This window comes from Mustela putorius, unplaced genomic scaffold (assembly GCF_011764305.1).
Source record: "Mustela putorius furo isolate JIRA1106 unplaced genomic scaffold, ASM1176430v1.1 tig00003932_pilon_pilon_pilon:0A:0A, whole genome shotgun sequence".
NCBI classification, from domain to species: Eukaryota; Metazoa; Chordata; class Mammalia; order Carnivora; family Mustelidae; genus Mustela; species Mustela putorius.
In genome coordinates, this window is record NW_025422077.1 from 10,757,083 (window position 1) to 10,886,173 (window position 129,091).

The 129,091-nt window shown below is 45.1% G+C and overlaps 1 protein-coding gene and 1 non-coding gene across 3 annotated transcripts; one reads left to right on the plus strand and one right to left on the minus strand.

Annotated features, from left to right (window-relative positions):
• Positions 1-11,748: 11,748 nt before the first annotated feature.
• Positions 11,749-110,794, plus strand: MFHAS1 (multifunctional ROCO family signaling regulator 1). 2 transcript variants are annotated; one of them, XR_199821.2, is made up of 4 exons: positions 11,749-14,904; positions 97,573-97,699; positions 103,560-103,670; positions 108,076-110,794. XR_199821.2 is itself a non-coding variant. In XM_004757815.2 (3 exons), exons 1-3 carry the CDS (start codon positions 11,907-11,909, stop codon positions 108,107-108,109), a joined length of 3,159 nt encoding a protein of 1,052 aa, XP_004757872.1. In that variant the 5' UTR covers positions 11,750-11,906; the 3' UTR covers positions 108,110-110,794. The 2 variants fall into 2 exon arrangements, 1 of the variants encoding a protein (XP_004757872.1); XM_004757815.2 differs by lacking the exon at positions 103,560-103,670 and having other exon boundaries at positions 11,750-14,904.
• LOC123388984 lies at positions 87,831-87,934 on the minus strand. Its single transcript, XR_006603505.1, has one exon. It is a non-coding gene; the product is annotated as a U6 spliceosomal RNA (small nuclear RNA).
• Positions 110,795-129,091: the final 18,297 nt, after the last annotated feature.

A 129,091-nucleotide genomic window follows, 5' to 3' on the forward strand; every position in this document is an offset into this window, starting at 1 on the left:
GGCCTACATGTCCTGACCTCGCCTCTGACAGGGCCTCAAATTCTCACATGTGGGGTCTTCAGGTCGTGTGTTTGCATTACCATGGACATCAGGCACTGTCCTCAGTTCAAATGGCTGAAGGCAAATCTGATAAGGATCACTAGCCCAGACTCTCTTTCTCTCATGCTGAATTCATGCTTTGAGACTCTTGGCTTCCTTACAGGCTCCTGACCTTGCGTCTTGACATATTTGCCTACTTTGTCTGTGGAACAAGGAGGAGGCGCTGGAGAATGTACCTGTTGGGGGAGGCAGAAAACTCTTTTGGGGCCTGCTTCCTCCCCTCTCTCTGCCTGCTTCTCTGCCTACTTGTGATCTCTGTCAAATGAATAGATGAAATCAAAAGAAAAAGAAAAAGAAAACTCTCTTTACCCAGATTAAAGTTAAGCAAGGGCAACATTTTCAAAAGCTTCCTGTGCTCCAGATATTTTTTTGTAGCTAGAAGTGAGAGTTCTGGACATGTTTTATATTGTAATAGTGGGCAACCATATTCCCAATGCTATTGAAAGGTATTTTAAAATGCCCAGTTTTAAGAGTCGCACACAATTAACTTGGAGAAACTCCACATGTTGCCTAACAGTTGTGTTAAGGCCAAGAAGGAAGCCTGGATTGATATTCCAGGTCAGAGGGGAATTTCCTTGTGAACATATTTGCTCTCAAATATAAAATGAAATCTAGAAATATAACATAAACCCAACAAGTGCTTTTTCTGATTGCTTGAGCAAAACATATACTTTTTTGCATGACTTTCTTTTATTTTTATTTTTTGTTTAATTTTTTTAGAAAACTTTATTTGAGAGAGAGAGAGCAGGGGAGAGGGGGAGGGGGAGGGAGGAACAGAGGCAGACGTTCAAGCAGACTCCCCACTGAACCGAGTCTGCCAGGCTGATCCCGGGAACATGAGATCATGACCTGAGCCAAAGTCAGATGCCTAACAGACTGAGTCCCCCAGGCGCCCCTGCATGATTTTCTTTTAAAATATAACTTAATCTAATGCTACAGGTAATACCTGTTATAGGAAATTTAGAAAACAGAAAAAGGAAGAAAATAAAGTTGTAATCCAGCAGGCGGAGATAACAGCTACTGAGAATTTGCTACATATATTTTAGGCCTTTTTCTATTAACATGTATTTACACACACATGTACATATTCATACATGTATGTACATCTGTTTACATCAAAGTCAGGTCATGCTTTAGATGAAGTACTTTATATCATTCTTTTCTTTTCTTTTGAAGGTTTTATTCATTTATTTGAGAGAAAGTGTGCTGGAGAGAGGGAGAGCAGGAGCAGTGGGGAAGGGCGGAGCTGAGAGCGAGAAGCTGGAGAAGCAGGCTCCTGGCTGAGCAGGGAGCCAGGATTGATTGGCGACTCCATCCCAGGACACAAGGATGGGGAGCTGAGCTGAAGGCAGACCCTTAACCAACTGAGCCACCCAGGCGCCCTATATCTTGGTATTTTCAACAAATGTAACAATGTAAGATTTTTAAAGTTGTTACATTTTCTTAGAGGACAATTTATTTCTTATTTCTTTATTTAGAGAGCGCCTGGGGTGAGTGAAAAGGATGGGGTAGAGGGAGAGAATCTTAAGCAGGCTCCGTGCCCAGGGCAGAGTCCCATACCACCTTGATCGAAGACCTTGAGAGATCATGACCTGAGTCAAATTAAAGAGTCAGTTGCTTAACCAACTGAGCCACGCAGGCACCCCTTGGAAAACAATTTCTTTTTTTCTTTTTTATTTTTTAAGATTTTATTTTAATTTATTTATCAGAGAGAGAGAGGGGGAGAGAGCGAGCACAGGCAGACAGAATGGCAGGCAGAGGCAGAGGGAGAAGCAGGCTCCCTGCTGAGCAAGGAGCCCGATGTGGGACTCGACCCCAGGACGCTGGGATTATGACCTGAGCCGAAGGCAGCTGCTTAACCAACTGAGCCACCCAGGCGTCCCTGGAAAACAATTTCTAATGGCTACATGGATTTTTATGAAATAGGCATACCAGCATTTACTTAATCATTTACTCTATTATTGGAAATCCAGGGTGTTTTCAATTTTCCTCACTGAATATTATTTTATGCGGATCTTTGGGTATATCTCTTTTAGAACAAATCCCAGGCATAGAATATTTCTTTGGGATTTTGCTGCATATTATTACATACCCTACAAAAAGTTGTACCAATACACTCCCAGCTGTAAGTCAACCTGAGAAGTCTCTCTTCCCTTATTCTTCTATTTATATTGTTTGTTAAATTTTTTCTTTTTATTGTATTTGTATGAGATGACAGATATTAACTAAACCTACAGCAATAATCACTTTATAATACATGTAAGTCAAGCCATTATGTAGTATACTTTAGGCTTACACAGTGATGTATGTAAATTATATCTCTAAAATATTGGGAAAAAATAAAGTTCAGTATATATATTAAAAAAATGTATGGCAGCTTGATAGGCTAAATATGGCCTTCTATTTTAATATTATTTTGATTGCAATCAAAATTAAACAATTTTTCCTATATTTGTTATCTATTTGTGTTTTCTCTAATGCAAGCTGTTTGTACTTTTAATTATGACATTTGTCATTTGCAAACTGATTTGTAAATTTGTAGGAATTCCCTATTTATCTTGAGTATAAACCCTATGTTTTATGTATTGAAAATATTTCCCATTTTTCATTTTCTTTAGCTTATGATGGCGCTTTTTTCCTCTAATGCATCATGAAATGGCACCCGTAACTCCAGATTTGTTCGAGCTAAACTACTTTACAGTGGGGGCGGCCCTCATTGTATTTATCTGAGAGGACGAATGGAGGGGACACACGGAGGGTTTGAGGAGTTAAAGGTGAGGGTTTGGAATTCTTCAGCACCTCTGGTTTCCCATGGCTATTTCCATACTAATTGCTGAGATTATACCTTTTTCTGGATCAACTCACAAATTATAGTTTCAAAAGCAATCATAACACAGAATCTGGTTGTATTGATCCATACATTGTCTGTGTAAGTGCTGTTCAGGCTGACGTTGAGCAGGCTAGGTGGCTGGCTGCAGTCAGAAGGCCTTCTGGTTCATAATGGTATTCTTACTCTGCTTTGTTCCAGACGTCCTGGCCCAAAGCCTATCTCCTTGCTCTCATTGTACTTCCTTGAAAAGCTGCAAGAACTAAACACACTTTAACATATTCTCCTTGTTTCCAGACTATTCACTTCTTACTCCTTCAGCTTTGACATGACTATTTTCTTCAATGGTCTGTAACTGGCCCACTCACCTCCAGATACAAATTTCTAGGGTGAGACGAGAAAGCAATTCAAGGTGCTCTAGCACAAGCTGGGGATTTATTATAAATAAGCCTTTAAGGTAGGAAGGATAGCTAAGACTCATGAATACCAAGCAAGAAACCAAACTGTTGTTGGAAATTCAAGAAATTTTATCTTCTCTCTTGTATCTGCTATCATTTCGTGTCTGCCTTGTTCTTTCTTGACTGGCTTTTTTTTCTAGACTGGCTTTCTTCTTCTCTCAAGTCCCTCCAATAGTCTAGGGATAGCTGCTCGTGGTTTCCAGTTTACGACAGGGGTCCATGAAAAGACTGACTTTCTTCCTTTCGGTCTTGAATATTTCACTCAAGCACAAGGTTTATTTTGAGTTGAAGGCAACTAAGAGGCAGATAGAAGAAAAGCTTGTATCTTCTCCCGTTTGCCTAAAAAGCAGGACTTGAATTTACAAAGGTATCCCACTCTACCAGACGTAATTGTTACTCCCCAGGGACAACTTTAGACCTTCGCCAATAGAGAAGGCTCACTGATTTAAATGTGCATATCCAATCCCACTGCCCCTCACTGGCCTTCCCCCACCTCTTTCTTTGTCTTCAGCTGAAGATGCGATCTAAACCATAATTCTAAGTCACCCCTTTGAGTCACTCATTTCCCCCTGGGTATCTCCCATTTATACATGAGGTACACATGTTCATAAACTTCCGTTAGTTTTCTCTTGTCAATCAGTCTTTTTTTTTTTTTTTAAGAATTTATTTATTTATTTGACACAGAGAGAGACAGCTAGAGAAAGAGAGAGAGAGAACACAAGCACAGGCAGAGGGAGAGGGAGAAGCAGGCCTCCCGCAGAGCAGGGAGCCCGAGGCGGAGCTCAATCCCAGGACCCTGGGATCATGACCCGAGTGGAAGGCAGACACTTAATGACTGAGCCCACCCAGGCACCCCCTCAATCTGTCTTTTACTACAGAGACCTCAGCCAATACCTCAGAAGGTTACAAGGAAAATTATTTTCCTCCCTTACAAACCTAAACCCCTAGGATAAAGCTCCTCTAACTTTTCCAGTTAATCTTGAGCATGTATTATTATTTAATTTGTATATCATGTTAAACTTGTTTTTAAAAGGCTTTTTAAGAAAGTCAATGTAAAAAAAAAACAAACAGTAAATTTAATATTCTGTTCTAGAACAAACCCCAAACTCCTAACATATAAACTTCATATTCTTAGTTTTGAAAACGTAAATTAGATGTCAGTATCCTTGTACTCAAGAACCACAAAGACCAGGGAACAGTATTATCTTACAGAGGAAGGGAAAAGCTTCCTCAAATTGTTCTTTAACCTCTGAAGACCCACTGCTGTTTGGGAACAAAGGAACAAAAACTTAGGAGACTTCCCTCAAATCTGCTCTGAGAATTTTGAAAAGACACTAGCTTTTTAATTTCTCAGAGGACCACACTTTTGAAGGGTCTTGATCAACAGTAGACAATACTTGATTTTTTCCACCCTGATGAAGACAAGAGAGACCAAAGCCTTCTTAAGTGATCCTGTACTCAGGCACTCTGCATGGAGCCTTATGGAAATGTTTGTTGGGTGAATAATGAAGCCACAGCTAATGGCTTATGTTTGGACACACCATAGTTCCTTATATTTACATGGCCCCATTCCAAGACCTTTCACCATCACCATTGCGTGGGATGAGGTACGGTAAGTAGGGAATCGACTTTCATTGTTCTATATTTTGGAAGAGGAAACAGAAACTCCTTTTTGCTACAGGAGTAATAAAATATCAGGAAGAACATAAATGGTAACTTTGGCTTCCCTGTTTTTTAATAAATACATGGCTTTATTACAATAATCATCAAAACTCTAGTTCTCTGGGAAGACTTCCCATTTTTGATGGTGCGCTGTGCTGTATGAGACGTGTTCTACTGTGTCGTCGTAGATGACACTGGACTGTATTTTTTTAGAAATAGAATGTTTCGCAAGGAGGTTGCAAGAGTCCCATGTCATTTATTGAAAAGCTAGCAGTTAACTGCATCTGATTTAAAAACGAAGAATATTTTTCAGAACTATGGAGACAAAGGTGAAGTCTCAAACCATTTGTCTCACTGTCGCCAGATCCCATGAAGAAACTTCTTTCAGACTAGTAACTGAAACTCCATGGCCAGAGCTAGGCACACCACCCTTGGAGGGAGGGCCCGGAAGCTGAAACCATCTGTCACTCACCACGCTAGGGAGCTGCTAGGTCGGCGGGAGTGGTGCCTTGTTCTACCATTCACAAAGGCACCCAGATTATAGTGTAAAACTATATAAACACACTAGATAGTGTATATAGTGTATAGTGGCTCCCTGTTCATGGCTTAATTTTCAGCATTGGACACAGAAGGGGTGGGGGACCTCCTCTCTGCTCCACATGCGCCTCCTCCCCGACATGCTTCATCTCCAAGTGCCAAGTGTGCTCGAGTTAGGGCCATTTGTCATGACTAGTTCACAGATGTTTTTCATTTCTCTTTTTCTGGAATGACATTCCTTCTTTCTCCCTGAAAGAGGATGTTTACAACAGGATTGGCATTGAGAATGATGGGTGGTAGGGTGAGGGGTTTAGGGGCACTGCTCCCTATAGAGACCCCCAGGGCAAGTTCTAGAATTCTGGGTGACATTGTGATCAATCCTTTGGCCTTCGGTTAAATTGTCTGGATCCTGCAGAATATCTTGGGCTGAAAGTACTTCCAACGGGTGCTAAAAATACACGGCAGTTTATTTTCCTCGGTAGGGAGCATATGTGTTCCCACTTGACCTGGAAACACAAAAAGAGCCAATGTTAAATTGAATGTTGCCCATTCCAAGATAAATTTGTTTTCTGTAGCTCAGGGGAAAGAAAAAACAACAGACATATTGGTGCAATTTTGTCTTTGCTCTCTGGGGGAGTCATCTTGAACACATTTTTTTTAACGCTCTGTTGGTAGTTAAGTGACCACTCAGCCTTCTTAGCCAATGCTGATATAAACCGGCTTGCATTCAAATAAGATGGTGAGTCCAAAGATGGGTAAAACTTCAATTTTTCTTAATGTAAACAAAAGATGTCAGATTCTTTGTATCTAACCTTAGCTTGATAATTTAGTTTTTTACCATTTTCATTTTAAAAAAAAAGTTTAATGCTTTTCCTAAAAGACAGATTCTGAAATGTCTTCTATTTGAAGTATAGGTTTTATGGACACTTGTATTAAATCCTTTCTCTCCAAATAGACAAACAAATCAAACACAACTTATCTACAAATGGCAGAGAAGTTCTCTTTCTCGCTGGAACATTTAAGAACAGATGTTAAACCCATTTCTTGTAGTTTGGAGATACTGTTTGTTTCGAGCTTTCTGTTGTCCAGTATGACATTCTTCAATATTGTAAGAACAAAGTTCAATTTCTCCAGCTGGTACCACTTCTCTATAGCTAAAAATACACAGTCTGCTGACAGTGAACAAGACCCATTCCCCTCCCAAGAAATAGCACAGTGATTAAAACATGAGCTTTGGACTCTGCCTCCTTTGGAGTCTGGATTGTACCACTCAAGGGTTCTGTCTTCATTTTTCTCCATCTCTAAAATGAAGAGAAAAATGGAGCCTGCTCTTCAAGGCTATTGTGAAGATCAAATGAAATCCTGCACAAAAAGTTACAGCACAGTGCCTGAGCACACAGACAACCTTTAATGCACATTAGCTACTGATATGGGTGATTCATCTTCAATCTTGGTTAGTCATGCCCAGTAGTGAAGACATGACATGACTTCCAAGCTTCTCTGTGGCTAGACTGTCCTATGCCAATTCTCCTGGCTTTATTTCTAATCCTCTTCTTCAGGATGAGCCTAAAATGTTCTTTGCCTCTTTGTTTTTCCCTTGATTTCCTCCACTTCTGTCTCCAACAAAGAAGACAGCTCGATTAAAATCATGGAGGTGACATTTTCTCTTACTTACCTTTATCCATGCACCAAGGAGCATTTTGTTGTTACTGGTTTTTTAAAGCAAAACATGAGCTGGATCTAAAATTATGAGGAAGGGCAGTGTGGGAAGCCCTTCCCTCTTTTTATGATAAGGGCTGCAAATACCACCCTCTCCAGACTTCAAGGAGAGAACTAAGCAAATGTTGTAACCCACTTCTCTAGGTCTCATTTGCACTGAAGGCTTAAGGGATAGCCAAAGTTCCTTTTAAGACTAGACAGATAGTTTCCATACTCCAAAGGCAGTTAGAACCTCAAGCTTGTGACTGTCCTCGCTGATAAGTTAGTGAGCATTTATTTACTAAGTAAATCAGAACTATTTTGAAAGTCTGAAGCAGTGAAAGCAAGTAGAATGCTGCATTTCTGGAAAGCTGTGCTTTTTGAACTCCGGAAGGGTCAAGAGAAAGCAGGAAAATGGGCTCTCTTGAAAGATCCAGTAGGTTAACTAATTGTGCTAGCTTCCTGGGATTGGCCTGGATCTAGGTGGGGAATGTCTCCCACCCTGGGAAACCCCTCAGTCTTGGGCACACTGGAACATTTGGTCACCCTAAAATAAAGACTCGACTAAGCTGTGGTCGATAAAATTAAAATTCAGTGAAAGAGCTTATGTGACTTCCCAAATTAAGCATTTTTAATATAAATAGGATAGTATAAACATAAACAGGAAAAGCATAATGACTAAATATTTTCATAAGAAGTTGTCCGTAGCTCCGTAAGTCCTAGCAGTCTTGTCCTTGTAGTTGCTGTAGTGGTTCATTTCATAGCACTTGCTCTAACTGCAAACTTAATTCCTACAGGAAATAATCAGCCTTTAGAAGGCTCTTTTTGAATACCCCAAACTTAACATGACACCAAATATCCCAAGGGACAAAGTTTCCAAAGGGAGTTGCACACCGTGTTTCACAATGGGAGGTCAAGGAAGGAGAAAGGGTGAGTTCAACTTTATGGAGCAATGTTGCTGGTGTAGAGGGGATGGAAGCCAGATTATGGGGCCCAAGGAAGGAACCAGTGGAGAGGAGCCTGACCACTGGCTCCAGACCACCTATATAAGATATATGACATGGCAAAGAAGTAAAGCAATGAGGCAATCTCTAGGGGGTTAGCAAGGTAAGGGAAAAATCTGTCAAGATGGAGGAAAGTTGAGTATGTTGAAGACACAGTGAAAGAAACCAGAGCTTACCTGGAGTTTGTTTCTAGGCTTAGCAGGAGTAGGGTACCACTGTCCCCAGGGCCACTTAGGCCATTATTGGCAGATATTTAAGTGGAAGACTCTTGCTTGAGTGCCCAGGATTCTCTCCTCTAGCCAGCCACCTCTTTCAGGCCTGGCTTAAGGCGAAGCCTCCTCAAGTGTGCCTTCCCATTCCCCCAGGTGATTGAAATGACTGGTACCCAAGCAGGGTCTGCACATAAGCCCATCTACATGGAATGTTATTACAATCATGACAGACCTTAAAATGAAAACAACCTCAGAGTAAGAAAAGTAGGGTCAATGAGAAGATTTGCAAATTTTATAGATTAGGTCCATGACATTAAATATTGAAGGCAAAAAATTTCGAAAAATCAGGACACCTCTTTTCCAAACTGAGATGATTACTTTTTGCTTTTAGGAAAACGCTAACGTGTAGGGCCATCCCTAACTTTTGCAGGACCTGGAGCAAGAGAATAAATGGAGGTCCATATAATATATGCCTAAATATCTAAATATGTTACATTGGGCTCACAAGGGTGGCCCACCCACACCCCCCTCATCCTAACCTGGGTCCCCTCCAGCACAGGGGAGAGACTGTGGCATGCGGGGTTGGCTTGGGATGTACATACACATCAGCAATTCTTGAATGACTGTGAACGACTGCCCCCGCTTCCCGCAGCGGGCATGAGGCTGTTTGTACAAGGAATTTAGGGTCCTTCATACCAAGTGTATTCTAGAAGGTTGCGGGGGCATGTCCATCATTCTCCTTGGCCCATCAGGAACTTTTCCACAAGGCGTGGGTGGGGGTGGCAAGAGGAAGACAAGATATAGCAAGGTTGGATGCCCAGGGCAGGAATTTTCCTGCCTGGATTTTAGAGCCATACTGGACACAATTTATTTTCCTGGAGTTTTATTTGATCTCCTGATTTGACTTTCTAGAGCCTCACACAGAGCTCTTTCTGAAGACCCTGTGATCATAACTGGAGCTGAAAATCAAGAACTGGTTCTTGGATGCTCAACTGACTGAACCACCAAGACGCCCCTGGAAGGATAATTTTCTGATAGCTTCTATCTATCTATTTAACAGAGAGACCCAGTGAGAGAGGGAACAAAAACAGGGGGAGTGAGAGAGGGAGAAGCAGGCTTCCCACTGAGCAGGGAACGGGATGCAGGGCTTGATCCCAGGACCCTGGGATCATTACCTGAGCAGAAGGCAGACGCTTAATGACTGAGCCACCCAGGCACCCCTTCTGATAGCTTCTAAAGAGGACCAGTTCAGCATAGTCATTTAGATCTAATCCAAACCACTTTAGGACTTCAGTTTAGACACTGAAAGTGGGGTAGGGAGCTGATGCCTTCTCCAATCTCTTTCCTCAGGTTGAGGGTCACATTTGGGTTGGAAGGAGCTAAAGGTAGAGAATTTAGGGTCTGACTTAAGCACACTACGAAGGTGAGGTACTCAAAGAAATAAGCCACATGGGGAGTTAGCACACCTGGGTCTGCCCTTTACCTGGCTGGCCGATTGAGAAGTCACTTACGTGGGGCCTGTTTACTCTGCAAAATTAAAAGTTCAGCATGGGTAATCTAGAACTTTTGTTGGGGTGGGAGCCTGGGGGAATCCTTGAGCAATGTGATCTCCTTCAGGACACAGCTCAACTCTTCCCATCAACCACCCACATTTCACCTGTGGTATGGTAGCTTCTGGGACCAGCTTAGCCCCAGGAGCATTCTCCAGTTACAAGGTGTAGGACCAAGGCTGGCTAACCATCCCCGGGGCAGATTTCCAGACCAAGACGTCCAGTAGCGCTCTTTGAAGAGACAAACTATTTCTACTGAAATAACTGGACCAAATATGGGTCCCGGGAGGACAACAACCTCATGTGAAGGGAGAGCAACAGTGCTTGGTGGTGCATTCAACAAATCACATCTACGCTCATGTCTCGGAAAGCTCTCTTCATTATTAACCAACTTAGAATCAGTGATGGAGGTGACATCCAGACACCTAGTAGGCGTCCAGGTTCCAGTAAGTTCTGAAGACATTATTTATTTAGTGCGGATGTGAGCTGAAGGAAACGTCCTCACAGAGAAAAAATAAACCTTAAAATTGAGCACCCTTTCCTAGAACGAACAGTAACAGAACTGTGCAATGGGGGTATGGGATTTGTTTCAGGGCGGTGTTGTGAAGATAAATGGGCTAGCCCACATCGGAAAGGCTTTGCAGGGCCTGGCCCCCCACCCCTATCCCCCACAGTGAAGCCAGCAAGAAACCTGCTCAAAGCCTTCCCCAAGGGAGTTGAGAACGTCTGTCTCAGCCGGTCTGGCACAAAATAGGGCCTCAATAAATATTTACCAGATGAATGAATGGTTGCCTGCTTTAGTCCTTTTGTTTGGTCACACTCTGGATCTAAGCTCCTCCAGTGGAACCCGGGCCCCTCAGTTCTGCCCTTTCCATTTCGGTGTGGACGCAGGGAAAGTGGAACGAGGAAAAGGACTGTGAGGATGAGGAAGGGAAGCCCCCGGATCCGACACGGGAGGGAAGAGAAAGAAATGCTCAGAGGCAGGGGGCCGACAAAGAGCCCGATGCAGGCGAGCCCTACCGGGACCACGCCGAAGCTTCGCGCAGCAGCCCGCCCCCGCTCCCCGCGCGCGTCCAGCCCGCCGCGGTCCAAGGTCCCGCGCCCGCCCCCGCCCCGGGCGCACTCCGCCCCGCAGCCGGCGCTCGCCCGCCGCTCCCGCCCCCGGGGCGGTGCCGGGAACACGCGGCGCCTCCGCCGGTCACGTGGGGGCCGCTCCGCCGGGCGGCGCTGCCGCTTCCCGATCGCGCCCTCCCAGCGCCGGGGACGCGGCGCCCGCGCTCCCGCCCGAGCCCGGGGAAGCGGAGACAAGGAGGCGCCGCCGCCCCCTCCTCTCCGGCTGCGCCCCGGCCCTGCGCCCGCAACATGCCGGCCGCCGAGCCGAGCGCCGCCCTCCTCCCGGGGCTCACGGAGGCGACGAGGCTGCCGACCGCGGGGCCGCGGCGGCGAGGGTAGCGGGGCCGGAGTGGGCACCGAGGCGCCGCCGCGAGGCGGGGAGAGCGGGAGGAGGAGCCGCAGGCATCCTCCGCGGCGCGGCGGGCGGCGGCCCTGCTGCTGCCCCGGCGCGCCCATGGCCCGGGAGCAAGGAGAATGCGAGCTGCACTGCCCGCCGGCCGCCGCCGCCGCCGCCTCCCCCCGCGCCGCGCGCCCGGCGCCCCCCGGAGCTGCTCGCGTCGCCGCCGCCGCCGCCCCCCAGCTGCGGGCGCCCGGCCGCTGGCTGCGCTAGGACCCCCGGCCGCCGCTCGCCGAGGGCCGGTGCGGAGAGAGGAGCGAGAGGGCCCGGGAGCCTGGCGCCCGGCCGGGCGCAGCGCGGCATGTAGCTGCGGGCGTCCGCGTGAGGCTGCCGGCCCGGGGCCCCTGCCATGGCTGCGAAGGACAGCGGGAACCTGAAGACGGTGAGGCTGTGGCGGGACGCCGCCCTGCGCGCCAGGAAGCTGCGGAGCAACCTGCGCCAGCTCACCCTCAGCGCGGCCGGGGGCTGCCCGGGGGCGGGCGCCGAGCAGCTCGACTCCCCCGACGCCCCTCAGCTCGTGCTGCCGGCCAACATCGGGGACATTGAGGTGCTGAACCTGGGCAACAACGGCCTGGAGGAGGTGCCCGACGGGCTGGGCTCGGCGCTGGGCAGCCTGCGCGTCCTGGTGCTGCGCAGAAACCGCTTCGCCCGGCTGCCCCCGGCCGTGGCCGAGCTGGGCCACCACCTCACCGAGCTGGACGTGAGCCACAACCGGCTGACCACCCTGGGCGCGGAGGTGGTGAGCGCCCTGCGGGAGCTGCGCAAGCTCAACCTCAGCCACAACCAGCTGCCCGCCCTGCCCGCCCAGCTGGGGACCCTGGCCCACCTGGAGGAGCTGGATGTCAGCTTCAACCGGCTGGCACACCTGCCCGACTCCCTCTCCTGCCTCTTGCGCCTGCGCACCCTCGACGTGGACCACAACCAGCTCACGGCTTTCCCCCGGCAGCTGCTGCAGCTGGCGGCCCTGGAGGAGCTGGACGTGTCCAGCAACCGGCTGCGGGGCCTACCTGAGGATATCAGTGCCCTGCGCGCCCTCAAGATCCTCTGGCTGAGTGGGGCCGAGCTTGGCACCCTGCCCAGCGGCTTCTGCGAGCTGGCCGGCCTCGAGAGCCTCATGCTCGACAACAACGGGCTGCACGCTCTGCCCGCCCAGTTCAGCCGCCTGCAGCGGCTCAAAATGCTCAACCTCTCCTCCAACCTCTTCGAGGAGTTCCCTGCCGCGCTGCTGCCCCTGGCTGGGCTGGAGGAGCTCTACCTGAGCCGCAACCAGCTCACCTGCGTGCCGCCGCTCATCTCGGGCCTGGGCCGGCTTCTCACCCTCTGGCTGGATCATAACCGGATCCGCTACCTGCCCGACTCCATTGTGGAACTGACGGGTCTGGAGGAGCTCGTGCTGCAAGGGAACCAGATCGCCGTGCTGCCCGACAACTTCGGCCAGCTCTCCAGGGTGGGCCTGTGGAAGATCAAGGACAACCCGCTGATCCAGCCCCCCTACGAGGTCTGCATGAAGGGGATCCCCTACATCGCAGCCTACCAGAAGGAGCTAGCGCACTCCCAGCCCGCTGTGCAGCCCCGCCTCAAGCTGCTCCTGATGGGCCACAAGGCCGCGGGGAAGACCTTGCTCCGTCACTGTCTCACTGAGGACAGAGTGGAGGGAAACCAGGGAGGAGGGGACAAGGAAAAGAGCTGCCCCGCTGCAGCTCCTTCTGTGAGCAAAGGCATCGAGGTGACCAGCTGGACGGCGGACGCTTCCCGGGGGCTGCGGTTCATTGTGTATGACTTAGCGGGTGATGAAAGCTACGAGGTGATCCAGCCCTTCTTCCTCTCCCCGGGAGCCCTCTACGTGCTGGTGGTGAACCTGGCCACCTATGAGCCCCGTCGCTTTCCCGCCACCGTAGGTTCCTTCTTGCATCGGGTCGGGGCCCGGGTTCCCCATGCCGTGGTGTGCATTGTGGGCACGCATGCAGACTTGTGTGGGGAGCGGGAGCTGGAGGAGAAGTGCCTGGACATTCACCGCCAGATCGCCCTGCAGGAGAAGCACGACGCGGAGGGACTGAGCCGGTTGGCCCAGGTGGTGGACGAGGCCCTGACCCGGGACTTTGAGCTGCGCTCCGCCAGCCCCCACGCTGCCTACTACGGGGTTTCAGACAAGAACCTCCGGCGGCGCAAGGCCCATTTTCAGTACCTGCTCAACCACCGGCTGCAGATCCTGTCTCCGGTGTTGCCCGTCAGCTGCAGAGACCCTCGCCAGTTACAGCGCCTTCGGGACAAGCTGCTCTCCGTAGCTGAGCACCGGGAGATCTTCCCCAATTTACATAGAGTACTGCCTCGATCCTGGCAGGTGCTGGAAGAGCTGCATTTCCAGCCGCCCCAGGCACAGAGGCTGTGGCTCAGCTGGTGGGACTCGGCCCGCTTGGGCCTGCAGGCTGGTCTGACCGAGGACCGGCTACAGAGTGCTCTTTCGTACCTGCACGAGAGCGGCAAGCTGCTCTACTTCGAGGACAGCCCAGCCCTCAAGGAGCACGTCTTCCACAACCTCACCCGCCTCATCGACATCCTCAATGTCTTTTTCCAGAGGGATCCTTCCCTGCTGCTGCACAAGCTGCTCCTGGGCACCAGCGGCGAGGGCGAGGGTGAGGGCGACAGCTCCCCGCTGATGGTGACGCCCACCCCAGGCCAGGAACTTTTGCGGGCCACCCAGCTCCATCATTACGTGGAGGGCTTTCTGCTTCACGGGCTCTTGCCAGCCCATGTCATCCGGTTGCTGCTGAAGCCTCACGTCCAGGCCCAGCAGGACTTGCAGCTGCTGTTGGAGCTGCTGGAGAAGATGGGACTCTGTTACTGCCTCAATAAGCCCAAAGGCAAGCCTCTGAATGGGTCCACGGCTTGGTACAAGTTCCCGTGCTATGTGCAGAACGAGGTACCCCATGCAGAGGCCTGGATTAACGGGACCAACCTGGCCGGGCAGTCTTTCGTGGCCGAGCAGTTGCAGATTGAATACAGTTTCCCCTTCACCTTTCCACCCGGCCTGTTCGCGCGCTACAGCGTCCAGATCAACAGCCACGTGGTGCACAGATCGGACGGGAAACTTCAGATCTTTGCGTATCGGGGGAAGGTTCCGGTGGTGGTCAGTTACAGACCGGCCAAGGGGCTCCTGCAGCCAGACACTCTGTCCATTGCCAGCCACGCGTCGTTACCAAACATATGGACGGCATGGCAAGCCATAACCCCCTTGGTAGAGGAACTGAATGTCCTGCTTCAGGAATGGCCTGGACTGCACTATACCGTGCACATTCTCTGTTCTAAGTGCCTTAAGAGAGGGTCGCCCAATCCACACGCTTTCCCAGGTAAGTGGAGGGAGGGACGTGGCTCTTCTGTGGCAGTGGTATAAGGTGTGTTCTGTTTTTTTTTTTTTTTTTAAGGTTCTTGTGGCTCATTTAATTGATTATTTGTTTAACCTCACAGGTTCCCTGGGAAAGTTCTTAAGGGTAAATTCAAGGTAGCTGAGGGGATAAGCAAAAGACAGTACATACATGAGCGAGATTAAATTGTCCCCAGGATCACACTCTCCTAATAAAAACCCAGACTCCAAAAGTGGTTTCCGGTCCCACTTTTGGATTTTGGATCTCTTTTTCCCCAGTGAGCCAACCTTTCATGGAAGGAATTTCAGCTGGTTGAACAGAAGATGGGCCGTGTCTGACATGAGCCTCATGCCGAGCCCTGAGGTACTGTGCCTCTTAGACACGTCTCCAAGGGGGGCTTTCGGCTGGAGATGTCATTTTCACCGTCTTTTGTTTGGATTCCGTGTAATCGTAACGTAAAGATTATTGCTCATTTTTCTTAGGAAATTCTAGAGAAGAATGCTTTGTAATCAGGGTGAATGATGGATTAGGAAGGACCAGAATTTCAGTCTGAAATGCGTGACTAAGTGCTAAGATCACTGTTACCCAGCACACTGGCAGGCAGGGAGGAGGGATTACTGAAATCTCTGAGGGGAGTTTTCTGGGTATTTCCTGCCAATTTCGTGCTTTATAGAGGTCTAAAGGTTTGCTTTTTTGCTGAGTCGTAGAGAGTGGAGCTCTTTGGTAATATTTGGTTGGAGATGGAAGGGACAAAAAGCTGACAAGAGAGGTGTGTGTGTGTGTGTGTGTGTGTGTGTTTTCCTTTTTCTCTTTTGGGGAATGTTTTGCCACAGACTTTTTTTCTGTTTTACTTTCTTAAACCATTATAGGTGAGTGGAAGAACTCCAGGACTTGTGGTCTGGGATTTTCGGAGCTTGGTTAATTGATATCCTGAGTCTTTAGTTGGGAATGTGTCCATTTTTCACACTGGAGCATTCTTTAAACAACTCTGATTTTGTGGGTGTAGGCATCGTTAACAACATTCCAAGTGACCTGAGGACAAACCCGCATGATAGCATCATAGCCAGTTTCTCCCCTCGGTTCCCACCCTCAGGGAGCAGAGCCGTGCTGAAATGCAAGACTGCAGGCCATTCAGATCTTTGTCCTAGTCTGAATGCAACTCGTAATAGTATCAGGAAGCAACTGGACACCTGTATTTCCAAGGGTAACATCTTCCTGTTGCCCTAGATCTAGACGGGGTTTAATTCTCCAGCTTGAAAAAAGCCACCTTATTCAGTTACCAGTCCATTGAGCTGTCCTTTGTGAGTGATTATCTGGTGTCTTGTCATTGTCCCTGACACGGTAGACTCTTTAGTCTGTCTTATATTTGCCTTTGTATCTTTCTCACAGAAGCAAATACTTTTTTATTGTGTTACTAGATTGAATAAAGTGGTGAAGAGTTACATAGTCACAGAGTTGCTTAGTGAAGGAGCTACCTAAAGCTGATTCCTAATCTAAAGATGGAGCATTAATAAATCTGCTATTATCAACAAAGGGAAAGACCCAGATTATTGGACAAGTGAAGATTTGTGTAGGGGAATTCCAGGAACTTTGAGGAGTTAATCATGGGGCCGGATTTTTTTTCCCCTCTAAACTCATCTCTTTATTTTTTATTTTTAACAGTCATGAGTTCCACCAACAAGCATGTGCCATGCTATGGACCCTGAGAGTCCATTATCTTGCTATTGTTTTGCCTGTTTGCCTTTCAAAGGAGGCACACCTGGTTTGCAATCTAGGCTATAAGGAAAGGATGATTTTTCTCAATGTAAAAAACAAACAAACAAACCATAAATGGTTGAAATTTATTGAATTATCTTGTCTATTGAGTAAGAATAAGTCATTAGGTGTTTTGGTAACAAAGATTGTGCATTTCTGTCTTATTTGTGGTCGGAGAACCAAGTTATCTTTTTTTTTTTTTTTTTTTTTTTTTTTTTGCTTTGTTTAGGATTATATTTCTTTGAAAAGTAGCAAAGGGCACAGAGTAGTGGGAAAAAGATGATATGGTACATTATGGTACATTCATGACATTAAGAAGACAGGGAGGTAGCTGTATGGTGACAGATGTTAACTAGACTTAGCATCGCAATCATTTTGCGATAGACACAGATCCTTATGTTATTTATCTGAAACTAGTATTATATGTTAAAAACACTTCAATTTAAAAAAATGAGTAACAGAAGATGGGAAAAAAACACATTTTCCTCTTTCAGATTGTTCTGTAGCAGCCATCATTTGATAGTATTTATCACAATTCTGAACAACTTGGGAAGAGCTAAAATAATAAACTAGAAGGCAATGTACAAACAGAATTATAATGTTGAGTGTTCCGTTAGGGCATCCATGTAAAAATACGTTTGAGTCCCAGGGTCACTAAAATAGATTTTCAGTCAGCAGAAAGCTTTGAATCTATTGGTAGACTTTTTGTCTTTTTAAGAGGTCATTTTGTATTTTAGAGACATTGAAACAATTTGTTACTTAGTTTTACATTCAATTAAAGTATCAAGATCCTTTGCAAACTCTTTTTTTAAGGATTTTATTTATTTGTTTGAAAGAGAGAGAGCAAATGGCCACAAGGGGAGGGACAGAGGGAAAGGGACAAGCAGACTCGCTGATGAGCAGAGTTCCCAATGTGGGACTCAATCCCAGGACCCGGAGGTCATGACCTGAGCTGAAGTCCAGTGCTGAACTGACTGAGCCACCCCTGTAAACTCAATAATTTTAGATATGATGACATAAAATCGAAGGAGAATGTTTTGTGGACCATTTATTTTGTGTATGTGTGGCAATTTTAAGTTATTAGTTTTTAAAATAGGTGCTTTTTCATAGAAATGACTTGAGCAGACAACTGTCAGAGAAATTTGAGATCCATTAAAATAAAGTTTACTGGCGGAAAAATTCATTTATTTTTTCCCAGTGGTGAAAAAGTGGATTTTTAATTTTTTCACCTTTAAGACATTAAAATAAGAATCAATAGCAAATTACTGTCTCCCTTGATTTTATACAGAAGAAATGGAAAATTCCATTACTATCTTTTAAAGGTGTTTTAGGGGGTGGGAGGGTAAAGGACCTGGTTGGTCCTGTTCAGTGTTGAAACTAAAAGGAAACAGAAAGATAGTTGACACTATCCTTTCTGGCCTGAGCTGCGCTCATGCATTTGGCCTAGAGAGACATAATGCTGGATTTCTCTTTCCTGATTTCAGTTTACAATGTGATGTTTTAAAAACTCCTCAGCCAACGACCCCTTGGTTTTAAAAGTTCTAGTGAGAGGCGCTTTCGGCTCAGATCACGATCCCAGCGTCCTGGGATCGAGCCCCTGAGTCAGGCTCCCTGCTCAGCGAGGAGTCTGCTTCTCCCTCTCCCTCTGCCCCTCCCGCCCCGCTCTTGCTCTCTCTTGTCTCTCAAATAAATAGGTAAGTAAATAAATAAATAAATAATCTTAAAAAAAAAAAGTTCTAGTGAAAAAAGATCTCTTCATGTTGTTAGAGAGATGACCTCCTTAATCTGGTTTAAGCCGGAAGGGTTGTGCAACAGAGATGCTTTTGGAAACTCGGAAGAGGTTAGAGTGTCGGTGTGTGTTTGCCTGCTTTCTCCAGGTACGGACCTCCTGTTAGCTTCTGCCAGCCAGGTACCCTACCCTCCGTACTTGGTAGGGTACATTTCTTTCGGTGGTGTATTTATTTATGCTTTTGTTCTTTTCTGCCAATAGGGCATCTAGAGCAGGAGAGCTGAATACCCCTGAGGTTGCATGATGTGTGGCATACTGAGTCCGATGCGGAAGCTAGGATATAGGTCCTAGCAAGATGCCTGTCTTTCGAAGATTCCATTCAAGGGGTGGAATGGAGGAGGGGTGTGTGTGTGTGTGTGTGTATGTGTGTTTAAGGTTTTATTTGTTTATTTGACAGACAGAGATCACAAGTAGGCAGAGAGGCAGAGAGAGAGAGAGGAGGAAGCAGGCTTCCCACTGAGCAGAGAGCCCGATGCGGGGCTCAATCCCAGGGCCCTGGGATCATGACCTGAGCTGAAGGCAGAGGCTTTAACCCACTGAGCCACCCAGGCGCCCCAAGGAAGTGTATTTTTCAATCGGAAGAGTGGGTCTTAGTGAGTTGAACTTGGCTTGCAGGTGATTTTTCACTAAATATCCTACTCTCCGAATCTTTAAAGGTCATTTTTAGGAACAATTAGGAAAAGCCGCCCAAAACAGTAGACAGATAAGTAGCATACAGTTGCTGTTATATTTGGTCTCTTTCCTTCACTCAGTGACTCGGAGCCTTTCGTCTCCTGAGTGCCTTTCGCCCTTGTTCCATTTCTTGTGCGCTGTGTATACCTCTGAGGCATTCAGCATCCTTGCCTTGCTCTGTTGGGGGTTTCTGGATGTCACACTATCTCTTTGATTAGGTTGTTCGCTGGCTTCCTCAGAGCAGGAGGCCTGCCTGAGGCTTTGTGGCTTTTGTAAGAGCTCAGATGTTTGCTGAATGATTGTTTGGTCTTTTATGAGAAATACCTTTTTTTTTTCCCTTTGTTATTCACATTCTCTGTCAAATTCCCAGGTGGCCCAGGAATGGTCATCTCGCTTTGTCCTGTGTCCCAGCTTCCCTCTTCCACCCCGCAAGTGTCCCTCTGGTGTGCCCATTGTGTGTGTATTACTGGCCTTTCCCTTGAATGGGCCCTTCATTTTGACCACTGAAGCAAAGGAGAATTCTTGCCTTATTATAGCTCAGTTTTAGAGTTCCTGGAATTTGAGCATGACCTAGTTGTTTGGTTTGAATTAGTCATTGTTTTTAATTTCACAAAGGTTATTAAGTATCTTTTTTGGTTTAGCTTTATTAACACGGATGCCTCTTGGCTTTTATTTTGTGAGCAGTGCTCTTTGAACTCTCGTGGGCTTTGTTTCATATAAAAATCAAAACCTTCATCATGCTCTGGGAGAAAGAACTATGGGGCAAAATAGAATTCAAAGACTTGAAAAGCCTTTGGAGTATTTAAATTATTTTAAGTATTAGGTGCCTCTTCTTTAAACTCTCGAATAGAATCCCAAGCCCATCTCTGCACAAGGAGTTTAGAATTAACTTCAAGAAAGTAGTTCCTATTCGTCAGCCCGTGTTTCAGGTCCTGTTCTGATCCGCGCTCACCTTACCTCCCGTAAACCTCACTTGTTTTTGTTCTTAATCACATACTTCACTTTACCACCTAAAATGCTGTTTGGGGGATTAGGTGAGAAAATGTGTTGAGGAAAAGTGGTTTTCTGTGTCTTGGAAGAAGTGGGGCGGGGCCTGGGCCTTCTGCTCTACAATATAGGAGAGGGGTGCAAGGCTGCTATTGGGGTGAACATTTCTGGATGCTTTCTCCATTCACCCATGAACTTCCTTCTCTCCATGGGAGCCTGTTTTTTTTTTTTTGGGGGGGGGGAGGGGTGCTTCTTTAGATGAAGGACATGGTCATCCATCATGGACAGTCTTTTAAAAAAAAAAAAAAGGCCAGGACAGGTATGGACCTCCTCTCGGGCTCACTCTCCTGCAGCCCTGCACTCCTGTGCCTTGGGGTGGAGAGAAGAGTTCTTTGTGTTTCCGGGCTCCGTGGAAAGGGCACTGGGTCGGGTCTGCTTGGGGCAGGCCCCACCAGCTCTCTGCTCTCCCTGGTTCAGCAGCTCTGATTACAAAACCAGGGGCTGGGCCATTAGACTTACAGTCCTCTGGGGGCTGGCTACCTTTGCATTAGTGGGTTAGCAGGACGGGGCCCCATTCTGACCCACATTCCCCAGTTCTGTTCTAGCATTAAAGAAGCTGCCCTCTGATCCCCGGTTGGCTTCTGATGTCTGCACAACTGTAGCACCCAGAGCCATCCACAGGCATCTCAGACCACCGCAGAGCACGCGTAGTGACATTTTCCACAAAGACTGTCCCACGTAAGGTATGGCGGTATGATTCTGTGGTTACACCCTTCCTCCGAGTCCTGACGTTCCCTCTGACGGCCCAGTACTCCTGGACAGTGCGTGGCACAGGGCTCAGAAGCTTGGATGGGGGAAGCGGGTGGGCTCAGTAGAGATTGGTTATTTTTAAAGAACTCAAGAAATTCTAGTGTTTCTTAATTGATTCCTCGGCAAAGAGCTTTTTGGGTTGTTTATAAGGTTCTTTACCTTAAAGTGTGTATTTAAAGGTAAACGTATGTAAGTTGCTCATGTGATTTTCCTGGTACCTCCATTCCTGCCTCCTCTATGGGTCTCCTAGCTCCGGCAGACAGGGCAGAGGGGTGGGCAAAGGAGCAGCTGGCTGGGAGGTCAAGGTGAATGAAGGGGCAGGAGCTGCTGTCGAAAAGCCCTCTTCCCCTGATCTCACATTTGCTCTCCTCCAGGAGTCAGTCAGTGAGCTCTGCCACCGCCCTGCAGCCCCCCACTGCAGCCCCCCACTGCTCCACAGCTTTCTCCCCACCCCTCCTTGTCTCTGTCCCCCAGAGAGACCGAGTGTAGGTGAGGAGAGTGACGGGGCGCTGGTGGTGGTCTCGGGGAGAGGCTCTCCCTGGTTTGTACCAGCTGTTCTCCTGCTCCCCCATGCTGTCGCTTTCCAGAAGCTCCGCACGGAGTTGGGGTTGCAGGTTGGAGTTCATGGAAGCCGGGAGGAGTTACAGGCTGTCGCGAATGCAGACGTGTGTCCTGCCTGTGCCCTAGGTGACGGAGAACAGCCCCCAGACACCACGGCCAGCCAGCCTGACTTCTTTGAGGAGAGGCAGGAGGAACATTTTTTAGTTATTTTTATTTTTGGCACTGGAGGCTTGAAGACATTTTCTCATTTTTCCTTTCTCAGCACGATCTCTTAGCTGACCATGCTGGCGCTTGGTTTCTTAAGGAGTGAATTAGTGAAAAGCCAGACAGAAGGAGAAGTAGATTCCCCGCTGAGCAAGGAGCCCGATGTAGGACTTGATCCCAGGACCCCAAGATCCCGACCCGAGCTGAAGGCAGCTGCTCGACCACCTGAGCCACCCAGACATCCCAACCCTCCTCCTTTTTTAAATCAATATCCATATAACAGGAAATTAACTTTTTAAATAAACAATTCCTTTTTTCCCCAAGATTTTTATCATTTTTTTTTGTAACAGAGGGAGAGAGCCCACAAACAGGGGGAGCGGCAGGCTGAGGGAGAACCAGGCTCCCCACTGAGCAGGGAGCCCTATGATGTGATGTGGGACTCGATCCCAGGACTCTGGGATCATGACCAGAGCCGAAGGCAGATGCGTAACCAACTGAGCTGCCCAGACGCCCCTAAGTAAAAGATTCCATGGCATTTAGTCATTGTCACTCATTGTCAGGGCCCTGACACCTCAAGTCAAGAGCATCTTGAGTCGAGCAGGGGAGGCTGCTGGCTTCCTTTCTGGGGCAAAAGGACTGGAAAAGTCTCTCACCAGGCTCTTTGTGGCAAACTTTCCTTCGGAAGCATGACTTGAGAAGAGTAGGGCTTTTTATGCTGGGCCTTGAGATACCATGTTGTTGAACATCTTTTAATATGGCTGCAGTGACCATCCTCTTACTTGGTGTCGATGAGAGGATAGAGAGAAGCTCGTGGGCCTTCCGGTCTGTTCTGTGGCATTTGTGATTTAATGGGGGGGGAGGGCTGACTGTGAAGACACATAGAAGAGAAGCACGTATAAGTATTGTGTAATCACTTGTCTTCTATGCAGTGCTGTTTTTCTACTCTTTCTTTTTTTTTTTTTTTAAGATTTTATTTTTATTTATTTGACAGACAGAGATCACAAGTAGGCAGAGAGGCAGGCGGAGAGAGGAAGGGAAGCAGGCTCCCCGCTGAGCAGAGAGCCTGACATGGGGCTCTATCCCAGGACCGTGGGATCATGATCTGAGCCGAAGGCAGAGGCGCCACCCAGGCGCCCCTCCTTTTTAAATTAAATTAAATTAAATTAATTTATTTGAAAGAGCAGAGAGGCATGGGTAGAGGGAAAGGGCAGAGGGAAAGGGGGAAGCAGACTCCCTGCTGAGCTGGGAGCCTGATGCAGGGATCAATCCCAGGGTCCTGGGATCATGACCTGAGCCAAAGGCAGACACTTAACCAACTGAGCCACCCAGGTGCCCCGCAGTGCTGTTTTTCTACAAAAATGTTGAGTAGAGCTCTGGAATGATTGACAAGACCATAGGCAGGAGAGTTAAGGGGATGGACTTGCATTGAAACAAAATTAGGTTATTACCAGATTAGACAGACAAGTGTACCATAAGTTTATTAGCTGGATTCTGTCATTAATCACTGGAATGCCTGCTGTATGCAGAAGTCTGTACTGAACTAGGAGTTGGAAGAGAATAAAATAAAAAAAGATACATGGTCTAGGGAGCTGAATTGGGATTTGGGTTGATTTAATTTTTGATTTTTATAAATAGGGAATCTGATACATATGGAGAAATTCATTTGCAGGTTTGAATCATTACTCAAAAAGAAAACCTGGCTTTTGATTTTTCCTGGAAAAAAAAAATGTGATTGTACTGAGAAAAGTCAGCTACCACTTCGAATTTGCTTGATATAGAGTAGTAGGTGCAAAGTGGTGCCCAAGCCATTCTCTTCCGTTGATTTTCAGTCTGGATCATTTGTTTGCAAGAAATCTCAGGCAGATCTTGGAGAGAAATCTTGAAGAAAATGCACTGGAGGTGAGGCTTTCTAAAAACTTTGAAAACAAATCTGTTTTTCTGAGGAGGAAAGTGCCTTCTGCTCAGGAGACTTTACGTTTCTTAGAACCCTTTATGTGTTTGCTTCCTCCTGAGAAGGATTGAAGTGATCAGTCATTTCTGACACCAAAGATTTATGAACACCACGTCCAAAGACAGTACAAATTAAATTGGATGCTGTTGTAATAAAAAATATATGGCTGCTGCTTATAGGTTTCTTTGTTGAAGGAAGTGTTGCGGAGGTGGCGTTCTGTTCTTAGCATGTTAAACGTTGAGAGAATGAAAGAGTTAATTTTCTTAGATCCTCCCCACCCTGGAAATGAGGAGTTAGTCGTGAATTTGAGTGTCCCAGAACAAGCCTCTTTCTTGACTTTCTTTTTTTTTCCTTCCTTTTTTTTTTTTTTGAAAAGAGAGTTTTAAAAAAAAGTAATAGGGAGAGAAAATAATAAAATCAGGGAAAAAAAGGTATTTTCCCACAATCTGTTGTTGGACTTAGCAACTTTGTTGTAGTTTCAGTATGATTTTTATTTTTCATGCCATAAAGGCTGTGATTGTATTAATCATCACGCCAGGCTTTCTAAGGGTGTAGGCTTGGGAAGACTTTGGGAGTCAGGAACTCTGTTGAGTTCTCACCGTGGTGGAGAGACAGTGCTAAGTGCTTCTTAGGGATGATCTCGTTTAATCCTCCCAGCAATGCTGGGGAGGTATTATCACTGTCCTCGTGTGCAGGTGGAGAAACTGAGCTTTAGGAAGTTAAGGGACTGTCCCTGAGTGACAGCGCTGAGATTGCAGCCCTGACCTTCTGCTCCTACCCACTGCCCTGCTCTGTCCCTGCTTCCTACGTGTGCGACTCCCTCCATGTTCATTTTGTAGCACTGAATGCTGGGCCTGGGGGCGGGGGTGGTCTGCTAATGCCGGGGACCCACCCACTTGGAGATCAGCAAGGTCCCAGTCAGGTGCTGGGGGGGAATGGGGTCTCAGAGAGGTTCCTGGAAGGACCACAGTGCAGCTGAGCATTAAAGGGTGATTTCCAGTTAACCACCTGAAGGAGGTGGAAAGGATATTTCAAATTAAAGTGGGATTTAAAAAGTTAGGGTTGGAGAGTGATACAGCTGGTTCAGTGGGCCGTGCCTGGGGGTGGGCGTGTGCATGAAAGCATTAAGCAATCATATTAAGAAAAAGGCTTCTTCATTTACGTTACCCTTATGACCTGGTAAAAGTTTGCCAGGGATCACTGCCGGCCCATACCCTAGAGTTGGAAGCAGCATCCTGGTCCATTCCTGTTCCATCCAGCAGTGCTGTGTTGAGACCGCAGAAGAGATTTATGGCTCTGAGAACGGAAGGGCAGTTTCCAGTGATTTGCTCAGACTTATAATCAAGTTGTTGCTGGGCAGACAGAACACCTGCCCCCTAGATCCATGTCTAAACCTGCCACCGGCCACTTTCTCCATGTCTGAGAGCGGGGAGAAAGGCGAGTTGGTTATTCTAACAGCTGGATGGCTGCATGCCTCCGTAATCCCTGCGAATGTATCCGAGAACATCGATTTTCCTTCCTCTAAATCTTACCATAACAGATCTTGCAAATAGAGCTGAGTTTGGACGTAACACAATTAGCATTTGATTGTGGACTAAATCTCAGCGTCTTATTTTTGTGCTTTTGGTGGCACTGACCGAAAAAGCTTTTTTTTTTTTTTTTTTTTTAAATTAATTTTGCAGTAATGGGAAGCTGTATTTCAAGCGTCTCATGTGTTCTGATGCTGCTGCCCACACTCTGACAGGCTTGCGCACATTGTTAGTTACAGTGTTCTACTTCCTCTTTCCTCGCCCCTTCGTTGATCAAAGTTACATTGGCACTGAAATCCTAGGAAGTGCACGATGTTTTAACTGTTTATTTTCTATTTTGTTCAGATTTCCTTTCTATTTTGAGTTGCTCGAAACACGTGGAATTTCGTGGGGCATTTTAAAACGGAAGCAGTACAATATGGTGGTCAGCTGCAGGGGCTCCGGAGTGGAGGGCTGGGCTGGGTTCCCTGTTCCCCCTGCTTGTTAGCGGTGTGACTTGGGGCATCATAATCCTTTCTGTGTCACAGGGTGGTCCCAAGGCCTGGGTTTGTATGTGTGAAATGCTTTGAACAATGCTTGACATATTGCAGGAGCTCAGTAGATGTTAGGAAGATTTCAGAAAGCACAAGTCTAAACATAACACTTGAAAATCTAATAAGCTTATGGGTAAAACTCTTATTTTGTGGAAGGAGTGTAAGTACAGTGTGATCTCTAGTCATTAACACCTTAGGCTCTTTTAAAAGTGCCTTTTTCCCCCTTTATTAAAACATACATAAATTTGAAGGGTAAAGGGAAAAAAATTACTCATGACTGTTATCTAATGTCATAAATTAACACAGATTACTCAAAATTTTTCAGCTTTTCCCCCTTTAATCTTAAATTTATTAAAATAAGTAGCTGTGATTCCACCGTATAAATAATTTAAATAGTTTTTTTAACTTAAGTGGGCTATCATGAATACAGTTTCCTGTTATTGGTATCTACACATAATTATAGATATTCACATAACAATACATCAAGGGGATTTTTACCTTTACTTATTTTACCATAGGACTCTTAAGTTGTTTCAGGTTTTCGTTGTTATGCGTAATTCTCTGATGGCTGTATTTCTTTACAAAAGCTCTTTCTTATTTGTTATTAATCCCTAAAGTATTATTTGCACTAATCCCCAAAGTGGAATCATTGGGTCAAAGGCAAGGATGTCTACGGTCCAATAGGGTCATGTCTCCATTGCTCTCCATGATGGATCCCAATTCATATTCTTATCTGTTGAGGACACTAGATTGGTTTCACTGTACTTCCTCAGTATTGGGTATCATTTCAAAAATCCACTAACATTTGATGGAAAACAATATTTCACTGATGATTAAAATTTTAATTAATGAATGTGAGTGTTTTCCTCTATGAGTGTTGCCCGGTTTTATTGCTTTTGTGAATTGCCTGATATCTTTTGGCATCATCTTCATGGTACTTTTCTTTTTTCTGTTTTTAATCACAGTGATTTCTTACCTCTTAAAACCACAGACTTCAATTTATATTAACTCTTTGCCAGTATTCAAGATAATAACCTTTTGTGTCTTACATATAAGGTGTTTATTTTCTAGTGTGCTTCCCCTTTCAAGGTTAAAAAAGTTTTTGATGTCTTGAATTTTATTCAATATAAAACATTGATCATTTCCTCATGATCAAATGAAATACCATTGTTATTTTTCTAAATTCAGAGAAGTAACAGAAGGACTCATAATCTCTCCACCCATACAACCTCTACTTATAATAAAAAAAAACTAACATTTGTATGTGGATGGTATATTCAAAAGCAAAAATCCCATCTCTCATAACCCTCACCCTGAGTTTTCTTTCTCCTCTGTAAAACGTTTCTTTTGATTTCTTCCAAGAAAGCATGTATTTGCCTATATTTTAAACTGAAAGAGATAATGCTACTCTAACAGTTTTGCACCTTACATGTGGCCACTTAAAAATATATTTTGGAGACATGCCTGGGTGGCTCAGTAGGTTGGGCCTCTGCTTTTGGCTCAAGTCATGATCTTAGGGTCCTGGGCTCGAACCCTGCATCGGGTTCTCTGCTCAGTGGGGAGTCTACTTCCCCTCCTCTTTCTGCCTGTCTCTCTGGGTGCTTGTGATCTCTCTCTCTGTGTCAAATAAATAAATAGATTCTTAAAAAAAAAAAAATATATATATATATATATAGGAGATATATATATATATATATAGGAGATGCTCTCACGTAAGTAGTTACAGACCTATGTTCGTATTTCAGCTATATTCTACCAATGGCAGTCCTGTTTGGTTGGTCATATACTGAAAAACCTTTGATTCTCTCAAGGTTGTTTTATAAACTTTACAGTAAGTAAATTCTCCAGTTTCCAGAATTTTGAGAAATACTCAACTTTTTAAAAAGATTTATTTATTTGTTTACTTATTTAAGAGTGAGAGCAGGGGGAGGGGCAGAGGGAGAGAGAGAGAATCCTCAAGCAGACTCACCCCTCAGCGCCATTGTGCTCATACCGCAGAGGCCATTGCGGGCCCCTATCCCAGGACCTTGAGATCATGACCTGAGCTGAAACCATGAGTCCAACGCTGGACTCACATTTATTATGTGACAGAGGGAGCCACGCGGGTGCCTAGAGAAATACTCAATTTTATTTCCTTTGGGGTTGGTAACCCAGTTTCATGCTTAGAACAGTGTAGAGATACAATTAGAAAAAGGCAAATATATGAGTCAAGATGGAGGGATTTAAAAAGGGGCCTGGGAGTTCTGAAAGTTTAACTTTGTGATTTAAAATAAGGGCAGTCTTTTAAATTGGCTTTTGTGATGCCTATTGGAATACCATTGTTTTCAGGGTGATTATGCATTTCACACCCATTTTGTTACTATTTTTTTTAGATTTTATTTTTTTAAGTCATCTCTCCACAGAACATTGCTCGAACTTACACCTGCAAGATCTAGAGTCACGTGATCTACCACCTGGGCCAGCCAGGTGCCCCCCATTCATGCATTTTAACGTGATGTCATGTTTAGACAGCCATACCAACAAACCTTGCGTATCTGCAAATAAATATGCCACAGGTCAGAATAAGACAGTGACAAGAATAATGCTGTGTGCCCCGTGTGCAATTAAAAAAGAATTGATCATGATTTTAATAATCTCATTAATCCAAAACATTGCTCCTCCTTTTACCCCAGCTGTCACCTAAAGAAAAATCTGTCTGTGCTAGTGGGACAATCTTCATTTCTGTCCCATAACCTTGTCCTAGCATCGAGACCTCAGCTTGGTTGTAATGCACAGGAGATGTGCCCTGGGTGTTTTATTCTGGTACCAGTAAGGGTTCAGAAATTAAGAGATAATCTGAGCTGTTGGCTCTTCTGTGTGTGTAGAATAAAGGATGGGTCCAGCCCAGCACACTAAAATGTCTGACCTGTAAAAATAGTAAAGAATTCAATCCTGTTGCTTTTGTGTTTATTATTATTATTTTTAAAGATTTGGTTTTTTTATTTTGGAGGGGGAAGGGCAGAGGCAGAGGGAAAGAATCTCCCGCAGGCTCCCCACTGAGCACAGAACTGGATGCTGGGCTCTGATCTCAAGACCCTGAGATCACGATCTGAGCCAAAATCAAGAGTCGGAGGCTTAACCAACTGATTCATCAAGGTATCTGGTGTGTTGAGAAGATACTTAATTGATGGAGCACCTGGGTGGTTCATTGTGTTAAGCCTCTGCCTTTGGCTTAGGGCTTAGGTCATGATCTCAGGGTTGTGGGATCGAGGCCAGCATTGGGCTCTCTGCTCAGTGGGGAGCCTGCTTTCCGCCCACCCCTCCACCCCCACCTCTGCCTGCTTCTCTTGCCTGTGATCTCTCTCTGTCAAATAAGTAAATAAAATCTTTAAAAAATTGAAAAGATACTTAATTGTGTATTTTGTTTAATGCTAACAAAATTTCCATTTTCTTAGAGGAAGATTTTTTAAAAAAAGATTTTATTTATTTATGTGACAGAGGGAGACAGAGTGCAAAGCAGGGTGAGTGGTAGGCAGAGGGAAAGGGAGAAACAGACTCCCTGCTAAGCAGGGAGCCTGGTTCAGGACTTGATCCCCGGACCCTGGAATCATAACCTGAACTGAAGGCAGACGCTTCACCAACTGAGCCACCCAGGCACCCCTAGAGAAAGATTTTTTAACAGGGCTCCTTGAAAGGTTTGGTCTTTAAAATTTGCCATCTCATATTAAATGTCCGAATCAACGCAGGCAGTATGAGGAAAAGAGTATGCCACATTTTCTGACTATGTTATTAAATATATATATGTATAGATATATATACATATATATCTCTCTATATATTCGTTGGATGCTCTTGTCCTACCTTGGCTGCACATTGGCCTGGCATTGCCGTGGTGCTCTTCATTAAGGGGACTCGTTGCTCATGAATTGCATAGGGAAGAACTAAAAAGAGAGATAGAGATAGAAGATCACTGTAATGCTCCAACAGCTCACAGGTCTGCTGAGAGCTGGGCCATTTTGTGCCCAGGGCACAGTAACAAGAAAAAAAAAAATGGGATGCAAAGCCCGTGTATGGATGCATCTGTCCCTGTTTCTGATATTGCTAACCCCAGCTGGCGGGTTTGCAGCCCAGCCCTCTCCAGATTAGGGCAGGTGTTCTTTTGAGGTTATTTCTTTCATTAAGCCTCTGTGACTATGTTCGCCTTTTCCCTTCGTGGAGAAAAACATATGCATGCCGTCTGGTTACTATGTAACCTAACTTGCATTCTCCCTGATTACTACATTGTTTCCATCTCTTTTTTTCCTTGGCATAGAGAAAGGGAAAATTTGCTTGTTTTCTGCTTGGTCATTTCAGGAATTTGCCTTGGAGGCTGTGGGGCCAGGCTTTGCTGCAGGCGGACAGAGTTTATCAGATCTGTTAGCCTGCTGCTATTTCTTGAAACCCGTTCTGGCCTCGGAGTCTTGTCCCTTTGGCTTAGGGCAGCATTACAAGCTTACCCAAAGAGCAGGGAGGGCTGCAGCTCACTGATTACCAGGGCAATTCAAATTCTCCCACCGAGCCAAAGGGACAAACAGAAAACCAAACAACAACAGGATGCCTGTTGCCAGTCCAGAGAAACTGCTGGATACCTGGCCCCAGGTAGTCCCGAGACAGACTGGAATACTCAGGCCATCCCTATTCACCGTCTGTAGATCTTCTGCTTTATTGTGCCCTTTGTGATTCAAGACACGGTTATTCATGGGGGGATTTCCATTGAAATCAGAGCCCACTGTGAACCCGGGGCAGGAATCAGGAATTAGAATGACACGCGTTGTCCTTTGTTAGAAAAGAACGCTGGTTCTTCGGTTGCAGACAAATATTTGCTTTTGAAGAATCTGGTGGTGTGTAGGTGGCTTTGTTCACACCCAGGCAGAAACCCCCGCGCTCCCTCTCCCTGCAAGGGGGCAGGCGCACGCATCAGGCAGATAATAGTACGGTGCTTGGAATCTCGGGGTGAGCTACTGAAAGTCAGAACAGCTTCTCACTCCTTTCACTCCCCCCTTCTCCTCCAGCGCATCCTGTTTCCGGAATGGACAGGTCTTCACCCCAAGGAGTCTGCATAGTGTCCTGGGGAGGGTGACCTAGGACAAATGTCTCGTTAACTCCAGGTGGAGATGAGCATGGCCTTCCCGCTTTCTTGCCCTATGCTAAGGCCGCATCAGAGAGAAAGAGAGAGAGGCCTTACATCTTTTATTTTTCAAAGCCAGTGGATTAAGGAGCAGAGAAGCCCGCACCTCTGGGGAGATTGCCCTGAGCCTCAGTTTCTCCATGGGAACCTGAGGAGAAATCATTGTAACCTTTATCTAGCACTTGTTCTTGCTCTCACAGCCTCCCTTGATGTTGTGGGGATTAAACGAATTAATGGGTGCCCGGTATCCATTAATCCATACAGTAAGCGCTTAATACATGTTGGCTCATGAGCCCTGTTTGTGGGCAAGGAACACTGAGGTGTAGGTTGGCTGAGTAACAGCCAGGTGACAGACTACGTCCCAGGGCCCGGGCTCCCCTCGTCCGGAGCATATGGCCTCTGTCACCCCGCCCATACTGCCTTTCAGGAGAATGCTAGCTTCCCCCCCTCAGACATGGGTGGTTGGTTGAATGAAACACAGAGTAACATGTGGGGAAATCACGAGCGTTCCACCTGTCGTGCTGGCCCGAAAGCATAAGCTGGCCGTCTGCAGTGACACCTCGGGCCGGCGACGGGGAGTCAGCGGTGAAGAAGGCTCTGATCCCAGGAAGCAGCAGTGCCGGCGGGTGGTGCCTGTGCTGTAAGGGCCGAGAGGAGCCTGTCTCTGGGGGCCGGGAGGGGGCTGAGGCGGGGACCTGTCTGGAGGCAGGTGGGTGGGGTTGGATGCCTGAGGACAGATCTCCGCCCAGCAGAGGTGGTGCCTGGGGACTTGCTGCCACCACCAGGGCCACCGAAGTGTCACAGACACTGCAGCCGGGGTTGGGGGGAGAAGGTGGGACAGATTATCAGGAGTCCGCTCTGTCCACTGCACAGTGCCAATGCCTGTCTACCCAATTAGCTAAGATTCTTGGCACAATTCTTGGCAGATCAATATAAAGCTGAAATATTTTGATTTGATTTGATTTGATTATTCCCCTCCCCTCCCCCCAGGGTGAGAGGGAAATCCTGAAGGGCCAAGTGGCCCTTTTCTAAGACGGGTCAGGGCAGCACGGAAGATCGGAAGATCGCTTGGGTGGAGGAAGTAAGGAAGGAGTGGGGTGGGGAGAGGTGCTCTGAGGTCAATCCCACACAGTAAATGTTGCGGGTCTTGGGAGTGAGGGCAGGGGATGCAGGAAACTGTCCAGGATGTTAACGACTAGAGTCCTAACCCTCTCTGCCCGGCTTGAGGGCTCAGGTAGGTCAAGTAACCTTCCTGGGCTTCCGTTTCCTGTCTGTGAGGTGCACAGCCTCTCTCCTTGATCTGAGGGGATGGGGTGGGGTGAACTGGAACCACACTGGGGCGTCTGCTTGTGAAACACAGAGCCAAAGTGATCGGAGTAGGTGAGCTTCAACAGGACCCATGCATGTTGCTTGCTCACTGAATTGGTTTATGAGGGTTGCTAACCCACCCTCCTGCGATGGATACCTCGTGAGTCCTAGAAGAACTTACAGTCTTCGGTTGGTCAGTAACGACATTTGCAGAAAAATAAAGTTCCCCATTTGTTCGTGACTTTGGAGGGGTCTTGTAGAAATCAGAGACTTTCTGAATATCTAGTAACCTTTCACCACTTTAAACGATGGCGAGGATAAATGACGCTGACGGCCGCTTCCTCTGCATCATGAATTATGTATGCAGCGAGCCCTGGAGTTCTTGATGGCTGCGCAGGGCGAATCATCTTTTGTTCTAGCTTATTTCCAGTGGTGGTGCTTGCAAATGAAGAGGTCAACGCAGATGCATTATGGAGCTCTGTTTGGTGCTGGGTGATTGCCTTTTGCCGTCCTCTTCTGTTAGTTGCTTTTGTTTGTGCTTTGCTTATTCTCTATGGACTGGGTCTGCAGTAGGGTGGGATGTGGGAGAGCAGGAGAGGAAGCCTCCCACCCCCGGTGGTGAGAGCTGTAGGTCGGCTCATGGCAGAGCTCAGCGCGGGCACACCTCTTCTGGGCTCCCTGGGCTTCTAAAGTGGATCTCGTCTCTCCCCGACCTCCCCTTCCTCCTTGCTGTGCCCTCTTCCAGTTTGTCAGGACAGTGAGTCCCACCAAGATCTTCATGCTCTGTGTAAGAGCAGGTTGGACCTTAACTAATAATAAATAAATAATAATAAATAATAAATAACCCAATAATAAATAAAATAAAGTGGAATAAATTATGAAGAACACACCCAGGATCTGTTCTCCCACAAATTTGCTCTAGACTTTTGCAAGTAGAGAGGATTTAAAACCACGAAAACACAGCAGAGAGTTAGGCTTGTGCCTGTTCTCGCCTCCCGCCCCTCCCCCCAGCAAAGATTTCTTTGGGATCTGAGAAAGGTATCAAAGGTACTGTTTAAATTTCACGCATGAAGTAATGATGACTAAAAGCAGAAGCCTGTTATAACATTGCTTATTTTAGTCATTCACAACTTCTTTCTGTAGTGAAAGCCGCTCCCTACTTTACGAGGGGGAGCCTCCCAGACCTTCCCCACCTGGAGCTAATTAGAAAGGGCCTGCCCTTGTATTTCATGGTGGGTGGGTGAGCTGTCTCCCCTTCCCTAAGATGATCCCTCGTGGGGATGATCCAAGGCAAACATCTGAATCCTTGGGAGAGGCTCCACATTGAAGCAAGCTCGAGGCCCCTGGCCACGCCTCGAAGTTCACGTCTACTGAGGACGGATTCTGCTGTACACGTCTACTGAGGACTGATTGTGCTGTACTAGTCCGTTTAGTTTACTGTCAGTTGAAAAATGTTGCGGCTGGTCATCTCCGTGATTAATTATGGTTCTAGCTCATACTAAATTAAAAAAAATCTTTCTAAGGAAAATCATTTTTTTTTTTTTAAGGTTTTGTGTATTTCTTTGGCAGAGAGCGAGAGCGAGCGCACAAGCAGGGGGAGCAGCAGGCAGAAGGAGAGGGAGAGGCAGCTTCCTGCTGAGCAGGAACGCAATGTGGGACTCGATCTCAGGACCCTGCGATCATGACCTGAGCTGAAGACAGACGCTTAGCCCACTGAGCTACCCAGGCGTCCCTCCAAGAAAAATCATTTAACTCTGTTCGTCAACATTATTAACCCAAAGCTACAACGCTGTGTTCACGCAATATAGAGAAATGACATAACACCTACTGTTAACATGTAGGTAGACATTTGTCAGGATGTTCGTTCGCTTAATCCTGCATTCACTCAGGAGGAATTCACTGTGGCCTTCCCGCATTGTACAGGCACCGGGAGGATCTAGTAGGAAGCCCGCTTAGAGATGTCCTTCAGGACCTTGCTCTGGAAAGGGAGATGAGGCTCGTGTATAACTCAGGTAGATTCTAGAGTGAATCTAGACAAAGGGCCCTAGGAATCCAGAGGAGGAAGAGACTCTTTCCAGCTGATCAGGTCATGGAGAAACTAGAATTCCACTTAGTGGTGTGTTGTGAATAAAGAAGTTATGCGTGGTCTTTTTTCTTCTAGAGAGATCAGCAGATTCCTGGGCTTTAACTCATAATTTTTGAATGACTGTTAGCTCATTCTCATTGAGTCATAGTTTGCCTTGCTTTTAAAATCCTGGGGATAAATTAATAATGCAGGATGAGAAACATTGGTTATTTAAACATTTTTTTCTATGTGATACATGTAAAGTACACATGTACCTCCTTTTATTTTTATGCTATTTTAGGAAACTCTTGAGTTTGGTTTGTTTTTGTTTTTGCTATCTTAGGAACAGCTAAAGGCATACTTCCAGTAGTGTGAGATTAATTTTTAATTTGTGCCATAATAATGTAACAAAGCTTATATGGTGAAGAATTCGGTTGGGTCTACCTAAACTATTAACCATTGTGATTTTAATAAAACCATCGCCTTTGTTTAATTGTATTCTCTGCCAGTACAGACTTGAAGAGCTACATCTATCTGCTTTATTATCATGTTTCCTTCAATCTGAAGTCCTGTTTTGTTTCCCTTTCTTATACTAATGCTTCTTAGCAATGAACACAGTGTGACTATGTTGTGTAGCTGAGCTGTATACTGAAAAGAGTCCTCTCTGGCTTGGTGTCACCTTCTAAATTTTTAGTTATTTTGCAGACGATGGGATTCTACTTTAAAAATGGTCTGGTGTCAGATAAATACCTCCCTGTTCTCTATAGAAGGCTAATTATGCAAGTAAACTCATATCAAATTTCACAATCATGATTTTATTTTAGGATTCCTCGAGGTAGTTGTTCCGTAGGGCAGTTCACAAGACCAGAGACATCCAAAGAGGGACATGAACGTTTTCCATCACATTCATGCAGTTCTGTCCTCTGCAGAAGACAAATGAAGCAGTTATGGTGTGTGAGACCATGTAGGAGATTGGAGGAGAATCAGTGGCCCCTTTGTATCACCAATCCTTCCTACCAGGTCTCAGAGTGATCTTTACTAGGTAACCGTACATAGATTCCTCTTCTAAATCCCCATTTGTAACACTGGAGTTCTACCTTCTGCAAAAACAGTGTTCAGTTAGAGTGCTTGGGGCAGGTAAAGTGGCTAGGTCAGTGCAGGTAAGTGCAGGTAAAGAGGCTGGTACTCAGTGTGTAATCTTTCCCCCAAATTGCCCAGCCAAGTCTTAAGAGACCCAGGCATGGAGCCTCTTTGTCATCCATCACCTCCTTTTGACATTGTTTTGGGGCTTTTGTGTGCCACATTATCAGGGCAGCATCCGGAGCAAAGTGAGTGAGGAGCAGGTGTGGATGGAGGACCTCTGTTCTGTCGTGGGAAGAATTCCTGTCCTCGTGCTTCTGTCTTCCCGAGTAAAATGATAGGACATCAACCGTTACACAAACCAGGCTTCTGACCTTTTTTTTTTAGATTTTATTTATTTATTTATTTTAGATTTTATTTATTTTATTTATTTATTTGACAGAGAGAGATCACAAGTAGGCAGAGAGGCAGGCAGAGAGAGAGAGGAAGGGAAGCAGGCTCCCTGTTGAGCAGGGAGTCCAATGTGGGGCTCGATCCCAGGACCCTGGGATCATGACCTGAGCTGAAGGCAGAGGCTTAACCCACTGAGCCACCCAGGCGCCCCGAGCTTCTGACCTTTTTGGATTCTGAAAGTTACATGCTTCTGAGATCCTGAGCGTCAGATTTGGGAACAAATAGGAGTGGGGCTAGGGGACTGTCGGTTTAATGTTGGCAAGTGGATTTCTATAACATATACCAGCAATTCCCGAGAAGCTGCAGGTCACTCACCCTGAGTAGCCTGAGATTTGACAGTTGAGTGATAAAAAATTGTACTCGCCAGCCACGTTCTGAAATGAAGAGCAGTCATCCAGAGAGGAATGAAGGTCATGTGTCACGTGCTGTTTCTCAGCGTGACCCTCAGCCTTACCTGGGTTGGGTCTGGTGAGCTAGTGTGGCACCTGACTGTGGGTAACTCGTAATCTCCTTCTCTGTCTCCCTTCCGGCTGTGAACCGTCGGACCCAGGAGCCTCCCAGCTTTTTTTTTTTTTGCCTTTGGAGTTTTGTTTCTTAAACAAATGGAGCTAGGAACAGCCTCCAATCTTCTCATTTTGAGGATGAAGCTTTTTTTTTTTAACCTTAGGTGGACCCCTCATTGATTAGTTTGGAAACTAGATATCCTTTTGTAGTAGCTGATCTGTGATTCATACATAAGCCAAAAGAAATCAAGTTATCTTTAGGATGAGGAAACTTCAGGGCTCTGTAATAGAACTTCATATCTCACTTCCTACTTTTCTCTTTCTTTTCCTTCTTTCCTTCATTCCGTCTATCTGCCCACCTTTCTTTTTTTAAGCAGAACCTAAAGTGCACAGGTGAATTTAAAGGTAAAATGATTCACAGATCCTACAGGTTTTATCCTGGGATGCAGCTGGGAAAATTCGTTTTACATAATAAAGTAAATAAATTGCAAAACCATCTGGTAAAAAGCTGGTATACATCACAGGAAGGGAAGAGCTAATTTCATGCTTATCGTGGTTCTTATGAGGTAAGGTAAAAATATATCTGAGTATTTTAGGAAAAAAGGATTTGGAAGTGATTTACCAAACCAGTTATTTCAATGGTTCCGCATTTTTGCCCTGCCCGGAACATATCAAAGTTAACATGAGAATATTTAGGGTATGAACTTGGCCCGAGGAACATTAAATGTATTTTTACTTGGCAATTTTTAATATGAAGACATTGTATCTAATGTGAGTGAGGAGGGGAGCAGAGTTGGCGGAGTGGGGTCAGGGCCGTTGTGTTGCGCAAATCCATTGCGTCAGTAGAAACCATGTACCTAGAGTTGGGCAACGCACAGCCCTCAAGGCCATTAGCAGCAGGCCTGTTAGGAATGCAAGTGGAAGGACTTTGTTCATTGATTCATTCATCTGTAAGTTATGGCTGCTTAGGGGTAAAGTACAAATTCAGAGTGAACCAGCTCCCAGTCTGGATTTAGGTCCAACACCCAGGGACGTGAGCCTCTGAGATAGGCCAAAGTTGTAGGAATCAGATGATCAATACAGAGGTTAAGAACTTTTTGGTAATATGATCTGAAAAAAATCTGAAGAGTGGAAACCAAGAGTCGAGGAGGTCCTGGGTGGTAGAACAAGAAAAGAGCTTTGGCGGTAACAGCATAGTGGAGAGCCCATTCTTGGTAAGGTCAACGGGGTTGGAATTCTTTATGCCCGGTCTTAGTAGGAAGTAGATGAAGGGCTTTGAAGCCCTCCTGATATGAATGGAAGGAACCACTGTTAATTTAAACAAAAATGGGGGTGGGGTGGTGATAGGAAGAGCAATAGCATCAGTTAGAGGTCTTAGGATATGTCTATCAGGAGTGAACTGTCCTAGGGAGAATCAGTCAGAAGTTATTAAATTATTTAAACATAGGTATTCTGGGGCACCTGGGTGGTTCATTGGGTTAAGCCTCTGTCTTTAGCTCGTGTCGTGATCCCAGGGTCCTGAGATCGAACCCCACATTGGGCTTTCTGCTCAGCAGGGAGCCTGCTTCCCCCTCTTTCTCTGCCTGCCTCTCTGCCTACTTGTGATCTCTCTCTCTCTGTCAAATAAAAAAAATAAAATCTTAAAAAAAAAAAAACCCACTTGGAGATACTGCTACATATCACCTAGAATAGCTAAGATTAAAAAGACAGACTATATCAAGTATTGGTGAGAATGTGTAACAGCTCAGGCTCTCCTGTATTGCTGTTGGGGAGGCAAAATGATATAATCACTTTGTGAACCTGTGGTCGTTTCTTAAAAAGCTAAACGTCCATTTACCCATACAGCACAGCAACTACATACCTGCGTATTCACTCTAAGGGAGATGAAAATCTATGTTTAAAAAAAAGACTTAAATGCAAATGTTCATATCGGCTTTTTTTTTTTTTTCATTATGGCCAAATACTGGGAACAACTTGTGGGTAATGAATAAACACATTGAATGAGTAAACAAATTGCGGGTTATTACTTAGGAATAAAAAGAAATGAACTACTAGTAAAACAAGAGAGTTGAGTCTCAGAAGCTTTGTGCTAAGTGAAGGGAGCCAGACACAAAAGATCACACACTAGGGGGGCCTGGGTGGCTCAGTTGGTTGAGAGTCTGACTCTTGGTTTGGACTGGGGCACGATCTCAGGGTCAGGGGGCCTCTCAGGGTCATGTCCCCCCCCTCCCCGCCCCCGGGCTCCATGCTCAGCAGGGAGTCTGCTTGAGACTTTCTCTCTCAAATAAATATCTTTAAGGAAAAAAAAGAGCACCTACTATATGAGTCTATTTGTAAGAAATTTTTGTAGAAAAGGCAGAATACTACATTGACAGGAAGCTAGTGATGTGGGGAGGAGATGTGCTACAAGGGAACCTTTGTTGGGTGATACAAATATGACACACCATGGTTGTGGTGGAGGTCACGAGGGTGGATTTGTCAAAACACATCAAATTCTACACTTAAAATCAACGAATTTCGTTACATGGAAATTAGACCTCATTAAAGCTTCTTAAAAAATGATTTCCTTAGGGGCGCCTGGGTGGCTCAGTGGGTTAAGCCGCTGCCTTCGGCTTGGGTCATGATCTCAGGGTCCTGGGATCGAGCCCCGCATCGGGCTCTCTGCTCAGCCGGGAGCCTGCTTCCTTCTCTTTCTCTCTCTCTGCCTGCCTCTTTGCCTGCTTCTGATCTCTCTCTGTCAAATAAAAAAAAAAAAGAAAAATGATTTCCTTAGATCTCTAGAAACATACCCCCTTTTCACATGAACGCAGATATATGGTGTGTGATCATATCCTTTTTAGGTGAAAAGTTTGGTAAAACATGTTACTGAAGATATATCCAGATTTTCTACCTTAGCTTGTGTGGTTGATTAATACTTTATTAGATTGAACCACAGGAAGTTGTTGATATCCAGTAATTTTTGACCTACAAAACAGCAGCAATTTCATATGGTTCAACTAATAGAAGACATTTTGTTTGCTTTCCGATTCATCAGAAAGACTTTGGGCACAGTACAGCTCAAGACTATGTGCGGTAGTTAAATTCCAAGGGTTTTGTAGGACAAGAAGCCTCCATTTTTCGTTCTAAGTTATGTGTTTTATTTTACTTCATTGTACTTTAATTCAGCTCAGTAGATACTTTATAGATCTCTGCCATTTTCAGGGCCTTTTGCTTGGAATTAGAGTGGATGGATATACAGATGAGTTTACCACTCCTGCCCAAAGGAATTTAGGTGATGAAATTAAAAGTCCGGTGTGGACTTTGTCATAGTCATAGACAAGAGACTGAAATACAGTGCTTGATTGTCATTGTCTCTATTGTAGCAACTATAAGAAGGTATTTGGGTTTTCTTACTGAAGAAATAAGGGGTTGTGGATTTGCGTACATAAACATATGCATATATGAACCTGAAGAAAAAGTGGAAATAAGACCAACAATTCAGTTTGCTTGAAAATTGACCACTCTGCCAAGAGCAAGCCTCTCTTATGTTTTCAAGTGGAGTCGGTATAGTTTGCCCTCACTTGGTGCATGACCTCCTACTGACTCATTAGTTATTGGTTGAGTGTATTGGGCCATTGTCTTGAGTGAGATGATGAATGCTTGAGACTTGCTTCTGGGTATCTTCATGGTCTTTCATCTGGAGTGCAGAAGATGTTGGACAAGTAGCTGCCACTTCATTCTATGATTGAACTTCATTGTTTGCTAAGATGGTGACAGGGCCCACACTCCATGGAGAACCCTGGGAGACTCACTCCTAAAGGCATGTTCTAGAGAACTCAGTGCAGCAGTGATCAGTGTCTGGTCAACTCGAGGCCCAGTTTTCTTAGGTTTCTAAGTGGAGACCCATTCAAGCAAAATGGAAAAGAAGAGCAGAGTGTATGCTCTTCATAGTTAGGGAACGTGTTTCCTAACTATGTTTTATTTTTTCCTCTTTCTAATAATGGAGTGCAGAGGATGGGGAGGGCAGGTGGTTCTTCTTTTGATGTGGAATGGAGTTATCCTAGCAATTAGGGATTAGATTGTTGACACATAGGCTCTTGTTTTTGGACATCTGCCACAGAAGAGAATGTACCCAAGAAACGATGTTATGGAAATGGGATGGGTTTCCATGTTTTGTTCTTGTGCTCTCTTTATGGAATCTCAGGTCTCTGTGTGTGTGTTCCCTTGGACAATAGCCTTTTGATTAAGGATTTGCAGCTATGAAAAGGGGCAGGCATAGCCAAATGAAGCACTTAGGTAGTTTTTTTGGTGGTTATTATGGAACAGTAGAAGAGAGTACAGGCTTTGGAGCCAGACAAATATGGTTTCAAACCCTACATCCTCTGTGTAAGAAGTTTTAATTCTGAGCAAGTTATTTAATTTCAAGTTGCCATTTTCCTTATCGGAAAAATGGGATTAATATCAGACGTCACTTAAAGTTGTTGGAAAATACACACCAAGTGCTAATATTCTTTTTTAAATATTCCTTTTATTTTTTTTTTAAAGATTTATTTGTTTATTTGAGAGAGAAGGAGAGCCAGCTCTTGAGCAGGGGGAGGGGCAGAGAAAAAAAGGGAGTAGAGAGAATCTCAAGCAGATTCCATGCTGAGCCCAGAGCCGGACACTGGGCTCGACCTCACAAACTTGAGACCATGACCTGAGCTGAAACCAAGAGTTGGACACACAACCCACTCTACCACCCAAGCATCCCCATTAAATATTCTTTTTAAAATTATCATACAGCAAAATTAACTCTTCTGGGCATACAGTTCTATGAACTATAACTCCTATGTAGATTCATATAATCACCACCGCCATCAAGATACAGAAAAAATGGGGCACCTGGGTGGCTCAGTTGTTGGGTGTCTGCCTTCGGCTCGGGTCATGATCCCAGAGTCCTGGGATTGAGCCCCGCATTGAGCCCTCTGCTCTGTGGGAAGCCTGCTTCTCCCTCTCCTACTCCCTATGCTTGTGTTCCCTCTCTCATGGTCTCTCTCTCTCTAATACATAAATAAAATCTTAAAAAAAAAAAAGATACAGAAAAATTCCATTACTCCCCAGAAAACTTCTCCTGCTGCCCCTTTATAACCCTCCCTCTGTCACAAAGCCTTCTTCCTGAAAAGGGTCTTGGGGTACAAATTATGCTTAATTTCTATTTTATATCACCCCAAATTTAGGAAAATCTTCGGCTATGATAAAATACAGCTATCTGTTAGGAATTACTTCTCTAGGTGATGGCTAGAAGGTTGGCGGAGGGGGGCAATATGGAATTTTTTTCTTTTTTTTCTTCTCCCTTTCCACCTTTCTCAGGATCTACTTCCATATTCCTGTGCATTGGAGATGCCAAACTGCAGAAAGTCTAATTCCAAAACTACTTCCTTTGCTTTGAGAGATTCTTTTTAATGGAATCATGCATTGACATGAAATTTAACAAAACTGTGTTTTGTGCCACATTTCGCATTAGCCCTACCAAATTTGTAAAATATGTGCTTTGCGTATAAAATCCCTCCATCATTAGAGGCACGCGGAGTTCTTTGAAAACGGCTCTCTGCCCTTAGGTTATCTGCGTTCTAATTTAGGAGACCAAACTAAGATAAAGAAGCCTTGCTGTCTGTTATAGCTTAAATTGTGCCTCCTTCCCCCAAGATATGCTTTCGTTAACCCCCAGGACCTCAGAATGTGACCTTATCTGGAGACAGGGTCATTACAGAGGGAAGTAAGTCAAAATGAAAACGTTACGATCTGTCCTAATCCAGCGTGACTTGTGTCCTTATAAAAAGGGGCAGTGTAGACTCGGACATGCACGCGGGAGAACACTGTGTGGACAGGAACCGGGGGTGCAGTGGAAGCCAGGGCACACCTGGGATTGCCAGCAGCCACCAGAAGCTTGGGGGAGCCTGGGTCAGCCCTCAGAGGTGGGACCAGCCAGCCAGCCCCTGGGTCTCAGCTTTCCAGCCCCCAGAAATGAGACAATGACACCGTCTTCCACTTGCACACCCTGTCTGTTCACCTCGGTTCCCTCAGCCCCGCTTCCTCGTCACACTGATGAAGTTCTTGAACCTAGGTGAGGTTCGGTGGGGTGAGGTTCGGAGCCGACCGCTAAGAAAGAATTCTTAAGACATCTTTGGTGCAAAAAGGTGGTTTATTAGAGCACGGGGACAGGACCCGTGGGCAGACGGAGATGCTGCTGCCCCGGGCCTGTGAGGAGTGGCTGGTTATATACACAGGAGTTGGGTAGGTGAGGACAAGGGGGTGTTCAGAAGGGCTATTGGGGTAAAGAAGACTGTCAGGATATTGAAGGCCTGGTTACTATCAAGCCAAGGCCACTTTCCCTCTAATGAGGCACTAACAGAAAGACAATTAGGAGTCTCCTGGTGGAATGTCACATTCCTGCTATCAAGCGTCCTTGTCAGTGAGATTTAGGTTTAGAAGAAATTTAACTTTCTTTACTTTTCCTTCTACCTCAGCCTCCTTCAGTTTTTATGGAGGGGAGGGTGACATTAGGGCTTGAGGAATTGAGTTCTGTGCCTTTGGAAATTGGGCTATTGATAAGGTAACTTCTTTGTGGTAAATCTCAAGGGCATTTGTAAACCAAGAGAGGCTCCTGCCTTGCAGGACTGTGATCTCTGCAAGTTAACTATTTGTTTTCCTTCTAGGGTAGTCAGGGGTGCCTGAGGAATGTGACACATATGACTGAGGGGAGCCGGTGGAGAGGGGGTGCAGGGTGCCAGCTTTTGCTTTGTCCTCAGCCAGCCTCCTGCTCCCTCATCAACACGATCTTTTTGGTGTTCAGTATTTGAATGTAGCCGAAGGCAAACAGCCACGCGGTGTGGTTTCCCCTTCAGCATACGACCTCACCACTCTCTAGTGTCCCCTGAGAATGCGAGGCCGCCCTCGGCGGTGTGCCTTCTCCCTCTCTGGGGTGACAGTTTCTCCTCTCTGTGAGTGTGCAGCAGCCTTCGTCCCCCTGTCTGCACATGTCTTTTGTTTTTTATTTTACTGGGAGAAAAGGAGTAGGATGAGAATGTCCTCATCTGCCTGACACTACCTCTGTCCGCTGAGTGTATCCGTCCCCATATCCTGTCTTCGCCTTGCCTGTCCCCTAGACAAGCCACCCCTGTCCCAGCCACTTATTCAGGGACACCTGCACTTGTGTCTTCTGGAGCATTCAGTTCTTACACGGAGTGTTTTCCCGCTCTCCTGCGCATCACTTTCCCCTCCACCCGTTTATTCCCATCCGTCTGTAAGATCTTTCTGGAACAACCAAAGCATGTTTTACCTGATGGCCCTCTTTGCTCTCTCCACCTTGTTTATGGTCAGTTTCCTCAGAAACATTGTTCATCCTTTGTATTTATTTCCTTGCTTCTTTCTCTGAAGCCTCCCAGCCTTTTGCTTTAAAGGATTTTATTTACTTATTTGAGAGAGAGTGTACACACAAGCGATAGGGCACAAGCAGGGGGAGCAGCAGAAGGAGAGGGAGAAGCAGGTTTCCTGCTGAGCTGAGAGCCCGATGCAGGGCTGGATCCCAGGACCCTGAGATCATGCCCGGAGCTGAATTCAGTTGCTTAACCGGCTGGGCCACCCAGGTGACTCTCTCTGAAGCTCTGTCAGTCAGACTGTCCCCACCATTTCTCCAGGGCTTCCCTGGTGATGCCTGTGTGGTCAGTGGCCTTGTCTCCCACTGTTGTTCCCTCCATCCTTCTGGAGACACTGCCTTGCCCTGGCTTCCTGTTCCTTTGCTGCTTTGGGGAATATTCCTACATGTGGTGGTCTTCTTGCCGCATGGCCTGCTTTGCCCAGTCACCTTTGCTGGGGCTGCTTCCTCACCCCAGTGTCCCCGTGTTGCAGGCCACCAGGGATATGTCTGTGAAGGGCCACATAATGAGTCTTTCGGGCTTTGTGGACCGTTCTGTCCGGCTGTAGCTACTCTACTCGGGCACCATAGCACAAAAGCCCTTGGAATTACATACATTTGAGTGAGTGTAGCTGTGTCCCAGGAAGACTATTAGGGACCCTGATATTTTAATTTCAGATTTTTTTTTTTTAGTTTTTCAAGCCATCTCAAAAATGTTGATACTACTCTTAGCTCACAGATCATACAAAAAGAAGAGCTGGCCTGTTTGGCTGAACTGGTTTGCGGACAAGCGTCCTGTATCAGGGAGCAAGGTCACCCCCTCCTTGGTCTTCATACACTGTACGTGTGCTGATGACAGAAACTTGGGTCTCCAGCTCTACTCCTTCTATCTGAAGCTACCATATTTAGCTTCCTATTTCGTACCTCCCCTTGAATATCTCCCAGGCATCCTGTGTCTAAAATAGACCTCTTGATTTCCCCCCCCTTCTCAAGACAACTTCTTTCCCTGCCGACTGAGTTAGACCTTGGTAACGGTGTAGGGAGAATGCGGCTGCCCCAGATTTAGAACTGGAGTGTGGTGGCGAGAACGAGTGGGGACTCTGGAGCCAGACTTGGATCCACAGCCCGACTTTCGGCTCCTTGCTAGCCGCATGACCTTGGGAAAGTTACCGGACCCACCACTCTCTCTTTAAATGTGAAAAATACTGACTTTAATGGGACGTGAGGATGACGAATAATGTGCCTGACTTACGGGGTGGGCTCAGGAGATCATTAACAGAAACCATAGTAAAAGCTACCCAAAACGTTGATATCAGATGAAGGAAAGCTTTTTTCTAGTCTATTTCTATAATAAAGATAGCTTACCAGACCGGAGTATCAGTGAGTGCATCGGGGAATGCAGAAGGATGTTCAGAGAGAGAACGCCATCCGGCAGGTTACAACTTCCACAGGTAGGGCGCATTTGTGAACGGGAAGCCTCACCAATTTCCCGCCCGATGAGAACCACAATGAAGGGTATTCTGGGTTGCCTGTGTCCCCTCAGATTCCTGTGTTGAAGTCCTAAGTCCTGGTACTCCGAATATGACCTTATTTGGAGACCGTCTTGAAGGAGGTAATTAAGTTCGGGGCGCCTGGGTGGCTCAGTGGGTTAAGCCGCTGCCTTTGGCTCAGGTCATCATGATCTCAGGGTCCTGGGATCGAGTCCCACGTCGGGCTCTCTGCTCAGCGGGAAGCCTGCTTCCCTCTCTCTCTCTGCCTGCCTCTCTGCCTACTTGTGATCTCTCTCTGTCAAATAAATAAATAAAATCTTAGAAAGAAAGAAAGGTAATCAGGTTCAAATGAATTCATTAGAGGGACTCAATCCACCTGGGCTGGTGTCCTCAGAAAAAGTGAGAACTTGGGGACAGACAAGCACACAGGGAGAACAAAGCCATCTACAAGCTAAGGGGAGAGAGAGAGGCTTGGGATAAGGTTTGCCCTGACAGCCCTCAGAGGGAACCGGCCTTGCACACTCTTGGATTTGGGGCTTCTGGCTTCCAGAACCATGAGATGGTGCATTCCTGTTTCAGTGTCTGGTACTTTGTCACAGCAGCCCTCATACACTCATTTAGACACGATCAGGAGGACTTCTGCAGCAGGACCTGATTTAGGGATCTTGGCTCACACCTTCCTTGTCCTCTGTTGCCTCTGAGTTGTGCTTACTGTCCCCTGTTGCTGGAAGGAAGCAGGAATTCGTGAGCAAGTGAGAGCCGCAGTTACACTTGGGGCTGAGATCGGAGAAGCCCAGCCTCACTGCTCTCTAAACTCTCAGCCTGTCCGACCCCAGGAGCCCGTGAATGAGAGCAGCATTTCCCACAGTGTGTTGTGTGGATTAGCAATCCCAGGAGATCCTCTGATAAAAAGGTTTCTGGTCAAATTAGTTTTGGAAAAGCTATATTTTTGCAGAGCTGTTTTTTTGAAAAGCACCAGGTATGTCAGGATGCGAGAAAGCCTCTGAGAAGTTCCACAGTTAACAAACATGGTGAGCCTTGTCTAGACAAGCATTTCTCAAACTTAGGTGACCCCAGAACCTGTACGTGTATGTGTATGTGTGTGTGTGTATGTGTGTGTGTGTGTGTGTGTGTACATGCATGTATGCATGTGTGTGTAACACTTCCTAACATTTCTTAGGGCTGGTGTTATATGGTATATACTTTGAGAAATGCTGGTAGAGAAATCTTGCTTATATTCATTGTATAGCTTTTTTTTTTTTTTCATTGTATAGCTTTTTTGACTCAGAATACCAGTTATGAATACCAGAATATCAATTATGGATATTTTCACTTTCCTTATATCTACTTAGCTCTGATTCATTGCATAAACTTTCTTTTTATAGTTTTATTGAAGTGCAATTGACCTATAATAAACTGCATATATTTCAAGTGTACAATTTGATACTTTTTTAAAAAATTATACTCTGTACTTAACGTGGAGCTCGAACCTAACAACGCCAAGGTCAGGAGTTGCATGATCTGCCAAAGGGGCCAGCCAGGGGCCCCAATATAAGGGGTTTTTTGTTTGTTTTGGTTTTCGGTTTTGTTCTTTTTTTTAATCTATTAAGTGAAGATACAGAAAACTCTTGCAAGAGTGAGGGGGGTCCTGGGGTGCCTGGGTGACTAGGTGGGTTAAGCCTCTGCCTTCGGCTCAGGTCATGACATCAGGATCCTGGGATTGAGCCCCATATCAGACTCTCTGCTCGGCAGGGAGCCTGCTTCCCCCTCTCTCCCTGCCTGCCTCTCTGCCTACTTGTGATATCTTTCTCTCTTTCAAATAAATAAATAAATAAATAAATAAATAAATAAATAAATAAAATATTTTTTAAAAAAAAGAAAAAAGAAAAAAGAGTGAGAGGGATCCCAACAGTGTTGCCCCCGATACAAGTTTTGATGTGTGTGTATACCCATGAAACCATCACCACAATCAAGATAATGAACATGTTTATCACCCCAAAAGGCATAATCATTTTAATACAGTAATTTTGGTATCACATCATCAATTTAAGTAGAATAGACCTCGTCTGTAGCTCTAGTCCCAATAAATAGTTCAATATCGAATCTTTCTTCGTCTCCAAAACTGGATGGGCCATTTAGAATTTTCTTATATCTCAGAGGGTAATAAAAAATGGGGTGAAGAAAAGCACTTTGATTTATTTATGTTTAAATGACACAGAGACATCAGAGTCTTTTCCTTCAGTGTATATGAGCTAAATCTCTTGCATAGAGCTGTTGTACACAGCAAAGAGGAGAATGTGTGTGAAAGTGCATCACCATGCCTGGCCCGTTGTAGGCACTCACTAGACCATTGCCTTCTTTCCCTTCCTGGTTCCTTAGTCACCCCCTGTCCCCCTTCCAATTGGTGTCCAGGTGGGTCAAAGGTTGGATCAAAGGTTGTCGGGCTTGGAGGGAGGGAACTGACCCAGAACAGAGTTAGGCATTTTGCTTGGTGCAGCTCAAGTATCTGGGTCATCTTGGTTTTTCTCAATCTGTTTAAAGAAAGTTTTACCAAAAGTTGGTGTTGCTGGATTATTGGTAACGTCGTGCACATATCAGTAAGTGGAGCAGAGGAGCAGATGGTACTGGCTAACTAGAGAGCAGCACTTGCTTTAGGTTTTAGGCAGCTTTTAAAATTACTTTGTAAATGTCACACTTTGTTAGGTTAACAGAGTTGAAAGTCATATATATTTATCAAGGTCACAAAACAGAAGACCAATTAATTTTGAACTCATTTTTTTAAACGATTTTATTTTAATTTTTATTTTTTTAAAAGATTTTATTTATTTATTGGACAGAGAGAGAGAGACAGCAAAAGAGGGAACACAAGCAGGGGGAGTGGGAGAGGGAGAAGCAGGCTTCCCGCCCGATGCATGGCTCGATCCCAAGACCTTGGGATCACGATTTGAGTCAAAAGCAGATGCTTAACGACTTAGCCACCCCTAAGAGATTTTATTTTTAAATAATCTCTGCACCTGATGTGGGACTCGAACCTACCACCCCAAGATCCAGAGTAGCATGCTCTACTGATTGAGCCAGCCAGGGCCCCTGAATTCATTTTTAATTAAAATTATTCTTAGAATTAATTTCATTATTTTAATTAATTTCACTTGTCAGTTATTTGTACTCATTTTTGTTTTTAATTTATATGCATGTTACTTGTGTTATCTGTATACTACTTATGTATATATATGTTATATACAAACTTTTTTTTTTTAAGATTTTATTTATTTATTTGACAGACAGAGATCTCAATTTGGGGGAGAGGCAGGCAGAGGGAGAGAAAGAGAAAGAGGAGGAAGCAGGCTCCTCACTGAGCAGAGAGCCTGATTCGGGGCTCCATCCTAGGACCCTGGGATCATGACCTGAGCCGAAGGCAGAGGCTTTAACCCACTGAGCCACCCAGGCACCCCAAACATGTATCTGTTTTTATTTGAAGATTACTTATTGAATGTAGTTGAGATGACTAGATTATTTGTAGCTAAAAAGAGGAAGAAGAAAGTACCCTTAGGTACTAGAAAGTTCCCTTAGGTACCCTAGAAAACTGACTTGTTTATTTCAAGTCAGAAAAAGTTGGCATATTTTGGCTTGCAAGGAATCTCATCATGGAGTCAGAGATTTGAAAGGGATATTAAATTAGAAGTAAACCTATCCTAACCAATGAACGTTAAGTTGACTGTTTAATAGTTAATTAGTGAGGCCACATCTGGAATCAAATCTTTCACAAACTTTCTGTTTAAATTTGAATTTAATGCAGTCTGCCCCCCCACTTTGTTTAATGGCCTTTGTTTAATTTGTTTTTGGCTTTAAAAAAAAATTTTTTTTTTAAAAGAATTTGGCAGTCCTTTCCAAAATGTTTCCTTCTGCAATGCCTCCAAAACAAAATTACAAACAGGTTGACTTTTTTTGGTGGGGAAATGCATTATGAAATCATGTTTTTACTCTCCTGACTTGTAAATGTGTGTGGTTTGAGTGAGTTCTAAGGTTGGACCTTGAAAGCTGAGACTTTGAATATACTTCTTTTTCTTCACCACCTAGAGAGTGATGCCAGTTGTTAGGAAAGTGTAGCAACAGAACCTGCAGAGCCGCCCGCGTGCAGTACCCAAGGAGTGCCCATGAGAGGGGCCCTGGCCGCTAGGGTTGCAACTTCGAGGGCCTCATCCAGGAGCTCATCAGTTTACTGGACATCATGGCATCTCTGCTATGCGCCGTGACAACGCCACATGCTGGGGATGCACAGATGAATGGGCTGGGGACAAAAGGCCAGTTTTATTTTTTAAAGTGTTAGTATTTTTTAACACCGAGACATGAGACCTTGTGAGTAACATGGCATTAAGCTAATTACCCAGTTGTGTTGGAACTATTGTCTTAGATATGTTCTAGGTTTTCCACCAGTGGACCCCAAAGCCTTACCTAATGCATCTGGCAGCCGTCATGTCCTCTTTTCCGTAGTCCAAGGCAATTCCAGCAGGAAATAGGTACACACCACCTGTTTCTCAGCTTTTATGCTTTCTTTTCACCTTCTTGTTGCTTTTTCTCAAGGGGAAATGAAGTAGCCCTTCATAAGTAGGTTCAGGGGCCTGAAGGCTGGAGGCATGTCTGTGCCAGGCTGGGCAGGGGCCGCCTGCCAGAGCACCATTAAGAGAGAATCACGTGGCCAGGCCATTCCAGCACAGTCCTTGCTTGACCTCACCTGACCTTCCACTCTCTCCCTTGCCCAACTCCCTTGGCTGCTGGCGCCAAAAAAAGACCTCAAGATATAAAAGGGAGAGTTAATTTTCCCAATATGGGCCCCCCAATCTTACTTCCAGAGCTGTGTACATGAGTTGTGTGGGGGGAGTCCCTCATTTCAGCAGAGGTGGCGAAGACCATCCTCTAAATTGTACCTAAAACAGGCAGACCGTGCTAACTCTCAAAGCATACGAGTCATGACGATTATTTGGCATTGTAAATAACTCGGTTTATTTGTTTATCTTTCTTTCTCAGATACCATGGCCAGTATGCTCTGAGTCCTTTTAGATTAGCTCCACACTAACCTGCTTCAGATGCAAGGAATGGCAGAAAGCCTAACGAATGTTCTTCACAATCGTTGAGGTTTTTGGTTTACACATGAAGATGATGTGGCATCGGTACAGTTCTTTTCCTTATCCAGATGACCCTTACTGAGCACCTGCTGTATGCAGGCCCCTTCCCCCATGCTTTCATATGGGTTCCTTTGAAGTTACCAACACAGCTCTCTGAGTTTTAAGCAATTCCTGGAAGTTTCCGAAATTTCAGCCAGCTTGGGGATTACTTCTTAACGCTGTAGGTAATACTCCTGAAGGAGGAATGCTGGGTGATGTCCCACTGCAGGGGAAGAACACTTGGAACGCTTAAGCAAGTTCCTGAATCAGGATGATAGAGTCTATAGAATATAGAGAATTCTAGAATAAAACAATTCTAATTCTAATTCTAAAACAATTCAGTATTTCTTTTTATTAGGAAGGGTAGATAATTAATTGGTGTGCTGCATTAGGATTTAGTGGCTCCTTTACCTGTGTTTTTCAAAGTACCTGGTAAGTGCCTGTAATCCTTCGTCCTAACCTTGTTCTTGTTCAGGTCTGGTTCTCACCGGACAGTGAGCTCCTGGAGGACAGATACCATATCTTTTTTTTTTTTTTTAAAGATTTTATTTATTTATTTGACAGAGAGATCACAAGTAGGCAGAGAGGGAGAGAGAGAGGAGGAAGCAGGCTCCCCGCTGAGCGGAGAGCCCAACGCGGGACTCGATCCCAGGACCCTGAGATCATGACCTGAGCTGAAGGCAGCGGCTTAACCCACTGAGCCACCCAGGTGCCCCCAGATACCATATCTTACTCATCATTGTTCTCCAGAGCCTAGTGTGATGGTAGGACTGTCAGATAGTATAAGGATGGGCAGTTGAATTTGATTTTCAGATAAATAACAGCTAGTTTGATTCTGAATATGTCCCATATATTCACATATCAATAAACTTGAGTTTTATATAAACAACAAATAATTTTTTAAGATAACTATGTCCCTGGCCATATTCAGATTTAACTGGTAATCCTGTATTTTTATTTGCTACATCTGACAGCCCTCTATAATGTCCATTACTTAGAAACTATTTTTTTTTTTTTAATCTAAACGGTAAAATTCTACAATGTCCACAGCTAAGGCAAATCAAGGTGTTCAGGGGTACTGGTCATGTCCATGAAAAGTAGGATGGAAATTGCAAATAAGAGTAATTACCCCCTTCACAAGTTGTATTAGTGCAGATGGACCATTTCACCTGCAACAACTAGATAGCCTTGATTATAGAAATATGTAGCGAGGACCCGAATTAAAGGATTGGCTCGTGTTCCTTGCCTTCCGTGAGCCAGGCACTCTCAATCCAAGTTTCTTATGTTCCCAAGCCGCCATCTTGGGAGATCATGCCTGTGGCCAGATGAAGTAGTTGTCTGGGATTATGGAACCGGGGCTGCGTCAGGGACTGTTCCCCTTCTCCCTTTCTGCTTTTCTGTTCCTCTCATTGCTGGTCTCCAGCACCCAGCTTCCTTCCTGAGAGGTGAGCAGGGACAGGCAGGAAGGGAGGTGGTCATCTCTTGAGCTAGAGGAGGTCAGAGCAGAGTATGACGGTGCTGGGTATTTTAAACCTCCAGATTTTTGCGGCGTGTGTGAGTATGTGTGTATGGGTCAGTGTATATACAGAGTGTGCATAAGCCTTCACGTCAGCATGCGTGAATGATAATCTCCTCATTTTCCTGGTAGAGAAATGGAGCAGGTAGGCGTGAAATCAGGGGCTTCAGAGCAGAGACACAGGCTGATTCGAATGTGGTTGCTGCTGAGACTAGAATCAGGAGCTCCTGCCTCCTTTGGGGAATACTTTTTTTTTTAGGCCATCTTCCCATCCACAAAGGAAGACTCTGAAATAGGTCTGGGTATTAATGGTTTTTTGTGGAAATGTAAACAGTCCTGACCTTAAATATTTGGAAGTGAGGACTCATGCCTTTCTCCCAGAATATAAATTTGACTCAGTTAAGTCTAAAAACAATTGCAGCCTAATATAAGAAACCATTTAGCCGACTTTGTCCAGATGTCAGCCAAATTAGAGCTTTGCAGGGTGGGGTGTATTCTGTTGGCTGCACTCTGTTAGGGAAAGCAAAAATAGAAAGCTTTTTCTCTAGACTTGAGAACCAAATCAATGTATGGGCATTAAGAGCATCAGTGGCAAATGGCCACGGAAGTTGGAATCTCAGCCTTAAGAGAGGGCATGCTGGTGTCCTGAGAACACAGAATTTGCAAAGCAACAAAGTGCCACCAGTGGTTCTGAAGCTGTCGAAAGCAGCAGATACTGGATAGAATCCCTAGTCGGGCTAATCACACGTGTAATGTGCCAGGCAGTGAGGCCACCTCAGCTCTCTGGAGGAGGATTCCTGGTAGGGGGCTGGCTCCCTTGAGAGGAAGCTGGCATCCCACCCCCAGTACAGCCCTTTGTAGGGATGCACTCGATGCCGGGGAATTTACACTCCAGCTTCAGTTGTGCCCAGAGAAAATATTTATTCTCCATCTCCAAGGCCTTACTGAGCATGGAGGGCACGGTGATTGTTCTTGAAGTCTTACCCATGCCAGAAAACCTTGTTCACTGGAGGCATCAAAACTTCCTCTTTTCCATGTGCCTTAGTTTAACATCATTGGTAGTGTTTTGCTCAGATTAACTTCCCGTGTTTGTTTTTATTTTAAGCCTATTCTTTGGTTAAAGTGTTACTTCGTGAATGGAAGGAGAAAAATAAAGCAAGGGAAGGGGTATAATATGGAAGAATAGAGTTTCTCATTTCTGTTGCTGTTCTGCAACTACAGATAAGTACTGTAAGCTTGTTATTCCCTGGTTGTTGAACAAGACACTGAAACTGCATTTTATAGTACTACATGGTGTATTTAACTTGGTTAAACAGCCAAGCAAATCAGTCGTTTAGCCTAGACTGCAACTCCACAGGCACTTTGAGAGCCTGTCTTGCAGCATCCAGACCTTCCTTCCTGCGGCCGTCTGCAGCGATCCGTGCACTCATGGAGCAGGAGTTTTGCTAACTGTTCATCGTGTGTTGTCTGAGGCCCAGTGTCCTCCTCACCTGCCAGGGTTCTTTTCATTGCAATGACAGAAACTTTGCAAATATTAAGGACCAGAAATACTAAGGATACTAAGCATCAGTGTTTGGGATCAGACGATAAACTGAGTTCCTGTGCCTCACACCCAAATCTCAGTCATTGCACAAATGCAACGGGCAGCTTCTTTGGGAATCCCTAAAATAAGCAGAGCTTAATTGGGAAAACACACTTTGGTTTTTTTTTTGTTTGTTTGTTTGTTTGTTTTTAAAGATTTTATTTATTTATTTGACAGAGAGAAATCACAAGTAGACGGAGAGGCAGGCAGAGAGAGAGAGAGGGAAGCAGACTCCCTGCTGAGCAGAGAGCCCGATGCGGGACTCGATCCCAGGACCCCGAGATCATGACCTGAGCTGAAGGCAGCGGCTTAACCCACTGAGCCACCCAGGCGCCCACACACTTTGGATGTGTAATTTTTGTAATTCATCTGGCTCTGGATTTTTCTCCTAAGCCCTTGAGGCAGATTTCATTCAGTTCATAGCCCTAGGTGAGATTCTGTATTATGAAGCTTCTCCAAGGAGAAGCTGATGGGCTAAACAGGCCACGAGTTCCCAGAGCAGTAAAACCATCCACGGAGCTGTTGGAGTGTATCTAGGACTTGCTAGAAGAGGGAGTTGCTAGGTGGGAAGTGGAACAAAGAACAGCTCTGCTGAGGGGCGCCTGGCTGGTGCAGTCAGTTCATCACCTGATCTTATTTCAGCTCGGGTCATAATCTCAGGGTCATGAGATCGAGCCCCAGTGAGGGCTCCACACTCAGTGGGGAGTCTGCTCCCACTCATGTTCGCTCTTTCAAGTGAATAAATAAATCTTTAAAAAATCACAATAAAAAAAAGAAAAGTTCTGTTGAGATTACACTAGCAGTGAAGGGTTAGGTGGGTTAATGGATGGTGTGGTGGCCTGGGAATTCAGGGACCTCAGGTATTATTTCTACATATAAACTCTGATTTTGGACATTTCCACGCTCAGGTCCTGCCAGTTAATCTTCAATCTAAGATGCTGGATTAAGTGACCTCTCAAGTCTCTTCCGGTTTAAAATTCTGCTCTCACATGGAAACACACTATCAGGAAAATGTCAGTGCCAAAGTCTCTAATACGGGAAGTATTTTCAGGTTCTAGCTCAGTGAGAGTTACTTTTGCTATCAACATTTTATAAAAGTTACTTTTGCTCTTAACATTTTTATAAAAGTTACTTTTGCTATTAACATTTTTTATAAATGTTACTTTTGCTATCAACATTTTCTAAAAGTTACTTTGCTATTAACATTTTTATAAAAGTTTACTTTTACTGTTAACATTTTATAAAAAGTTGGAAATTATTAGTGTGTGTGGTCACACCCATGTTAACGTTGTTTGTATTTCAGTTAATGAAAGAGAACTTGAAGTGACTATTAACATTTACTAAGGGCTGTAGCTGAGGGTTGGTGGTTTATAAGGGCAAACTCGTGTAATAGTGAGCCATGGCCACTGGGTTGAAAAGTTTACAATTGGATTTTTTTTGTTTTTGTAGCCTCAAACCTGATCAAAGGTAGATGATTCTTATAAAATTATCTTCATTAGAACAGGCATAATATTGGCCATCACTGTTGCTCAGGGTGAAGATTTCAAAGTGTTAGGTTTCTGTATTTTAAATTCCTTTGATTTTCTAAAAGTTTCTACCTAATCCTGAGAAAGTCTAGTGGCCTGACTGCTTTCTGTCTCAGAGTATTTAAGGAAAGTACATTTTCTCAAAATGGAATTTTCCCTGGGTCATACCAGGCAACTAGGGCTTTGAGCCATAAATTATCTCCCAGGGTTTGGTTCCCTTTGAGAGAAAGGGAAAGGAGATAACTTTTGCTCTTGCTGGAAAGTAAAACTTATCTACCCCTACCTATTTGTGATTTAAAGAAAAGAGTAGTGTATTTATACAAAAGCATAGGTCCCTTGACCACAGTAAAGCAGCTATTTAGGCTGTACATTTTGTGTCCAAGAGACAGAATGTATTTTCAGGCCCCAGGAGGCTCTTTTGGTGCCAGACCCAGGCTGAGGATACAAATGTGCAACTGAGTATACACCTTTATAATAACCTCACATTCTTCTCATTGACATAGTATGTGTGTGTATATACATAGATAAGTGTGTGTACATATGTATATGTATTACATATATGTGTATGTGTGTATATATAATATACATACTAACATACATATATACACCGTATGTATATTGCTAATATAACACAATATATATGATGTTACTATGTAGTTTTATGTTACTAAATATTATATTGCTATTTAGTAAAGTATCTTACTATTCTTTTTTTTTTTTTAAGATTTTATTTATTTGACAGAGATCACAAGTAGGCAGAGAGGCAGGCAGAGAGAGGGGGAGAAGCAGGCTCCCTGCTGAGCAGAGAGCCCCATGTGGGGCTCGATCCCAGGACCCTGAGATCGTGACCTGAGCTGAAGGCAGAGGCTTAAACCACTGAGCCACCCAGGTGCCCTGTATCTTACTATTTTTATATTATTTTGTCATTTTTTAAAAAAGATTCTTTATTTATTCATTTGAGAGCCCTCTCAAATGAATAAATTTGACAGAGAAAAAAATGAGAGAGAGAGTACAAGCAGGGGGAGCAGCAGAAGGAGAAGGAGAAGCAGACTCCCACTGAGGTGGGAGCCTGACACGGGGCTTGATCCCAGGACCCAGAGATCATGACCTGAGCCGAAGGCAGACGCTTAACTGACTGAGCCACCCAGGCGCCCCTATATTACTTTGTCATTATGGTACTATATGTTACCAACTAGAATATACCTACGCATGTGTATGTAGAGATACAACCTACGCATATACGTATGTGGCTGGCTCGGTGAAGGAATGAAAGTCTGTGACCTGCCCACTTTCACAGTGTTTTCAGAGAGCTCTACTTCCCTGTGTACTTTTACCCACGGTGTGTGGGGTGGCGTAGTAAGTGCGATAAGCAATTTAAGAGGAAAGTAGGTTTAATGGATGTTTGGAATCAGAGGTAAACCTCCTTCCCACCCTTCAGGGAAAAAAGAGAAGTTGTTTGATTTAACCACTTTTTTGCAGACCAATCTTGTGTGTGGAAGCCAACATTCCATTGTGTTTGCTAGAAGGAGCTGTGTGGACATTTAATTCTTTGCATTAGGTGGCCTGTGGGCTAGTAGCTTGCTATAGTCGGCTGTGTTTTTCAGTCATTTGGGGTTTTGTTGTTGTTGTGTTTGTTTTTTTAACCTAAAACAAAAATCCTTATGTAAGGGCAGAAAAGCTTTTCCAGTTTTCTCCTGAATGGTTTACTTGCTGTTTAGAAATGATTATCCAGCTCTGCTGCAAGTCAGACCGCTGGCCTTGATCTCATGGAGTATTTTAATATTTCAGTTTCAAGTTTAATAATGGGAGGATTTTGAGTTCCCCATGAGTTCTGTTTGCTGATATATTTGTGTCTCGAGATCGAGAAGGAAGTGAAATTGGATGACTCTTATTTTTAAGCCTGACTGGCTCTTTAGAAAATGACAGGGGAGTCACTCCCTCAAAATGGCTAACATGTTGAGCTGTGCAAATTGGGGTCATAATCCTTTCTTTGAAGAAGGGGAGGAATGCTATTAGGATAAATGTGCTGGAAATCATTAAAGATGAGAGTACAGTGGGACACAAGTGGCCATCCCAGGCCATTTGCCGTCGGGTGGGACACCCTCTGTGTCCCTCTGCATGGAAAGACCCAGAAGTGGAGGGATTAGCCGTTGCCCTGCTGGGCCGCCTGTGTGTGAAACCACAGACCCTGGGTGAGTTTCCAAGGTGCAGTTACCTTGGTGTCTAGCTGATGCTTTGTCTTTTCTCACCTCTGATCACAGCAGGGCAGAAGACAGGCCAAAATCCGGGGCGGGGGGTGGGGGGGTGGCTTGCGTACCCGTTTGTGCCTACTCACGCTGTACCAAATATACTCCCCCTCCCAGTGGCTGCCGATTTTTTTTCTTAAGCATGAATGTGGTGGGAAATTGCGGATATGCAGCTATACGGGGTGGACCAAGTATCAGTGATACGAAGCAGAGTGATGTGCCTTTAGATGACTGCTATCTGACGTGGTTGAGAATGGAAATATTCCTTTCATCCTTTATGATAAGGCAGAATTTGAGTCAATTCATGATTTCTGAAGGCCTGGAATGTGTAGGGAATTTTCAGCAAAGTTGTCTTATATACATGCAATGAGATGTCTTCATTCAGGTAGTTAATACATGATGATTTTAAACCTGGGTGGTTTTTATTTCTTAGTATGTAACTGCTGCTTGCTTATCAACAATGAATTTCTGTTCTATTTCATATTTCTATATTTTAAGTAAATCCTTTCTACTTCTGAGAATCTTTATCTCTCAAGACTAGTTTATTGGAAACAGAAACTGAAAATCCTGTGGCTGCCCCTTCCAGGGACAATAAAATATATTTATTGTCCATGCATAAGTAGGAAGGGAGAAAATAAAAGACCTTTGTAATCTCACCAACTCCATGAGAGTTGAGAGGCCAGTGGCAGGTTTTGAGCTGAGACTATTTTAAATTAAATATTTTTAAAAGACCCTAGAGGTTGTATGGGGATAGGCAACGGTAAATGCAAGGAGGTGAGGTAGGACTTTTGCAGTAGTCCAGGCAAGAGATAGTGGTACCTTGGTCTACATACTAGCCAACGAGCTGGTAAGACGTGGTCGTAGTCTAGCTCTGTTTGGAAAATAGAGTGAAAGGGTTTGTTGATGGTTTGGCCCTGGGTTATGAGAGAAAGCAGCAAAGAGAGACAAAGGTGGGTGCCTGGGTGGCTCAGTGGCTTAAGCCGCTGTCTTCCGCTCAGGTCATGATCTCAGGGTCCTGGGATCGAGTCCCGCATCGGGCTCTCTGCTCAGCGGGGAGCCTGCTTCCTCCTTTCTCTCTCTCTGCCTGTCTCTCTGCCTACTTGTGATCTCTCTCTGTCAAATAAATAAATAAAATCTTTTAAAAAAAAAAAAAGAGAGAGAGACAAAGGTTTTTGGCCTGAGCGACTAGAATGATGGAGTTGCCATTTATCAAGGCGGGAAAGACAGGGAGGAGAGGAAAGTCTGAGGGGAAAAAATAAAAAGTTGAGTGTGGAACTTATTTATTTTTTTATTATGGTAGTTACTAAAAGCTATTATTGGCTCATTTAATCTTCCCAGTGCTTTTCTATAGGCATAAGTGTACTTTTACTCATAAATCTCAAGGCAGTGCTAAGCTTAAGCTATGTAAACACTGACTCAAGGAAAGAAAAATTTAGGCTAAAGATCAGAAAAGGCCAGTTAGGAGAAAGCACCCTCGGGAGCATGATATGAGCCCCAGCAAGAGAGTCTCCTAAAATGCAATTTAATTAAACCGGGGGCTTCTAATTGAGAATCTTTTTCCAGAAGGCAAAGGGTTCCTGTGTCTGGCTCTAACTGGGTCTGCAGCAGGTTTGGACTTTGCCACCCAGTGTGCTGTGTGACGGGGCTAATACTACAAAGGAATATGGATTTTCTGATACATCATTGATGGATCAATTGCAATCTTGCCAGTATTGGTTTTCACTGTGAAAATAGCTCCGCTCCTTTCTCCCCCGCCCCCCTTCCTTCCTTTCAGAACTGTTTCTCATTTTTATGCGAACTAATCTGGGAAACTCCATTATTTGTTTAGCTGACAAAGAATCACAATATTGAAGGTAGAGTATTTTTTTTTTTAATCTACTTTGTTGTCTTTGTACATGGATGAAAGCAGGCCAGTTTAAATCTCTGTCCCTAGCTTTAAGGGAAAAAGAAGTATCTGCATTTATGTCCCTAGAGTTAAGGGAAAAAGAAACATATCTGCATTTACTTATTTTTTTTTTAAGAGTTTATTTATTTATTTGACAGAGAGAGAGAACACAAGCAGGGGGAATGGGAGAGGGAGAAGCCGGCTCCCCGCTGAGCAGGGAGCCCCATACGGGCCTGATCCCAGGACCTTGGGATGATGACCTGAGCTGAAGGCAGACGCTTAACCACTGAGCCACCCAGGCGCCCCTATGTCTGCATTTAAAATGCTGAAGGAGGTTATAGCTTAGTCCATTCTGAATGTCTTCTTATTCCTCCTCTTACTACAACTGAAATGAGTTCTCATTTTCTTCCCTTTTCATCTTTTGCTGTTGTTCATAACTTCATCCAAGAGTTGCTTTGTGATGCTGACAATATTTGGACCTTCTTTTTTTTTTTAAAAAGATTTTATTTATTTATGTGACAGAGAGAGAGAGACAGTGAGAGAGAGAGAACACAAGCAGGGAGAGTGGGAGAGGGAGAAGCAGGCTTCCCATTGAGCAGGGAGCCGGATGCGGGGCTCGATCCCAGGACCCCGAGATCATGACCGGAGCTGAAGGCAGAAGCTGAACAACTGAGCCACCCAGGCGCCCCTTGGGCCTTCTTTAAAAAAAAAAAATAAATAAATAAAGTGACTAAGTTCTAAGTATTAGAACTTAAATTAGCTGATTTAGCAGTGTTTGCAGAGCATCCCTGTGTGCTAGGCACTGTGTGATGGCTGGGGGTGCAGCAGTGACAGCCAGTACCCCTGCACCCAGGAGCTGGAAATCTAGTGGGGAGTGGGTACTAGTCCAGTATGCAAATATGTGACTTCGTTTGGAGAATAAATACAGAGAGCCAGGTGTAGTGAGGGATGGCAGTGCATGGGATGGTCTGAGAAGGGAGCATCTGAAATCAAGATCTGACCCTGCATGGCCTCCTGGCTTACGGTCAGCTGTGGGATGGAAGCCAGCTTGCCTCTGCAAAACTCGAGGCTCTTGGGGCTCCTGGGTGGCTCAGTCAGTTAAGTGTCTGCCTTCAGTTCAGGTCATGATCCCAGGGTCCTGGGATTGAGCCCTGTATCAGGCTTCTTGCTTAGGGGAGCCTGCTTCTCCCTCTGCCTCTGCCCTTCCCTTGCTTGTGCTCTCTCTCTGTCAGATAAGTAAATAAAATCTTAAAGAAAAAAAAAACCACAAAAATAACAAAAACAAAAACTTCCAGCATCTTAATTGTGTAGCTTGAGATCTTCTCAGATTAGAACCCAGTACAAGAGTCATGCTAATTTGAAACAATGTCAGGAGTGATATATGTCCCCATGCATGTTTTATTTGTATTTTTATAAAGAAACCTGCTCAAGTGTGAATAGAGTCGTATTTTGAAGAAGGTTCTACTGTTTTCCAAAGCGAACGAATAACACATTTGAAGCCTGCATCTGGTGAGAACATCTGTGGGTTGTTTTTCCCATTTTTACAAGATGTAGTAATGTTGGAACCATGATTATATGACTTAGAATCTTACTGGTTTGGGGCTGAAAGGGACGAACTTTTGGGGACTGTCTGGTTTGATTTCTCTCATTCCTTGGAATGACTAAGCTGATGGCAGATGGACCGTCTGTCCGAGGCTCTCCTTCTCGTGGGCGGAGAGGCCGAGACTGCAGAGAAGGCTCCCTGCTCTCCATCCCTCCTGCTCTTCTGAGTGATTAGAATTTGTGTCTCCATGTCTTTCAGCATGACGCCCAAACAGAGCCCTAGAGAAGAGCAGATTTTTAACTCTATTAAACTGATCCTACAATCATTCATAAAAATATGGTTTTACTATTTATAGTTTATCCTTTTAGGCAAGTAATTCTGGCCCAGATAATGATAAAAAGAGAGATAACTCTTCAGTTTCTTTCTTTCCGTTTTTGGTTCCTTATCACTGACATTAGGGTAAAAGGCTAAATTTAAGATTAATGTCAGTCTTGTTTTTCTAGTTTGTGAGATACGGCTGAGTTTCCTAGTGCTTGTGGGGAGGGGGCACAAGGTGAAGTGCAAGGCGGAAATAATCACACTCGTCCCCTCCCTCCTCTCCTCTTCCTTTTCATGGCCTCGGCCATCCACCCTGAGCCTATCTTTCGCTCTCTTTCTCTCTCATTTTCTTGCATGCAAACCAGATGCCTACTTTCTTATTTTCCTGTTGGCTAGAGCCAGACCCGTTGGCAAACCAAAATTGCTAGAACATAAGAGAGAAAAACTAAGAGATGGTAAGGAATGTCGTGAGCATCCTTATGTCTTAACATGCCAGCTGGGGAGAAATTCAAGGTAGCATCCTGGGATTTCTTTGGGGCAATGCAGGTGGTTACCAGGATAAGGCAGTGCTTCTCAAACTTGAACATGCACACAAGTCACCTGGGCACCTCGTTCAAATGGATGATAGTGATCTAGGAGGTCTGGGTCAAGGCCCGAGGTCCTGCATTCCTCACCAGCACCCAGGTGCTGCTGGGCCAGACCACACTTGTCCGTGTGCTATGAGGTATGGACTTTTTAGCAGTGTTTATATGTTCCTTGCAAATCATTTAAAAGTTGAGTGATATACTGTGTACTGAGGGAGCATTACAGTGCCTAAATTAGTCACTGGAAATTATTATGGTCTCTCAAAAATGTGTGGAGGACTGGACGTGCTTCTTCCTGAGCTTCCCTTTAAAATCTGCTTCAGGAAGTCGATGACTTAGATCAGGTTATTAAGAAAGGAAAAGCCTGTGTATACGTTCCCTCTCATTGCTGCTCTTACTGTGGAATCATGCCCTGATTATTTTTAACTGCATGCCTCGCTGACACTGAGGAAGCCTCTTTATTTCTAGTACCAAGACGGAACACATACCCCTCTTTCCTTAAATTCAGAAAATCTTACATAAAGTTGCCAAAACAGGATGGCATATTTCCCAAAATCGTGCAGCAACAGAAGGGATGACATATTCTGGGATTAGAGTAGTAAGATCAGGGTTTTTGTATGATCAACACAGAACAAGTACGGAGTGGTGTGGTGTCGTGTGGGTCGGGGAGACGTGGAGCAGTGAAGGACAGGGGAGAGCGGCCTCCTAATTGCTGATCCGTCTCTAACCTAGCCTGAGCTCCTTAAGACCCTACAGGTCTGAGTGTTGCCATTTCTGAGATAAGGATCCTCTGCTTGGTTATTGAAAAGGTCTTGGCGAACTCCTGCTGCCTCTTGCATGAAGTGTGCTTGCTTATTTGGAGCTAGTGTTTTGTGTGTGCTGGTTTCATTCCCACAAGACAACAAAAAGAAGTGTCTTTGTACAGTCTGCTGTCAATATTTTTAGCAAGTATCCTTTTTTTTTAGATTTTATTTATTGAGAGAGAGAGAGAGTGTGTGTGTGTGTGTGCGCATGCACATGTGTGTGCACACAACTGGTGGGAGGGAAGAGGCAGAAGGAAAGAGAACCTCAAGCGGACTCTGCTCTGAGCACGGAGCCCGACACAGGACTTGATCCAACGACCCTGAGATCATGACCTGAGCCGACATCAAGAGTCAGACACTTAACTGACTGAGCCACCCAGATGCCCCTTAGCAAGTATCTTTAAGGAGATGTTGCATTTGAAGCTTGATTTTTATTAGGGAGCTTTGCTTTATAATTGCCCTGCATTTTATTATTTTCTTTAGTTATTTAGGGTTAAATGAAGGTATTTAAAATATTACATACAAATAAACTTTTTTTTTTTTAAGATTCTATTTATTTATTTGACAGACAGATCACAAGCAGGCAGACAGTCAGGCAGAGAGAGGGAGAGGAGGAAGCAGGCTCCCTGCAGAGCAGAGAGCCTGACGCGGGACTCGATCCCAGGACCCTGAGATCATGACCTGAGCCGAAGGCAGCGGCTTAACCCACTGAGCCACCCAGGCGCCCTACAAATAAGCTTTTAATGCTTAGCTTTACCCATAATGTTAAACCAACCCAGTGGGTGAGTATACTTTTGTATAAGAAGTGGATGAGTTTACAAAAGGATTTATAATAGGTGCCATATGCATTATCAGCAGTTTCCTTTAGGAATTTTTTCTTAAGTGTTCCCTTTCATACAGTCATTTTTGGAGCACACTTACAACCCAAAACAAAGCACGTCACTAAATTAGACTTCCAGGCAGATAGAATGACAGTAGAGGGGCAGTGATGTGGGGTTTGGGGAGCAGGGATTCTAAGTCTCCGTAGCATCCCACTCATGGAATAGTCCCTGCAAGAAAGTTTAAGAAATGATCCTCCATTCAAAAGTCTGTGCCTTACAGCAAGGGGAGGACACTTTGCTCTCATGTGTAGGCCGATATGTTCGGAGGTAGTCTTGCGACCAGGGATTTCATGGCTGCCCCTCCCTTGAGGTTTGGGCAGGGCAGTGTGGACGGTAATGAGCCGTCCTGTTACATCCTTGGAGCCACCCAGGCGCCCCTTATTGATTTTTTGTATAGAATCTTCCGCCCCTCCCATTATTGGTCCTGTTTTTCTGGAGAATCTGATGACTACATCATATTAAAGCAGACCATCCAAATAAATAAATAAAATCTTAAAAAAAAAAAAAAAACCCTAACTCTCTCTCTGCCTGTCTCTCTGCCAAATAAATAAATAAAATCTTAGGGAGCCTGGGTGGCTCAATGGGTAAAAGCCTCTGCCTTCGCCTCAGGTGATGATCTCAGGGTCCTGGGATCAAGCCCCGCATTGGGCTCTCTGCTCAGCAGGGAGCCTGCTTCCTCCTCTTTCTCTCTGCCTGCCTCTCTGTCTACTGTGATCTGTCAAATAAATAAATAAAATCTTTAAATTAATTAATTAATTAATTAACTTTTTTAAAAGGAGGGGGGCACCTGGGTGGCTCAGTGGGTTAAAGCCTCTGCCTTTGGCTCAGGTCATGATCTCAGGGTCCTGGGATTGAGTCCCACATTGGGCTCTGCTCAGCAAGGAGCCTGCTTTCCTCCTCTCTCTCTCTGTCTGCCTCTCTGTCTGCTTGTGATCTCTGTCTGTCAAATAAATAAATAAAATCATAAAAAAAAAAAAGGCAGACTGTCTGGCTCATGACGGTAGCTTTGAAATGTGTAGCACTTTACAGTTTGACAAGTCTTTCACATTCACACAAATACTGTCTTTTCTTCACAAGTTGAATGATAAAGTTATCTTTAAATGACTTAATGGCTGTTGAGTCTTGAGAAGAACCAGTTTTATTTCATTTTCTTTTTTCAATTAATTATTGCATAAAATCTAAACTTAAAATCCTTATTTCTTATTGTCTTTATTTTGTTCTTTTTATTCATTTTACTTATTTATTTTTATTTTTATTCTTTTTATTCCTTCCCCAAGCGTGATTTTCTTGATAAGAAGAACTACTTATAACAGGAACTACTATCCAGAACAAATAGTTCCTGTAGGAAATGCTTACTGATCTCATAAAATTTAGGGCTCTAGTTTGTCAATATTATTCTCATTTCTTAATTGCATTTATGTTTTAAAGTAGCAACTTGTGACTGAAGTTCAAGTCTCTCTTTAACATGCAGAGAGGTAAGCATCAGCCAAGTCCTGTGTGTATCACTATGTAGTCCTTTGTTTAATTTTCGTTGTGTTAGAGCAAAGAAAGAGAGAGTCCTCTAAAATAATGTCATGATGGGTACTCAGGAAGGGAAAAGAGAAAGTTGAGGATATCATATGGATTTTGTGTGTGAGGTCTTTTAGAGAGATGAGGGTACTCAGAGAAGAAGGACAGGCCATTTACTTTGCTTTTAAAACTTTTTTGATTCGAAAGCCCAACAGAATAACTTAAAAAAATTATTAATGCGTAATTTATGTAAAATAAAATATACCATTTTAAATTTACCATTCAGTAAGTTGTGGCAAATTGATACACATGTATCATCATTGCTATACTCAAGATGATACAGACTCCTAAACATTCCCCCTTTCCAGTCAGTTGTTTCTTGTTCCAGTCTTACCGACCACCAGTGTGTTTTTTGTTACTATAAATGAGATTTGCATTTTCTCGAGTTTCGTGTAAATGGAATCATAAAAGATTATTTTTTGTCTGGCTTTTGTACTTAGTGTGATGTTTCTGGGATTCATCCAGAATCAGTATCAGTAGCTGGTCCTGTTCATTGCTGAGTACATTTCATTTGGGATTTTACTACAGTGTGTTTGTTCATGCATCTGCTGATAGACATTTAGGTTATTATAAGTTAAGTTTTTATGAGCATTCAGTTACAAGTCTGTGTGTGTCAGGCGTATGTTTTCACTTCTCTTGGGTAAACATCTAGGAGTGTAATCACTAGGTCACATAGTAAGCATGTATTCAACGGATTAAAAGAAACTGTCAAACTTTTTTTGAAATGGGTTGCATCATTTTATTTTCCCAGTAGGACTGTAGAGTGTGTGTAGGTACATTGGGCATGATCTTTATCTTAAGCCATTCCAGTGGATATGTGATTTTAATTTGCATTTTCTTGACTAAGGGTCTTGAGCATCTTTTCATGTGTATTGTCTACTCACATGTTGTCTTCTGTGAAGTGTTCATTAAAACCTTAAGCATATTTTCTGTTGGATAGTTTGTGTTCTTATTGAATTCGAAGGGTTCTTTATATACTATGAATGCAAGACCTTTCTTGCATTACTCTCCCCCCCCCTTTTTTTTGTTGTGGTAAGATACACATAACATAATATTTATAAATGTAGCCATTTTTTTAAGTGTTCAGTTCAGTGGCATTAAGTACATTCATGTTATTGTGCAACAACTACCACCATCCATCTCCAGAACTTCATCTCACAAAACTGAAACTCTGTACCCATGAAATAACAACTCCCCATTCTTCCTGTTCCCCAGCCCCTGGCAACCACCTTTCTGCTTTTTGTCTCTATGTATTTAACTTCTCCAGGTCTTTCATATAAAGGGAATCATACAGTATTTACTTGGTTTATTTCACTTAGTATAATGTCCTCAAGGTTCATGCACAATATAGCATGTGTCAGATTTTCCTTTCTTTTTAAGGCTGAATACTATTCCATTGTGTGTGCACACCTCATTTGATTTATCCATTCCCTGTTAGTGGACACTTGGGTTGCTTCTGTGTTTCAGCCAATGTGAATGATGTGGCTATGAATGTGGGTATAGCAGTGTCATTTTGAGACCCTGCTTTCAATTATTTTCTTTTTTTTTTTAAGATTTTATTTATTTTTGCAAAAGAGAGAGCATGCATGTGCATGCACACAAGGGGCAAAGGGAGAAGCAGACACCCTGCCGAGCAGGGATCCCAGTGTGGGACTTGGTCCCAGGATCCTGGGATGATGGCCTGAGTCAAAAGCAAAGGCTTAACTGACTGAGCCACCCAGGCACCCAACCCTGCTTTCAATTCTTTTGGGCATTTTGAGTATATTGCTGGGCCATATAGTAATTCTGTTTTTAATTTCTTAAGGAGCAGCCAATACTCTGGTTTCTCTTCAGATCATATAAATCTTTCATTTTTTAAGGAACAGCCACACTATTTTTCTCAGCAGCTGCCCTATCACACATTTCCACCAGCAGTGCACAAGGCTTTCAGTTTCTCTACATCCTCTGTAACACTATTTTCTGAGTTTGGTTTGGTTTGGTTTGGTTGATAGTAGCCGTCCCAGTGGGTATGAACCATTGTGGTTTCGATTTGCATATCTCTAATGATTACTCATGTTGAGTGTCTTTTCATGTGTTTATTGTCTATTTATATATCTTCTTTGGAGAAAATCAAGCATTGCCTCATTGCTTTTAAAAATCTTTGTCCTAAAAGGCCAGCAGTATAACTTGTTTGGCCATCTGTTTAAGAAGAGCTTGTCCACCTTAGCAGAAAGTTTGTAAAACTTTCATTTAAAAACCACAGTGATATGAACATCTAGTTGCTGACTACATATGATAATAGTTCATATTTCAAATGCTAAATGAATATTTTTAGACATGGAACACAGTTACGTTTTGTCAAAGTCACAGGGTCACCATGCCCCCATTCCTTTCCCTAACATAGTTAAACTTTTCTAAAAATATCTAAAGGGTTTTTTGTTTGTTTGTTTTGTTTTGTTTTTTTAACATAAAATGTTTTCACATGGAACTATGTTTTAGTCCCTACATTTAGAGAGAAAATGAGTTTTATACACATGTAAAGAGCCAGTTTTTTTTTTTTTTAAGATTTTATTTATTTATTTGACAGAGAGAGATTACAAGTAGACAGAGAGGCAGGCAGAGAGAGAGAGAGAGAGGCAAGCAGGCTCCGTGCTGAGCAAAGAACCCGATGCGGGACTCGATCCCAGGACGCTGAGATTATGACCTGAGCCGAAGGCAGCGGCTTAACCCACTGAGCCACCCAGGCGCCCATGTAAAGAACCAGTTTAAATGAACAACAAGAGAACTGTTACTGTGGACAGAAAAGAGGAAAACAGAAAGTTTAGTTCACTTACAGAAAAATGATGAAATTCAAAGAGGAAAAAAAGAACCCGATTTTTCAGACCCATGTAAATTGAAGGGGGACAAAGGAAAGCCATCTCCATGTCATTGTTCTTTCCTGAAATAATACTGCACAGAAGACCTTGAGTTCATGGACATACAGATCCATCACCCAGGAAGTGTTTAGAATGGAAATCTGGGTACTCTTTCTAAAAAGTTTAGAACCTGAAATTTGCATTTGAAATAACAAACTTCTTTCCTCAATCACAACATGCATGTCATCTTTCATTTCAGTGTTTGGTTTTCTCCTGTCTTGCATAGGTTTTAAGTCAGATATATCCCAGATCAGGGCTCAGCAAACTTATGTAAAGGGTAGATAGAATACTTTTAATTTTGCAGGCCATAGAGTTTCTGGCAACTACCCAACTCTGCTGTTGAAGCAGAGTTGAAAGCAGGGTTTTACCATCTTGAAAAGAAGCCACAGATAATATATAAAGGACTGACAATAAAACTTTATTTACAAGAACAGACAGGAGGCCTTACTTTGCTCATACCTGTTCTCTCAGGGGGTCGTGCATAATTTAATCTCAACACATGGTTAATGAGAGCTGTCTGTAAATGTTGACCCTTCTACGTGGTATTTTTGGGATCCCAGAAGCCCTCGGAGGGTTAAGTGATTTTTGCAAAAATCTCAATTTGAACCTTTATTCAATGACTCGAATCCAGGGGGAGTAAGGGAGAAAAGCTTTATAAATATTTATAAATGCTAAAAATTAAATTGCTGAAATAAAAATTGGTTCTCATAAAAAGATAATTATATAACAAATTTGGAATTCAATTTCTGTTTCATTCATTTCCTTGTGGAAACATCTTCATTGTGAAGACAATTGGGAAATTAACGAACAAATGTTTTCCTGAGCATGAGGCGATACTTGACCGGGTGCTGAGCTGGCTACCAGAATGTTGAATGGCTGTCACACGGTTCCTGCTCTGAGGTGCTTACCATCTTGGAAAGAAAATCAGGGCCATGAGAGAGGATATTTTTGTGAATGTATGTTTTTAACTTTTGAAGGGCATTTTCCTTGAAGATGAACTTTTTTGAAGTATAGTTTGCATACAGTACAAGTGTAACTTTTTAAAGTGTATGACAGATTCCATGAGTTTTGACGTGCCACCGCCATCTCCATAAAGAGAAGGAGCATCTCCATCTTCCTAAAGGTGCGTCAGCCGTCTCCCTCACCAAACCCCAGACAGCCATTGGTCTGCTTTCCATCACTGTAGATTAGGGTTGCCCATTCTAAAATTCATATGACTGGAATCATACAGTGTGTATTCTCTTGTATCTGGCTCAGAGATTAATAACTTTCTTGGTTCATAATGTGCCCTTAGAGAATCAATAATTTTTTTTTTCATGGTAAGTCAAAAGCAATACCCTAAGAGTTCCATTAGGTCCAGAGAATTCAGTTGAAGTACTTGGCATGGTATTCAGTTGTTGCTATGTTTCCCTCCTAAATTTGAGGTATTCTGTGGTACACCCCTGAGTCCGCTATGATGCCCTGGGTTGACTTTTTTTAAAAGATTTTATTTACTCATTTTCAGAGAGAGATACACCCAGAGAGAGAATGAGCAGAGGGTGAAGCAGGCTCCCCACTGAGCCAGGAGCCCGATATGGGGCTCGATCCCAGGACCCCGGGATCATGACCTGAGCTAAAGGCAGACTTTAATCATCTGAACCACCCAGGTGCCCCCAGATCTGGCTTCTTTTACTCAGCATCATGTTTCTGGGATTTATTCATGTTGTTAGATATATTAGTATTTCATTCCTTTTTCTGCCCCCTCTGAGTACTTTTCCATTTTCAGAAATATCACAGTATATCCATTCATTTGGTGGGGGGGCATTTGGGTTGTTCCCATTTTTTGGCTATTATGACAAGGCCATATAAGCATTCACGTGTAAGCCCCCATGTGTAGGCCATATATTTTCATTTCTCTGAGATTAGAATTATTAGCTCATATAATAACCCTTGTCTGACTTTATAAGATACTGCCAGACTTTTCTGAAGTGCTCATACCATTACTCCTACCAACAGTGTATGTAAATTCTTGTTGCTCCAATTCTCGTCAGAACTTGGTATTGTCAGCTTTTAAAATTTTAGCTATTCTACTACTGGGTATGTTGTATATCTTTGTATGGTTTCAAGTTGCGATTCCCTGATGAATAATGTTGAACATCTTTGCATATGCTTATTTTACCTGTCTGTGTGTGTGTGTGTGTGTGTGTGTGTGAAGTATCTGTTCAAATCTTTTGTCCATTTTTTAATTGGGTTGTGTATCTTATTATTGAGTTATAAGAGTTTTTATATACTTTGAATGCAAGCCTTTTGTCAGATGTTATGTACGAAAAGGTTTTTCCCTTGGGGCGCTTGGGTGGCTCAGTGGGGTAAGCCTCTGCCTTCGGCTCAGATCATGATCTCGGGGTCCTGGGATCGAGCCCCACATTGAGCTTTCTGCTCAGTGGAGAGCCTGCTTCCCTTCCTCTCTCTCTGCCCGCCTCTCTGCCTACTTGTGATCTTTGTCTGTCAAATAAACAAACAAATAAATAAATCTTTAAAAAAAACAAAAGGTTTTTCCCCAGTTGCTCTTACTTTTTCATTTCCTTAACCTAGTGTCCTTTGAAGAGCTAGTTTAAAATTTTACCTAACCAGGTTCTTTTCTGGCTAGTACTTTTTATTTGTTTCTTTATGCTCTCTCAAGATTAAGAAAAATTTCCCCTAGATTTTCCTCTAGAAGGAAATACCATGTTCTAATGTCACAGTGTTGACTTTTACACTTAGGTACAGGTTCCATTTCAAGTTATTTTTTGTGTACAGCATGAGATCAGGGTTGAGATTTTTTCCCATCGGATACTAGTTGTTTTGGCACCATTTGTTGAACAAACTGTGCTTTCCCTTCTGAACTAACTAGACCCTTTGTCAAGAATCGATTGACCATGGATGGGGTTTGTCTCTTTCTGAAGTCTCTTCTGTTCCATTGGTTTATCCGTCTGTTCACATTACCTTGACCGTTGGAGCTTTATGATCAGTTTTGAAATCAGGCAGTATACTGGGGCACCTGGGTGGCTCAGTGGGTTAAAGCCTCTGCCTTCAGCTCAGGTCATGATCCCAGGGTCCTGGGATCGAGCCCCACATGGGGCTCTCTGCTCATCAGGGAGCCTTCTTCTCCCTCTCCCTCTGCCTACCTTTCTGCCTACTTGGATCTGTCTGTCAAATAAATAAATAAAATCTTTGCAATCAGGCAGTATAATGGAGAAGGATGTATTTTTACCTTTGATTTCTTTTATACAACTGTTTTTTCAAATGTATTATTCAGTAACTGCACCTGTGAAAACTGAAATTAGCATATTTCTTTTCAGATTTGGATATTAAACTGCCTTTAAAGGCTGAGAAAGTATACTGAGCATAAGGAACAAGTGATACTTATGCTTCAGTGTCAACTTTGATGACCCTGGGTCTCAGTTTCCTTGCCGGTGAAATGAGAAGGTTCTCAGCTTAGAGGATTCTAGAATAGTGCTCACCCATGTCCCATCTGAGTCTAACTGACTTGTAATTTTATATGGATCATAAACCATTTTCTCTTTAATTTGCACACTATGGGGTGGTTAGTTTTAAAATAGCCAAGCAAAAACAGTGCTGAAAACCCAAAGAGTTTCATGGAAATGGTGGCTGGCACTTCATAACTTTGTATCCTTCTAGTGGTACTTTTCTGAAATGCTTCAGGAAATATCAAAGCGCAGCTAGACTCTTTATTTTAGGAGTTTTGATAGTTTTTCCTTCCTTTGGCCTAAATTCTAGCTTGGTGTTTCAACACATAACTCTTAAGTTATTAACTCAGTTAATGGCTCCCCGGGCCAGAGGCTGCGGGGCCGGCTACTTCTTATGTCAAGGTCCGTGGATAAATCTCCGAACTGGAGAAAATCAGAGGCCAGCTAGCCTCCTGTTCTACAAAGTGTTCTTTGGCCCAGCTGCTTTGGCATCACCTGGGAACTCATTAGAAGTGCAGATTCTCGGGCCACATCCCAAACCTACCGAATAGACATTCACAGGTGTGTGTATTAGAGGTTGAGAAGCTCAGTTCGAGTTGGACGGTAAGAATCATCTTCCTTATCCTTCCCACCAGACCATCTGGCTTCTAGACGTTTCTGAAGGTGACCCCACAAAGAGACGGTCTGTTCCATGGGTGGATAGTTCTGTTCATGTTCCTTTTTTTTTTTTTTTTTTAAATTGATTTGTAGTCTGTGTTCCCAGTGTTGCCTGTGTGCCAGGCACGGAGAACACAGAGATCAGTAAGACACAGTCCCATTTTTTGAAGAACTCCATCTAGTATAGGAACAGGACCGTCCATTCGCGCCATGTATAACCTCCGTGAAGCTCATGGGTCGGGTGCTGGGGTAGCACGGAGGAGGCAGGGACTGATTTCTGTCCGAATTGGGGCATTGGGCAAGGCCTCCAGGTGAAGGGTTAAGTTGGAGTGTGCTGGGTGTGGGGAAGGGGTTCTGGAGAGAGACGAATGTGGGATGGCTCAGACAGAGAGCGGGGCTCTGCAGAGGCCATGGAGAGGGGTCAGGTGCTGGGGGGACAGGGAGAAGTTTGATACTGTTGTGTAGGGAGACTAGAGACGGGGACAGTGGCACCTCACAAAGGCCCCATCCGTGCAGTGCCCAAGGCGTTAACTTTATTTAATCTAGGACAGTGGGGGAGTTAGACGTGTGTTTTAGGAAGGTAAGTGCTAGCTGCGCGATGCGAGAGGAATCTGAGGGCAGTGAGTTGGAGGCAGGGGACACTCTCAACCTGTCGTGGACAGTCGGAAGGAAAGATGATGAGGACCGAATTGGAGGTGAGCAGCTAGGGCTTGGCCTTGAGGGCCATGATGGCTCTGCCTCAGAAGACCAAAGAGCAAATCCTTTCCCCTACGTTCCTCACGTTGGTTCAATACCTAGTTATTACAGGCCAGTTCTTTCCAGAGACTTCACTCAGGCTGGGGGATATATAAATAAAGAAGGCATGGGCCTTGCCCCCCACCCCAGAGTTTCATTGTTTAGTGGGGCAGGAGGACATCTCAACTTGTTCCTTCTTCATGTGATACTCTTTTAATTTTTAATTTTTTTGTCATTTAAAAACTTTTTTTTAATGTGATATTGTTTTAACTGAAACAATTTAAATTTATCATTTGCTTTCTTCTTCATGGAGAGGATCTAATAAATATTCTCATTAGAGGGTGGCGTCCAGAGCAGAATTAAGTGCTTCAGATAATGTAGGCTACCTGAGCAGTCTGTTACCTCCTTTCTATTAAAATGGCCTAAGATATGGACCTGCTTCTTTTAAGATCATGTATCATCACTTTTACTTTTTAACAACCGTACATTCAAAGCTACTCACAAAATTCCAAAGAACACTTGACATGTCTTTGCTTCCATGTTACCTCCCATTCTGAATTTGATGCTGTTAATTTCACTGCATCTATCTGTAGGCTCTAACTATATTTCTATCAAACATTATCTTAATACATATTTCCTGTTGCTCCAGGCTTTTGAGTTTTGTTTTGTTTTTTTAATCTCTGGTTTCATCCTGTTAATTCATTGTCTTGGTTATAAGCTAACTGAATGATTTATGAGCTCCCTTGTATATTTTCACCAGCATCATTGAGATGCCTTTGAGGATAGGACCTGAATCTGAGTCCTGCCAGATGTCGCCTGCTTTGCACTGTGCCTTTCGGTGTGAACAACATGGCATTTCTAATCAGTGGGAGAAGCAAACTCATCACTGCAAGGTGTTTGGGACAGCTGGATACCTGTTGGAAAAAGAGAAAGCTAGAGTCTGTCCTCATACTTTAGATAAAATATGTAAAAATAAATTACAGATGGTTCTAAGGGTTAAACTTTAATAACAAAATCATAAAGACTATTAGAAGAAGCATGAGTAAATTTTAAATATAGCCTGCAATGGAGACAGAAGATGTTTTTCCCCCCAAAACATGTCCCAGAACACAAAAGCTGTAAAGGAAAGACAAACTTTCCACATTTCATATGAAAATTAAAAGGTTCTGTTTGGCAAAAATTCCATGAATGAAGTCAAATGACAAAGAATGTACTTGGAAAAACAATTGTGGCATGTATGTCAGAGGGCCAGTTCTTTTCATGTGGAAATTCTTAAAAATCAGTAAGAACAAAGATGGACCATGAGGAGGTTGAACTGATGTTGACAGAAATGAGCATATTAAAACATCCTAATCTTTACTCTGTTTAGAAGTTCAGTTTAAAACAACAAGATCTCACTTTTCTACCTGTGAGAGGACCATGACAAAGTTTGGTAATATCCATTATTACTGAGGATACAAGGAAAGAGGCAGACGTATGTAGCTTATGAGTGTTTCTGAAGGTCATTTGTACAATATCTATCACAATTTAAAAGGTTGTTATCCTTAGACTCAGGAATTTCACTGACCCTGTAAATATTTTCCAGCAAGTATGCAAAAATAGCTACAGAGATATTTGATGTAACAGTGTTTGTAATAGGAAAAAATGAAAGCAAATCATGTCAGTTAGACACACGTGGGATGCTGTGTGATGATTACAATGTTGCAATTCGGGCTCAGTGGGTTAAAGCCTGTGCTTTCAGCTTGGGTCATGATCCTAGAGTCCTGGGATTGAGCCCCGCATCGGTTCTCTGCTTGCCGCATCGGGTTCTCTGCTTGGCAGGGAGCCTGCTTCCCTTCCTCTCTCTCTGCCTGCCTCTCTGCCTACTTGTGATCGCTGTCTGTCAAATAAATAAATAAAATCTTAGATTTAAACAAACAAACAATCAAAAAACAAATGTTGCAGTTTTCTGGGGCAACCCGGCTGACTCAGTCGCGACTTGATCTCAGGGTTGTAGGTTTGAGCCCCATGTTGGGTGTAGAGATTACTTAAAAATACAAAAAAAAATTTTTGTTTTAAATTTTAAATGTTGCAATTCTCAATATCCTGACTGAGTCAAGATATTAAATGGAAAAGCAAACCAGTGTGTATAGTCTGATGTCATGTGTTTTATAAAAAAAGATGAGTATCAGTCAGGAAGGTATTAACTACAAATCATAAAAAGCCCGAGTGGCTGTATTTATCTTATGCTGCAAGAAATCTGCCTGTGATGGCCGTGCACGGTTGGTACAGGGACCCAAGTATGCCACCATCTGTGCCTCACGCATGCTCCATCTTTCATTTCCACGTTCCTAATTGCGTGGGCCTCTGTCGTCATATATTTTTTTCCCCTTCATCACAGCAAGATGGCTGTACTCTACCAAGCCCCATCTCTGGATTTCCAGGTGAGAAAAAGACAGAAGGAGAAAAGTAGGAGGAAGGGAAGGCGTCTTTATCACAAAAGTCAAAACATTTCAGCAGACTTCTGCTTACATTTTGTTGGTTAGAACTACCCCATGGCTCTCTAGATCTTTAAAGGAATCTGCGAAGGTAAGAATTTTAATTAGGCACATGTTTCTTCCTCTTGTGTAATCCAGGGTTCTGTGATTATGGAAGAAGAGGAGAAGGAATATTAGGTGGGCAGCTAGAAGTGTCTCACTCTCTTTCTTGTTTTCTCTCTCTCTATCTCTCTCTCTCTCTCACTCACACACACACACACAATATCTGTGTTTGCATACGGTATTTCTAGAAGGCACTAGAGAAATGGATAACAGTACAATCTTCCTTGACCTACAGTGGGGTTATGTCCTGATAAATCCATTATACGCCCTGATAAGCCATATCGTAAGTGGGAAATGCTTTCAATACACCTAACCTCCCGAACATCATAGCTTAGCTCAGCGACCTGAAGCAAGCTCAGAACTCTCGCATTAGCTTACAGTTGGGCAGACTCGAACACAATGCCTATTTTATAAGAAAGTGTTAGATACCTCATGTAACTGATGGGCTACCAAAAGTGGGAATCAAGGTGCATGCGTGGGTGCAGAACGGCTCAAGCGTATGGCTTGCTTACCCTCCTGATCACATGGCTCACCGGGAGCCACAGCTCACTGCCATGGTCACGCAAGAGGATCACACCACAGGTCGCCATCCTGGGGATAAGATCCAAATTCAAAATTCCACGTATGGTTTCCGCCAGATTCATATCGCTTTCGCACCATTGTAAGTCCTGGACTATCTTTAGTTTCCACTGCGGGACCAACCAGCAGTCAGGAGAAAGAAGGATATTTATTTTTCACTTTATGTTGGTAATTCCCACTGAGTTTTTGGGCTAGGAGAGGTCAGGCACTGCCCTGTCTCCTCTCCACGTAGGTGCGCAGGTTCTCAGGGTCCTCCAGTTCTGTGTCCTCCTCGCCTGCCGCTGGGATGGACTGCACGGCAGGGGCTCCCACGGGCTCCCCGACAGCTGGGCTGGGGGGTGGCGCCCCCCCCCCCCCCCCCCCCCCCCCCCGGCATCGCAAGCCCCGCCCACTTCCGCTGCCTCCAGTTTCCTTCCCTGCTGGAGTGCTAGGGTGCTCGAGCTGCTGGTGGTGCCCCCAGCAGGTGCCTGCGGGGGTCAAGTCCTGGGACATTTTTAAAAATAAAGAATAGGTATTAAATGTAAAGGAAGAAAGTTGATGGGAAGGTGACATCAGTACATCATCAGAACCCCTTGGGTACAGCTGTCCTGCCAGTTGTTGGTATCTTGGACTCCTTCTGGGTCTGAGCCTCCTCAAAATATTCAAGTTATAATTTATGCTTCTCCAGGAACCGAAGAAGATTAAGAGTCGGCCTCTTTAGTAGCAAAAGAAACCTAGCATTTTTTTTTTAAAGGTTTTATTTATTTATTTGACAGAGAGACATCACAAGTAGGCAGAGAGGCAGGCAGAGAGAGAGAGGAGGAAGCAGGCTCCCTGCTGAGCAGAGAGCCCGATGCGGGACTTGATCCCAGGACCCTGAGATCATGACCTGAGCCGAAGGCAGTGGCTTAACCCACTGAGCCACCCAGGCGCCCGAAACCTAGCATTTTGAAGATGTTCTGATTTAGTCGTCTTTGTTCTGGGCTGAATATGACCCCCTCCCCAAAATTCATATGTTGAAGTCCTAGCGTCCAGTACCCTAGAATGTGACTATATGTGGAGATAGGGTTTTTCTTTTTAAGATATTTATTTATTTATTTATTTAAACTGAACGTGGAGCCCAGTGCAGGGCTCAGTCTCTCCACCTTGAGATCACGACCTGAGCGGAAATCAAGAGTTGGTTGCTTAACTGACTAGCCATCCAGGCATCCCAGAGATAGGGTCTTTAAAAAGGAGATTAAATGGGCGGCTGGGTGGCTCAGTGGGTTAAAGCCTCTGCCTTTGGCTCAGATCATGGTCCCAGGGTCCTGGGATCGAGCCCCGCATCGGGCTCCCTGCTCAGCGGGGAACCTGCTTCCTCCTCTCTCTCTCTCTGCCTGCCTCTCTGCTTACTTGAGATCTCTATCAAATAAATAAATAAAACCTTTTTAAAAAAGGAGATTAAAATTAAATGAGGTCATAAGGGAGAGCCCTAACCCAATATGACTGGTGTTCTCATAAGAAGATGAGATTAGGGAGCACCTGGGTGGCTCAGTGGGTTAAAGCCTCTGCTTTCGGCTCCAGGGTCCTGGGATCGAGCCCTGCATCAGGCTTTCTGCTCAGTGGGGAGCCTGCTTCTTCCTCTCTCTCTCTGCCTGCCTCTCTGCCTACTTGTGGTCTGTCAGATAAATAAATAAAAAACTTAAAAAAAAAAAACAAAAAGCAATTAAAGAAAAAAAAAAGAAGACGAGATTAGGGGCCCCTGGGTGGCTCAGTCAGTTAAGCGGCTCAGGTCATAATCTGGGGGTCCAGAGATTAAGCCCCTCATCAGGTTCCCCACTCAATAGGGCTGCTTCTCCCTCTCCCTTTGTGCACGCACCCCCCCAGACCCCCGCTCATGCTCGCTCTCTCTCTCAAATAAATAAATAAAATCTTTAAAAAAAAAAAGGGGGGGATGAGATTAGGACCCAGACACAGACAGAGGGAAGACCACATGAGGCCACAGGAAGAGCAGGGAGAGGACAAGATGGCCATCTGTGAGCCCAGGAGAGAATCTTCCAGAGAAGCCGACCCTGTTGACCTTTCCGTCTCAGACTTCTGGCCTCCGGCATTGTGAGAAAACCACTTTCAGTTCTTGAAGCTGCCGGTCTGTGATACTTGCTTATGGCAGCCTTAGCAAATGAATACATTCTTCTATCCCTTCAAACTTTGGTGGGAATAGGTCCGGGGTTTACAGAAACGTAGGATAGGGGCGCCTGGGTGGCTCAGTGGGTTAAAGCCTCTGCCTTCGGCTCAGGTCATGATCCCAGGGTCCTGGGATTGAGCCCCGCATCAGGCTCTCTGCTCAGCAGGGAGCCTGCTTCCTCCCTCTCTATCTGCCTGCCTCTCTGTCTACTTGTGATCGTTCTGTCAAATAAATAAATAAAATATTAAAAAAGAAAGAAAGAAAGAAACTTAGGATAGTCAAGAGTGCCCTAGGCGCGGCTACTCCTGTCTTCTTTTCCCTGGTGAAAGCTGGTCCCCAGGGAGTCTAGGCTGGGAACCTGGAAATCCTGAATGTGTGCTGGGACAGAATCTCTGACAGGCCCTACCAGAGGGCCTCCGTGCTGTGGGCGCACCATTCCCGGGTTGCTTGGAGCCCTGCCTCCAGCTTGCTTGCCTGGTCTCTCATCCCTTTTCTTTCCTTGAACTTTAGGACCAGTGGATGCTGTCCCTCACTCTGGCCTCTGATGGCTAAATCCATCTTGATCACACACAGTTTTGTCTCTTACAGATGATCTGCCCCTGATTGGTTGGGATCCCGTATTATATGCATCGCCTTAAAGTACATATTGACAGGAATTATATTCCACTTCTGATGGAGCAGGGATAGTGTGTGTGTGTGTGTAAGATAGAGAGAACTCTTGACCTTGAAGTCTCAGTTTTGGGGTCTGCAACACCTCCAGCTTCGTGCTCTCTGCCTGAGCCAGGACCTTGGCCTCTGCCAGGACCAGAAGACTCTGAAGTGGTTTGCAATGGTCCTTATTTAAGGGAGACTTGAATTTTGGGGAGGGGGGGCATGTTCCCTGCCCCAGTGGACAATGACTGCGGGGTTACCCTTGCGCCGTGTTTGGAGAGAGCCAGGCCTCTCTCCAGACATCCAGTAGATGTCAGTTTACAGAAGGTGAGCAGAGGTCAGCCTCATGGTCCCTGCTAAGCCTCTGGACAGGGAGGCCTCGTCTGTGGGGTCTGCTTGTCTGCCCGCCAGTCTCTTCGCAGGAAGTGTGTAGCCTGGGTAGGACCTGGCTGCCTCGTTGGTCAGCTGGTCTACCTTGCAGGCAGGCCGGTGTTAGAGCACAGAGCCGAACACGTGGACATATTTTGGTCTGGCTTGATGCGCACAGCTGTGAGCTCCTGAAAGCTACTGGTTTTTACTAAGTGGGGAATGAAAAGCACTTTTATTTATACAGAAAATTAAATCTTGCTCTTTTTGGACAGTTTGTGATTGTTTTTTTCACTCTGGGGAACTTGCCGTGTTAGAGAAGAGTAACAGACGTTTTCTGTGAGCACTCAAACTCCTATATAGAGAGGTGGCCAAGTTCTTTGAAGCCTAGGGAGACAGATGAATCTCTGAGAAGGCTTTACTGGCCATAGCATTTCTTTTCTCCGGGCCCTGATTGTTCTCTGTGCTGAACGTGAGACTGAGCCGTGGGTAGCTTCCTTCTGGGTACCAGTGGAATGCTGTCTCTTGTTTGGAAGCATGAGGGCCATAAAGTAGGGAAGCAATGAGAGGGTGGCTGGCAGGGGTTGGAGTGGGGGGTGGCTGGCGGGGGTGGGGGGGGTGGGCCATGTTCATTTGGCCTCTTTAAGAGATTGTTCTACTTCATGCTAAATTTGCGAGTGTAACTTGAGAAACCTAGAAAATTCAGTAGAAAATACATATTCACAGTATTTTAAGCTGGAATGGACTATTTTAAGCCTAACAGACTCTGAGGATAAACCAGTTCAGCTTCTTCCCTTTGCAGCTGATGGACCGGGGCCCAGAGGAGTCCGGGGTTGTCAGGAACTTGCAGGAAGTCAGTACGGCCCTGGGAGCAGAACCCAGGTCTCAGTGTCATCTCTCCTCTGTCTCCTTTGCAGCAGCGACGCTCACCGGGCTTCCCCAAAGCACCTTCCTAAATGCAGAGAAATACCTTGTTACTCATAAAGCCAAGTCTTCAAAGTGGTTTTTATAATAACTTATGAGAGCTTTGTAATTAGTTGTAAATAATACCCTGTAGTTAATGAAAGAAATGGCTATGCTCAATAAGAGCCGTTTATTAATTATGATGTTCCAGTCAGCATTTGCGAGTTAATTTAAGGGAAGAAAAGCAGGATTATGTCAAGCGTACAGCAATCCTCAGAATCCAAGGAAAGGAAACAAGTCGAAGTTTTCCTTACGTTGATTTGGAACTTGGGACTGGTTTGTGTCATTCCGTCCCTCTGGACCAGTCTCTCTCAGTCCCCCTTCCACATCCACTGTCTGATGTGCCCTCAGGTCCTGTCATTCAGCTTGTCAGTCACCGGACTCCCATCTCTGATCCCCTGACTAGATCCCCTGCCCCATCTCCGTCCCCTGCTTGGTTTCCCTTCCAACTTCTGTCCCTCTGCCTCTCCCTCAGGACTTGCCCCCATTTTTTCTCCCCTCAGACCAGCTTCCTCTGCAACTGACATGTGAGGCAGGTGACCGCCCCAGCCTTTGTGTGCTTCACTCACTAAATCTGTCGCTCACCCCAATTTCCAGTTCCCCACGGAGCCATCTGACCTGCCAACTTCACCTCTTTTCACCGGGCTGCAAGTTGCTGCCACTTCTCAGAGGGGGCCGCCTGTGGTCGGGGGGCTCAGGAGCCCTGGGAAAGGCATCTGGCCTCTAGCTGGACACCCGTGTGTATGACCTCATTCTGGCCTCACGACAGGCCTGTGTGGCGTGCAGTGTCCTCTGTGTGTGTGTGGGGGGGGGGGTGGTATGTGGAGACCTGGGCTTAGTGTCCTTAAAGCCATTTGCTTAGGGACCTGTGGCCAGTAGGTGGTCCAGATGGGAGCCAGCTCCTAGGGTCAGCACCGCACGCTCCTCCTCCTCATGCTGGGCTCCTCTGGAAGCAAATCCATGCCCTCCCCAGAAGTCGCTGTGCCCTGACGCTAGGTAGACCCAGCTGTCTTCTGCATGTGTTTAAGAAGTTATTGTTAAAGCCCCTGGGCTGTCAGTAGACTTGAGATCAGTAGGATTTTCTGAAAACCTTGCTGGAGACCCTGCGTGATATCTGCTAACATCTTCACACACTTGGGGTCCAAGGAGGTTTTCTTGGATCTAGGTCAAGTCCTTACAGAAATGCCGAACTGAGATTTCAACATGACAAGTGGGTTGTCGGGGTTTTTAAAAGCCCCACCCCACCTCTTTTAAGGAAGACGCAAAGCTCTGGCAGAAATCAAATTTTTAATCAATGGAGCTTGATTTATATTTTCATAGCCCCTGGCATCGGAAAGATCTTACATGGACAGACCTGTAAGCGTATTTGGGAGGGAGGTGATCCTTTGTGCACTGTTCTCCTTGCTGAACAAGGATTGCTAAGTACTTCCTTGAATGCCGTGAAATTTGCTGCCATGAAATCTAAGAACTGGGAAGCAGAGGGTGGAAATGGGCTTATCAGTGAGCGAACCTCTGTTTCCACTCTCGCCTCGTTCTTTGACCTCCTGCCACAGGGACCTCAGAGGCACCGTGAACTCCGCACAGAAGCCGCTAATCCCCCAGCCTTTCCTCCTGGCTCCTCCCGATCCATCCGGCAGCTGCTCCCTCTCGCCCCAAGGCCAGGCAGGGAGCCCCTGAGACGCAGCCAGGGGCCAGCTGTGTCACCTAGACTGGACCTTCCCCTTCCTACTCACACGCTGGCTCATCTCTGCTGCCTTGTGAAGGAAGAGGGGTAGGGAAGGGTACGGAAACCAGAAGCCTCTGATTGCTGGAGGAGCTTTTCTCTGGCACTTGTGCTGTTTTTTTCTTAGGTGTGTGATCTTAGGTTCTCACACACTGGGTTTGTGAGAAGCTCCCAGGGGTTTCTCCTTTTAGATCGCTCTGTTCCATGATGCATGGGGCATCACCGCTGAGTCTGAAACCGTACTTCGCCAGAGCCCCGGCTTCTCTGCCTGGCCAGCTGGCTGCACTTTGCCCCAGGGCTCCCCTGTCTCCGAGAGGCCCCCAGCACAGGAGCCAGCCCCGGCCTTGAGGGTGGGGGGTGTTGGGGGTAGAGGCTCCCTGGGGAGGACCACAGGGTGGGGACCTGGGCATGCAAATTCACCCTCCAAGGGCATGCGACACTGTTCAGGAAATGGGTGGGAGTGGTGGCAAAAAGCAACCAAACCAAAGGGCTCCATTAAGAAATGATCGTGTGACATGAGTCTGCTTATGTAAAACTGTGTGAGCGTGGGCAGGGGAGGGTCAGGGAAGAGAAAGACATTGATATCAGACGAATGAAGAAGTGGGGAACAAATACAGCCCTCGCTCTGACACTGCCGTCAGGTAGTATGCAGTCAGAGGAAAGAAAAGAACATTGCATTGTGCTAGGGTATGCCTCTGCCTGATGGAAAAGACGCCAAAAAAAAAAAAAATCCCAGGTGTGTAGAGAGAAGCCCTCGGTATGTCTGAGCTGAGCAAGGAGAGAGGAAAGGAAGCAGACTGGATAGTTGCGAAGCGGGTAAGTAAGTAAGAAGGAAAGTGATTCTCACCTTTCTTTTATACATTTATGTTCATTACTTGTTGAAACCAGCAAGTGTTAAGTTATTTATAATTGCGATAATAAATAGAGGGCACCTGGGTGGCTCAGTCCATTAAAGCATCTGCCTTCAGCTCGGGTCATGATCCCAGGGTCCTGGGATCGAGTCCTGTGTCACACTCTCTGCTCTGCGGAGAGCTTGCTTCTCCCTCTGCCCCTCTCCCTCTCCCTCTCTCTCATGTTCTCTCTGTCTCTCGAAATAAATATAAATCAGTCTTTAAAAAAAAAAAAGAAGAAAGCTATTCTAAAGAGAAAAAAGGAAAAAATTGAACTTATACTGGGGTAGATTATTTTAAGTTTTATCTTTATTTTTTTATTTTAAATAGTCTTTTTTCTTTTTTTCTTCCCCTCTTCTCTTTTCATTTCATTTCTTTTCTTTTCAAGTCATCTCTGTGCCTGACATGGCGCCCAAACTCACAACCCCGAGATCCTGTAGAGTGCGCCCTCCTGACTGAGCCAGTCAGACTTGACTTAAGTTTTATGTGTACTTGGTCGTCTGTGTAAGTGGTAGGGACCTTTCAAAAGGCGCAAAAGGCTCTGTGGGGAGAAGAACGTCTTCTCTCTTGTCCGTGGCCATCCATTTCCTCCGCTGGAGACAGCCAGGATTCCTGGGTATCCTTGCTCAGATGCTCTGTGTTTTTACAAATATATATTTGCCTATATAAATAGGGACAGAGGGAGGTTACCCCTTCAGCCCCTGCCAAATGGTAGCAGAATAGACACACTGCTTTGGGGCTTCTTCTTTTTTTTTTTTTTTTAAGGTTAAAAATACACTCAGGGCATACTAATACATATAGGGCTATCTGGTTCTTTTTTTAATTATTATTATTGGTTACATGATATTCTGTTATCTAAGCTCTTTGCATTTAACCAGGCTTCTCTCAGTGAGCATTTAAGTTGTTTTCAGCCCTTAAAGTAGGAAACCATACTGAAGAAATACTTGGGACTCTATCCTTTGACCTTTGTGGGTATCTCTGTAGAATAAATACCTTGAAATGGAATACAAAATTTCTCTCCAAAGAAGGGGTACACATTGACTCTTCCTCCAGAAATGTACGAAAGTGCTAGCTGTCCTTTAGAGGACCCGTGCTGCCTTAGAAGCAGGGTATACTATAATGGTAGCAACAGGGATCTGGGGTAAGGGGATAGGAGAGTCAGGCCTTTTCAGTTGCTCCTGTGATAGGCCCATCTCTTTCCAGAGTTATTTTTGGATAAACCTTGGTTTCAGATGAACAAGGATATGAGGAAGAAATGAACATTTAGTGAGCTGCTACTGTGTGCCAGGTAGAGGGGGTCAGGTCAGTTTAATTCTTAGGGCACTCCTGTGAGGTGTATGCTTGACATTTCTTATCCACACTTCAGACATGAGAACAGTGAGGCTCAGAGAGGCTAGGTAATTTCCCCAAGGCCACACAGTGGTAAGTGGCAAATCCACTTTTCAGACTTTGTCAGTGCACTCATGCTCATGTTGATCCTTCTCCCCTATCTCTTAGAATAAAATTAGAAATCTCTGTAGCTCTTATGTTGCAGAAAATCTGGGGGTGCACCAGAGCAATGAGCGAGTTATAAAAGACCAATGTCACCTATGGTTGACCTCTAGACATGTGATATTGCTTGTGCCTAAGAAATCCCTTTATATGGGTCTGTGGTATGGAAGGACAAAGTTTATTGTTGGTTTATGTAGATTGTCCACAACCTACAAAGGGCTGTGTTCCAAAAATTCTTTTTCGTCTGCCGACTCTAAAGGGGAAGACACAACTCTGTAGGGACAATGTTCTAAATGCTGGTTTGGCATCCAGGCCGAACCACAAAAGCCCATATAACCTACAAAGTTATAAAAGAATATTTGTGGCCATATGTCTTGGCACTGTTAGTCCATAGTGGAGTGTGTGGCTGAGGATGTGAAAACGTAGGGATAGATACGGGCGAGAGCCCACAGTGAGGATGAAGATCGGAAAGGCCAGAGCTCCCACATCTGAGGGCTGGGCTGGGCTTCAGGGCCATGGCTGGCTGCACTGAGGCTGGGGCTGGGACCCAGGAGACAGGGCAGTAGAAGGCTTGTTGCTTGGAATTGTTAAAAGCATCACTGCTGAGAGCAATGAGGCCAGTAATTATTTTCAAAAGTCCCAATATTCATAGGTTGGCAGCCGCCCACACTTTTTTGTCTCAAATGGCTTTATTAGACTAGTAAACCCAAATGCAAATTTGGCTTCAGTATGGGGCATACTTTCTCAGCTTAAGAAATAAAGGAGATTTTTCCCCCCATAAAAAGCAGGGCAAATTTTCTTATAGATGCTAGAGATTATTATGGTCGCTTTTTCTGGTGTACTTTCCAGTCTAAGTGGAGAGACAGTAGTGGTCTCTTGAGTTGACTTTGTGGGTCAGCCCCTGGACTACTCCTGTGCTTCAAGACTGAAAGGAGCCAGTGTCTTTACCCTTAGCCTTGTCTTCTAGAAGTTTGGAATAGCGTTGGATGAACTAAAGTGTATGTCTCACTTCGTGTGATAAATACTCTTAACCTTGTAATAGGCAGAGAGTAATTTTCTGCAGTGGAAGAGGAGAGGAGAAAGAAACCAAGCTTCCATGCCTCTAGGTGTTTACAGGTGTGTGATTCAAGGTGTGACCCCCCTGACTTACCTTGTAGGTCAGCTCTTGCATGTGTGTCCTCTAGAAGCTGCCATTGGTTATTGCCATATTATTGCTGTTCCTCAGAAGTTGACAACCATCAATTCCCTTTAACTACTTTGACCTGCTAATTCTATAGCCATTGGTGGGAGGCATCACCTACCAATTATTATTAGGTATTAGATGGTATGTTGTTTCTTTAAAAAAATATGTATTTATTTGAGAGCAAGAGAACACAAACAGGGGGAGTGGCAGGCAGAGGGAGAGAGAGAAGCAGACTCCCAATGTGGGGCTTGATCCCAGGACCCTGGGATCATGACCTGAGCCAAAGGCAGTCACTTAACCGACTGAACCATCCAGGTGCCCCTATTTAATTTAATTGATTTATTTATTGCCCATTTTTAAAATTGGGTTGTTCATATTCTTAGTGAGTTTTGAGTTCTGTTCTTTATATAATCTAGATACAAATCCTCTATCAGATATATCCTTTGCAAATACTTTCTCCCCATCCATGACTTGTCTTGCGATTCAGTGTCTTTAGAAGCATTGGCGTTTTTAACCTCAATGACAGGCTAACCATTTAGAAAGAAACGACTTCATTCATGATGTAGAAAGTACTTCAAACCCAGTAGCCACACTTCCGCCTTCAGCTGGGACAGAGTAACAGAGGTCGTATTGACCCTCGCACCTGAGAAAAACCAAACAAAGCAGCAACATATAAAATGATGATTTTCGGGGCACCTGGGTGGCTCAGTGGGTTAAAGCCTCTGCCTTTGGCTCAGGTCATGATTCCAGGGTCCTGGGATCGAGCCCCACATCAGGCTCTCTGCTCAGCCGGGAGCCTGCTTCCCTCTCTCTCTCTGCCTGCCTCTCTGTCTGCTTGTGATCTCCATCTGTCAAAAAAAAAAAAAAAAAAGCCTATATTAAAAAAAAAATGATGATTTTCAAGACCCCGAGCAGCGAGCAGCAGGCAGCAGAGGACCGTGAGCTTGAGAGATGGGGAACAAAGGACACGAGCCCCGTCACTTCCCCAGCTTAGCGCCCTGTGCCGCAGGGCAGGGAGGGCACAGGGCCTGCTGGCAGCTCAGGGGAACCAGAGCTGTAGAATTAGCAGCACAGAGGAGAGGGGGAGAGAGGCAACTCCAGGGATCCGCGGGAACATCCCCTCGGAAAGCCCAGCATGATACGCCCATGAGAGGAAACGAGGCGACTGGGAAAGGAAGGGGCTCTAAGAACTTATTCCCGCTGGAGTCTCCCCTACCCCACATCCAGAGCACTAAATTAACTTGTGATACCTCTGCTCCCTCCTGTCTCCCCCGCTCACCCCTACTACTCTCAAACAAACCCATTTTCAGCTATAGTTCAGAAGAAGACGTTTTATGCTACACTTAGAGGTTTCCATAATGTATCTCTGAACTGTGTCATTGTTTAGAAAATACTTTAAGATGTTGGCCTTAGACTCCTCCCAAATGGATTTTGACGTTGTCGTGGCTTTTTTTTTTTTTTTTTTCCAGTTTGAAAATATGGCAGGATCAAGTAAGACAGAAAAGCAGGGTGAATTCCTGGAGCCCTACGGGTGATTGCCTCTGGCCATGGTGCTTGGAGGAGGCCGCATGTGGGGGGATGTTTGGAAACGGCCCCTGGCTGGGTGACTTGTATACCCTTCCAAAGAAGAGGCTATAGACTTGGGCCCTGAGGGCGTGACTGTGCACTGACCAGTGTCAGATTTGGAACCACAGACCTGAGGGAACTTGCGAGGCTGCGATGTATGTGCCCTCTGTCTGTGGATTCCGCCATTGCTGAGGGCCTACTGTGTGCCGGGTACTGTTCTGGGAGCTTGAGATCCAATATGAGCAAGAAAAATCTCCATAATTGTGGAGCTTACGAGCTATAACAAGAGACACACCATCAACCCTTCTATGTCAGGTGGACACAAGTCCTGTGAAGAAAAATAAATCAGGAAATGGAATATGGAGGGACTGGGAGAGTGGGGATGCTATTTTGTACAAGAGACCTGAATGAAATATATATGGGGGACAAGGGCAGGGTGCAGATCAGAGTCAGGCCAGGGAGCCAGATGAAGGTGCTTGGGCAGGAAGTAAACAGGAGCAGATCACATGGGACCTTGGAGACCTTTGTGAGGACTTGGGCTTTGTTCCCAGTGACACAGGAGGCATTGGAGGGTTCTGAGCAGAGTGGCATGACCCGATCTGCGTTCTAAAAGAACCCGTCTGGCTTCAGCAGGGAAGTGGACCAGCGAGGCCAGACGTGGGCTAGAAGAGCACCATGATAGTCCCGTTGATGGTGGTGTGGGCAAGGGAGCTGAGCAGGTGGTCTGATGGGCTGGCTGGGATTGAGTTGGAGCAACAGGACGTGCCGATGCTGTGGGCTGTGGTGTGGGACGTTAGGGGAAGGAGGGTCAGGGCTGGCTCTGTGTTTTTTGTCCAGAGTCACTGGAAGAACACAGTGGACATTTATGGACATGGGGAAGCCTTGGAAAGGAGTAACTTTGGGGAAGTAGGGCTAATGGAATCAAGAGTTTGATTTTGGACGTGTCAGTGTCCAAGTGACCGTGTTTAAGAGGTCGTCAGATCTTAGTCCCATATTCAGTGAAAAGCTCAAGACAAGATAAATGGAGGCCCGGGGAAGGCAAATTGGCCTAGTTGAGTGGTAGGTTCTACACAGACCGAGCTGCTCGGAGAACTGGCTTCTCCCTGGCGCTACCCTTTCCTCATGGGAAGCCAAGCCCATTTGGGCCATCCCATACTTCCTAATTGGCTTTAATGCTTTCATGATTATGTTCCTTCCTTCCTTTCTTTCTTTCTTTTTTTTTTTAAATATGGAACCCTTCACAAATTTGCGTGTCATCCTTGCGCAGGGGCCATGCTAATCTCTGTATTGTTCCAATTTTAGTGTATGTGCTGCCGAAGCGAGCACTGTGTTCTCTTCTTTCTATCTGTATTTAGCCTTCAGTCTGGAAGCCAGCTGTATCTACGTCAAGATGAGGTGCCATTGAAATAGGAAGAATTCTTTCTTGTTCATAACTGCAACTTGTAAGAGGTTAGAGTGGCCAAGGAGTTCTGGGTTTCCACCATTAGGGCCATTTAATACTTTTCAGATCATCACGGACGCTTGTTGTTTGCTTCTAATGGCCCCAAGTCCAGTCTGGATCTTCTGGGAATGAGACTTGGGCAGGGGTGGGGTAGGTAAAGGGACTCTCGTGTTGGGGGGGGGGCAGTCCCCCCCCCGCCCCCGCGCACGCGCTATAGGTTCTCCTGTAGTGTTTGTTTATGCGCGTGGGAGATAACAGCCGTGTGCACAATAAGCAAGAGGGACCATCTCAGTGCTCCTCGCGGCCCCCCTTTTCTCTGGTCTCCCAGGCCCCTGCACAGCCTCCTTGGCTCCGTCCACCTCCCCCAACCCAGCCCGACATTCACTCCTTTTCCCCCCAAGAAAAATGAATTTGTGGGAATCTTGTCATCTTCGCTATGAGGAGACAAGCGAATCTACGGCTTCTGATCATCCCATCCCTTCCAGATCAGGTCGGTTTTGATAAGGCTGTTGGGCCTTTCCTGTTTCAGTTCCAGTCCTAAAAGTTCCTTCCATGTTCAGCGGACAGGAAAGCTGTGGCTGGAGAGAGAGTTCTAGTCGGAATGCTTTCGTGTTGTCCGCGATCACTTCTCTGAGCCTGGAACCGTTTCCAGTAAGAAGTAGGTGACAGGCTATCCAAATAAAGAATAGCCTTTCGAAAGCACTTCTGTCCAGCAGGGTGGGCTTTTTGGAATCCTCGCTTGCCTTTTGAGAGAGGGAAGGCCGGTTGGGTTTGGGCCCTGCTTCCCCCCCCCCGCCCCACTCCCCCGCCACCGTCCCCCCTACACACTTTGATCTGTGAAGCATGTCTAATCCTTAGCCAAGTCTCTTGGAACTTTATCCAGAGCAGGAAAAAGGGAAATATTTTTCCTTTCTTGGGTGGATTTGTATTTATATAAACCCTTAGCAGTGAAAATGGAGCCAAGTGGCCGGCGCGTCGTCTGAGGAGAGGCGAGTTGAGTCTGTGATGGAAGAGTCAGGGGCAGTCAGGCCCTCAGCCCCGGGCCAGCTTTGATTTGGGTCAGACCCTGGCAGACCTTCTAAGGGTCAGTGAGGACATAAGTCCTTATGGGCGTTTTCTGAGGGACGCGGGGCCATCGCCGAACAGCACGCCTGAGCCAGCAGCCGACCGGCTAACTTCAGATCGCAGCTCGGGTGGGATGTGTGTGCACACGGAGGGGATTCATTCCCTTCATGTTTGTTGTTGTTTGTTGTCCTCTGTAGCTTCAGCTCTGGATGCCTCACCTTCCCACAGTGTGTCCGTGATTGATTTCCTCACATGAGTTTGTCGGCGCTTTCTGGACCAGCCCTTGGCCCTCCCTGTGGGTAGTGAGTGTTTACCCTGTGCTTGCCGTGGTCCGAAAGCTTTCCTGTCAGAAGCCTGCCTCATCCAAGCTTCAGGGGGTGCCTCTGGTTCTGCCTTTTCAGGATGCAGGGTGCTTTATTTTTAGACACTCGAGAGAAATCTTGTATATAATCCAAAGATAGGGTGTCTTGTTTTCGTGTTGTTGCAATTTGTGTGTTTTCTGGGCTAATCTGGGACTGATAATAGCTCTGAGACCAGAAAGGGTAAAGAACTTTGATACAATCTTTTATTTTGCTCATGTTCATTCTTCTAGATCCAAAGGCAGAGTCTTTGGAGCTCGGGAGCCCTTGGGAGGAGGCTCCCGAGCTCCCCGCAACTTGGCTGGAGTCATTTCTCATCCGTGTAGTAAAGGCCACCACGGCCAGGTTCGCCTGCTGTTCCAGCCCCAGGACTGTTTATCTTGTGTCTTCTGGAACCTCACTTGAGAGGGGAATCCTCATGGAGCCTCTACCTGGCTTCTCGTCCCAGTGCTGGGGTGAACACTTGGGGGAAGGAGACTGTAGGTTCGGAGACACTGAGGCTTTTCCAGCAGGTGCGGAGTCTAGGCAGAGCAGCAGCCCGGAGGAGAGGGGGTGATGGGGCTCGGATTCCACGGCCATTGATGGAAACAGGGGCTGAAGGAAAGGCGACTGCATCGGGCCAAGCATGAGGAAGTAAGTGGTAGGAAAGAAGCGTACCGAGGATTGGATGTGTGTGATTAAAAAAAACAAAAAAGGAAAACAGACTTGACGACAAGGAAGTGTGAGCTTATAATGTGAAGAAAGTGACAAAATTCAGGCAGAGATTTGAAAAGAAATCATGTTAACCTTTTTTGTTGTTGTTTTTGTTTTTCTTTTCTCCTGGTTCAACTCCAGTCAGACGCTTTGGAAGGGGTGCTGTGATCTTAGGTCACAACTGTTTAGATCCAGAAGAGACCAGAGTCCTTCTCCATCAGGGAGGGTCTGAATGCAGCCCCGCTTGGCATAGCCTGCCCGAGATGCTCGTCACCTCCTCCTGTCCCTCAACAAACAAGCAAACAAAGCTTTATGTAGTTAGTAAGCAGACATTACTCTTAGGACACTCGTCTTTTGGGAATTGAGCCAAACAAGGAAAAGCTGAGCGTGTTCACTCCAGACGGAGCATCTTCCATAAAAGGCAGAATTAAAGGTATCAATCATTTGTGCCCAATGTGGGGCTCCTGCTTGGCTTGGCTTCTGTTACTCATTAGGACAATCTGAGGACTCCGCAGGTCAGAATCATTGTGTGAGTCACAGAAGTCATCAAAGAGCGTGATCTCTGTTTCTCCTTCTGCCTCTGTCACCGCCACCACCACCTTGGAGGATGTTGGGCAGAAATGGAAGCAAAAGTGTTGAAGTTCACTTTGTTTAGTGCGGTCTGATGAGCAGGCCCCGAAAACTCACTGAATGTGGGATCTGACTTGCACCTTTAGTTCAAGGGCATGTCCAAGAACCCCAGTTGACCTGCTTCTGTTTGGCTCGTAGGTTGTGCTCTCTTACTGATAAGACTTTACAAATTGTCCCCGAAGCATCGAGGCACATAAGGGCATTTGCATTTTTTCTTTCTTTCCTTTTTTTTTTTTTATAAGAAATCCTGGCTTTCAGCATCAAAACTGGTTTTGAGAATTCAGCAAATGGCTGGAGACAGAGATGTCTTCACCTTGTTAAATTGCTCAGAACTCGGTAGATTTCCACATTTTGAAGAATCGCAGGGCTGTTTGGTGAAAATGGAAACACAATTTACAAGAAGCTCATCATTTCTGATGGTGTGAGTTTCTGTGGCTGCCTTTGGAATTCATCCCTCAAGAGGGATCCCGTTATTAAGTGGTCTTATCATCCATTGACTCATTTCCAAGAGGTGCTAATTGAGCCAAAAGCAGACTCTGCTCCCAGGAAGAGTGGAGCTTCCCCGCAGTTTTGGGGAGCCTTCTCAGAGTCCCAGAACTCTCTACAAGTTTATGTAGCCAAGGGCTGAACGATGTGTCCAGGCATCGCTGCTGACTTCTGGAGACCCAGCCGGAAGATGCCCGCTGAATCTCCGGGGACCCAGCCGCTTTCCTAGCAGGCTCAGTGGGCAGCTTCTGGGGAGTTTTGAGGCTGTCCCAGCTGGCTTTCCCATGAATTCAGCAGACCATGGAGGTAGCTTTCCAAGGACTCCAGCTGGTGCCCCCCCCACAGCTTCTGAGTGAGCTTGACAGCTTGCTCCCCAGCCCCTAGACAGCTTCCAGAACCCAGAGGATAGGTGCCACAGCCTACCGGCTTCCGCCAGCCAACCGTGGCCTCGTCTGACCTGTGGTTCCAGGGTAGATCCTACCCTGTTCTAAAAAAGATGACGGTGAGAAAGATGACTGCCAAAGATGAACACAATTCTGGACTCCGAAACAGAAGACCCAGCTCCATTTCTGCTCTTTACAAAGACTCGTTACCCTCCTTCCTGTGCGTCACTTTCTCCCCGCCCAAAAAAAAAAAAAAAAGAGTTCATAATCAAAGGGCTGAGACCAAAGCTGCTTAAGAAAATGGAATTTCTTTTAAAGACTACCAAAACACACAGCCAGGTCTATTTCTATTATTTCTTTGGAGCAGCAGCCAGTCAGGAGCCGCCCAGCCATGATCCTGAGGGAGGCACCGGTTGGAGGGGGTACAGGCACGGGGGACCTTCCTCTCAAATGCAGCCGAGTCTACAAATGGTTATGTTGGAACCAGCAGGTACCAGGAGATCTCTTCTGCCTTTTCTCACACTCAGAAGTGTGCACGATGTCATGTTTTTAAGCTGAACGTTTGGATGTTGAAGGTTTACTTCTCTCGTGTATATACTTTCTGGGCTTTATTTCGTCTTAAGACAAGGTTACCCCTCTCTGGCTCTCCTCTTCCATATGAAGTGACCATGGAGTTCTCTGGTCTTTGCTGTCTCTGACAACTCAGTAGGCTTGCCAAGCGGGGAACCTTCTTGCTCATGGTTTCAGACGATGCTGCCTTTGCCCTATGGAGATATGGGAAACAGGCATTCACGTATCTCACAGCCACTACTCAAGAGTTACACTTAATTACAATACAGCAGTGGACTTGGGGGCAAGGGGTGTGAATTTCAGAAAGTAGAGCTCAAGACGCTCCGAAGACTTCCAGATCATTCCTTCCTTAATAGAAACTTTATCATTGTTTGTTTTACTATCTAGACCTCTTTGGCTGTTTTGAGGGATATTCATAATTTAGATCTTTATCCCAGATCAGGAAGTGGGTTTCATTTGCACTGAAATGTTTAGGGCGTTTAATATTATGATTTGAGTCATTAGTATGATCACTTTGTAGTATTTTGAGTAATGTGCCCCACATTTGAGAATCCTGATGCTTAGTAGAAAAAGATGGAGAAGAGTTCGTTCCCCTCACCTTCTGTTGATTTTTTTTTTTTTTAAGAATCATAATAAAACTTAGTGTTCTGTTCTTGTATGGCAGGGGTGGGAGGGGAAACAGTTGATGTGGTAGCTTTTTAATGCCAGAAATCTTGAGCCAGAGTCATTAAGAACAGTTCTTCATAACTTAGTGGCCTAATACTGCTTCAGAGAATGCAGTGTTCTGTGCGTCAGGCCAAATTTCTGCTCCTTCGATGGCTCTGTGTGCTTACTGCCCACGGACAGAAGATCTCTGACAGAAGAGAAAGCATTAGCATTTACAGCTGGCCTGGCCCTTCAGTTGTGAAACATGCTTACCATCCTGCTTTGCTACAGACTCAAACATAAAAATAAATAACCTCCAGGCCATTTCATCTTGAATGACCCGTTTCACTTGAAGCTCGTTTGTGAGTTTCATATACTCTAATCAGAGGGTACTTTTCAGTTGACACTGTCACCCAGAAAGGTCAGTCTCATAATTTTTAATGACCTCAGAGGAAGGATCCCCTCTTAATAGCGTGTCATAGTTTTTCATCATGTCCCCATTGTTGGACACTTGAGAAGGTTACCAAGTTTTCACTGTTTTATAAATACTGTGGCCATGCAATCATTGCATAATTTTTGTCAGAGAGGAAAGGGCTTGAAGCAAGATCCTGAAAATGGGAACATGCCAGGTGACATGTATATCTGTCCTCACTTTACTAGCATATTTTCTATAAATGTAGCTTTTTTGTTGTTTTTTTACAACTCCTACCAACTTTGGAATTTATTTCTTATTTGCTTTTGCTAGTGATGTCAGATGTGTAATAAATCTAATTTTACTTTTTCATTTGAAGTTTTCAAATCTCTGGGGACGTGGTGTTTTGCAGGCAGATAACTTATGGTCTGATCCTTGCGTATTACTTTACTATAGAGAATCTGGTTACTGATCATATATTTGTAAATGAATTTTTTATATAGTGGGAAAAGTGAGCTTTTCAAAAAAAAAATTTCATCACGATAGTAAGAGTGTCAGGAACTTAATAGATGCCAGATACAACATTTAGTACTTCTTATGTTGTCTAATTTAATTATCACGATATCCCTGCCCAGGACAGTAGTATGTGGTGGTTAAGAGTGGAGTCAGATAGTCCTGGGTCCAAATGTTGGCCCTGCCACTGCTTCCTTGTGTATGTTGGTGAGTAGTTAACCCCTCTGAGACTCTCTCTCCTGAAGATAAAAATTGTACCTACCTTCGTAGGGCTGTATCCGAACTAAGTGACATAATGCATTTATAGCATTAGCACATAATAAATGCTCAATCAGTGTTGGCTGCAACTGTGATCATCGTTTTTCCTTCTGGGATCAATGGGTGTCATTCACCTTGATGTATATAAGCATGATGATAAGGTAGAACACATGGTCATGAGCGTTACTGGGCTTCTGAGGTGGTGTCCTCCAGTCTTTGAGGTTTTTTCTAGTCCTGCAAATCAGCGTTAGTCTGTCCTTCTCATTGCTCTTCTAACATTTCATAACTTTGCGTGGGGGTCCCTATCACAGGGACTATAGTTCTTTGTATGGATGTTTGACTTTCTCGGATGGGGGGGACCCTTTGTATCAGAGGCCTTGACTTAGACTCCTGTATCTCCTGCGTCTCCTCACACACTGTAAGATCTCCCTATTTAGATACTCAGTGAATCTTAATTCAGTAATTTCAGTATTTTAGGGTTTTTTTTTAAAAAGTATTTTATTTATTCATTTGAGACAGAGAGCATAAGTAGGGGGAGAGACAAAGGGAGAGGGAGAAGCAGACTCCCTGCCCAGCCAGGAGCCAGATGTGGGACTCGATCCCAGGGCCCAGAGATCCTGACCTGCGCCCAAGGCATGGCACCCTTTAGTTTGAAAATCAAGTTTGTTTAAAGAAATTTGAGACTATGAGCTTCTATTTCAGTAGACAACACGAGTTATATACCACTTTTTGTATTTGTGTTACATTTTTTTAGAAGAACAAACTACTTGCCTTATTTTCTCAGTCTAGCAACAGCAATCTTAGCCAAATCTCCCATCCTAGGAATGCTGGCAGCATGCGGTAGCCTGTGGGAGAGCATAGACAGGCTGGAGACCCGTGCGGCCCCACTGCTCCATGTTCTGGAGCATTGCATGGATTTTTTGTATGCGTGAGCCCTCTTGGTGCCTCCAACTTTCATGCCGCCTCTGTGGCTGGCGGTGCTGCTGGGAGGAGGGGGACCCAAACAGAGCCGCTTACCTGGTTCTGTCTGATACTAGGAATCTGGGAAGGGGAGCACTAAAGCTGTTGGTTTAATAAAAATTGATAACGGATGCTTAGTACTAAGTCTACTACAGATTATTTCAGCTCTGGCAAACGGGTCTGCTCTCGGAAACCCGCAGCAGAGCCAGCAAGGGAGCCCCTGTGAGGGGGGTGGGCGCCTGAGTGGGGGGCTGGGCACCCACAGCTGGATCCTGGGCTCTTGGGCCACTGAGAGGCTGCATGAACTTCCAAGCAGGAGTGTTTTCAGGAGAAGCTTCTGGCCTTGGCAGTAGTCTTGGGACAGAAAGTGCAAAATGAAAATATTCCTTAAGGATCCGGGGAGAACGGTCCAGGACCAGCGTGTTACCAGGCCTGCGGTGTTCGGGGCACCCTCTTATGGTCCTGGTTGCGTGGCAGCTGGGTTGGGTCAAAGACGTGCTGGTCACTGTGGGACTTGGAACAAATGCGTTAAACTCAGAGAGTTTCTGACTCTCTGAGAGTTTCTGAGAACATAGTGTTCGGGCCAGACGACTTCCAACTTTGCATCCAGCTCTAACGTGCTATTACTTTGGTTCGTTTTATTGCTTTGATAGCATTTAGTGCTTGCATTCTTAACTTGCATTTTTATATTTTGGACTCTTTTCCTAGTTGGTGTCAGAGCTTAGCTCTGATATCCATGTATCCATGACATAAGCTAGTCATGCTTAATTAACTTTGCAGTAATTGGGTGTTGACAGTAGTTTGGTTAAGGAACTTCGAATTATATTCAGTTCATATCATCCAAAACCATGTAAAAATGCTCAAAGCAGGAAATGAATGCCTTATCATAAAAGTACAAATATGTCAATGCTTAGTTCATTATTTAAAAATAGTTGTTTTAAAAGTACTCTTCTAGGAGACGTGCTCTGGCAAGAAGAAGCAGTTCCCACTCTGTCTCGGAGGGTGAGGGCGAAGAGTAAGCTCCCCAGAGAGGACTTCCCAAGGTCACATCCCGAGTCTGCCTGCTTGCTAGCCCTTGACTCAGGGTACACCATATAACGTCCTGACCATTAGCTTCCTTATCTGTAAAATGAGGGTAACCCTTATAGAGACATCACACAGATGAAACGAGATGTACATTTAAAGCTCTCAGTTTGGGAAGCCTGGCTGGCTCCGTGGATTAAGTGTCTGCCTTTGGCTCAGGTCATGATCCCAGGGTCCTGGGATCATACCCCGCATCAGGCTTCTTGCTCAGTGGGGAGCCTGCTTCTCCCTCAGCCTACCACTTCCCCTGCTTGTGCTGTCTCTCTGACAAATAAATAAATAAAATCTAAAAAAAAAAAAAAAAAATTAAATTAAGTTTAAAAATAAATAAATAACATTTAAAGCTCAAGGTTCAAAGTTCAAGGGTCAGCACATGGCCATGCTTTTATTACTGTGGGTTCTGCTGAAGGTGGGGCCTTTAGAAATAGGATATTTTGAGGCAAAGGATTTTTTTTTAATTATCCTTTGTTGGCTTAACTTGGGGATCGCTAGAATCTCAGATCCATTCTATAAGTGATGGCTGCCAAAGAATTGACGTCTTATTTTCAGTAGTATCTTTGCCTAGTTGACATACATTTTTGTGTCCTTGGTTTGGTTTATTTAACGTCCCGGTTTAAGTAGGGGGACTTAGGCAGTAACAGCTCCCATCCTCAGCTAGGAGCTGGTTATTGCATCTTCTCTGAGTGAGAGCACTGGGGTAGCCAGAAGAAGAGAGAGAGAGGGCAGGCAGCTGCCCAGTAAGTGGATGAGAGAGGAAACTAAGGAAGGGAAGTCTTAGGGATTTAAGGATCTAGTCGGAGAGAGATTATATCCCAGGCATGCAGAGCCCCGGGGCTATTGTGGTGATCCATTAAGTTAATTGTCTGTTTTTACTAGAACCCTTTACTCATCACATAGTATTTAAGCTGGTGCTTTCAAATCCGCACACACACCTATGGAAGAAATCCTCTTGCCCTCTTGCCGGTGTGGAGCTGGGCTGTTTACCTTTATAGCATTTCCAGTGGGCTGCATTTCGAGACCATTTCTGCAGGTCTTTGTCAAAAGGCTGCTGCGGTCTGCCCCAGTCCCATCTGTCCCGAATGCTAATTACAGGAAGCTCCTTGGCAGACCTTGCTTGCCGGGGCTCTAGGGATCCTGGCTCCGTTCTTGGCTGTGACATCTAGATAAAGATCTCCGGCGCCAGTCTGTGAAAAAGAAGGTGAGGGAAATGGTGGGAGAGGCTGTCTTTGTTTGGAACGATGGCCCTTTTGCCACAACCACAAGACCATTCTCCATGGTGACGCAGATGAGAATTTAGGCAGCAGCGGAGTGGGAGCGGGGCCAGTTTTGTGATCCCCAGGGGCATATTTGTTCTCGGACCCTTCGCTTCCTCTGTACCTGCTTCCCCACCCCCCAGCGCTGTAACGGTGAAATGGTCCCATTCCTAAGGTACATCTCACGGATGCATTTTCTCTCTCTTCCTGCAGGGGAGCTGCTGAGTCAGCCCAGACCGGAAGGAGTGGCAGAGATCATTTGCCCTAAGAACGGCAGCGAGCGAGTGAATGTTGCCTTGGTTTACCCACCTACACCGACTGTGATCAGCCCCTGTTCTAAGTGAGTTCCAGATGTGGTACCCCCGTCCCTCACTCCCCATCCTGCCTCAGTGGTTGTGACAACAGAAAGCCAAAGTTCAAGTATGTGTTGGCAAACCCTGACCACTCCCCCCTGCAGACCTAGATCTCTAGGTGATAGAGACACTATGGCTTGCTTATTCCTAGCAAACTAGGAGGGTTTTTTGTTTGTTTGTTTTTGTTTTTTAAAGATTTTATTTATTTATTTGACAGAGAACACAAGTAGGCAGAGAGGCAGGCAGAGAGAGAGAGAGAGAAGCAGGCTCTGCAGAGCAGAGAGCCCGATGCGGGGCTAGATTCCAGGACCCTGGGATCATGACCTGAGCCGAAAGCAGAGGCTTTAACCCATTGAGCCACCTAGGCACCCCGGAGGGGGTTTTTTTTCTTGTTTGTGGGTTTTTGTTTTTGTTTTTGTTTTTTTGCTTTGCTTGATAAAAGAGTGTTTCGCAGCTTTATTGAGCTATCTGTCTGTCATTCACATACAAGACAGTTCACTCATTTAAAGCATGCAGTTAATTGACTTTTAGTATATTTGCAGGTATATGAATCCAAAAAGAGGTTATTGGGTTTTTTTTTTTTTTAATGGATAGTGAGAACAGTGCGGGCTCATTAAATAAGAAAAGCCTACAGAAAATCTGTCGTAAATTATTTTTCTCTGTGGGTCTCTGATTCTCAGTCCTTAATAATCAGGGGTTGTGCAGAAGGAAGCTTCCACCTTTCCCCAGACAGACTTAAACACGGAGAACGTACACGTATGAGCTAACTCGGACACAGGGTTAGCTTGGTAATTATACATCAGACTCATCCTGGGTTCAGCTTTTATTTGTCTCTTTTTGTAGTATTAGGAAGCAAACAGGGTACTGCTAAACTGAGGTGAAATACCTTTTCACCGCAGATCTTAGAAAGTGGCAGCCACAGGCTTCTTGGAGCAGATCTCATTATCTGGAGGCCGGCAGCGACGCGATTTGTCCCGCAGAGTAGTCAGACAGCAGACTTTCCTTTTTTCTTTCTAATTGACACATAGAATTTTTTTTTTCTGCATATATATAAGCTTTTTATAGGGTGCTTCCAAAGTTTGCGTTTGAAAACAGTGACCCATCCTCCTCATCTTGAGAAACTTGCTGTGAAGCTGCGTTCCAGAGAGCCCTGGGTGGAGTGGGCTCGTGCTTCTGCCCCGAAGTGTCCCTTTTCCAGATGACACCAACATGTGTCATCTGCAGAGCGAAGGGTCAGCGGGCGCTCATTCCATCGTAGCTGTGGAAGAGGCACCCCTTTCTCTAAATGGGGTGACTCATTCGAACACCCATAATTCGTCTTTGCTGGAAAACATCACTCAGTGCCCAAGGGGGCCGCTTAGCTAAGGCTGGGTGTGCAGAACGCTGCTTCAGCAAACCTGCTGCTTACGGTCTCCTTTGTCACTAACGGGTTCCCGAGACACTGTGCCATCGCGAGGCACTTCTTAGGATTACACAGTAGCTTCATACGAACCAGAGCATCCCCTGCCCCGAACCCATCAAATGATAGCAATGGGATTGCCCCTTTCTGTCAGACACACGTGGGGAAAGGGTAAGGGCATCGCGGCTCTGACCTGGAGGGCAGTAGTTTGCACTATGCTTTGCGCTGGCGGAGATCTTCCTGAGCTCAGCCAAGTCTTGTTTTGCCATAGCCGCATGGCAATTAAAGAGGCGAGAGAGAGAGAGAGAGAGAGAGAGAGAGAAGTTAACACATCCATTTGCACAAAAACCGCCGCGGCACCGAGCCTGCTGATCGACGTTCTCCCCAGGGCTGCTCGCTGTTCTGCCGCAGGAAGACATTTAGGCCGGCCATAGGCTGGCCGGGAGAAAGCGCTCTCGGCCCGTCCGTCTTGCACACTTTGTTGTACCTACATGATTAAGCAGCTTGAAGGTCTTGGGTCATCAGAGCCATGTAGCCTCCAATGTCTGGAGGCTGCAGAGAATACCTATAGGGATCAAGCTACTTTTGACCTAGCTATGGGAGTAGTTTATTTCAAAATGGATTTTTTTTAAGTCTCATACAGTGGACGGCAGGGTTGACATGGAGTCTCAGTTCTACACAAAGGAATATCCATGGAAACCAACATACAGGCAAGCCTGGCCCTGCCCAGCAGAGGTCTGATGTACACACAGATGACAGGGCATGGAAAGTAGGAGATTGGGGGTACTGAGGAGGAAAGCTGCCACAGGAGACAGTTATCGTGGGGTCACCGCTTGGGTCTGACCCCTGACAGTTAGACTTGGGGCTACCAGCAGGCAGGAGAACTTGGGAGGCTGGGCTGTTGCTGCACTGCCTTTGGAACTCCAGCCAGGTTAACTTGAGCAAGTCGTGGCAGAGAGATCTTTTACTTCTCCGTCATCCCAGAAAACGCAGGTGGATGGTGGAGAGCTGTCTTTCTGAATCAGGCCTATGGATAAGAACTTCCAGGAGGAAGGGCCAGGCGCGGGTCTGAAAAATGGTAGATCCCCCTGCTGATCACAAATATGTGCATGCTGCGCTTTCTGGTCGCTGGGGTCCCCTCCCTGACTCAAAGGGGGTGCTCCCTCGCCAGTGGTCTTTATCCTTGGCTACAGATGCTCTCTCTGGTCCGTAACCAGTTGTCAGCACCAAGGCAACGCTGATCCGTGCTACATGGGTCAGTGTTTTACTGCTCAAATCAGGAAAGGGTTGAGGGTGACAGGAGCATTCTTAGTAATTCCGCCAGCACAGCAGGCCTCAGCTCGAAAAGTCTTCCAGAATCCCATCAGAATCATCTCCCTCTCCTCCAGCACCCTTGATCTCCATCTCATGGTGGTTTCTGAGAAGACAGTCCAAGCTCTTTAACCAACTTACTCCTCTCCTTTACCAGTCAGAACAGAGACTTGCCATCGAACTTGGAGCCTGCCTCTGACCATGAATAAAATAATGGGGCTACCGTGTGCTAGAAAAATCATCGACCACTGTTCTTTGATGGGCTCTTTCTTAAAAATTCCAAGCTTTTCTATTTCTCATTTTGAGATTTTTCTGTGTGTTATTTACCTGTGGGAAGAGACAGAGAATAAAAGAGTAGGTTAGTGGGTTTTTTAATGTCCTTTTCCCTTTTGCCTTGGTGATTGGCGAGCCAGCTTTCCATTGGGAAAAGGTCCGTGAATGAGATGCCTCTCTTCTCCCTCATCCTCCCGGGGGATAACCGAGGAACTCAGTGGCTTCTTGTGCTCTTCACCGATTACTGATAGAAATGTGAGTCACCTTCAGACTTTGGCTCTTCGGGGCTGATTTTCAAGGATATTTGCCCTTGAGATGAGGGGAAAGATCACCTCGTAGCACATTGGCTGAAAAATTCTGTCCTCCTTAAGGTTATATGGATTCTGTCTGGTGTGTTTTTTTAAATAATGTGGTGGCTTTTGACACATTATTTTGTGGTACACAGCCACCACCACGGTCTAGAGGTAGGACGTTATTATCACTCCTGAAGGAAACGTGTGCCCGTTGGCAGCCACTACCGTCTCCCGCAACACCTAGTTCCGCGCAGTCAAGAAATGTCTCGTGTCACTTTCAGGAATGGCTTTGCCGCCTGGTGTGTTGGTATGAAGCAGATTTATGAGCTTCAAAGCAATTCTTAGAAAGTGTTCTTCTTGGCCTAGTTCAGTCTTTCGCCCACCCTGCTTCCAGCCCCCCATTTGTTGGACATCAGCGGTGAAGTGGGGGACGTTCGCCTTCTTCAGATCGTTTTTTCTTTTTCTTTTTTTGTAGTATAGATGACATTTTTTTTTTTTCAAAACACAAACTTTATTTTGTAGAGCAGTTTTAGGTTCACAATTAAACTGAGCAGATGGTACAGAGAGATCCAATGTCCCCCTACCTCCACACACCGCGGCTTCCCCCGCTTAGATGTCCCCCAGCAGACAGAGGGGCACACTTGTGACAGTGAACGACCCTGCACGGACACATCGTCATCGCCCAGAGACCACAGTTTACATCCGGCTCCACACTCGGTGCTCTCCGTCCCGGGGGTTTACGGAGCCTCCATTATCGTGCCCAAACTGTTATTTCCAGTGCCCTGAAAGTCAGAGGATGCCTCTCCCTCCCTCCGTAATCGCTGGCAGCCACTGATCTTTTGGGTTTTTTCAGCGTTAGTGAAGTCTAATTGTCAGTGAAATTGTAAGATATTTGAAACGTTCATCGCGGTGATTTGATACACGGTACGTTGTGAACAGTTTTTCGCCATCTCATTTGTCAGCCCCTCCAACACCTCACACACTCGTCCTCCAGGAATTCTGAATGGTCAGCCTAATCGATGCTGAGACACGAAAGGGATACTGAGTCTTGGACGTTACACGTCTCACAAGAGGCGAAAATATCCTTTCGGTGGGGAAAGTAAGGAGAAAGTCAGTTCATTTAAGTTTATGTTTAAAAATTTTATTTGGAAATTCGTACCTTTATCCCGCCTGCCCTACACGTTGAGACGCATTAAAATTCCAGTTCAGAAGGGGTGCATGAACTTCTTTAGGCGAATGGCAGCTCACTGTTCGTTTTTTATTTTTAGGTGCCTATAGAATGTTCCTCTCTTTCATTTCCAGAGAGGTTTAGACCAACCCACCGCTAGCAAGTAAAGTATAGACTCCAGTAAATGGCCAGATGACCCAGTATCTCCTGAGTTTCATTTAAGAGACAGAATTCAGTAGGTCAGTGTATAAAAACGTGTTACCTTAAGGCATCCTAAAATGCAATCTACATTCTTCCATGTGGTTGGTTGGTTGGTTGGTTTCTTTCTTTCTTCCTTCCTTCCTTCTTTTTTTTAGATTTTATTTATTTATTTTCCAGAGGGAGACACAGAGAGAGAGGGAACACAAGCAGGGGGTGTGGGAGAGGGAGAAGCAGGCTTCCCACTGAGCAGAGAGCCCAATGCGGGGCTCGATCCCAATCAGGACCTGAGCCGAAGGCAGACGCTTAACAACTGAGCCACCCAGGCATCCCTTCCATGTGGTTTCTTAATGGACTTACCCTTGAACATACAAGAAATGGGACCAGATCATTTTTATCTCCTGCCAGCTGCCATTTCTCTGGTGGAATCCCACATCTGTGTGGGGTGGTGGACACAACCATGGAAGTCAGTCGGGATCGGGGCAGTTCGTGTGTGGCCGGATTGGAAAACACTGGCTGGCTTGAAGATTGTTGAGCTAATAAGCTTTCTCCTTTTCCAGAAAGTATGACCGAGGATGAAAGGCAGGGCCAAGACCCTGCCTTTCAGGGCCACTTTTGAAACTTGGGTCATTGCGTACATACTGTAGCGTTCCCATTCAAGCAAGACCCCAGTAAATTCCAGCTTCTTACTGTTTATAAGTAGTCCCAAAGATATAGTGATGACCTCGCATAGGAATTTTGGCATTCTCCTTGTTATGACATAAGGATATTTAAGACCAATGGAAACAGCCTTTTATAAAAAATAGGAGGAAGACTCTGTGGCCTTTATTTCATCCGATAAACAGGCAAAAATGTTAGACTGCCCTCAGATTAGTTAGTAGGGACTTGATCATTTTCTTTCTTTTCTTTTTTTTTTTTTTTTCAAATCAGTAGAGCAACATGACTTTGGCTTTATAACGATGGAGAATCTTTCACTGACCACAGAGCAGTAAAACACAACAGGTGGGGATGGTATTTCGAAAGGAAGGGAGCTAAATGTGGAGGTGGCCTGGGGAGCGTATCACGCGGATGTGCTGTGTTTTCTGTAAGGAGTAAGACAGCTCTTTGCCTCGCTGTGCTCACAGGCCAGGAGAAATAGTGTCTCTCGGGTGATTTAGTGCCCCGCCAGCCACACTGATACTAGAATTTGTTCCCTCTCTGCTTAGGTATCTCCATACTTTCTTGGAAAATTAAGTGGAAAAGATAGTGCTTCTCTCCCCTTTGTCATCATTTTTACTGTATCCAATCTGTGACTTTAAGAGCGCCAGTTTTTAAGGGTAAGTCTCTGGGAAGCAGAGAGGGTTTCTTAAATAAGGGCTTCCGGAGGACTCAAGAACTTAGGGGGAAAACAGGGGTGGGTAGGGTTTGGGATGAAGAGATGTCGTACAGCGGTGCGTTTCAAGATGACCAACCCTTTGCTTATCCAGAATCAAGAAGCCTCTGGGAATTACGAATAAAGAAACTTCTTGATTCTTTTGCCTGAAACGATGCTATTGCATGCATGAGTCATCTTCGTTCCTTGCTGGAAAAAAGAAGTCATTTAAAAAAAGTCATGATGCATGGATGTAACATCAGGAAAATCTCAAGCAGATCACACTGCAAATAGCTTTTTATTTTTATTTTTATTTTTTTTTTGCAAATAGCTTTTTCAAAGGAGTGTTCACTTTTCATTTCTCAAGGCTGTTTGGGCTCTGGACTTAACGCTGCCCGAGTTTGAATCTCCGCGATTTCTTGGTGCCGTGACTGTAGACCCTGTCAGCTGCAGGGTCCAGAAGCGTTGTCTTGGGGGGCTGTTGGGAGCATCGAGAGAGACCATTGCGAGGGGAGCGGTTGGCACGGCCAACAGAGTGCACAGCGCTCCGTAAACTCGGCTGCGGCTTTTCCTGCCAGGGATGTTGGTGGTGTGCCCTGTGGGTAGCATATCAAGGTACTCTTAAAAGACAGAATTTCGAAATGCAGATCTAGATCCTAGAATGAAGTGTGCTCACTGACTTACCTAGCAGCACTTAGTCCTTGCCCGGGAAGGTAAGCTGTGTGCTGCAGAGGTAGGGAAGAAGGTTGGCTTCCCCTTCACCCCTTGAGGGTCTGTGTCTAAGGGCCCCTGCGGTGTCCTAACCCCGTCTTCATGGGAGAAAGAGGAGGGGAGTGGTATCATTTCTTTCATATCATCATCATCAATGCCTGCGGTGCCCGATGGACCCTCAGAGCAAAGCCCCCTAACCCATAATGCTCCCAACAGCCCTTTACGTTCTATCGGGTGGGGAAGCTCTGGGCGCCAGACCGAGCCACATTCTGACAGCCACGGGTACCGAACGGCGCAGCTGGGCCTAAAACCCATGTCGTGGCTCCGAGGTCGGTGCTGTTTTCACACCAAGTTCTTACACGGTTGTTGGAAAACGTAGTGTCATAACAGAGTGCCATGGACAAGATAGCTTGTGATGGACAGTGCCCTGGGGAAGCGCCAGGGTCGGGCCTGAGGCAGAGCGGGAGGAACTGGGCAGGAGCCTGTATTGCGTTTTCTGTGGGAAGGTGCTGGCCGGGTGTGGCCAGGCAGAGTCGTTTCAATGGGCTGTGGGGCACGGCAGTAGTCGCTAGGTGTCTGGTACGTGGCCCCAGAGTGAGGAAGGCAGATAGACAGGGGCCTGTGCTGCTGCAGCCTGATAAAGGAAGTGGTCCCAGGGTGTGGGCTCTGCGGGGTTGGCCTGGAGTTGTTCGCTATCTCAGTCCCTCCAGGGTCAGCCAGGGCCCAGATGTCAAAGCATCTGAAAACAGAAAACAAGAGACCTGTTGATATGACACGGGAGAGCTGCAGTTTCAGCCTAAGCGTCTCACTGCCTTGAAGAATTGTGCTGTTTTCCAGGGAAAGCTGGTTCGATCACCTGGGAGGTGTGTGGGGCTGAGCCTCCGGGCGGACCTCTCTTTCCGGCGGGCCCCTGCAGCTCCCTGGGAGGCCCCATACGCTTTGTAGGTGTGAATTACGGCCTACGCCCTCCGTGTTCTCCATCAGCCTGTCCTTCCCGCCTCGCGAGTGGCGCTGCTTTGCCCCCGTCTGCTGTACTAAGAGTCCGTCGGCTGCAACGCCTCCCTCTCCCACTTCCCCCCATGCGGCCGTCTGCCGAGGCCTGTCCTCCCTTGTCTTCAGTGTGCCTTGACACGAGGCCAGGTGACTTTCTCTTTGGCCCTGATGCTCCTGTCCCTACCAGGATATCTGTGTTTGAGTCCCAACTTGCCTCCATCTCTCTCATCTTTCTTTCCTTCAAACCAATATTCTCTTTCAATGTCAGATCCTGCCATTTCTCTGTCTAAAAGCCTTACATGGCCTCCTGGTGATTACAGACCCCCGTTTAAACCCCCAGGCACGACTCACAGCCCCCAGCGACCCTGCTGACACATGCGACACTCCCTTACCGTGGGAAGGGTCCACCATAGGGCACGCCTGGCTGGCTCTCAGCTCTTGGTGGGCTGCCACCCCTCCTCGCCTACCTGGTGAAGGCCCATCGTCCCGAGGGCCAAGGTCATGTGTCCTCTCCTTGGAGACACCATCTTTCACCCTTCTGCCTGGCATCAGTGACACCTCGCCTCACGTCTTACGTGCCACCCTGACAGTAATGGTCTCGTATCTGAGCTGTTTCTCACCCGTGACTTTCTCATCACATCTTATTCATTATTCATTCAGCAACACTTTGTTAAGGATTTACCCTCCAGGCATCGAGCCAGGTACGGAGGCTGCGGAAATAACCAGCCAGACCCCGCCCTCACGAATCCAGTCGTCTCTGGGGAGAAGGGGAATCAGAGACATAACCAGACAAACTCAGGAGGCTCTAATTACAACCAGAATGTGCTCCCTGCCACAGCGGGCGTATCAACAAAGTCCTGTGGGCACCGAGAGCAAAGAACGTTGCCAGGAAGGATTGAGAAAAGTTCCGGGAAGTAGCGTTGGCGGCGGGTCTTTTGGGATGGAGAAGCCGTGTGAGGGGGGCAGGGTGGGTGAGGTGACGGCTCTTTCCTTTCCTCGAGGGCCCGAGCATGAAAAGTGCTATCAGTGGGGAAGTACACTCAAACTGGTCTTCCTTTTTTTTTTCCCCCTCTCAAGAGTGGGCTATTTCCCTCTGGGCACCCTTGCTTAGACATTCTTGTGTTTCTGTCCTACGTGTGGCTCAGGGGAACAGACAGCCGGACACAGCTGTCTGCGTTGCTGAAGGCTCATTCGAGTCCGCGGGAAAGCGTTTGCCCAGCACACACACCCCCCCCCCACACACACACAGCGCTCCGAGGACCAAAGGCAAACTGCTTGGCAGAGGCATGAGTTTCCACACTGCCATCCTCTTTAGAATTAGATTTATTGTATTATGACTTGAATTTGCGTCCGTTTTCAAAACTTTTCCTACTGGGACGTTTACTATAATGATAGGCCTTCACAAGTCCTCAGGGCCAAGTGCCAGAGAAACAGGAAACTCTCCGGAGGGCCCCAAACATCCCCACCTTGCTTTGAGCTGTCCAGCGCTCTCGGGAGTCCAGAAACCCTCGTTAAAGGCTGCCCTGCCGCACACTGTTACGTCCCCTCTTGGAACCTTAATTTCCTTCTTGGTGAACGCAGAGGGGATGGGGTTTACCTCATGGGCTTGTTACAGGATCGAGGAGTCATCAAATACGGCTCCGCAGTGAGTGGTGTGAGTCTTAGCATGGAGTAAGCAGTCCGCAAACGGAAGGTGCAGACTTTGGGTAATGTTGCTAATATTAGACTCAGTCTCTTTAAAATCAAGCATCCCTGAGAGAGGGAGAGCATGGAGGGTCTGCGTGTCATTGTAGGAAAGCCGATATAAGGGATGGGGGCCTTGGACATTTTCCCCTCTAACCATTTGGTCTGAATTGAATGCCACTCGGTTTAATTAGGTGGCGGTGCAGGCATTTCTTCATTTTCTGTTCATCTGTCTCTGCCTTTTGGTTTGACAGCCTTGCCTCTGACGCTTTAAGGGTGCCTTTTAGGTGAGATAGACATCCTAAACCAAGAGTTCTCCCTTTTCAGGATAGATGCCTACTCCTAGCGGGTTATTACATGCGCGCGCGTATGTGTGTGTGTGTGTGTGTGTGTGTGTGTGTGTGTCCCCCCGTCCATCCATCCGTAGATGTTTCTCGAAAGGACCCAGGGTTAGAGTTTAGGCCTCTTGATTAGAAGTCTAGTTCAGCTGTGAAATGACAATGGATTAGGTGATTATTACTGATTAGTAGAGTTCGCCTTTATGTCTGAACTTCGGGTTATAAACGGAAGCCTTTGCCTAGCTTTCTAGGAAAAATGTTTTCCTTTGAAGAATCATGAGTTGCCTGACATTTACATTTTTTAAAAGATTTTATTTATTTATTTGACAGAGATAGAGATCACAAGTAGGCAGAGAGGCAGGCAGAGGGGGAGGGGGAAGCAGGCTCCCTGCTGAGTAGAGAGCCCAATGCGGGGCTCGATCCCAGGACCTTGAGACTGACCATGACCTGAGCCAAAGTCAGAGGCTTAACCCACTGAGCCACCCAGGTGCCCCTGACCTTTACATTTTTATAAGGAATTCCAGAAGTAGAAATTAAAATCTGCAAAAAACCCAAGTCCTATGATTGCTTCCAGTTCTTATCATTGAGACGCTCCTCCTGTCACCTTTTGTCATTGCTCTGCCTTCTTCTCATCTACCCATATAGGAAGAACGTTGGTGAAAAGCACAGAAACCAGTGACTTCTATGGCTGTGGAATTTCCGTGAAGAAAAGACAGCATCCGAACTCACCTGGACCATCTTTCACACCTGGCAGACCCTCCACGCTCCTGCGCGCGTGTCCCATGAACTCCAGCCAGTCGACGCGTGGGGTGCTTGCAGAGGAGGGCACAGACCTGGCCTGTAGAGGGAGTGGGGAGGGCAGGGGGGAGGCTAGGGGAGAACATGGAGCAAATGTTTTACAACCTGAACCTCAGAACTGTGATCCTCCGAGGAGAGCGCTACTTGAAGAAAAGAAAAAAAAAAGTCGAATGGCTTCTCAGGGATTTTGTTTTCTGTCCACATAAAAGCCATAGTTCGTTTAGGTGGCCGTATTTTGAGCACTCAGATTTCAGTTCTGTTAAATGTGAAAGAGGGATCGACTGACCGTTCATTGCTGTTCCGTGACTAGTGTAAAATATGTATATGTTTATCTTTATTTTTATAATATGCAAATACATTTAAATTTATACAGTTTGATGCTTCTAGCGTTAGTTCACACTGGGTGCGATATTCTGCATGAGAACTGTGCCAAGATGGGGCTGGTTTCTTATTTTAGCATAAGACCTTTTTGTTCATTATTTATTCTTTAATCCTTCTGAGATTACAAAAAAAAAAATATCTCTCTGTCCACGGATTAAGTGTGGGGGTCCTAGAGGTGACCAGGAATCAGCAAGAACCTTAAATGTGGTTCTTGGCACATTTAAATGTGGTTCTTGGCAGGCAGTGTCTCCTCCCCTTGTTTTAAATCAGGGTCCCCTGCCTGTAAGCCAGTTTGTTGGGGGGCCTGGTGGGATTGCGGGGTCGCTCTGCCCGCCTATCTGCCAGCGCCGGGCCAAGTGGTCATTGCTCCGGGCTGGGTTTCCTCTCGACAGTGAGTTGTCACAGGCTGGTGTGCTGATGGAGGCCCGGTGCTGGCGTTCTTCAGGGGACAGGGACAGTCCATGGGAAACCTTAATCTTTCAATAGCGCAAGGTAATCGGGAGTGAGTTGTGAATTGTGCAGAGAGCTTTGCTAACGAGTCCTTTTCTCTGTCTCTCTGCAACAGTCTGTGAAACTTAGCATAGCGCCAGGATAGCCCTCCACGTCTGGCTGGCAGACCTTAAGACAGTGAGTTGCCTCCAACAGGGATGGTCACCTGCCAGGAACTAGTAAAACCTTTGTTGTTCAGTCTCCACAGAGTAGAACATGAAGAGCAGAGCAAATTGCTCTCTCTTCCATTCCAAATCGGGGCCAAACGTATCAGCCACAGTAGTGACACGTTCTTTGACGAAGGGAGAGGACTCTGTTTGCAGCTGTCTCCTCTGCGTGTGGATGGAAAAAGGTGTAAAACAAACTGTTAATCTGTAGTGTAAGGCATGAAAAGTGAGTCAGCTGATGTTTTTCTTTTCCTTCTTCTATAAAGTATTGACTCTTGCAATGCCAGTATACGAGGTCTCAACATATTTTTAAAAAGAATAACCAGCTAGCAAGTGGCTGCCCTGGGAAAGTTCCCTAGCTGACGTCCGTAGATTGGGTGCTCCAGGAGTCGACTTGACTAATGCCAGAACCTCGGTTAAACGAGTGTGATTTCTCACGGTCATAAAATCAAATGGGATCTCAGACTATTTCTGCATTTTTGGATACTTGAATATGCCACCTCGATTTTGAGATCTCATGTCCTGTTAGAACACAGTCACAAGTTCACCTGCTTAATCCCTTGGTCACAGTTCTTGTGTGTGCGTGTGCGTGCGTGCGCCTCTGTGCGCGTGTGTGTACGCGCGCGTGTGTGCGTGTAAGCCAAATGGTAACATTTAATTGCTTTAGGGACCATCGAGTTGTTGGGCATAGGAGTTTTGTAATTGGCACGAGAGGGTTCCGAAACTGTCAAATGAACTGACTTTGACCAGTCTTTTGCAAGGACTCTGAAGGATGTGACTTTGGGCTAACTCCCCAGGGGACCATTTTAAATGGGAAAAAAAAAAATGTTCCTTTGGGTGACATACCCTGCAAAATGTGTGTTATTCTTATGAACTTAAATGCCCACATTCTTAATAACTGCTATTTTTGGACAAGTGATGTTTTGTGCTGTCATCTGAACCTTAGAGAAGCGGTATAATGAGAAATCTCGGTGTCACACGTGACCAGAAGCAACTCCAGAAAAGCCGGAGACCTTGCTTCAGGGTCGGGGGAGGGTTGGAGATGACGGAAAACGCTCTGCTCTGCTGGAACGGTCAGGCTCGATGCAGGTGGTTGCGTACCTGGGATGACACAGCCAGCCAAGGCCTAGCACAAGGGGAGACTTTGCAGATCGAGTTGTCCCTTGCCTCGCAAACACCCTACACATTAGTTACAGTTTCTATTCCTGCAATCTGTGGTATCAAAACCACTTCCTAGAATTGTAACAGTCCTGCCAGGATAAATGTTTTTCCCCCCTTCCAAAAGAAAGAAAAAAATGACAGTGCTCATGTTTGACATTTGTGCATTTGGGCTCTTTTGAATGAATGAAAAGGAAAGGGTTTGGTATAATTCCCGATGGGGTGTGTGTGTGTGTGTGTGTTCTTTTTCATACCACAGTTTGTAAATTGTAATTGTGGTTTCTCCTTGAATTGTCTTGACTGGGCAGAAATTTAAAAAAAAAAAAAAAAGTCAAAAAATTCAATAAAAATACAAAGAAATGGTGAAACAATTCTATTTGCAGAGTTTAGTTATTTGGGTTTATTTTGGTGGTTGTTGTTTTCTTTTGTTTCAGTTCTAGGAATAACTTCTATATTTTTTTAGTCGCTTTTGAACCGATGGGAGATGGATGGTGGCCGTGCTACTGGGGGATGAAGCCCCCACGAGGAACACTGACAGGTCCCTGTTTAAAACCCTGCCTCTTTCCAGAGCGCAGATTCAGTGCTTGAATATGGGCTCTCTCTTCAATCAGACCTTTTATCAGCAACTCGCGGTACTCTTCAGTCTAACTTGGGAATTGAGCACACATTTGCAAGTTCCCTTTGCAGACCTTGCTTTCCAGAGAGTTCTTAACAGAAGGCCTTGCCACCACTGAGCACATTGCCGGGGCCGCAGGGAGGGGTCTGTAGTCCCCAGACCTACAGGTACTGGCTCCGAGGCAAGGGAAAGTGTCCGCTCCCACAGGAGCCCGGCCTCCGGAGAAGCCCACTCTGGGCCCCTCCACCTGAGAAGGCAGCTGGAGCCTCTGGGGGCCCGGGACGCACCTTCTCCCCGCTGGAAAGCTATACCCAGGTGTGGCCATCAGAATTTTCCAAAGGCTGGGGAAGCTGGCCCTGGGCCCTCACAGCCCTTGAGTGGGGTGGGGGTGGGGGTCGGGGAGGGGGGGGGCAGCGAATCCTCTGTCCTACTGCTGCCCCTTCTGCTGAAGAGAGTAGTACAGGGAAATAACTCCTCATCTGGGAACCTCGTTGTGTATTTTTGGTTTTCTTTTAAACCAAGAAACTCAGAGTTCTTTAAACTTGCCAAGCACATAAATTAACAATGACAGCACAAAAACGCATGGGAGAAATGGAGTTATGTAGGAATAAAGTGTCTGTTTCCTTGGAACTAAGCTAATAGGAATCTGAAGTAGATTCTGGTAAGTGAAGACATATGTTGTAAGATTAAGAACACCCCTTAAGAAAGTAACTTAAAAATATATTCAAGAAGTTAATGGAATTGGGCGCCTGGGTGGCTCAGTGGGTTGGGCCGCTGCTTTCGGCTCAGGTCATGATCTCAGAGTCCCGCATCGGGCTCTCAGCAGGGAGCCTGCTTCCCTCTCTCTCTCTCTGCCTGCCTCTCTATCTACTTGTGATTTCTCTCTGTCAAATAAATAAATAAAATCTTTAAAAAAAAAAAAAAAGAAGTTAATGGAATTAAAATGTTACACTAGAAAATACCCACTTAATGCAAAGGTAGGCACTAAAGGATGAATAGAGGAATAAGAAAGTGAGATATAGAGAGGATAAAAATCAATATGACAGATGTGAATCTAACCATATCATTAATATCAGGAGATTATTTCTTTTTAAGATCTATTTACTACAGAGAGAGAAAGGGATTGAGTGAGGAGGGTGGAGAGGCAGAGGGTGAGGCAGAGAATCCTCGAGCAGACTCCCTGCCGAGCACAGAGCCTGATGCAGGGCTTCATCCCATGACCCCGAGTCAGCCGCTTCACAAACTGAGCCCCCCAGGTACCCTAATGAGATTAAACAACTTAATTAAAAGACAAAGACTGCCTATGTGGATTAAAAATTTATGTTCTGCACAGGAGGCAGATTTTAATGTGAAGATACAAATAAGTAGAAAGTAACAGGATGGAAAAAAATACACCAGGCAAAAAACAGCCAGGAAGAGCTGGCTCTGCCAATACCAGACAAAATAGACATTGAAGCTCACCCACATTTCAAGACACTACTAGAGACAAAAGGGACATTTCATGGTGCAAAAGTCAATCTGTCAGGAAGGAAAGGAAATTTGGGACATGAACAAAAATATAATGACACAGGGGTTGATAACCAATGGGTTAAAGAAGAAAATGAAAACACAACACACCAAAACTTGTAGGCCATAGCTAAGGGAATCTGCATATAGACAGGCCTGTAAAAGGAAATTCTCAAATCAATAACTGATAACAGAGAGGCACCCGGATGGCTCAGTCCGTTGAGCATCCCACTCTCAATTTTAGCTCAGGTTGTGAGAGGAGAGATAAGCGATGACGACTACTGGGGTAATGGGTTTCTTTTAGGGCAGTGTGGTAGTCAGGGTACACCAGAGAATTAGAAACAATAATATATATTAGAAAGGGACTCGTGATAAAGAATTGGCTAACACAATTACGGAGGCTGGCAAGCACCAAATATGCCAATGTCTCAGTCTGAAGGCCATTTGGAGGGAGAATTCTCTCTTACTCAGGGGAGGGTCAGGCTTTTGATCTGTTCTGGCCTTCAACTGATTAGACAAGGCCCACTCATGGTGGGCAATCTGCTGAGGGTACAGACATATATGAGAAAGACTCAGAGAACAAAGGGAGTGATGGAGCCAAATTGAGGATGGAGTGATAAGGTTTTCAAGTGAAGACAGTACTGAAATAAAGGAATATATTATACAGCAAAGAGTTGTTAAACTGCTGGCCCACAGCATGATAGAGTCTGAGGATTCAAAAGGATATGGAGTCAGCAGGCTGTGCTGATAAAAGCCTTCAACAACAGTGTGCCTACTAAACACAGTTAACATTCCTTGGACAATTGGGGTAAACCTAACTCAATTCTATTTCCTCCGCCTGTGTCCTTAAGACTCTCAGCGCAACCATGCCCTAATTCTAAGGGAGGCACATTTGCCTGCAGCTCTTGCTGGCCCTCTGCCAGCCCGGCATTGCTGATTGAAGTAGGCAGGGGTGTCTGGCGTGCTGGTGTGCAAAAATCGTCCAGGCCAGCAAGTGTCCCGCTCTTAGCACTTTACATGGAGGAGACCAAGCCAACCAACAGTAGGAGCAGAGGCGATGCTATGACACGGAAAGAGGGGGTCAGATCGGAGACTGGAACCACTTCTGCACTGAGACTGGGCTGAAACGGAGGACACTGGCTGGAGGAGAGGAGAGCCGACCAATCCGAAAAGCATTCCAAGGACCGCACTTGCTGTGAGTGGGTCTGGAGACAGTCTGGGGTCCCTAGAGTTGTCTCCATTGTTGCAGTCCAAATACGTTATTAAAATGAGCCACCCATTGCTAGAAGTAACTTGAATGGATCTCTGTATATGCACCAAAAATACCCGGCAGGAGCAGGACCTCTTTCCCAGGAATTCCCCCACTTTGTTTCTGGACCCTTGTGACACGCTCAGTGCTGTTTGGCCCGCTGGAGATCCAGCACTAGATGAGGCACATCGGACCTCGGCATAGACCTGATCTTGTGGTCAGAGATGATAATATTCACGCTCACGCTGAATTCTTCAGCCTCAGCCCCGTGCCCTGCCCTTGCACTCCCTGGGCCGTGTGCCTTTGACTCCTCCTACTGTTCACAGTGGTTCCTCTTCATAGAATTCCCTTCCCCTGCTAAATGCTACCCCTTTCCATGTAGCCTTCCAGAATCTCTCAAGCAAAATTAATTTCCCTCTTTGTTCTGCTATGTAGCGTTTCCATAGCCATCATGACACTCCGGCCATTCTGCCTTGAGTTAGAGTTGTTTTGTTTTAAAGATTTTATTTATTTATTTGACAGACAGAGATCACAAGTAGACAGAGAAGCAGGCAGAGAGAGAGAGGAGGAAGCAGGCTCCCCGCTGAGCAGAGAGCCCAATGCGGGGCTCGATCCCAGGACCCTGAGATCATGACCTGAGCTGAAGGCAGAGGCTTAATCCACTGAGCCACCCAGGTGCCCCGAGTTAGAGTTTGTTTATATGCCTCCCTCGTCTACAGGAACTTGAACTCCTTGAGAACGGGAAGTGGGCCTGATTCCTCCTCCTGCCCCGGCCTACCATTGAACCTTCCACCCAGGATTCCTTCAATGCAAATTGGTTCAATTGAATTAAATTCAACCTAGAGGAACAAGGGAGCCGGGAAAGCAAGGAGAACATTCACACTCTTCCCTCATTCCCAGCTTCCACACCCAAGCAGATGGCTGCAGAATGGTGGCGAGTATCTGAAGGCTTGTGCAGCTGCCTTCCTACAACTCCAAATCATCACTAACTGGGACGAGCTAGTTTTTTTATTTCATTTTATTTATTTATTTATTTTTAGCCTGGGCATGTGGTCAGTATTGCCTAGCTATGAAGAAGGCATAATGAAATACTTCCAAGTGCTTTGAACCGGCAAACCTGTGTTTATACAATTACACGACAACAAGCTAATGGGATGGCCTTGCTGAGGTTTAATGATGTCGAGGGCAGGAAATTACAGTCCCCTGACTACATGTTTCACTGCAGATCGGTTTGCATCTCATCGGAAAAGAATCTTGATTTCGAGCTATCCCCTCACGTAGAGGGGGTTTGCTATAAATAAGGGGCCAGAGAACTGAATTCTCAAGTGCGTTTTATTTCTTCCTGAGAATGCACATGAGGATAAGTGGATGACTGTTAGCTTCGGGGCTGCACCAGAAAATTCCACTATTTTCAGGTGACAGCAACATAAATAATAAGGGAGGTCTTCTCACGAGTCCAGGCTTCCCTCTCAACCCGTTCTGCCAAGCTCCTCTGACACTGACAAGACTTCGTGGATGTGAGCCAGAGAGGCAGCCAAGGTTGTACTGGACGGGGTACTTAGCTTACAATCAGAAGACCTAGTTAAAGACCCAGAGAGCCACCAACTAGCCATGGGATCTTGGGCATGTCTCTGACTTCTTAAGATTGCTTATCTGCATACTCAATAATTCTTCAAGTTCCCTTCCATGGTTTGAGTCACATCTATGGGAGTACGTGAGACCATTGTCCCACCACTACAAAATTACTGGAGGTGACTCCTCAACTTCAGGGTCATTTTTCTAATTGCCCTGAACCACACACAGGTTCTGGCCTGGTTCTCCTTGTGACTAACTGCCTCGGTCACACAGGGACCTAAGGAAATGGGATTTGGTGGGGCCGTGACACTTTTCCTCTTACCCATACATGGTCTGAAGGAACCAGCCTCTCGGACTCATGTCTCCTCAGCAGCAGAGTCTTAACAGCTAATGAATCAACTCACGTGGTCACTGGCCTTCAAGGATTTTAACCTAGTGTTATTTTTAAACTCAAGCGAAAAGAACTAAATGTTCAAGTTCTTAAGTGGACGGGTTGGAGGAGTGATACATTTTCTGTGCGAGGGTGATGTCTTGTAAAAATTCAATGTAGTTAAAGGAAAGCAGCAAATCTGGCTTCATCAGTAATATTTACACCCGGGGACGTCTGTAGAATGCTGTGCTTGAAACCCGTGTTTTTGAACATGGGCTGAAACAGACTATAATGTGAGCCATTTCTGAGGCTAAACTCCCCAAATGGAATCTAAAAGAGATTCGTGTTGCTTTGTTTGGATTTTAGAATGTAGATGCTAAGAGGGACCATGTCAGTAAACCCACCCGAGTTTTGACATCTTGTACCATCTAGTGCTGTGAACATTCTGGAACAGTGCACCTTTCATGCTTGATTCTTTTGCACTCATACACTGAGGCCATGACGGTGGTGGAAGTTGGACCATTCTGGAAAGCAATTAGGAATATCTATCAAAGCCATCAGTGTATCCAAATTTTATCCCATTCTGAGGAATCTACCCCAGCTTTGCAGAAATATGGCCAAAGCTATATATGTAAGAATATTTAGCAAAAAAAAAAAAATTGGTAAAGAAAAACTAAGATGTTCATTATTTGCAGATGACATGATATTATATCCAGAAAACCCAAGACTCCACCCAAAAACTTCTAGAACTGGTAAATAAATTCAGCAAAATCGCAGGATACAAAATCAATCTACTGAAATCTGTTGCATTTCTATACACCAATAATGAAGCAGCAAAAAGAGAAATTGAGAAAATGGTCCCATTTACAATTGCACCCAGAGTAATAAGATATCTAAGAATAAATCTAACCAAAGAGATGAAAGACCCTGTATTGTGAAAACTATCAAATACTGGTGGAAGAAATTGAAGATGACACAATGGAATGGAAAGACATTCCATGTTCATGGATTGGAAGAAAATCTGTTGTTAAAGTGTCTAGATTAGGGGTGCCTGGGTGGCTCAGTGGGTTAAAGCCTCTGCCTTCCCCTCAAGTCATGATCCCAGGGTCCTGGAATGGAGCCCCGCATCGGGCTCTCTGCTCAGCAGGGAACCTGTTTCCCCCTCTCCCTCTGCCTGCCTCTCTGCCTACTTGTGCTCTCTGTCAAATAAATAAATAAAATCTTTTTAAAAAAATGTTTATACTATCCAAAGCAATCTACAGATTTAACACAATCCCTATCAAAATACCAAGAGCAGTTTTCACAGAGCCAGAACAAACAATCTTAAAATTTGTGTGGAACCATGAAAGACCCCCAAATAGCCAAAGCAATCTTGAAAAAGAAAGCAAAGCTGGAAGCATCATAGCTCCAGACATCAAGTTATATCACAAAGCTGTAGTGATCAACACAGTATGGCTCTGGCACAAAAACAGACACATGGAGCAGTAGAACATAATAGAAAAATCCACAATTATATGGTCGATTAATCTTTGACAAAGCAGGAAAGAATATCCAGTGGGGAAAAAGATAGTCTCTTCAACAAATGGTGTTGGAAAAACTGGACAGCCACATGCAAAAAATGAAACCGGACCATTTTCTTACTCCATATGCAAAAATACATCAAAATAAATTGAAAATGGAATAAAGACCTAAATATTAGACCCAAAATCATCAAAATCCTAGAAGTGAGTATAAGCAGTAACTTCTCTGACATGCAATGTAAAAAGATGGTAAAAATCTTTTGATTAAAATAAAATCTTTTGCTTGAAAAAAATGAACAAAATCAAAATATACCTGATAAACTGCAAGGAGATATTTGCAACATTTATCACAGATTAAGGGGTAATGTCCCCAATATATTAAGAACTGTTTAAAATTAAGGGAGAGAAGACCAAAACTAGATAAAATAAATAAATAAATAAAAGATCATTTACATACCAAAAAGATCCCAAAATAGCTTGAACACATGAAAAATATTTGTTCTCTTAAAAGAAAAAATTCAACCCCACCCACAATTAGGGAAATACAAGTTATAACTTCACTGAAATGCCAATTCTCACCTACCAGATTGGTGAAAATTAAAAGTATGACAATATACTCAATTCGGGAAATTGTGGGAAATAGGCAGGCAGATGCATTGCTGGTGGGAATGGAAACCAGTAGAGTGCCTAGGAGGGGATTCTGGCAATATCTACTAACCACATTATCTAATTTAAATTACCTTTTGGGGTGCCTGCGGGGCTCAGTCGGTTAAGCATCTGACTCTTGGCCCCACCTCAGGTCATGATCTTCCACTTGTGATCAAGCCCCGGGGTGGGTTCTCCATTCAGCGGGGAGTCCGCTGGAGTTTCTCTCCCTCTGCTTCTCCCCCTGCTTGTGCGTGCGCACGCTCTCTCTCAAATACATAAATCTTTTGAAAAAACTAGCAACCAAACAACAACAACAACAACAACAAAAAGCTATAATTTGACCCAGCAATTGCACTTCTAAGAATTTATCCTGCAGATAAACTCCAGCAAAATGAAAGTACGGATACGCGAGGTTATGCACCGCAGCGTTGTGTAAAATATCATAAACAGCCCAAGGGTCTGTATACAAGAGGGTTTGAATACACCGTGAGATATATCCACACAATGGGGTACCGTGCTACTATAAAAGAAGAATGAAAATCTCACGATGGACTGATCCGGAATAATTTTCAAAATATACTGTTGCGTGACAAAGCTGGGTGCCAAGGAGTCTCTATTTTTTACTACTTTTTGTGTAACAAAGAAATGGGAAAGGAGAACATATTCCTATATCTGTTCATTTGTGTCAGAAGAATCATAGGAAGGATAGCCCAGAAATAAATGAGATTGGTCACCTGTAGGGAGTTAGAGGGAACGGAGTAGAAGAGACAAAGGGAGTCGCACTTTTCCGAAGAAGCTTTTTGTATAGTTTTGACTTTGAGAAGCATGTTTATTCTTCACACACTCAAAGAAGAAATAAATAACTAGACGAACACATTAGTGAATAGAATTCACTGGAATGTGGGATAAAAACTGCAAATAGGCCATGAGCAGAAACAAATAATCCTAATGGTATTTAAGACAGATGACAACCCTACAGAAAGGGAGCGTAGGGAATCAATTAAGTAATTTTTGAACACAGTAATTTGATTTTATACCCTCAGGCTGAAGACAAAAACTATTGAAATTATTGTAGTTAGTGGGGGTTTGGGTCCCCCCCCCGACCCCACAGTGGTATATGTTAGCAATTCTGAGACTACGTTATGGAGACTCTTAGATTGAACAAATAATGGGATCCAGGTTTTTCACCATCAGAGAATAAAATCACAAATACACAAAAGGAGAAGCCTAGAATGTACGCTGTGGGGTTGTACTGGAATTGGAGGTGTTAGTGTAAATATGGATATAAATACACAGATTCAGAAATGAACACGACTCGGGCGCCTGGGTGGCTCAGTGGCTTAAGCCGCTGCCTTTGGCTCAGGTCATGTCTCAGGGTCCTGGGATCGAGTCCCACATCGGGCTCCTTGCTCGGCAGGGAGCCTGCTTCTCCCTCTGCCTGCCTCTGCCTGCCATTCTGTCTGCCTGTGCTCGCTCTCTCCCCCTCTCTCTCTCTCTCTGACAAATAAAATCTTTAAGAAAAAATAAAATAAAAAGGGGACGCTTAAAGCGATCAAATCCGTATTAGAAAAAAAAAAAAAAAAAAAAAAGAAATGAACACGACTCTCAGGACACATAGACCTGGTTCTGTTTGCTGAGAATGTCTGTAACAATGGCACCCCAGGAACAATGAACACCTTTAGGGCCCATGGTTTTTAAGTGGCTGGTTTTTAAATGTCATTCTCCACGGAAAGGACCTAGAGTACTTGGAGGACTGGCTGATTCCAGGGCGAGAGCTTCTTACTGTGCAGATAAGTAAGGATGTCTGTGTATGATGTTGGCCACATCCCAGAGAGACATTGGAGCCAGATTGAAGGGGCGCCCACGGACCAAGTCAACCAACGTGAGCATCAGAATAGAAACTAAAATGAGAATATTGAATAAATAAGTGAATAAGTAAACAAATGAGGAAGAGGGAAAGCATTTCCTCACAGGAGAATGTAAGCTAGTAAATAAGGAACAATGGAATTAGAGAATTATCAGTATTTATAGCCACCACAATGATGATCGATTCAGGCCAAAATCAGCCAGGATGGTAAAAATAATAGGTAAAAGTAACACAAGAACCATGGGATATTTACACAGTATTAAAGTTCTAATCCCACAAGATAGTTTTTAATTACAAAGCGTAAAATAGTATCATTTACAGTAGAACATGCTGGCAGAGCCCCACCTCAACCGACCAGCCACCAGTAATGTGCCACACCCTGGCATCCGATGGCCCGAGGACAGTACCGCCTCGATGCTATGTGGTTCCTGCTGAAGACAGAGACACGTGGATCTAATTACGAGGAAACAGCAACAAACTTCGAACTGTCTTACAAGATAACTGGCTCATACCTTCAAAAATGTCCAGCAAGGGGACACCTGGGTGGCTCAGTGGGTTAAAGCCTCTGCCTTTGGCTCAGGTTATGATCCCAGGGTCCTGGGATCGAGCCCCGTATCGGGCTCTGCTCGGTGGAGAGCCTGCTTCCTCCTCTCTCTCTCTCTGCCTGCCTCTCTGCCTACTTGTGATCTCTCTCTCTCTCTGTGTCAAATAAATAAATAAAATCTTTATTAAAAAAAAAAAATAAGTGGCACCTGGCGGCTCAGTGGGTTAAAGCCTCTATCTTTGGTTCAGGTCATGATCCTAGGGTGCTGGGATAGAGCCCCACATCAGGCTCTCTGCTCAGCAGGGAGACTGCTTCCTGTCCCCTCTCTCTGCCTGCCTCTCTGCCTGCTTGTGATCTCTGTCTGTCAAATAAATAAATAAAATCTTCAAAAAAAATGTCCAGCAAGAAAATCTTCAAGAACCAGCAAGAAAGGCTAAAGAACAGCCCACGTTAGACACCCCCCCCCCCAAGAGACTAAATTCTTTTAACTGATGTGGGACTGGATCCTGGGTGGGATTTTTTTTTTTCTTTTGCCAAAAGAGCAATGAGACAACTGGTGAAATTCTGTAGAGTATATAATATTGTGGTATTGCCATTCATTTTCCAATTTTGTGGAGTCTGGGGGGAGGGATACATATGCCCCCCCCCACCCCGATACATAAGACTGGTCTTGTTTTTAGGAAATACATACGGGAGTATTCAGAAGCCAAGGAACAGTTTGTGATTTTCCATCCGACGACTCAGAAAAATATAACACATATGTGAGGACGGAGATAGAAGGCAAATATGATAAGACGTTAATATTTAGGGAATCTGGGTGAAGAGTAAACTGGAATTCTTGGTACTACTTTTGCAAATTTTCTGTAAGCCTGAAACTGTTTCAAAATAAGTGGGAGAGCTAGTGAGGGGGAAAAAGAAAAAATGTCTTTCTCTTTCCCTCCCTTCCTGTCTCCCTCCCTTCTTCTCTTTTTCCGTCTCTCTCCCCCATCCCCCCTCTCTCCACACAAACACACAGGTACACGTCTGAAAAAAATGTTGCCAAAGTGCAAATCGTGCTTATATCTAGATGGTGGGACATTACATTCAAAATAAATTTTCTTGCAAAGGAAGCAAACGTGAAAATAAACTAATGGGACTACCTTGATCTAAAAAGCTTCCGCACAGAACAAGAAACCATCAACAAAATGAAAAGGCAACCTACGGGGTGAGAGAAAATATTGGCAAATTATATATCTGATGAGGGGTTAGTATCCCAAGTAATGAAGAACTCATGCAATTTAGTAGCGAAAAAAAAAAAAAAAAAAAAAAACCAGCAGTCTGGCTAAAAATGGGCAGAGGATCTGAACAGGCATTTTTCCAGAAGACAGACAGAGGGCCAACAGGTACCTGAAAAGATAACCAACGTCATTCGTCACCAGGGAAATGCAAATCCAAACCACAAAGAGAGATAACCTCACCTGTTAGAATGGTTAGGACCCAAAAAAGGCAAGAAATAACAAGTGTTGGCGAGGACTGGAGAGAAGGCCATCTTGTGCACTGTTGGTGGGAATGAATGAAAGCAGTCACTATGAAAAAGCCGTAGGGAGGCTCCTCAAAATTTTAAAAAAGAGAACTGCCATACGTTCCAGTAATTCCACTTCTGGGTATTTATCCAAAGGGAATGAAAACACCAACTCAAAATGAGATCTGCCCATGTTCATTGCAGTATTTTTGCAATAGCCAAGACACAGAAGCCATCGAAGTGTCCACTGATAGATGAATGGATAAAGAAAATGTGGCTTATGGGACGCCTGGGTGGCTCAGTGGGTTAAAGCCTCTGCCTTTGGCTCAGGTCATGATCTCAGGGTCCTGGGATCCAGCCCAGCATCAGGGTTTCTGCTCAACGGAGAGCCTACTTCCTCCTCTTTGTCTGCCTCTCTGCCTACTTGTGATCTCTGTCTGTCAAATAAATAAATAAAATCTTAAAAAAAAAAAAGGAAAGAAAATGTGGCTTATAGACACAAAAGAATATTATTGTGCCTTAAAGAGGAAGGAAATCCTGCCCTTCGTGACAACACGGATGGACCTTTGAGGGCATCGAGAAAGACAAATACTGTATGTTCTCACTTAGATGTGGAATCTGAAAACAACGAAACTTCCAGAAACAGAAGGTTCGTTTCCCCAGAATCGGGGAAATGGGGCCATGTTGGTCAAAGGGCACAAACTTCTGGTTATAAAGGTCAGTTCTGCAATCTATGGTACAGCATGGTACCTACAGGTAGCAACACTCTATTGTATACTCAGAAGTTGCTAAGAGAGTAGATCTTGTATGTTCGTGTAATTACATGAGATGAAAGATGAGCTAACGACCCTAACTGTGGTAAACATTTTACAACCTGTACTTGCATCAGATCAAGTTAGGTGTCCTGTTGTACACCTTACACTTATACTATGTTGTCTGTCAACTGTATCTCCATAAAGCTGGGGGAAAAGAAAAGAAAATTCATCTTCTTTATGCTTTTTATATTTTATACCTAGGCAACCACGGGCATGTGTCTGTTTTTCTTACATACACTTATTTAAAATTTTCAAAGGTGCCATCAAGGGCTGTCCCCCTTGATGTGACGATGGCACCTTGTCAGTTCAGCTGTCTTGTCCTTATCACTACTCTCCTCTTGCCTGGTTACACCCATCTGGGCCCTCCCAGCAGCTGTGGCAGGGCCAAAATAGTTCTGAACGGGATCGTGACAGTAAGACAGCTGTAGTCTCAAATGTCTTCGAGTGTCCCATGTTTGTCCCCCGAGGCCATGCATATATCATATAACAGAAGGAATCCTAAGAATGTGCATACTCTGGTGCAGAAACACCCTGTCATTTTCTGGGGGTATGAGAGTTCCAGAGCGATGGACTTGGACTTGTCTGCACTGTTAAAGAGTCATTGTTGTTGTTGTTGTTTAAAGCAAATTGTTATTTATTACAGATTTATAGAACCTGCCTGCTTAATCTTTGCATATCTTGGAAAAGCATTCTTTTTCCTTTAGTGATAGTTTTAAATATAAATTTTAAAACAGCATTTCTCACAATTTGGGGCAAAAATCATAAAGAGCCATTAAAGAAGAGTTTGGCTAGTGAATCAAAAAAAGGGTGAGGGACTGGGCGTGAGTAGAGTAGAACACTGGGCAGTCTGAACTTGAAAGTCTGGATGAATGCAGTGGGTTTGACCGTCTCTGACCCATGTAGTTAACAGCTTTCCAGTGTCTGCTGGTTGGAGGTGACTCTGGTGATTCACTGAGTTTTCCTCTGGCTCCAAGCAGCAAAGCATTAAGACTTCAGGATCTCAGAGGGTAGGCAGTACTCTGACATTCTCCAGAACTTCCAGAAAGGGCTTTTCACAACTAGGTGCAAACGGACATCCTCAATTTCATATCATGCAAAATTCAGTCCTAATGGATCAAGCTCCTCACTTCACCAACCTGGGTCTTTCCTTTAATTTCTGATTTTGGAAGAGAATCACATGTCTGATCATTCTTAATTCTTGTCATTCCTTTCTGTCACTATGAGAGATCATTCCCTAAATTTATTCTCGAAGGCTGCTGCCATTCAGATATAAAGAAGAATCCTTAATCCCTCATTAGAGGCTTTTGACATGGAGTTTCTATGACCCCAATTTTTGAGCAACATCTCTGTTTGACTCTGACAATTTAAAATACACTGTTGGGTTAAATGGCATGCTTTTGGGAAAACCCAACCGATATTCTGAAGTTTATGAAATATTTAAGAAATCTGGATACAAGCCTTTAGTACTAAGCCCAGTACCTTTAAACTTACTTCCCAAATATTAAAAACAGAATGTATGTCAGTAAACATGTATTATTCTGGACTGAAATTTGACATTGTGTTTAGTCTCTTTCCAGAAAATAAATTTAAATCACTATTTGAAATTAAACGCAAAAATGTGGGATGCCTGGGTGGCTCAGTCATTAAGCATCTGCCTTCAGCTCAGGTCAGGATCCCAGGGTCCTGGAATCAAGCCCAGCATCAAGCTTTTGCTCAGTAGGGAGCCTGCCCCTCCCTCTGCTTTCCACCCGGCTTGTGTGCATTCTCTCTCTCTCTCTCAAATAAATAAATAAAATCTTTGAATAAAAATGCAAAAATGTAACAAGATTGATAGATGTTCCTAGGGTTGTAAAATTCGAGGGTATTTCTGCTCTTTGCATCATCGTGACTTTCGCTGCAGCCCTGCCCTTAATCTCCAACACATGTAGCTCTGTCAGGTGCCTTACACGTGCAGGAATTCATTGAGTCCTTACAATGGCCTTACGGTGGGGTAGGGGACCATAACCTCCTTTTTATAGATTAATAGGCACCAGAGTCAGTAGCTGAAGGTACAGAGCTAGCAGGGGGCAGAGCCCAATCCTGGCTGCAGAGCACGAGTTTTTAGCTGCTGCATTTTGCTGTGTCTGAGCTATTATCAGACGCCCCTGGTAACGCCCCTGCCCTCTCCCTCGACCTCGGGGCACCGTTCCTGTGGAGCCTCCCCTCTTCCGCGCTCACCGCTGTCGGGTGAATGTTCGCAACCAGCTCTCCGAAGAGCCGATCTGGAGCATTTGCCAGTTTCCGGGGCCAATTACCAAGTGGCCAATTTCACGTGACAAAAGGCGGTCAGTAGCACTCCCCAGCATCTCGTATTTATACCATTTTATAGTATCGTCTCGCTACGAGAGCTGGGTATAACCTCAAGAGCACAGAACGTGGGAACACGTGATAAAAGAATTAGGACCCAAGACGTTTTGAGTGTTCCTTGCCTTTGTTCTAAATATAATCCAGTTCATTGTAAATTTATGTAATCTGATTCTAATTTTAAAAAATTTAGCGATTGGCTCTCATGAGTCCGGCCTATCAGAGTGTAAAATTGGGAGAAGGATGAAATTAAGGTGTTGGGTTACAGTCTCAGGGGTGTCTGACTCTGAGCCCTCCTTCAGGCAAATTTCCGTTTCCCAACCTTTTCTTTGCGGACAACCGCCGAAGGAGGGGTTTGCCCGGGACTGCGGAGCGTTCAGGTTCTGCCGCGCCACCTGGTGGTGACAACGAGCAATTGCTAGATTCTCTGCGGCTGTCCTGCCCTCCTCCTTCAGGACCTTCTCCCGACCTTGCTCACCCACCGCCTTTCCAGCCATTAATTCACCAGGCTTCCGGCGGGTAACTTGACTCTTTTAGTTTACAATCTCCTATATGAAGGGCCCCAAGATAAATTCGTAGACGTGGGGTCGAAAAGCACTTGACTAACAAATAAGCAGGGTTTTTTGGTCCTTCTCTGGGATTACCCCACCCCCCACTTCAGAGGACTAGAGACCGTCTCCAGGCGTGGCTTATCAATATTCATCAGACTAGTGAACGTTCTGAGAAGTATCCCGAAGTTCTTGTCACTATTTTCTAAGTGGATTACAGGGTCCTCAGCAAATAGGTGTTCACACATTCCACTTTGGTAGCCCATGGTTCCAAAAGTTGAAGGCATGACCCTGACCTCCATTCCATTATCCTGCCCTTTCCACCACAGACCCTGTCTCAGTACCTAATTTTAAGATACCGGAAAACAAATGTCATCCGATAGAGATAATCCGGAGGCTACCCTTTGGTTGTGAAATTCCCATCATAGATCTCTTCAGTGTATGCAATGAAGTACTAACCTTATATGGTGGCAGTTGGGGGGAGGGTCCTCGCTAGTCTTTCCATCTTCTTCGTTTTTGTATTTCCCACTTAGTATTAATTTATTCACACAACAAATATCTCTTGAGCATAAACATGCGTTGGCCTCTGGGCTAGGAGATGCGGAAATAAAGAAGAAGGCATAGATCCCGCCCTGAGGGCTCCCCCGGGGTTGTGATGGAGGCAAAGGAAGCCATTTGGAAGCATTAGGCAAAGCGGGATTCTGTGGCGGCCAGCAACAGAGCAACTGAGTCCAAGCTTCTCGGGGGAGCATGCAGACTGATGCTGATGTCTGTGTAGAATTTGGACTGAGGGAGACTCTAGGGTCAAGTACATCAAAGATGAGATGCCAGACTGGGAGCATTTTCAGCAGAACCACTGGGGCCCTTAGGCTGCAGGAAGAACCGCGTGTTCACGAACGATAACGTCAGAAACCACGCTGGGAACAGGTCTTGATGCTCTTGATTACGGTGCAGGAAACATGGACTTCATCCAGGTCGTAATAAAACATTAACCTTTCAACGTTTTTAAGTGAAGAAAAAAGAGAGCCAGATCCATGATTAGAGAAGCTATCTGTCCAAGCTTTGTTGGACACATCTGCCAAATGTGGGCTTCTTTTCCTCTTGGGCACACAGGGCATTCAAGCTCTTCGCCTAATAAAGATAAGGACTTGGACATTTTTAACCAAAAGACAAAGAACATTGCTCACTACTCTAGCCACTTCTGGGCGGCTCTGTGCTATGGAATGGACAACTATTCCCTCATTAAAAGAGGAAGAAAAGCTAATTTGAGTATAGGGAAAACAAAATACTAAAAAGAAAGCATCCCAGTTAAAAAGAAGGAGGAGGAGAGAGGGCAGAGGAAGGGGGGCAGGGGGAGAGGGGAGGAGGAGCAGGAAGAGAAGAATCAGAGACCACCCGTACGTAGGGAGGGCTTCCGACAGCCCATGTAAGAGATGGCAGGACTTGAACTAGGGCCGCGGGAATGGATAAAAGAAACTTGCAGAGGGAGAACTGAGGGTTTTATTTTTATGGAGTTTGGGGAGCTAGAGAATTAAACAAGCTTCAGAGAGCGTTTCTAGAAAGTGTAATGACACAACATCACAAAAGACTTACATGTTCCTACCCATTGATCTAGTGATTTTACTTCTAGAAGTCTATCTCAAGATGATCACAGGTGAACATAAAATATGTATATCATATGCTTATCACAGTATTGGTATAGCAGAAGATAACTAGAAGCAACCAGAAGAGATCTATATATTTTGATATATCCAGAAGAAGGGATACATAGGTTAGGTTTCTCAAGAATATTTAATGACAGGGTTAAAAGCTTCTGTAGATAGAATCACGTTAAATTTTCAAATAAGTCAGGATTCACAGCACATAGTATGGTTCCAATTCTGTAAAAACAATAATAACAACCCCCCAAACCCTGAAAACTCTCCATATATACAAAAAAGGAAGGAAAGAAAAGCAAGAAAATACTGTGACTGTCTCTGAACGATAAGATTGCAGATCGATTCTTCTTTATACTTTTATCAGGCTCTCTAAAATTGTGTATAATTAATCTATGTTATTCTAAAAAACAAAAAATAATAACTAACAAAATATAAAAAAGAAATAACTAAACCTTATGGCCTAAGTTACATGCAGAAAGTCTTGCGAAATACTTAGATTTGAGGGGCACCTGGCAGACTCAGCAACTCCTGATCTTGGGGTTGTGAGTTCGAGACACATGCAGAGTGTAGAAATGGCTTAAATCAATAAAACTTTTTAAAAATTTATATTTGAATACCATTTATTACAAAAACACAATGGCTTTATGAAACTGATGTACAAATTCAAGATCAGTAAGAAAAAATATCCCTTTTTTAATTACAAAGTTCAGCATAGTTGATGTGATTAAACTTTAAGTTAACTTAATGAGCTTCTGGCAGTTAGGGCAAAAAAAAAGAAAAAAACAGGGTCAACACATTTTCGTTACAGTGTGTTGCATCTCATGCCAGACCAGCAAGGGAAATACTATATTTCTAAGCACTGCTTTCTAAATTAAATTCCTTAAAAAGGCTTACGGTGCAGGAGACAGAGTGACAGAGACATCAGTGTGCTCTATAACAATGTAATAAACTGATGTGAGGGCATCATATATACATGTGTTCATAACTTTTACATAGTCTTCAGACAAGATGAAATTCAGTAAAGGCAGCGGTGGGCTAACGATACAGCTAAGTACATGCCCTCTGGTGCTTCAGCTAGATAAAAAAATAGAAACTAGATGATCAAGAGAATATTCTCCAACTTTACTGTGCCTAGGAAACACAAGGCTTGCTCGTTAAGGAAAAACAGGTCTCTCTTCCTAGATTCCAGGTCAGTTGCCTGGGGTGAAGTCTAGAAATGCTTATTTTAAACATATTAAATAAACACTTGGGTCATATTGGATGCAGGTGACCCCGGATGTCCGTTTGGAGAAACATAGACCCTACAGAAGTGCATCATTGCCAAGTCCCTTCACATCTCGCCTAACTAAGCGCTTCTCTTAGCATGCTGTACTCTTAGCAAGATCTTGTAGTCCTGGAGTTCCCAATCAGTAGTCTTCGAACGGAGATATGCATAGCCCTGACCTTGCACGGAAACTTTAGAAGCGCTTCTCCCAAGGTGGTTTTCAGACCTTTGCTTACAGGTAAATCACTTTCCCTTTGTCCTCTTATCTAAAATCCGTCTGCATTGAAGGTGCGAGGCCACCAGGGGGCGTCTCTTCCCCAAATGCCCTTTTCCTCACTCCCCACCCTCTCAATCCCCACTCCCTGCCAGGGCCCCCAAGCCTGTTCATTGCCCTGGAGAGCGAAACTCTCTGCGGTAACTGGCAGAAGAACAGGTTTGTGTGGGTGAATGATGGACTCCAATGTCCGGGTAACAGATGCTTTTGCAAATCAGGAGCAAAATGAAAGGAGAGATTTGTCCGCTGACAGATGATTGGCAATGATGATAGGATAGACCATGGTGAAGTTCTCCGTGTATCATTACAGAGGAATTCAAACACGTGGATAACACTTTGGTAACAACACACCTGGCATTTCCACTTACTT

What these genes read in the sequence shown, in the direction of transcription:
- MFHAS1 (XM_004757815.2), top strand. Translation starts at nt 11,907, where the DNA reads ATGGCTGCGAAGGACAGCGGGAACCTGAAGACGGTGAGGCTGTGGCGG. An exon ending in CAATCCACACGCTTTCCCAG is followed by an intron (nt 14,905 to 97,572) that starts GTAAGTGGAGGG and finishes CTCTTCCTGCAG; the next exon opens with GGGAGCTGCTGAGTCAGCCC. An exon ending in GTGATCAGCCCCTGTTCTAA is followed by an intron (nt 97,700 to 108,075) that starts GTGAGTTCCAGA and finishes CTACCCATATAG; the next exon opens with GAAGAACGTTGGTGAAAAGC.